This window comes from Agelaius phoeniceus, chromosome 1, assembly GCF_051311805.1.
Source record: "Agelaius phoeniceus isolate bAgePho1 chromosome 1, bAgePho1.hap1, whole genome shotgun sequence".
NCBI lineage: Eukaryota > Metazoa > Chordata > Aves > Passeriformes > Icteridae > Agelaius > Agelaius phoeniceus.
This window is the reverse complement of record NC_135265.1, coordinates 66,602,306-66,746,484: the sequence shown is the minus strand read 5'-3', so window position 1 is coordinate 66,746,484 and position 144,179 is coordinate 66,602,306. Positions and strand designations below refer to the sequence as shown.

The 144,179-nt window shown below is 41.5% G+C and overlaps 1 protein-coding gene and 1 long non-coding RNA gene across 2 annotated transcripts; both read left to right on the top strand.

The window, feature by feature from the left end:
• The first annotated feature begins 66,675 nt into the window (after nt 1-66,675).
• Nucleotides 66,676-97,870, top strand: LOC143695783 (uncharacterized). Its single transcript, XR_013185321.1, has 3 exons — nt 66,676-66,783; nt 83,980-84,090; nt 97,162-97,870. It is a non-coding gene; the product is annotated as an uncharacterized LOC143695783 (long non-coding RNA).
• A 1,471-nt stretch (nt 97,871-99,341) lies between these two features.
• On the top strand, nt 99,342-119,980 carry TMEM170B (transmembrane protein 170B). Its single transcript, XM_054639766.2, has 3 exons — nt 99,342-99,962; nt 107,532-107,702; nt 111,745-119,980. Exons 1-3 carry the CDS (start codon nt 99,866-99,868, stop codon nt 111,873-111,875), a joined length of 399 nt encoding a protein of 132 aa, XP_054495741.1. The 5' UTR covers nt 99,342-99,865; the 3' UTR covers nt 111,876-119,980.
• The last annotated feature ends 24,199 nt before the right edge of the window (nt 119,981-144,179 follow it).

Here is a 144,179-nt window from a genome sequence, read left to right as displayed (position 1 = left end):
TGTCTGCCCTTTCCCTTACATCCCAGCTGACTCATGGTGTTTGCTTCTGAAGTCTGATGAGGGCTTGAGTCACAAGGATTTGACACTTCACATCCTCAGATTTCAGCCCTGTCTGGGAGCTGTAAAGGTCTGTCTCCACGTGTCCTTACAGCTTCTGAGGAGGGGCTTAGCTCTTTAATTGTGTCATAACACTCTGGAGTACATTTGTCTGGAAGCCATGAGTCCGTACTGCAGAGACTCTCCTTTATCTGCAAGTTCTGAGATAGAGGGTGTTGGCTCTGGCTCGGTGAGGCTGCTCTGTAAGAGGATCTTGGTCATGCTTTCCCAGCCACTGTAGCACCCTAGTGAGCACAGCTGCTGTGGGATGGCTCCACTCTAGCTATTCCAGAAGTTGTTGCCTCCAGTGAAAGACCATGATATGGCTGAGTGTTTGCCCAAAAAGAAGACCACAGAGGACATATGTATGCATCCACCTCTCCTCAGAACATAAGCAGAGGTCTGATGTGACTGTTTGGTGGGGTAAATGTTGGTGCAGAAAGGAAAGTAAAAGGTGTGCTGGGAGAGCAGGTTTCAGGGATATATGTGTAGATAGGGCCAAAAGGTTTAGACTGGAGCTGGTGGCATAGGCTCCTTAGACTCTTCTTATACTTTCTTTTTCCTTATTTCTCAGAGATTGATATTCTGGTGCAGAGATCAAAGTGGGATAGCATAGGAGATGCAAGGTCCCAAATGCTGACTCCTGACCTAAGCACATGGGCGAGGGAGAAGTCTGTTGGACCAAGCTGCTTTTATAGGAGCTGTAACCACTCTAGAGAGTAATGGAGGGAGACAATTCCTTGAATTTGTGGGAAAAGGGAAGGAGGGCAAAAAAAGCAAGATGAATAGAGATATAAACTATTATTAATCAAAATAATAGGAGTGAAATAGTCAGGGGCATCAGGGATACAAAGCACCCCACACCTTATGTGGATTAGTACATATTATGGCCTTTTCTGTCTTTTGAGAAATCTGTTCAACTTCTTTCTTTGATATTTTAAATATTCTACACTTGATAGATAACAAAAAATACAGTCCTTAAAGACTGAACCACATTCTGGTAGCAGCCAAGATAACTTTATGAAGACAGACAAACTTGTGTTAAATTAAAACAAAAATATATCATGCTAGAAAGTTATGTAAGATTCTATTTTAAAATCATCTGGTCCTAATTTACTAAATTTACTGCCTCAGAGCTAATGCCAAACTGCTACATTTGATTTATAGAAATACTTTAGCACATTTTTCCATCAGGCTATTGTAGAATATATTTACTGCCTTTTTATTATAGTTAAAAATGCAGACTTTTAAAAGGAAAAGAACATTTTTGAAGAGCCTATTGATAGTTTCTCACAGGATGCCAGGAGACATGCAGATAGTAAACAATGTTGTGTGCTTAGGAACATTCCACTCGATTTTCAACTCCTTCACCATCTTTTTTTTCTTTGTAATTGAACAAAGTGATCCATCTGGTAAATGGATGTTTGAAAATGTCCAGTTTGTGCCAAACCACTTTTCTAAAGCACAGACTACATTTTTTTCAGGCAAATATTTAAACAGCAGCCGCACTGTGATGCATTGCTAGCTATTAAAAAAACACACACAAAACCCAGACAGCAGGCAGGGGGGAGTCAGGGTGAAAGAAAGCTTAACAAATACTCCATTAAAAATCTATCTAAAAATATCGTGCTAAACAACCCTCCTTCTTCCCCTTTCTCTTCCTGACAAGGGTTTCCAAATGGGAAATGACTGGTAGGGAGTAGAATCTACATTCTGATCAGCAGAGCAACTGAGCACATCCCTAATTTTACACACATTCTCAAGTCCTTTATTAATTTCTGTGTCTGTGCTTCACAGATCTGGGTCCTTGATAAGTCTCTGTCTACTTGCACAACAAAATTCTGTTCCAGAAGAGTTAGTTTTTCAGTGTTTTTGAGAAATCACTGTGCTTTTTGCTCTCCTGCATCCATGTCCCATTGAACTTATCCACAAAGTTTGATCCATGTGCAGTGAGTTCTCAAATACATGGATATTGTATAGAGTTCTGGTTCAGGTACTTCCGTGATTTTTATTCATCTCTATGTACTGATCATCTAAACTCAGAAGTGCCAAAATGCCACTAGCAGAGGGAATTTTTCTAGTATTTCCAGCTTGAGCAGAAGCAGTTGGGACAAGCTATGTGTCTTTTTTTTGTGGTAAATTCAGGCTTATTCAGATCTAATCTAGCAGTCATAACGATAGCTCTTTTCAAAAATCCCCTTGCAGTTACCCAGAACTGGCACTGCCTGCTTTCATTTTGGTATCTCTGTCTCCTCATCCACCGCTGCAAGTGCTCTCTGTTCAGTCAGATTCAAATTCAGAGTCTCCTGAAGTCACACAATCAACTAAACATCTTCAAGGACTTATAATTTTGGCCCTGTTTTGAGTCCATAAACTCCCTCCCATTTTAAAGCTCAAATCTCTGAGTAATTTTGCAACTGGAGTGATTGATGTTTTTTGCCTTGATGCAGCAAGACACTGGACTCCTAATGTTCCAAAAAAAGCATCAAGGCTTTTGAAGTGTCTAGTTTCAGTAACAGTACTTCCAGATGGGCTGGGTTTGCACAGTTGAAGAGGCTGTTACTCCAGTAAAAGAACAAGAGGGTGTAATCCTGGTCCTGTCAAAGCTGACCCAAGTGTGGCTGTTATGCCACTGTATCATCAGTTTAGCCTCAAGGTAGAGAAGACTTAATCAATTATCTCATTTTTACATTGCCAAGACAGAACTGATGTCTATTTTGTATCCAATCTATGCTTTGCCACTCTCTAACGTCCCAAGGTTTTGGAGTGTTGCATTTTTGTGAAATAGGTTACTGAGCTGCCTGGAGTTTGTGGTCATTGCTGTGGTGGTTGCCATGGTTGTTGCTGCTGGGCAGCCAGAAAATGGGCACTGTGTTTGTTGCCCAACATGAAAGGTTCCTGGTTGAGAAAACATCCCTGCAGCTACTCAGTGCAAACCCACCAATTCCTCCCAAATGCTGCTGTGGTACAGATGCAGGAGAGCCTCTCATGAAGAAATGGTCTGACATGAGAGGGAGGGGGGATAAAAAGGTCACAGCTAGAAAAAGAAATGATTCAGCACTAGTTTTTGCGGGCTGGCATTTGTGTCTGCAGGTCAAAGTCAGTGTAAATTTGTAAATTTTCTTCTGTGTTCTGCTCTGGAAAGGAGGTAACAGCGCAAGACAAGCAAAGCGCTAAAGTCTGAATTTAATTTGACACAGCATGAAAATGAGACAATTGTGTGCTGGCTGGTTGAGGTCCAGAGATGTCACCTCACATTACTATCATTTGTTGAGTGGTTGCCAACATTTGTCCATTTTCACAGCCCTGTTCAATATAGAAGATTTCTGGGGCTCCTCAGCAGTCTGAGGAAGAGTGGAGCTTTGTTTTTTGGGAGCTAATCCCCTTAAACCACTTCCTCTTCCCACTGGAGTGAGGTTTTCTTAATGCCTTTTTGTGTGTTTTGTTTTGTTTTAATGACCAGAGCTCTTGGGGCTGTTTCCAGGTCTCCCTGAAAGGTCAGGTCTGCTTTTTTCTTTGCTTGCCATTCATATGGTGAGTAGCAAGTGCGCCTTTCTCTCAGGCTTTGAGGCTGCTCTGTTTGCTGACTTCAGTTCTCCTCTTTGAGTATGATAGTAGATGTTTCATCATTTTACTATCTAGAAAAATTAGAGTTCCATAAAAGCTTGTGATTTTGTGTCACTTTTTTTCTATTTATCACCACCCAAAAATATGTGTGAGTAAAAAGTATGTCTGCACCTTTCAGCCTTTTCTTTGCATGGTGATACAATGAAAGACACCTGTTGGAGAGAGGAATTTTTCCACCTGCAGCTCTGGACAGCTTTCAGCTCAGCTTTAGCCTTTGTTGTTTTCTCTCACGGGGTTTGTTCTGCATTTCAGAACATGAAAACAAACATGCATGTGACATGTTTATATAGTTGTAGTTCTAGATTTCAGATATATTGTCTGTAAGCAGGTGCCCCAGATAATCTAAGCTATATCAGGCATGCCAGTTTTAAAGACATATGTGATATAACTGCTTGATTAAACTAGCCATACATCCTAGAGATGGTGTTTGATTGCTTCCGGATCTTGGTGGTGTTGAGAACCCACAAGCTACACTGAAGCTGCTCAGTTTTATGAGTCATTATTTGTTTCTTGACACCAGTCCAGTTGATAAAGCTTGTGTTGAAGTAGCTGATAGTTGCATTCATATGTGTAGGGTAATAATTCTGATTTATTTCATATAGATGGGGCTTCTGTATTTTCACTGCATCTCCCCCACTACATCATCGCCTGTGTTGTAGTGCTACAAATAGCACCAGGCTGGATTTCACTTGCTCTAGGGCCTGTGTTGTCCTTGTCCTCAAAAATCAAAGTTGTTTGGATGTTTGGTTCACTTAGGCATGTGAATATTGAGGGCTAGACTTTCAGGAGTAAATGTGTGTCTGCCAGGAATGGGACTGGGTTACCTGGGCATGGAATCTGTGGACACATCTGTCTTGGAGTACCCCAGCTGCAGCTCCAGGAAGACGGCAATAGCCAATATGCCCAATTGCCTTATACCCACCCTTGGATGGATAGTTGAGAATGGGGGGCCCAAGCCTTTTGAATCCAACCCCTGAATGTTTATTGGGATCATGGCCAAGATACCTAAACGTCCTGGCTCAGCAAAACTGAGCTGGAGTTCGAGATCTGCTTCTCCCTCTCTTCAAATCATTTCTTCTGGTTGGAGCCAGACATGCAGAGGAGAAAACACATACAATAATAATCATCACATCTTCAAAATATGTTTGAGTTGCTTCCAGGTAAAAATTTGGTCCAGGAGTTCTGGGAGCAGGAAAGATTTGGAAGTTAGAGTAGCAGTGGTAGAAAAATTGGGGCCAGTTTCTGGTCCCTAACGTTCAGCCAAGTGAAAATTCATCCATTGTGAAGTTGTCACAGCCTGCTTGCTTAGGCGACCACGACCTCTGCCACTTTGATCCTTTGAATACAATGTGGCCTCTTCCCTGGTCCAGCAAGGAACAGAAAATGATTCATTGCAGTCAAGCATCTCAGTGCTCAAAGTAGTCAGTAAGTTTTTCCCAGAACTTTTGAAAAGCCTGTTCATTTGATGGAATGCACACAGAAGGCAAAAATAGTGGTAGAGAAAAACTGCTCTCTCCAGGTTTCTGTTTCTACTAATTTGTGCAATATGTAAAAGACTCTCAAATCCGTCACAGATTAACTAACACTGATTAATGCATCGATATCCTGCTCTGTGCATCAGTAGACTGCCTTGCTAGTTGCCATGACAAAATGTATCTGGTTTTTAGACTGAAATCACACCTCACACTGGGGGTTTCAAGGTCACATACATTCAGGATGTGGTTTTCAGCTTGCAATACAGAGCGGCAAGGGCAAAATGGACTCAGAAAGTTTGCTGTATAGTGCCAGCTGGGATCCATGCTTTGCCATTATTCTTCACAAAGAGATGAAACCCACTATTTTAGTCCTCTGAACTGCAACTGATGTGCTGGGAAGGCTAGACTCAGTTTAACTTGCTTTCTGGGTACAGTAGGACAATAACTAGGACAGGAGGGCAAATGGAAATATGCAGCACAATGATTCTTGCCCAGATACTCAGTACAACTGCCCCTTACTTTTTGCTTTGGTTTCTGCTTAAATTGAAGGTATCACCACAATAAATCTCAACTCTTTCATCCTCCCAGGTGGGTACATAACTAGAATTTGCCTCCTGGTTTGACTCCATACCTAAAGCTACCCTATACAAGGAATCCTTATATGCCACCTTTTTGGTTTTCTAGCATCTGCCAAGTCCTTGCCAGTGTTTAAGAGTCAGCCCTTTGGTTTGTGGTCTGCAAAGGGCCTCACTGGGGGAGCTTGTGGGAGCTACTTTCTGCTACTAGATCTTATTCAGTTATGAGAGGCTTAGCATGGATGAAATGTAGGTGGGTACGTCTACTCCTTAAACCAAATGAAAGGGAAAAGCAAATGCAGTGGCTGTCCTGAAGCGTCTTCTAAACAGGCTAGTTTCTAGGAACACAGGACTAGTTCATCAGGAACTAGCTGTGCTGCTGAAGAAGCTTTATTAATTTAATCAACTCAATCCTGGTGAGTGTCATAACACAGGAAAGAGGACTGTCTTTCCTTTTTTCTATCAGGCAGTCATCATTCACCATCAGAGGAATTGTATCTTCGGGGAGGGATACAGTCTTTGCTGGGAGCTCAGCAGTCTGTGTGTCTTTATACAGGAAGACCAAAGGTTTTCTGTCCTCCTTTGTGACAGATTTGCTATTAAATGGAGAAGAAAGAGGGTTTACCATGCTAATGACATTCCTCTGCTCACTGGCAAACAGCAGAGGCCGTTTGTGCAGTGTGCAGAGGCTGTTTGCTGCTGGTGTGACCAGGAGATGTGCATGGCTGTTCAACATCCACCCTTATCCTGTGGGCATTTGCCACACTTGCCTGTGGCCAGAGGGCCAGGGCCTGCTAATTTTCCCTGATAAATTTATATCAGCATCACATTTAACAGAACTGGAGCTGTGGAACATGCTCAACATGGAGTTATTTACTGCTGGCACTGGTACCAAGTCTTCATCTTTCTTCTTTAGAGGACACAGTGAAAAAAAAAACAACTTTATAATCTAAAATCCTTCAGAATCATGGTTTGAAACTTTGCTAGCAAAGAAAAGTTTGAAGGAAATATTTGCCCACCGGTTAGTAAACTGATCTTTAAGGACAGGCTTTTGCGATTATTACATAATTTGTGGTCTCTGACCTCACAAAAAAAAGCAACACTTCCCTAAAACCACGACCTAGCTTCATGACTTCATTTCAAAGAAGAGCTATTAAAAGAACAAGACCATTACTATGTTTTACATCCTAATAATTTTCCAGAGTATCTAATTTTTGCTAGCTTCTCTTTTTCTCATAAGAAAATATATAGAGCATAATCATCACCCATAGGGTAGGTTCCTTTTCCCATAAATATGTTTTGAATGTGAAAAACAGGCTTCACAAACATTTACTCTTGGTCTTGATTTCATCTGGGATTTTAATGAGTGGTACAATGATGTCAAAATGGCTTCTGGCCTAAGCAGTTCATCCTTCCACTGGTATGGCAGAAGACCACTCAGGGTAAGAGATGGTAATTGCTGCTGGATCTGATGTTACTGCAAAATTTAAGCCCATACTAAAAAAAACAAACCACTTTGAGTTATGTGGTAGTGTGGGGATGCAAAAATAAAGGGCCAGCTCAGGGCATGTTTGCATTAACCCAAATAAACTAGATACATTCTCCAGCTCCTTTTTTGTTTGTTTGTTGTTTGTTTTTTTTTTTTTTTGTTAAACATAGCCGCAGGTCTACTGAATCATTCATAACATTCAAAGTTTCTAAATCTTGCATTAGTTGGTTTTTCACAGTCTATCTTCCAAATCTAGCCATGTCAACACGCAATATTTATGTCTGATTTAATATTACAGCCCTGTTCTGCAGCTGTGAAGCTTCTTCCTGAAGTAGTGAAGGAGCTTCAAGGGGGCTCACACTCATGGGTGGATCTTGTGGTTACTGAGCCAGGCCCTCAGTTTAACAGCACTGCTTTTGATGTGCTAACATGTGAGCAAGTCTCTTTTCTCTAATATAATTTGCCAAGTTCAGAGAATGTCAAACACAGGTGAAAATGGCCCTGACCTTTCTATCAAACAGCAGTGTTGTTCCGTATTTGCACTCCAGGATGTGGTTCTAATAATCTGAACCCTGCCTGATTCTGTGTACATTTAGCTATCTTTTGTTCTGCTAATAGTGTAGTTTATTTCACGTGGAACAAAGTTTGCCAGGGGAACTGGATGCTCTTCCCTTTAAATAGCACTCTCAGGATCTGCTCCCAGGCCACTCTTTTCTCTGAATATTTTCTGAACACTTACATTTCAAATTGTTTCTACCAGCCTGGCATGCAAATATCTCAATGGTGAGGACTGCAGCAGCTCTTACGGAAGTCGTACAGAAGTCCATAGGCCACATTATTGAAACTGTCTCTTGGGGAGGATTTTTCTTCATTTGTGAAGCAGGATGACTGATTTCAATATGCTACTCATTGACCAAGTTGTTTTCAGTCTGGATAACCAAATGATGGATTCTGTACTTTCTGAAAAGAATAATGGTTTTCAGCAATCTACTTCCAAATTAATAATAGATATTAAAATATTTGCATGTATGAAAATTACATCTACGTGTAAAGATACTCACTTTACATTTTAACCAGTTTAAAACTCATATGGTAAATTTTCTCTGTTTTTTAAGTACCATAAGTGTACCTTAACACAGTCAGTAAGTACTGAATGCATACTTCATTCAAAGCACTGGTACTGGGTAAGTTGTCTGTCTTCTTTCATAAGTGCAAGTGAAAAGTAAATATTCTGGCTGAGAAAGTGCAACCAACTGTGACCCAAGCACCTCTGCTGATTAATGTAGTGTGGAATTTTGCAACAAGAACCTCAAAGAGAAAGGAATGCAAAATTAATTTGACACATTTTTTTTTCCCATTTTATGCCATATGACATTAATTATTGAAAGGTTGAGTTGAAGAGCTGTAGATTCCAACTTAAATGGTATCCTCCTGAATAAGGAAAAGGAATGGCTAAAATTTTCTTTTTAAACAATTGTAAACAGCAGCCACTGGAACTCAATTTATCTGAAGCATAAAGAAATCCCTACTTGGTGTCAAGTGCAGACAGAAGAAGAAGTGTAAAAATTTCAGGATTGTCCCTTGGCTTAGCATAAGTCATCCCAGATGCACTGATTTGAATGAATCAACTCACATCTTCACTATCAGGGACTTGGCCTTTCAAAATGGCTGAGTGAAATGACCTCTACTTTCATGGCTTTCATGATTGGCTATCCATTCATTTGGATTAAAGTCTAGTATCTTTCTACTAGATTGCAAGAGGTACCAGACCTCTAGTGCATGCTGCTTCCCACCTTTCAATTGCCTCTTCTTAGACAATCAAGAAAAAGATTCCCTTTTACCTTTATATAGATCTTTGACTTCTGCAGTTTTTGCTAGTCCTCTGCAAAAGGACAAAAATCGGATCAATAAGAAACATAGATGGTTCTGTTTGAAAACTCTGTCTATTTCTTGAGGAGATGGGCTTCTGGATGGCTAATGAGGAAAAATTGTTCCCCTTGCCTCCTTACTCGGTTTCTGAAAGCTGCATCTAAAAATCTTTCCATCATTCTAGTTCAGCTTAAAAAAACCCCACAAAAACAACCAGTAAATGGACATGGAGTAATTTAACCTGGTCCCCTTCTGGGTGACCGAACAAGGAAGAGCTGGAAATGTGAATATCATCACCATTTCCCTCTCTAGTTTTAAAATTGAGGATGTGTTTGCTGAAAGTCATTGTTCCCTACCTCCCTGAGCTTCTTCAAAACAGGATTTAGAATTGCAATTCTCCTAGGAAAAGATTAGTATTAGGGAACTTGAGAATTTTTGCTCACCTCTGCAGATGTTTTCAGAATGGGAAGCCTTCATTTTTCCTGGAATATGACCACTCACATCCAACTGCTACGTAGTTTTTGGCCTATATATGTATGTGTAGTTCTTCTATACAGATTCATAAAAGGATGCTAGTTAAAGACTGTTCATTCTTCTTTATCTTAAGATAATTTTTCTATGAACTAAATTGACTTTATAGAAATTATTTTCTAGTTTACTATTGAAGGAAACCTTTAAGACAATGAAGAAAAAAGTTATTTTTTTCCTTCTGTTCCATGATGTACCTGTGAATATTGTATTGCCCATTAATGTTGTCCTCTTATATTGAAAATGCAGATGGATGAGAGCCTAGCTAAGCACTATAGTGTATGAGATTTTTGGTATATGAAGTCAATGAACATGGTATCCTGAGAATAGTGGCGTGATGGCAAATAAATTATGTGTGTTCAAAATAATCTGTTTACTGCGGGTAATGATACTGAGGCGGACTGAAAAAAACTGCATGGCTTTCTACATGGAATTGGTAAAGTTTTGATGGCAGAGATTTTAAAACAAAGCCAAATGATCTTTATTTCAATGTAATTAATTGGTTTCTGGGAAGAGACACAATGTGCTTTTATTTTGGGGTATTTCGGACTGATTTTTTTCCTTTTTCTCTCATGTACAAAAGGAGGGTGAAACTTTGGGGTTTCTAGTCTGAGGAAGTAGTACTCTGTTTCTACTTGTGAATAGAGTACAGATGCTGCATGAAAGTGTTTTATTCCCTTTGCCTCCTAAGATTATAAAAATATTTTCCTGCATTTTTAAATTACAGAGAATAAAACCTCTGTAATAACTGGGGAGGTCAATTTTTATTTTCATTTTGTTTAACATGTAAATACATTTAAGCTCTTGATCTACTTCTCTCTCTTCCAAGGAGCACTTGGAGTGCTAGCACCTCTCCTTCCTTTAGGCCAGTATTTTTATGAGTTTCTACTGCTGTAAACACCTTCCACTAGAAGACTAAAAACTCTGTGTTTATTGCTCATCATAATTTTGCTAACAGCTGAAGTAGTTTTTTTATTCATATAAACAAAAGAAGACTAAGGCTCTGCCTGACTACTGAGCAGAACAGTTTTTGCTCTCTCAGGTAGTGCTGTAAAGGACTTATGCCTGTTGTTAATAAAACCTTCTCTAAAATCCAGGCTGCCATAAAGGAGGTAGCTAGAAACTTTTGCAGGACACTGTAGTATCTGGAACTCATCCACTGAAATGCACTGAAGTATTTTTAAATATGTATGAATCTCCCAAATCTTTGGAAAACTGAGCAGCTTGCTTTGAGCATGTCCAGAAATTAAATATCTCCCAGATATGAAAACCACATCTGTGGCCAAGTTTAATCCCAAATACCAAAAATGCAGAAAGAAGCTGTCTCATAAAGTGTTCAGAGACACTTATAGGTGCACATAGATCATCTCCTTTTGTGAAATCCCTGACAAATACTCAGAATTTTCAATATGCAAAATCAACTTGCAGCTGCATGGCTGCTGCAAAGGGGATTTCTGCACTGCAAAGAAATGGTTTTCTTGGTGATGTTACCCCATTTACATCCAGGGCTTCACAAGCAATTTGGAATTCCATCTCACTGCGATAGGCTATGGATGAGCTACCAGCCTTGGCTCTCTGGAAGTCAACAGTTGGGAGTTTCTTAAGTTTAGCTAAATGGTCATCTGCATGCACAGTGAAGTTTCCAATAAATACATACACGTGCATCCCTTGAGCTTTTATTTCCTTCGGAAACCAGGCACGCGCACACTCCACCCCCACAGGTGCACACTCATACAGATGGGCATTTGTAGGTAAGTTTAGGGATCAGTTTGACAAGCTTACCAAACTGTGCTGGTCCCTCGAGTGCAGTTTTGTCCTGTGGCACATTTACAGGGGCTGCACCAGTAAGTGGCTCTCAGAAATGAGCACGAGGCAATGTGTGATTGCTGTAATGCTTTCAACATACAAATCTCGACCTCTCTCTATGCTAACCAGGCTTGTGGGTTTGGGAGTGCTTTTGCATAACTTCTATTCATGCAGCTGAAAATCTCTCCTCTTTTTGCTTAAGTCCTGACCATTAATATCAGATCCCAAAGAAAAAGGTCAGCTTTTAACAACCATCCATTGTATGAATGTACCCTTGTTTTTTTCCTGTTCCCTCCCTAGATAACCACAATGATTCTTTAGGTATTTTTCGCCTGTCAGTTAACACATGTTCACCACATAGTTTGTGTCTGCATTTGGGTATTTTGAAAGTTGACTTATTGATTGCTTTTCTTTAATTTATTCAATGTAAAGAAACGAGAGTCAGACTTTTCCACTGTTTTCTCTAGAACAAGCTTCTCTTGTGTTGCTGCTGGTGTACATGGCTGCCTATACTGTACTGAGGTAAGACCAAGTTTGACTCTTCACAGTTAGAACTGTTCAACTTTAATACCTCAGATCCTTCCAGCTAGTGAGATGTGCAATTCCTCAAGCATTTAGTAGGATGACATTATGAAATCATATATTATTATTATTTTTACCAGCCAGCAGATGAAATGACAGCTCTCCCTGTGCTCTGGAACGTCATTGTGGTGGCCTCTTTTACAAGTTTTGTCCGCTTAAGAAAAACAAATACCCTACTCATTTGCCTGAGGTCACAACATGACAACTAAGCATTTAGTGTTGTTAAAGGGAACCATAATTATTATCAATTACCAAGTATGCAAACGTATTTTGTTTACTCAATGGATTTAGACCTATTTTCATTCCAGTCTAATTAGAAAGCTACACGGAAATCTCCAGCCTCAGGCTTTTCCTACCCATCCTTGAGTGACTGCTTAACTTATCCTTTCAAAATAAACAAAGAGCTGCCACATCCACAGCAAAGCTCCAAAAGGAGGTTCCATACACAGTGACACAGCATTAAGATATGACTTTTTTTAGCAATTCCCTTTTATTTTGCATTGAGAAATTGCCTACTGATTACTAGCTTCAGTGGAGGAGATTTAACTTTGAAATTGAATTTCAGTATTTTTACATCAAGTTAATATTTCCTTTCAGACATGTTGGGAGAGGAAGAAAATAAGTTTGAAGCAAAGATTAGTTAGTTGACTGTATGACAAAAAAGATAAATTCTGTGAGCATAAAGTAGTGAAGTAGGAATCTGAATGAGTTTATGGGTTCTTCTTTCTCCCATGCCTTCCAGAGCATGTTAAATAAACATGTGTTGGGGTTAGCCCACAGATATTAGACCCTGCCTGTGGGCAGAAAATGATATGAGATGATCTCAGCAGGTCTCTTTCAGGCCTAATTTTCTAAGATAAATTTTGAATTAGACAGGAGGCTGAGCTGTGTGAGTCAGTGAACTTAATCCCCTACTGCTGGAAATCAGGGTGCCCCCCATGCACCCTGAGGGAGGAACAGACCCCTCACTTGAGAACCGTGCTGCTGGAGGAGCAGGGGGACATGGGGCCACTGCAGTCCCTCCCCAGGGTGAGGCTGTGAGCAGCACCATTCCAGTGGGTCACTCCCTGGCCTCTGAGACTGGCAGGGTGCTGGGGGAAGGGTTCAAAGGGAGTCTGCCCACTGTTCCCCAGGGAAAACAAAGAACTGAAAGAAGAGGGGGTCCTACAGTTTAGGTCTCCTTCTCCCTGCTGGGATGTTGGGAGTGTCTCTGATGTAATTGAGGGTTGAAAAGGCAGCTTGATGCCCAGCTTCCAGGTGAGCATGCAACTTGCTGGGTTACTGATGTACCCTCTTACTTCCCGTGTCATCTCTGTCCCAGTTAAGGTGAGGGAGCAGAATGGAGTAAGTCCCTCTGGAGAGACACTGGGAGGATCACTCCTAGATAAAGTTGTAACATAGCTGCTCCTGGGAGTTTGAGAAACCTTTGTCAGGCACTAGTTTGTTTGTTTCATATCAGGCAAAGAAAAATTTGAACTCTTGCTTCTGCTGTCCCAGAAATCGAATTTGGCCATTGGCTCCCTTTTTAAAAGAATGGCATAGTTCTCATAGGCTCCACTTGGGCATGTATTTTGGGGGGTTGTAGTTAACCAGTATTTAACATTTAGTAGGCACAAAGCAGTTTGGAGCTAATGGAAGAGAAAACAAGTGTCTGCAGGCAGAGGTTCCCATGGTTGAAACCACAGGCTTTGTGCAGAACATGGCAATTAGGCACCCAAACCACCCACACAAATCTCATGCCATAAAACTCTGGTCTGTTTATATTTATAATTATGGTTGTGTTTATATTTTATACGAAAACACAAACAAACCTCTTTAACAAAAGAAAACATTTAATGGCACAAACAACGTTTCTGTCAGGAAGAAGAGGCCCCATTCAGTAGAGATGCTCACACCCCCAGACATGCAGCCAGAGGTGTTCAATTCCCCAGAAATGATGCTTCTGTGAGATTTTGGGTAGTTTAGAACAGAAGTTTCAAGATTTCAAGTGAAGGGCAAGTGGGTGTGTGTATCCCCATGTTCACTGCTCTGTGTGTGACAGCACATGTTCAGTTGCTCCCATGTTTCCTGGGAGAAGCTGGAGTGTCTCATGTTTTTTACAGGGTTATAAAGCCAGACTCTGGCAAACAGTTGGACTCTGTCCCTCTCTATCATGGTAATATTTCCACTCAGGGATATACAGTGGCTTTAGGACCTCAGGAAGAGATGTTTGTGCAAATTACCAAGCAATTCAATGGTATGTGCATTCCAAGGGCTCATAACTCAGGCAGAAAGGAAAAAAAAATCAACAAATTCCTCACAGAAACTTGTTTAGGGTAGCAATTTCCTTGCCATATTTTAGCTCTCTGTCTCCAGCTATTCAGGCTGTCTAAAATAAATCACTGGGTTCTTTTCTTCTTCTTTTTTTTCTTGGACAATGGGGTAAGTGTGATCATTTTGTTTGTGCTGACTCTTCTCATTAATTCTCCTTTTCCCTAAATCCAAAGAAAACCTGTGACTGTTTCTGTTGACAGCTCTACTCTAAGACCCAAACATGCAAAAACTTTCAACAGGCTTAAAGTAGTGTTTTAACCAGGAGAAGTGAAAATAGCTCAGCTGGTTTATCCACCACTGGAATGTGATGCAAGTTATGTAGACAAATGCTGCCTCACTTGTTAAGAAACATCAATAATCAGTTAGATCCATTCCCTCTTTAGAAGTTATGAATTTCATCCAGTGCTGGAAGGATGTTAAGACCAGACTCCTAATAGGTGGCCTCATCCCAGACAGTGGTGAGTCCATAGAAAATCACAACCAGTTGTGGGTTGGGTTTTTTTTTTGGCCAAAGCTGTATCTATGTCCCTTTGAAGTATTATTGGTGAGGAGCATGTTTCATTACACATGGTGTTAACAGCAGTTCAAAATTTTAACTCATTTTTCACAATAAAATAAGAAATTGTGTCCATGAGAGCTTCAGGCCAGCTTTTTAGCTACAAGCTGCAAATTTTTTATTTTTCAAATCTCAAATGAATTAAAGGCACTTGAGAGCAAGAGACCAAAGAGATATTACTAAGCTAAAAGGCAGACGGAATACGCTTGGCTTGTCACCAAGTTGCACTGAGTTTGACAAATGAAATTTCATTAGAAGTGCAGGGATGGTTGTGAAACTGCCAGTAAATAACTGTCTCCCCAAAGTCTCACACTTTTTCCAGAGTCTATTTTCTCCTTGGACTCCATTCTGCCAGGGACAATATTTTAAAAATAAAAACCACAGTTAAGCATCACAGTTAGAAGTTAGTAGATAATAAAGGTCAAATGTATTTCTTCCAGGAGCTACTGGAATTTATGATATTGTGTTATCTTTTCTTCCTCCCTTGTGCTTTTGCTCACAATTTTTACCACTAAAGGGTCCAAGCCAAAACCATGAATCAAGACAAGTTCAGGAATGATTCCAGAGCTAAATTGTGTTGTTGACCATTTTCTCTCCAATGATCTGGAGCAAAACCCAAGCTCCAGGTTTGTCACCCCATGCTCTGAAATGCTCAAAGTGTTTCAGACCTGGATCTGAACTTCATGGCTTATGACCCTCTCTAGTCATCATTCCCCAGTAATCCAAAACAGGAATTAAATGCACATCATCATTCATCCCACCAAACCACATCTGTGCACAAAGCTACTTTTGCCCTCTCAGGGCATTACAAAACCATGAAGTATCTCTCTTGGATGTTACCAAGCAAAGAAAAAAGGTTCTTTGTCTTGGTTCTTGCCGCTTCTGTAAGGAAGGTTTTCTTCTCTTTCTGGCTTGGGTGTTTAAGATGCTTCAGTTTCCAAAGAGGAGGACCTATCATGACATGAGGTTGTGTTTCTGTAAGGATTACTTCTTGAATTTACTCTTCTGTACCACCCCTCAGTGCTCCTCAGCCAGAACCTCGGCTGGGGTGGCCCTGACAATGCAGCTCCTTTTGCTCTGAGGCCAGGGCAAGATGCAAGGCCCAGTGATGGACAGAGTGCAGAAATGCAGCTTTCCTGCATATGTGCTGTAGCTTGTGATTGACTGAGACTGGCTTGAGGGAGCACCTGAGCTGTTTCCCCAGGAGGCTCTGTGCTCAGGGACACAATCTGTGTCTCTTCTTACAAATGGCACCCCAAAGGATGCCTGCTTCTGAAAACACATCTGCCTGTGTCTGTCCCTCTTTCTTGTTGGATGCAAGTTTGATCATGCTACAGATGTTCTGTAAGTGAACTATTTCCTTCCCTGAATACAAGATTGAGCTTTTACTGGTAGCAGGTGAAAACCAGGTGTATGAACATCTGTTCCTGAAGTGCACAGCAGTGTCCTCCAAGGACAAGAGATCGAAAAGGAGGTGTCCTCTGACTCAATTTCTAGTTTTTTTTTTTAAAAACTCAACACTACGGGGTTTTTGGGCAAAATTATACCTGTCAGAAGGGCAGAGCTGGCATTTCAGCTCCTTAATTTGGTTGCGAGTTTAATTTTCTGGGAGCCATGTTCTGTGCATCACATGCTTCAGCTGATAAAATCAGCAGAACTTTACTGCCTTCTCTCTTCAGACCATGTCACTGATGTAAATGGAAGTCATTACCCTGGCAGTTTATGGGAAGAGGATTTAGAGTATTGAGATAATAGAATGCTAATCTTTACTTTTCCAAGTTTCTTAAAGCTGTAAATACTTGCAGAACTAATATGAAGAGTATTTCCAGTGTAGATGAAGTTGAAGGTCTCAATTTCTTGGTAAAACCGTTTTCTAGAACCTTAATTAGAACTTTTAAAAATCACTGATAACCCAAATATCTTGCCACTGCTTTTAGTAGAGTAATCCTACGTGACTTTCCACAAATCCTTTTTAATTAGCCTCTTTCCCAGGGTGTGCCATGCCAGCAGATGATTACTGCAATAATCTTAATGTATTTGCAGCAGATTCTTTATTCTTTTTCTACAGATGGAGTATTATCTTGAGGCCCCATGAAGTTTAAGCTCTCAATCATCCACTGTAAAATCTATTCTCAGACTTAAAGGGTCTAGTCCCATTTTGGGGAGGAACAGAGGGGATGATCTAAAATAAAATGTTGCAGATGATATTGCACAAAACACCACACGCAATTGCTCACAACATACACAGTTCTGCCAGCAGTCCTGCTGCTAAGAACAAAAACTCTCTCATGAAATCTGAATTTGCAAGTTGATTGTAGTGCCACTGAACAAGCTAACAAAGGCCATACCACTGTACAAGGTCACACAGGAGGCAGTGCTAACGCATTCATTAGTGATACCAAACTGTAGATCTTGACATCAGATGGACTTTTAAGTCTTGAAAAATAAGAATTTATCTATTGTGCTTATTATTGAGAAACAATACAGAATTTTTTATATGAAAAAAAATTCCCATTGTTGCACTTGATATTCACCACTTGTTGGATAGGATATAGTCACATGAAAGAAAACTCTGGGGCACTTAGCCAACTAGATTTGCTACAAATCATGTCCTGCATAATTCGTACCTGCTGTAAATTTCATCCAAGTTTGGGCCATCAGTCAGATGTTAGTCTGAAATGTGACATAACATTATGGAGGGTCAGCAGAATATCGAGCTTTGTATTTAAAATATTACAATATATGCTGTGTGTTTTCTACATCAGCTGCTGTATATGCCACTATGGAAAGCATTCTGCAACTGGTCTCAGTAACTCCCTGAAAATATTTTCCCTGAAATTTTCTGTTTGGAGGAAGGAAGGTAAAAAATATGTAAGTACAGTTTTACCATCTCTGGGCTTCATGAAAGTGTGTCTCCAGGGACAGTGATGTGCAGTGAGGGTGGCAAGGTTCAGGGTGGACCATTTCTTTTTTGTGATCCTGTGGTCATGGGGAGCCTGGAAGGACAATCTATCAATGTCTTTGTTTGAGTTTATCCATCCCAGTGATAAGCTGGGTGCCAGCAGGTATTTGATGGCTTTATGGTCAGTATGGGTCAGAAGCCAGTGGAAGGGCTATACATTTTCAGACCCAGCACATGGATCAGGAGGACAGTTAGTTGTTATGGTGGTTCCTATGTCCTCCAGCTGCCAGGCTCAGGAGGGAAGCTCCTTCAAATGGTGAGGGCACAGAGAGAAATGGTGCCAGTAACATCTTGCAAATGCTCCAGAGATACTGCATGGCTAAATGCTGAGAACCAGGTCCTACAAGACCCTACCAGTGCTGTCATTTGCTGACAGCCCCCATAAATGGAGGGTACCTTGCAGAATGGGAACCTGGGGCACCTGTCCTTGGAGTATCAAAGGGGAAGTCACAGAAGGGGGATATCTGAGGCAAAAAATCTGATGCAGGCTCCAGAGAAGATTTTAAACAGTGGTATCTTGCACTGTTTCCCACTATGTCCTGGGAGCCAGTAAAGATTTCTGAAGCTATTTGCTTGATAGAACACCCACTGCTTGTTTTAATTAGCTTGGTCTCGATTTTAATAGGCACCAGCTGAAAATTTTTGAGTGGGATCTCATATGCATTGTGTTAATGCAGAAAGATGGGCCTGATAGAGTTCAAGCTTGCATCCCAGTTTTGCAGGTGTAGTTCCACAAATCTGATCTGGTACAGCATAGGGGGAGTGGCAAGGCCCAGCCAAACTAAACTGGGTGGGTTGGAGCTCTCTTTTGTGTTTCGCTTGAATGATTCAAGAGATATAAAAACCATTTAGGTTCCTTTTTTGCCCCTTTCTGTTCAAGGCTACTGAGGTCCTCTGTTGAAAGCAAGTAATGATTACCTGTAGTGGATAGCTTTTCTATTATGAGATAGTTAAAGCATGTCAGCAGTTTTTGACTGATAGCAAACAAATCAAGCTCTACTCAGCTCCTCTCACACAGAGCGTTTAAGACTTATTGACATGCCTGGAGCTGAAAAAAGCCAAAAGCAGCCCTGGTAATGGCTTGTAAACATGGAGTGTGGCCACACCTTGTAGTGTCTGCAGCCTAAGGGAACAGATCTGCCAAACTAGATCTGCTCTTAAATCCCAGGAAACAAATCATTGGTAATAAAACACAACGGCTGTTCTCCATCTGCAATCAGTTTCTTTTAAACTAATGATATTAAGTGGAAAATAGCCACAGTCATCTCTTATTAGGTTCTTGAATAAACAATGGCTGTAGCTCAAATGCTTCATTAGCAGGGAAGGAAGCAGCCAGCAGTTCCTTTTCCAGGGGTCTGTAGCTGTTGGGGTTTGCATAGCTGTGGGCAAGCAGGCAACAGGCATGACCCGTGTTGCTGCTATCATCCTTTGTGTGATGCGGGGAAGTGTCTTTGTTTGCTGCTTAACCTGGGCAAGCGTGATTTTAACAGAAAGGTGAGCTCTGCAATCCGGTGAAGTCACGAAGTCCTTCTGCTGCTTGCAAATGGCTTTGGGCTGAGCTGTGAAAGGAGTCACCAGGGTCTGGGAGAAGCTCTGTGTCACTGGGAGGAAATTACAGAGCTGTGTCTATCTCTAAGCTCTCAGGCAGAGAACCTGAGCCAAGCCACCCTTTTGTTTCCCTTGTCCACTTGAGCAGACTTGGGGTGCCACTGCTCGTTGCAGTCCTAGAGCAGACCAGCTGCATAGAGTCAAGATGTTTTTTCTGGCTCAATAGCAGGGCAAGGTGCAAGGTGCAATATTGGGTTCAGGGCCAAGGGCAAAAGTTGTCTAAAGCAGAAGTTGATGATATGACTTCAATTTGTCTTGCCAAAAGCCATGCACAGATAACACCTCTCAACTTTCACTCCTAAAGTTAGTTTTTTGTGCCATCTATAAATTACAGAATCCAAGTCTCCTAAAGTGGAAATTCTGTGCTATGTATGCACACAAGGCTTGGCTCTTCTCTTACATCAAAATGCCATGCTAGATAAATAATCATGAGCATACAGAAATGTCATGAATGGGAGAAGGGAGAAAAAGACTAACGTTAAATGAGACTTCTTAAAAATATTCTGAGAAATGAACAGGCATTGTGAGCAAGGGCAGAATAATTTGGAGGCAGATGAGGGAATCTGTTCTTTAATGACATTATAATGCTCCTAATAAGAAATGTATCTATTCGTGGAACTGAAGTAGCTGCTAGACCTCCTTGCTTTAGTATTAAAGTAAATACATCTTTCAAATGTTTTCAGAGAGCCCCTTCATGTCTACCCTGCTCTTTGGTAGTTTAAAGAAAAAAAAAACCACACACACAAAAAACAAAACAGAAGAATTCCTAGAGAAAAATATTTATGTTCATTTGGGGCAACCCAAAGCCTTTAATTTGTTTTTGTTGTGAAAGGCAAATGTTTGCCCTGGGTCTGAGCCCAGCCTGCAGGTGTGGTGGCTGGTCCTGTGTCCCTACATGTGTCAGCTCATGTGTGGGCGGCTCTCAGGGTGGCCCTCTGGGTGTCTTGCCTTGCCACACTCCACTGAGCTGTTTGCATTGCTGGGTGTGTTGTAGATCCGTCTTTCTTGTAAAATCTGAGTATTTCTGGCTTTGGTGACATTAGAGAAACTGTAAAAGGTAGGGGCTTTGTTTTGGTTTGGTTTTCTCTTTGTGCTCTTCAGAACGAATGGCTTCAGCCCGATGAAAAGGGAGTTCTCTCTGACTTCTCCCTGGTGTCTGACTGCTTCTGACCATCAAAGCATTGTTTCCAAGCATTTAATGTTTGCACTGACCTATTCCAGCCCTTTTATATCTATCTGTATTTAGTTAGCTGCTCTGGATTCCCCCCTCTCCAGTGAAATAGCAATGGTGACCATGTGATAAGGGTTTATATAAAATGGCCATTCAAAGAAAGGCTTTATATTGATACCCAGTGCATTTACTTCTGCTGTTTCTTTGGGGAATCCTGGTGATCCAGATACACACTGTGGTAACCCCACACAACAGTGAAACATAACAAGTAGAGTCTGTCTTTAACTGGCCAAGGTAATATTAAAGAACTGTACACTGGAAGAGCCCAGCCCTTGAATACCAGGTTGCTCAACAGCTGATAAACTTGTCATCTAGACTCTGTGCTCTCCCTTCTGCACTCATCCTTGTTAACTCAGGGATACTTTCTCCAGTTTGTCCAGGATACTTTCATCCATAATCTAAATTTCAGCTAAGTCTCTGTATCTCTGCTTCTCGTTACTCTCCAGTTGGCTGGAGCATGAGATATGCCTCACATGCACTTTCACACACTTGGAAAGGAAGGAGGACTAAGCTGGCTTTAAACTTGTACCTGGCTGCAGTCTAGGACTTACTGCTTTGGACACAGGGTAACACAGAGCAGGCTTAGGCTTTTTTCCACACTTTGCTGTGTCTGCCAGCATGTCCTGAGGACTGCTCTCTTTTGTATGAGGATTATCAGGGGATGGAATTTCTGCTTATGAGTTGTCCCTGAGGTCTCACTGCTGTATTAAAGATCAGTAAATGCAGGAGCTGCTCCCAAGGCCAGGCTTCCTTCAGATAAACTGTGGCCAATGTATATTGATGAACTAAGAACGAACTACTTGCACAGTAGATGGGAAACAAATGGAAAGCATACAGAACTCTATCTACATTACATGCTTGTATATTTTCTGCCTCCATTGCTAATTTAGTCTGAAGCTCCTTTTTTTCCCCTTAAATATATATATATATATACACACACACATACATATATATATATATGTAAATCAAAGCAATTGATACTTTTCTTCAAAATCCATTCTAAAGTACTCAGTTTTTCTTGTTGCCTCACTCAGCGCTATACCCAAATTTCTCCATGGTGATTTTTAATGACCTAAAGCTCTATGCACAACATCTCTGTAATTGCCTGTATTTTAGGTAGTTGCTAGTTCAGGCCTTTATCTTTCTGGTTTTTAGTGGAGATGAAAATAAACCATCTCTGTCAACTAGAGGTAGAGGTTGTAGATGGAAAAAATGAATGAAAGTATTATTCATGGAGTGAAATGTAATCCCCAAAATCCAGTCTGGGAGAACTGCTTCTCAGCTGAGGCCAGTTTTAAAACCTTTAAGGCAACCTGCTTTCCTTGTAAACTGAGGAATTGGGTATAAGTACATTTTACTGCACCTTTAAGTACAAAACAAAACAGAAGGGTGAAAGGCACTGTGCTCTCTTGTTAACCCTCACCCTCTTTACAAGGAGTTCTTCCAGCCCTCCTGGAAGAACTCTTTCTCTGTGGGTCTTAGTACAAGTATTAATCCCCGTTTCCCTTCTCCATTGGCAAGGGGCCTCTCCCCATGCTAGCCTCTGGTCAGAAAATTTTACTGAAGCCTGATTCAGAGCTTGCTGCTGATGCCAGACCTGTGTTTAGCTATTGTTTGGAAACCCTAACAATCAGCCAGGGTGTACATGTTCAGCTGGAAGCCGAGGGTGAAGTGCATAAGGTCAGGGGCTGGGGCTGAGCTGCTGAACAAGTGTCACAGAGCGGCTCTGTTTACTGTGGAGCAAGGCACCAGGAAATGTGCAGAGAAAATCCATGATGGCATGTTGGGAGAGTTGCTGCTTGAACAAACCAGGTGGATGGGTCTTGTCGTCTGAACTGCAGAAGCAGATAAAGCATTGAGGGCTCAGTGAAAAATACATATTTTTTGCTAAAACATTTAGTTGAATGCTGGGATTCTTGCAAAACCTGGGAGCTGGTGGGCCACACAGTCTTGTTCTCTGGAGAATGTATCATGACCTGGCAGTGCTGGACAATGGAAGGCTCATAAGGAAAAAGAATGAATGTTGTGTGCTTTCAGGTGCTGCATGTCAAGAGGGAGGTACCTGATTCAAATATAGCTTGCCTGGAGGCCATCTGAGCCTGTGGACTTGTTTCAGCTTGTAACTCACTGCTGTGCCTTGCTTCTGCCATTTGCTTCCAAATAAGCAGCTAAGAGGACAATATAATTGACTCAGGCAGCTACGCTGAATCCAGGTGTGGGCTGGGTTGTGCTCAGAGAGGAAAATGTTGCTCTTGCCCCATTATTGTGCAGGCATCGAGACCTGTGGGCAGAGTTTAGTTGGCTGGTTTTTGGAAGGTGCTGGTGTTAGCTACAAGTTATATTTCTCTGAGCAGGAAGGCTGAAATGTGTCTTGCCTGGCTGAGATGCAGAGAGTGAGGTGTCTCCAGGGCCTGTTAAGTCTAACACCAGATCCTATTGACTGTGGAGAGAACAACCAAGGCTAATTGTCTTTGTTAGGTGAGGTGGATGCTAATGCCCCAGATCCTTGGGTGCAGGCCTGGCTGGAGAGATAAAACACTGTGGTCCTTCCCTCTGTAAATCCCGAGTATGGACCTGGGGGATGTGGTGGGAGGGGATGTCTGAATGGGTGGACATGGGGACAAATGTGATTGTACACATCTCACAGCCCAGCTAAGAGAGGAACAGGATCGCTCCATCCTCCATCAATGGCAGTGGGACAATCACCTCTGCTGGGCAGCACTGCAAGGCAGAGACTTCCCTTCCATCATGGGGACTTTGCCTTTTGGCTGAAGCACAGGGAGGTGGTTTTGGCCAGTGTCTGAGGGTAAGACAAAAGCTGTATCTGAATCCTGCTGTCTGATTCCAGGCACGTTCCAGATGCAAGTAAGCCAAAGTTCTTTATTTCACCTCAATTTACACCTTCCTAGAGGGAAATAAGGAGGCTCTGCAACTGAGATTCCTGACTTTAAGAAAGCAAAGTGTGTCCCAAGCCTTTCTCTGCCTGTCTTGGTGGCAGGACAGAAGGGGCAGTTTCTGCTTAGTGGTAGAAAGTGAGCACAGCTAAAGCCTTGTTAAACACAGAGAGACTTTTGCTACCTTGCAGCTCCTGCTTTCTCCCTGTGATTTGGCACCAATTCGTTCTGCCCACACAATTTCTTCAGTGTGACTTGGCTTTGCAAAAAGCTCCTTAATCCACCACAGAAAGGTTTTAATGCAATTGCATCCAGCACAGTCCTATTTCACTTGATTTAAATGAGAGAGTTAAATCTCAGTCTAGACAGAGTGCTCTCTAGCTCCTGTGGATCTTGTACCCAGCAAGCTGTATCATCTATGAGTATGTTTCTCATTTTCCAGATGAGCCCAGGGGATCTGCACAACCCTTCCATAAAATTCCTGTCTGTGCTAAATTGCCTTGTGGTCCTGATTTATACCTCAATAAAACATATCACGAGAAGGAGAAAATGTTTAATTGTATAACTGACATACTTATGCAGGACACATTTTTGGTGGTTATTTATGCACTTATCTTCTTTAAAAGGGGTAAAAAGAACCATGACTTTCATTTACAGTCAGAACAGCAGAAGGTGAGGAGAATAAATGTAAGGGACAAGAAGTAAACCCTAAACAAGTATGACTTCTGGAAAAAGACATATGTTAAAAGATTCATGAAAAATATGAAGAGATGCATTTGGGATATTAGGGGATTTCAAGAAAAACTTGGAGATTCTTTCTCTTCTTAATCAAACCCTTTATCTCCCCTTTGGGCTGTCTGATGTTGAAAGTTGGAAAGCATTTCATTTATTAAAACACTAACAAGTGGAAAAAAGTATTTTATATTGCTTATGAAATCATCAATTCTAAGCTCTTATTTGATTTCTTTCACCCAGACCCCTTTCAAAATTGCTCTGTGGTTTTCTTTTAAAATGGTTTTCTTGAGAATTAATACGGTGCTAGAGACTGGGACAGGCATGCAAGCCTTGGCTTCAGATTTGGGCTGTGAAGTTTCTATTGGCAACCATGTCCTACGGACAAGACTCTCTGGCAGCACCTTAAATGAGTGTGCAAGCAGCACAGGCAAAATAGATGACTCCAGGATAATTAGAAATGGGTTCATTACTGGGAGACCAGCATGACTTATTTAATTACATCATAAATATACTTCCTTATCTTTTCTATCCCCCATGTAAGGATGTAGGTTCTATGAGTGTTCTTTGGGTGTGAAAGCTAAGGAGCAAAGTTAAGATTGTAGTTCAGCTCCAATTTGGTCTCATTACAGATAAAAATGTTTATTATGGCATGGAGTTTGTGCTTTGTTCTGCATGACGTGATTCTTGCCTCAAGGGTCATCAAGACTTCAAATGCTGAGGAGTATGTGTGTGGTAATGCATAGACATGCCTGTATGTTTGTGTCTTGGGTTGACAGAAAGAAAAAATGCTTCATTAAATGTGCAGATCAGCAGCAATTTTAATCTCATTTTCTTTCACTGTTTGTGCCCTGTGCAGGGAAATTTGGCTGCTGTGGACCAGCAAATGGGGAGCATGAATCTGGGAACTTATGAAGGTTTTGGAGTGGTTGGATACAGGGCCTCCTATATCCTTAGACTGTGTATAGGAGATACTCAATTTTTCCTGTTGACATCTAGAACTTTCCCTTAAATATGAGAAATGACTGGTGTGATCTTCAAAAGTTCATCTCTAGTGGAAAGATGGACTAAGTTGCTCATGTCTTTGTGCTTATGTACTGCACCCCAATAAGCTGTACCAACCCCCGAGACATCATTTACTAGAGACAAGCTATCCCCTTCTTTGCCAGAGAAAACCTTCTTGGCAATATGTTCAATGAAAATACATTTACTACCAAGACTTTCAGCATTATCCCTACCCAGGATACCAGCTCTTGCTAGCTTTGACTCTACAACTAATTGCAAGTAAGCTTAACAGGGAGCGCTCTGCCTGGCTTCTGAACAACGTGGGTGTTCAGTCAGCCTCTGAGAAAATACTCTCTTTCTTGCTGAACTGAAAAGAAAGGCACTTAAGCTTCTATTAAAACAGCTTTTGACTTTGTAGAAAGTGAAACTTACCATTATGCTGTGTTTTTGGCTTCCACCTACAGTATGTTAATTGAAGGAACACAGGAGCTTTGTGCATCGATGATGGTTATCTCCATAGGAAATCCAGTATTGTGGTTACACTGGCTGCTTTTTTGCCTTTCCCAGTTGTAGGACTTCTTTTCACTTGCAGGATTTCCTTGTTCCAAATATTTCTTCACAGACCCAAGTGCTTTTTTTCCACCCTCTGAAAGAAAAGGTCAATGAAACAGAGATGAGCAAAGGAGGAAAATGTCTTTCCATTTACTTACTGTCCTGCCAATTCAAACACTTTTGTTCCACACAGGGTTTCCCTGCGTGCCTCTCCTGATGGTGCAGAAGACTTTCCTCAGGAAAAAGCTCTGATTCTCTCCAAAATGTCATAAAATAACTTTGCCACTGTCAGCAATATAGGTTTTTAATCAATGGCATAGCTTTTTTTATCCCTGTTAAGGTCTAAGGAATTTTGGCAGGTATAAACTGATGCATGCTGCATAGCCTTACTTTACTGCTCCCTATACATTCATGGGGGAGGCTGATACCCAGAGCTGTTTAATAGCTCTGGAATACTTATTTCAGCAGTACCTTCATCTGCATACCTGCAGCCTATGTTGCAGGTCTGTGCTGGGGAACCTAAAGAACAAACAGATCTCATCCAGGGTAAAATCAGCTACTTTGTAGGCTTCACTAATAAGCTTTGAGAGAAATGCAGCTGGTAAAGCAAAGCACAACCAAATCACAATTTTGGTTTATAATTATAATGCTTTATGAGTTTGAATAACTCAGACATCTAAAAAATATTTTTCTTGCTCTTCTTGTTGGGACAGTGTCTAGAGCCAGACTCACCATATGGATTATGCAAACATAAAATAAAGGGTCAATCTCTACACTGAAGATCATTAATCTAGCTTTAAAATGACCAGTCGTGCTGTCACGACTTTCAAAGGTCATTTTGATTTGTTTTTTAAACCTGCCTGTTGCCTTGGGTAACAAACATAAACATAACAGTGCTGAGGCCCCACCCTTGTTCTGATAAGGGATGCTGAAACTGTGATTCTGCATGGAATTTGCCTCCAGAGCATTAAGTGGTGACTGTCCACCAACAACCAATTACTCACTGTGAATTTTCTGAGACACTTCACGTTTCAAAGATGAACTGCATGGAAAAAACCCACCAAATGACCCATGGGAGGTGTCAGGAAATAGCTGAGCAAGCTTGTGAGAAAATTGTGAGTTAAAGGAATATGCAAAGAGTTTATGCTACCCATGAAGGGTGTGAAGTTTTAGGCGAGCTCCGGGTATGGCTGCAGTAACCCATAACTTAATCCTTTGAGCATGCGAGGCACAGGATGAGGCTGAGTAGAGTTATTTGGCTTGGGGATCTTTTCTGTTTGCCAGGAGAATCAGTCTGGAGGAAACCTTGGAAACAGAGCACTTGCTTTTTTTTTTTTTTTTGAAGAGCTTGGTAACTTTCACTATTTGTACTTCCAAATCCAGGAAAGTGGTTGTAACAAATGCCTCTGTTTCTTTTGGCTTCCTGGGGCTGGGGGGTCTCTGAGTTATGGCAGTGGCTCCTGCACTTCAGATACTTTCACTATCCTCTTGGTAGCATGTGGAGAATTCAGGAGGCATGACTTCCTTCCTGCCCCAAGGTCTTCTAGACAACATTAATGCTTTGTCCAAAGTTACAGGAGACATGACAGCACAAAATGACTGCTGCCTTAAAGTATGCTTCCATCATGGCACTAACAGCTGCCACCACTCCCAACCAAAATAGATTTATAAGAAAAGCCCTGAGTAAGCTGTAGGGTCCTTCAGCTGACAGCAAGACTGTAGGTAAAGGTTGCACAGCAGCCTCCTTTCTCTGTTCCCACAAATGAGGAAAACTGATGTCCTGGCAAGGGCTTTTCCGGTCTGTCTGGGTCTTAAGCACAGAAGCAGAGCTTCCCAGGAAAGAAAAAGAAATTACATTTTTGTGTGCAAGTAGCTGCTGGTTGTGTTTTTTCTTGTTTACTCCCTCTGTCCTCCCATCTTCTGAAATGTTTTCAACATGTTGGACCTAACTGCTTACCCCTCATCCAGCCTGCAGAAGATTTAAAGAACGGGATCAAAGACTTCCCTGTATATCACATACCACAAGTTCAGAGGAATGAAGGAGCCAGAGGGCAATGCCCCAAAGCCAGTGTATCTTGTACAATATCTAGTCACAATTGTGATCAGACATTGGCTAAAGAGTTTGGCCAGGTGGGAGATGGCTCTGAGGGGACTCCTCATGAGAGCAGCTTGTTCTGCCTTGCTGCAGGACTGCTGCTTTTGGCCTTACCTAGTTCATCTCTCTCTGGACCCTGTGTTGAAAAAGCTTTAGGGATCACTTTTTCTCCCCTCTTCCTCCTCTCCAGCCCCTGTGGTATGTGACTCATAGGCTGCTTTTGTCCCTGCTCTTGAGGCAGAGGGCAGGAGCCTTATTTCCCTCTCTTGTATTCCTTCCAGGCCACCTTTTCCTCTGGAAGGTGTGACCTTGAGGAAGAGCAGTCTGTGCCTGCCCTGTGTCCCTTCAGGGGAGTCATGGCTTTCTTGCAGGATTTCTTGCTTCTGCTGAATACACATCTCTCCTGTGCCCTGGGAAGTGCCCTGGGAAGTGTGCTGGCACTGCTGGAGTCTGTCCAGGCAGTGGGAATCCTGCAGGCATAGCTATAGGGTGAGGTTATGCCATTGCAGTAATGCCAGTGTCAGATCCTATGCCTGTGGATCAAGAGTGTAGCTCAGTCTCCTTGAGATATTTATGAAGTGATAACTCTCAGCTATGGCAGGACAGGCAATATGTTTGATCCCAGCAGTCCCTTGCTTTCCTGAGAAGTGATACTGAGCTGCTGATGCATGCTGAGCCTGGGAAGGAGCACAGAACTGGAGGGAGCCATTGGCTGGGGAATCCACACAACAGAGCAAAGCAGAATGGCCTTTTGTTTAGGACATCGAGTCTGAAGTCTGCTGACATGTTATTTCATCTGCTGGTGTAGGATTTTGCCACTGCCCAAGAGTAAGGCATGAAACCAGTTTGTGAAGTGCTCAGAGCATTCATTTCTCTTGCTTACTTCAGAGACTCTTGAAGGGAATTGCATTTCTTGCCACTGTGTTTGGCAGCAGTGACCTCATGCTAAATCCCATGAACCAGAGGCTGCAGGATACTTGAGTTTGACTTTATAGCTTAGGTGACAAAATAGCATTCCAGAGGTAAAAAAGGGTTTCTCAAATGAGTGTTTCGGGATCAGTACCCTTACATTTCAATTAATACTTTCAGTTCTGTAGTGCAGTCTGAGGCACACAAAAAACGTTTTTTTTTTCCCAGATTGTACCAGAGCAAATTATTGATCCATGTGGTTTATGAGGGTAAACCATAGTACTAAAGATGATGGAAAGACAGATAGTTAAAATACTTTTAAAAATAAAAGCACTAAACAAATCCTTGTCAAACGCAAACATAAAATCTTAAGGCCCCTTCTTCTAAAGAAGGACAACCCTGTACTGAGAGGGCTGACTGGTGTTCTGTGTACTCCATGGTTTTATTTTGTACCCTCTCATAGCAGTGAGGAAAGAAAATAAGGCACAACCCACATGCCTTCCAGATCTGCCATAAGGGATTTTGTCTCCTCCTTTTTCTCCATAGTGAACAAATGCCCTGTGCCTTTGCTTTACAAACAGATTATTTATTCCCCGACACTGAATTCACCTTTTATTAGGTATATTGTTTTCACCAGTGTATTTCAAATTGTTGCCCTTTCAAGTACAAATGAAGTGCTACAGGAAGTTACTGCATTCTAATTAGGAGAAGAGTCTGAGGAACAGGCTGTAGGGACAGTCCTTGTGAGCTGAGCAGGTAACAGTGAGGGAGCGAGCCCTGGTGTGAGGGCTTGAAGTGACTTGTAAGGGTGGCTTGGGCAACAGAGTCCACATTTTAGGCATCCTGGGAAGTCTCATCTTTGCCAATTCTCTACGGCAGGATTCCAGCAAAAGTCACTTGCAGCTGGAAATAGCTATCTAACAGGGGAGCCAGTGAAAAGAATTCTAGGTACAGAAATGTAGAGGAAAGTGTTGGTAGGTAGGAGTGGAGAGAACCAGAAGAAGCTGGCTAAATAAAGGGATAGGTCATAGAATCAAAAAATTGGGTATGAGGTGACCTTACTTCACTTCAAAATTGGGTTTAGGTATGAAGTGACCTTAAAGATCATCTAATTCCAACCCACTGCCAAGGGCAGGGACACCTCCCACTAGATGGCTGAGACATAAGCCTTGATTGGTTAGTCTTTGGTTTTGCTGCTCAGAACGTGCATGGGAACTGAGAACATACCCTACATACAAGGAATGTATCCTAATTCCCAAATCACCTGCAGTGAGAATTGCCAGATGCTTCTGGCTTGGAAGATCCTGCCTGGAGCTGTTTACATGTGGGAACCCAGGACATCCCTCTGGCTGTCTAGGATGGCCAAGACCCCTGCCAGGGGGCTCAGAAGCAATGGCACAGATCCCAAAACACCTGTGGTTTTGATTATGACCCGTGGAGCAAATTACCAACCTTATATGAAGATCAGCAAGCCACAACAGTTTAGGTAGAATAATAGTGAATTATCACGGGGTAGAAAAGTAGATTTTGGGGTTTCTAGAATGGAGGTTCAGGAGGCAAGATGGAGGGGTCTGGGCATGTCCAGCCTTTCTCCTTCTTCTTCTTGGCCTCCATCTTCTGCTGTGATGGTGGCACTTTTAGATTGGTTTAGAGTAGAAGCTCACTGTCTAACATAGGTGATAAGTATTGGAAAGTAATTGTAACCATTGTACATGTAGTTTTTAGTATAAAGACATAACACTGCCCCGGGGGCAGGCAGAGTGCCTGGACTGTCTTGCTGAGCAGACCTTGGTTGGACAGGAGAAAGAATTTTATAGATAAGATACAATAAACAACCTTGAGACCAAGAAATGAAGAGCCCTGACTCTTTCTTCAAGTGCCGGGCTGGGAAAAGAGACTTTCGAACTTTTCTTGGGGTCACTAACAAGCTAAAGATCCCGCCATTTATAGGTCTGTCAGGCTTAGACCAGGTGGGCTGATGGCTTTGGGGTCAAACCACAGGCATAAATGCTGTAACCAGTCCCAGTTCCTGAAAGGAGCCACTCCTGATGTGGCTGCATGGGCCAGGTCTGATGGCTGCACTGAGCTGCAACTTTAATCTCCACACTTACACCATACTGTCATCCTGTTAAGCAATCTGGAGAGTAACTGGTTGAGGAGCATTACCCCAGAGGTCACTCTCCTTCAGGTCTGCATTTCCTTTTTCAGCAATAGGCTGCAAACCTGCTGGAAGCTGTCTTACCCACCTTTGGGAGGACCAAAGGGAGTAATTATGGGCTATTGCACTAGCTCTAGCAGAGAGGTGTAAATGTTGCTCAAAGAGCCCTTTGAGCTTTGAACAAGTGAAAATCTGTTGCGTCAGTATATTTATTGTAAAACATTAAGAAAGTGATACTAGGAGCATCCTAGTAATGTGAGTTTGTGCTTTTCAATAATTTTAATGGTACTTTCAAAAGTGGATACATGCCAAAGTCAAGGTCATCTATATGACCTTTAGTTTAAGTTAATAGAATCATAAAACTTTTCTCCCTGTCATGCAGCACACTCAGTCTGTTTCCTTTTCACAGTGTGTGGCTCCATGCATGATCTGGTAGATATTGTACGTCCCCTTCAGCCCTGAGCAATTGTAGTTATTTTTATGTTTGGCTCTCAGGTAGTGCTGCTGTTGTAGATGCCCATACAGTGTTTTTCTGCCTAGTGATGAGAGGCAATGTTTTGGGAGAAGCAGGGGAGCACAGAAAGTTAATTCATCATCATCCAGGGCAGGATGTGCTGCACCTGCCATCAGGCATCTCATCTGAGCCACTTCTCAATGGGTGAGGAAAGGCATGTCTAAAGCCTCCCTTGAGCTGAAGTCTCTTACTTCCAATTTTTTTGGGGGGTAGTGATGTAAAAATATGCAATCTAAAATATTTTTTCTTTTCCACTTGAAACATGCTTTTAATATCAAAATTTAGAACTTATGTTCTTAAACAGTTTTGTTTTGAGAAAGAGTAAACCTAAATGCTTGAATTTTTTGTAATACTTGCTGACAACTTTTTACAGATTTTGACCCAGCTTTGCTCACAGGCTGGTGTAAATGAAAAACAGATTTGTTTAGGGTCAAAATGAACTGTGAGATTAAGAGGAAGAAATCCCAAACCCTTTTTACTCATACATAACATTTTTCTTATGCTACTTGATTAATTTAAGTATAGCCCTCTGGTTTTGGTTGTTGTTGCATGTACCTACCGTCCTAGCACAGCAGGCCAAAAATGTTTCAGTGTAACGAATTGGAAGTAGATGAATATAAATTAACTATTTTTAAAGCCTGGGGTTATATAAGGTAATAGGCATTTTGCAGGAACTGTGCAAATGTCATGGATACAATCTGAAGCTCTGGAAGCATTTTTGGTATAAGATACCATGATTTTTCTTTCAATACAATGTTCACTACTTCAGCACCTTATTATGACTTTTTACAGAAAATAAAGCAGGGTTCTTCTAAACAGGACACTAGAGCACAGCCCCTGACTAGCACTGAAGTACTGGCACTGAAGGAGGTAGGGGACTTATGGGCAAATATTATGTGATAAAGGGCATGTGCATGAGAAGTAAAGCTAAGAAATTCAGACACAGAGGCTGTTTGTACATTCTGAGTTCAGAGTACTCGACTTTGTAGCTATAGTATTCTTTTAATTTGTAAACATTTTATATGCTAGTAGTGCTGGACTGAGATGTTGTAAGGAGGATTGATGTGTGTGTGCATATATGGATATACATATTTAAAGCATTTATGCTGATGTGAAACCTGTGCTTGGTTTTTATTCACCCAGCCTTTATTCTGCCTGTGAGAGGACAGTTGAGGGAGTGGGGGCCTAAAGCTTCTCAGCCTTCCTGAGAGGTATAAGCAAGCAGGGTGATGCAGGACCCTGCACTACCAGCTAAGTGTGGCATGCACGATGCTTCTGGGGTCGGTAGGGAAGCTTCACTTGGACAAGGGAGAAGAGAGGTTTTGGTGGCTGCCTCTGTTATTTTGCCATATTAATTTACAAAAAGCCAGTGGGCTGCAGCACATATCCTGCTGACGCAAGGTGTTGGTTTTGGCACGACAAGTTGCAGCAGGATGGTAACTGCCTTGCCTGAGGTTAGCAAGAGGAAGAAAACAAAACCAAAGATTAGTTTTTCCAGCCTTTTGCTCCTGGAGGTGGATGAAATTTGTTTGTGTTTCCATGTCAGAGGAGCGTGGATGTTGCAGCTTTTCTCTGTGGGGCACAGCAAAGGCTGCTGACACTCTGTTGACAGCATGCTCTGTAGCTGCTGGGTTGAGCTCTGTCAGCTCCCTGAGCAATCTGTGCCAGGCCTGTTTTTTAGTAGTGCTAATTCAATGCTCAGGAAAAAAACAAGCTGGGCTAAGTCTTGGAAGTGTCTGGCAGCTTTTTTCCCATCTGTTGCAGAGTAGTAGGAAAACGCTGGGAAATTCCGCATGGGCAGTTACAGCAGATGGATTTAAGAGCTGTAATACTCTTCTGTACTTTCCACTTTTGAGGTATAAGCTGTTGCTTTGGGCCTCTCTCAACATATTTGCAAGTAAGGAACAATGATAAAGAGATTGATAGGAGTCCTGGTTTTGGCTGTGTTAAAGTAAATTTCCTTCCTTGTAGCTGGCACAGTGCTGTATTTTTGAATTTAGTATGAGAATAATGTTGATAGCACACTGATGTTTTAGTTGTCACTCTGTAGTGCTTACCCTAAGTCAAGGATTTTCTAGTTTCCCATGCTCTGCCAGCAAGGAAGTGCACAAGAAGGCAGGAAGAAGCATGACCAGGACACCTGGCCCTTATTGGCCAAAGGGATATACCATACAATAGAGCATCCTGCTCAATCTGTCAGCTGGGGGAGTTGTCCCGGAGGGGCTGATGGCTGCTTGGGGACAGGCTGGGTATCAGTCAGTGGCTGGTGAGCAACTGTGCTGTGTATCACTTGTCTTTCTCACATTTTATTTCTCTTTCTCTTCTGGTTGTCTCTCTTTCCATTACAATTACTATTTTATAATTGTCATCTTACTTCAATTATTAAACTGTTCTTATCTCAACCCGGTGGGCTTTACCTTTTCCAACTCTCCTCATCCCATTGCAGGGGTGGCAGGGTGTGAGAGTGGGTGGCTGCATGGTACTTAGTTGCTGGTTGGGATTAAACCACCACACAACAGGGATCACGTCCTGCACCAGTGAGCACTCTGTGCACCAGGCCCTGCCACTTTCCCACCACACTTTGGGAGGTACAACCTGGCAGTGGGAAAGCCAGGGGCTTCAAACCCATGGCCTGGCTGGATGAGGTGCCTGGGGAAGATGATTACACCTATTGTACACATATTTGCTCCTGGAAAAATCTACAGACTCACCTAATCCCACTGACCGTGTTGTGAGCATGGTGGTTGCCACCCACTGATTCCTGAGAGGTGTGTGGGGGTAGGAGGAGGCAAGTCTCATGAAACAAGGGTTACTAAAGAGCCTAATAAACAGCATGCAGAGCAGACATGAGTTAATGTAAAAGTAAATACCGTAGTTGAAAGCTAACAAAAAATAAAGCTTGGCTGTTCTGTTGGAAGTGCATGTATCAGCAGGAGCTCTTGTGCTCTAATTTAGGTGAAGAATTAGTCACAGGCAGCAGAGCAGAGCCTTGGGGGTGCAAAACTCTGCCTCCTGGAGTCCCACTCTTTCCATCAGCATGCCAGGAGCACCCCTGGTGCCTGATGGGATGCAGATAGGCATCAACCCATAGCCTTGTGCAGTCTCTGGTGCACAAGCTCAATTTATCAGGAACCAGCATGGTCCCAGGCAATAAACGAGCAGTCAAGGTTGGTGTGCCAGTGGAGAGGAGCTGCAGGCACTTTTCAGGTTCTGCCTAGGCAGCTGTCAGGAGGGTGGTGTTCCACCCTGTTTCAGCCCATGTATTTGGAAGGGGGTGGGACCCCTCTGTGCAGCCAGAATCCTTGGGGAAGTCATTGTCACAGACTGCTCCTGCCTGTGCGAACATAACCCAGAAGAGCAGCTCTGACTGTACATGAGCTTACACTGGCTGTATGCTGTACCAGAGGCAGGAGAAAAAAAAGTAAATAAATCCCCAAGCATACCCTTTCATTGAAACCAAATGTGTTTATGGGAAAGGCAGGAGTTACCTAAGAAAGATATGTATTTAAATGTGCATAGTTAAGTATCAGTTGTCAGCTACTCATTTGTAGCCCTATAAATAGTACTCATTCATTTTTATGTCATGACGTGCATATGACATTTGGAGGTTAAATTAGGTATGCTTTCCTCTAAATGCCAATCCAGTTCTGCACCAGGAATATCAGTTTGTTCCCTTTCATGCTTATTTTCCCCTGGCTTACGTGCAGCACTGTCAAATAAACAGAATTTGAAAATTTGCCAAAGGGTAATTGTTCTCAGGGTTGGAATAAATACAGAAACACCACTGGTGACATTTTTGTAATTCATTTTTGCTCCGTGTTTTTGTGGGCTTTTTTTCTTCCCCCAGTCGCAGCAAGTTACATCCCTAGATAAACATCTCCTTAGCATCTCAGTCAGGCAATCATCCAAGCCCAAACGTATATGTTGGTTTTGCTGACAAAAAGAAGGGCAAGCCACTTGGCACCAAATGCTTCTCCAAGTTCAGCAATCCTCTGATTCCTGATATATATGTACATAGATGTACATATATATATATATATATATGTACACACGCAATGGGGTTTTGGTTGTTTTTGTTGTTTTCTTTTATTTGTCCCCAAAGTTCTGTAAGCTATTTTCCTTAAACTCCAACAACAATGAAAAACATTTGTTTGTAGCAAGGTCTGAATTATTGCATTGGCTGCTTGCCTGGAACTCACTATCTTGGGGGTCAGATGAGCTCAGGGCACAGATGGGGAGGTGGGTGCAGGGTGGCAGCAGGGTGGACACCCACTGGCAGGCAAACAGGGCTGTGATGAAATGTGCTGTGTGAGGTGGCTCAGCCACCCATGCAAATAACCCCAGTTATTCAGTTTTCTCATGTACAAAAGCAACTCTTGAGACTTTCATGCTCCAGCAGCTCAGCCACAGGGGTTGGTACCCCTAGGAGATGGTATGAGGAACTGAAGCCTGACCTTGACTTGGGTCTGCTCCAGGGGAATTCAGCTCGTGGGAGCCCAGGCCATGGTGCAGCGTGGGGCTGGGACTGTTTTGCCCACAGTGCTGCAAATCTGTCATCATTCAGAGGGACTGATAATCAAACCAGTGTTTCCCTTGCAAGGGCAATGACTCTAGAATGTAGTGTTAATGGCTCAGTCCAGTGGTGTGTTGTGTAGCTCTGACCATGATTTGGATGTCCTCTGGTCCTTCTGTGGGAAAGACCATCCCTTTTCCCTGGGGTGTTCAGGACCACACACGACCACATTATTTTGTGTGGGAATAAGAGGTGTTGTACCTGTTGCTCTCATCTCTGGGCTGTTTGGATGGCAAGATGCCTGTGGAACAGTTATTCCATGCTTTGTGGCTACAGATAGATCTGATAATTGATCACTTTGGTTGACTGCAGTGTAGCTGTGCAGAACTAACCTGGGCAGAACCTCGAACACGGTGTTGTGTCTTCACTGCAAATAGGTCAGTGGAGGAAAAAGTCACCTACTGGAGCATCAGGGAGAGTTGTAGTTTCCTGAGGCAGGTCTCTGGAGGGAAATCACTGAGCAATTTGCAGTGAACACCTGACAGCTCGAGGTTCTGCCCAGTTAGTTCTGCACAACAGCAATGAACTAATGTTCAATTGCAGCTGAGAATGATAGCAAATGAAAATGAAAGGGGTCATTCTGTTTGCTTAGCTTGGCAGACCTGGCTGTATCCATAAAAATATGTGATTGCCCTTACACGTAACAAATGAGAAATGGGTCTAAAATACCACTCCTCCATTTTTTTTTATTACTTGCTCCCCTGATTCTGTGGGAACCATCTGCCTTGAGAGGCGTGAATCCCACTGCTTGTGCCAACTCTGTCAAATCTGACAGCAGATTCAAATGCTGGGAAAGAGGACATGGGTTTGCCCTTCAACCGGTGACAAATTTTTTAAATGTGCTAAGTGATTAACACCGGACAGGATTGGGATTTGTAACTTTCTGGTGGCCCTAGCAGTGCTCAGATGCACACAGGGGCAATCAGAAAGCAATTGCAATCTTTTTGCTTTGGTCTGCCAGCTGCCAAACTCATAGTTGCGTATAAACTTTTTTGTTGTTGAGCGAATGACAGAGGAGATTGTGCATTCAAAGGAGCATTACAAGAGGTCAGTTTTTTCTGGTGGCACTGGAACGTGCTTTTCTAAGCGTGGAAGCTGTGGAGGTCAGAGGAGTCTCTTCCTGCTTTTGCAATAGCAATAAGTTTCAGTTTACAAAACAGTTTCCCTGGGACAAGAACACAAGGCATTTGACAGCCTGGTTAGAGATAAGCTGTTTGGGAATGGTTTTTTTCCAGATCCTTTTTTATCAAAACTAGATACTACTACTACTACTTGTCTAAAACTAACCCTTTCTATGAGAATTAGTAGTTCTGATAGACTTAGCTGTGAAAATTTCAGATTTTTTTTATTTGAATGGCCTGTTTTGATATTTTTGCATAGCAAACTCTAGCTCAAAACTAAAGCTCTACCTCAAACTTACCTTAATTTTAACACTTAGTCATAAGGACCTCAAAACAAGGAAAAAATCAATATATTTTGAAGTCCTCAAAGCCAGGAAAAAACCCCAACAAAAACAGTGGGAGAAAGAAGGGCTAGGTGTATTTTAGTTTTTTTGGTTTTGTACATTTAGGTTATTCTCTAGAATAATTCTATCAAAGCCTGAAATGTTTTCTCTGATGCAGAAGATTTATTTCTAGTCCAGTTTATTATGGATTCAGCAGTAAAGCAGTGTCCCCCATGATAGACATTTTTGCAAATGCTCTTTGAGAAGGGAAGGAAATCTGGCCCAGTAAGTCTCTTAGTGGAACAACTCAAACCAGAGGCCTTTCCCACATGATGTTAAGGGTACTTACTTTCTCTCTGATGCTTTCCAGACAGCACTCATAAAATAAAGAGGATGGTGTCTCTGAAGGGAGGGGTATGGGGAGGTTTGGGCTGTGCAGTGGGGTGCCATTGAATGCCTGGGCATGTACCCAGAGGCTGGACAACAGAAAACTGAGTTTTGTTGAGCTCCATCCTGACCCTACCTCCACTGCTCTCCTCTAGTGACTCCACCTTTTTCTGACATCCTCACCCTGCAGGAAGGGAGGAGAGACATCTGTGGAGGAGGTGGCCCAGCCATGATAGCTGTGCTCAGACCCTCTTTTGCCACGCTGAGGAACTGGAGATGCTTCCCCCACAGATCACTAAAGATGTGTATTGGTAAGGGGGAGTGTTCTTGACATCTCTTGTGATGAACATAAGGTTTTTCAAGAAGGCTGCAGTGCCTAGAGGGTTTTCCAACAACACAGGGACCAAGTAGGTCCCTTAGGACCAACCAAGTAGGACTGAAATCATTCACCCTCCTTACCCATGGCTTGTCTCACAGCCACTAGCAATGCTATGTGGTCTGTAGGGCTGCTGACACTGCCACTAAATGGGCTTGTAAATAATCTGGATGAGATCCTGGGAGTGAAGATTTGTTTGCTGGTGGAGCAGGAACTGTTAGAGGCTGACCTACTCTTCTTTCTCCTACCTCCTATAGGACTTAATTTCAAGGATTCTCTTTTCTGTCTCTTTGCTTTGGTGCTTTATTCCACTGGGTTTTCCTCCTTCAGAGTTTTATTGTTACCTTTTTTATCTCCCCTGCTCCCTGCTCCTTTTGAGAGCCAATGAGAAAACTCACAGCCTAAGACTTGCCATGAACAGAGTCTGAGCAAATCCATCCATTGCTGCCATCAAGGGCAGCCTAACACACATTTGTCCTGTAATTAAATTTTAAAATTTCCGATCTGAAATTGCAGAGAATTATCTCAAAGGCACAAGCACAACAGTAGAGCTGCTGGGGAAGTCCTAGAGGACTTGCCCTGAGAAAACAGCATGAACTGGGTTGAAAGAGGCTTTATGTAATAATTCTTGCTCCACCTTCCACTGACACCTCAGACAAATGGTCCTCGCCCTTTCCTGAATTAAAAAAGACTGACCAAAAACGTCCCTTCCAGCAGCTCAGCTGCCTGCTGCTCCTTGATAAATGTGCTTTTGTCAAACACCTTAGGTCAGTAAGGCTTTCTCTGCCCTTGAGCCACTCTTCTGTTGTGATAGCTGCTGCTGCCCTTCCTGTTGGGAGTGCTTGGCAAAGGGAGAACACCATGGCAGGCTGTGGGAGAGGAAGCATATTGCTGGCAAAAAGGGAGAAAAAGGTAGAGTCTAAGACTTTGTGCAAGGCCCCCTCCCAAAATCCTCTTACTCATCTTGTGTCACACCCCTGTTTAATTCCAGGAAGTCCTTAACTCTTACCTAGTTTTCCAAGTATTGGCATCAGCAAGGAAATGGTACTTAAAATGAAGTGATGATGAGGCCTCTGGAAACCTCCAATGATCTTTGGTAGCTTGACTCCAGAGCCAGCCAAGGCACAGTGGATCACCCCTTGAGGGTTGGCCATCCCCAGAGTAGCCCTGTAAGCCAAACCCAATGAGCAAATCAGTGTGGAATGGCTCCATGCTGCAAAGGCTGTTTCATGTTGCTCTAAACTCAAAAGCTGGAAAATTCTGAGCCAGCACTAAATATTTGTTCCACTTTCAAAGCTAAACATCAGGGAGCCATTCCTTAAATAGTGGATGCCTGTTCTCTGAGCCCAGATGTGCTTATAGCGTGGGTCTTGCCAGTGTTTTCCTTTCCTCCTGCTTCCCACATGAATGCCTGTGCAGATTCCAGCCATCCATCTTTGCCCTTTAAAGCTGGTGTGAGGGGTAGCAGCTGTTCCTTCTTCAACAGAGATGGCAATAATATTGGACAAATTGTTTTCAGCCTTAATCAGTAAGGCTTGCCACACAAGTGATCCTATTTCTTGCCAGAAGTGATAAATAGGACTCAATTTTGGAGCACATGAAATGTTAGACAAAATACATTCGTCAAAGACACTTCAGAGTATCAGTTACTTTCCTGTGGTATGTAAGTAATAATTCAGTTCTTAAAACCTTCCACCTGGATTTGGAAGGTCACCTGAGCTGCTGTTGCAGGCATTTAGCAGCAAGTTAGAGTGTGAGGTAGCAGTGAATTGATAGATTGCCCTGTGTTTCCATTTATGTAACAAGAAACAGCAGCAGACTCCAGCCTGAAATTTGAGATACTGGTCTTTACTAATCCGTTTTACCGGGTCCAGGCTGGGATGTTTCTGTTCGGTTTCTCACTATCATTTTACACAGACAGCTAATCTCAAATTGTCACAGCTTTATCCCTTCTTTAAATAGCACAAGTTTTGCAGACCCATGGTAATGACACCGCACAGAGATGCACCGGGCAGAAATGGGCATCTCCTGAAGGCCACTTGTCCCTTCCTCCCTCCTCTGGTGTCTGCCTTTGCTCCAATTGTGTGCCATGGAGAGAGGTTATCCTAAATAAATCAGAGCAATCAAGGGCTAACATGCTTAGAGAGGGGGCTTTTCCTTTCCATATTGTATCTGCCCTGTTTCCTTGCCCTGAGTTAAACCTGTTGCTTCTTTCAGGGAGAGGTGGTGCTGAAGGAAGGCAGGAGGGTTATCCCCTCATTAGTGGTTTATCCTTTCATCACTGCACTGCAGTGCTGGTGCAGGCATCTGTCAGATTTGGCTGTGTTTGACTTTGGTGCTGCCCAAAGTGTAACAAACGATGTGGCTTGGAGTGATGGAGTTGCATCACTTCAGAAAGAGGTTGGTGTGAGAAGGGATAGATTCCACCTGCAACTCTTCCAACAGGTTTCTTCTCCTGACCAAAAGAAGAGCAAACATGAAAGTTTTGAGAGTTTTAAGTTTTGGGTTTTTTTGAGAGTTTAACATTTAAAAAGGTTTTCTGCCTTTTTTTTTTTCCCTAAGCAACTATGTTTGTGCTCATATGCAGGAATTTTCTTTCTAATCCGGCAGAGGAGACATGACGTAGAAGAAGTCAGAATGACCAAGAAAAATCAGTTTTTTCTGCTGCAGCCTGAGAAAAAGTATGTTCTCATTTACTGCACTCATATGGACTTCCGTCATGTTTCAGCATAGTCCAACTAAGGAAAGAACTGGAAAAGAATGAAGTCAGTTGTCAGGACATTGAAGGCAAAAATAAGGAAAAAATGGAAGTTATGGCTCAAATAGTTGAAAAGTGGGTAGCAATCTGATAAATTCTAGGGCAAATAACAGGAAAGCCAAAACAGAACTGAAGTTAGGAAGGGATTAGGAAAAGGTGATATAATTCATGGTAATCAATGTAAAACTGTCTTGTGAACTAATTGCAATGTAATTTTGGTAAGATGGTGTCTGTTTGATTGGTAGAGGTAAAGTTTTCGATACCAACTTAAACATACCTATTGAAATTTTTGTAAGACATGATTTTGTTCCACATGATGCTCTGAGTAAAAAAAAATCAAAACACCCACGCTCTAACAATATAAGACAATAACAATAAATAAAGGCATCCAATTAATTGCAATCTAGCTAATAGTCATGCTTTCTAAAGTCATTGTAAATGAGGAGGCATTCAGAATTGATGTTCCTGAGGGATATCCCAATGGGCTCATTCTTGGAGGCTCAGAGTACTCAGTTGCTTGGGTTCTTACCTAAGAACCCACGACTTATTTCATTACAAAGACAATGATGATAATGCAACCAGAGATGAAGTAATAAATGACAATGTCAAGGACATGCCTATTCTTTAGCATCTTCTGCATTGTCTGGTAAACTGATCTCATCCCCAAAAATCTGTATTTGAATCCTCAGCCAAATTCAAGGTGCTAATACACCAAAGATGGGCCTTTATAGCTGTGCTATTTGTCTGGGAGATTGTGTTTTGGAAACCAGTGACTCAGGCTTGTTTGTAATGGATAGCCAGCTAAACACGCACTCCCTGTGTGATACAGTGTACCCAAAAGCAAATGTTACTGTCCCTGAGGGGAGCAGATTGCTGAGTAAAGGTCAAGGAGGTGATATTTCCATGTGTACAGCATTAATGAGACCATTTCTGAAATGTTTACGGGTTTAAAAGGATTTTGACAGATGGGCTGAGAACAGAGACTGCCTGAGCTGCATGAGCATAGGCTGAACTGTGCTGTCTAAAGAGAAGCAAGAGAATCTAAATCAATGTATTTTGTCAAAGAGGACATTTTATATTCTGCCACTAACAACTGAAAGCAGGGAGACAATTAATAATGGCAGATTATCTCTGGACATAGCAAGGTGGTTAGGTGCTGGAGGTGGACAAATATAGCTTAGAAAATGGGCAACTAAAAATGCCTTTTTCTTTCAGTGCCAGCAACTGACCGCTTAACTCAGGATGTAGAGTTTGCCTGTTACATGAAATAAGCACTGAATCCTTTTCAAAAAAATACAATTCTGGTAAAGAAGAGCTTGTGGTAAAGGCACAAGAATTTGTGGTAAAAACACGGTGGGCATTGTAGTTTAAGCAGGCCAGGCTAAGAGAATTCATGAGTTTGAGGCTCTAGACAGGACTGATTTCTCCCACATCCAGTACTCTGTGTTTAACTCAATTTGCCATTCCTGGTGTGTGTTAAAGCAGGCAGGATACACCCCCATCTCCACAGCTTAAGGCTTTTCCTTGGTCTCTTGGGCAAGAGTGTCTTGTGCTTGGGAGCTGTGACGTGTGAGGAGACCCAGCAAAAGGTCACTGGGGTGGTTCTGTGGTAACACTGTGGGGGACTTGGGGAGGAAGGTCTGTCCTTATACATGCTTTGTGCTATTCTAGTGATTAAATTCCCTGCAGAGGACAGCCAGACTTTGGCTCAGTATCACAAGCCTGTTCAAAACACAGACAAGGATGAAATACAGATCTAATAATCATTTTCACCTCATGGCTACCAATTATTTAGTTCTGCAGCCAGGATGTTACTATTGGATTTGTTTCACTTCTGAACATTGCAAGCAATAAACAAAAGTGAAGATTTTCACTGTAGTTTTTGGGCTGTGGGCAGCCTTTCAAGAAGAATGTGAAAGGACAAGTTCTTAATAAAAATGATGGCTTTTTTGTGGGCCTGTGAGGCACAGAATTTTTGTGCCACAACTGTTTTTCAAATTTGTTATATCATCAGTATATAAATAATGTAGATTGGAGCATTAGGCAAATTGTACATAGACACATTAAAGGCTGAGCAGGAACAGATGTACTGCACATCTGTACGTAGGAAAGTCTACATCAGGATGAGCTTCTTGGTCAACTGTGGGATCTGAATCCTAGTTTTGGGACAGCAGGAACCTGTCAGTGATTGAAAGCACCAGCTTATACACACATGAATCAAGATTGGCCATTGCCAGTTTTCCTCCATGGGTGCAATAGAGATGTGAATGTTAGACATTTGGCTGCTCTTGCATGTAAGAGAGGCATTCTGTGTTAGGTAGCAGGCACACTGCAAAGGCATTCCTTGCTGACTTAGGAGACTGAAGGTAATAGGGGAGCAGGAGCACCTCTGGTTTACATGAAGTGACTGCACTCTGAAGAGTGTGAGGTGGTGGGAGTTAAGTGGGAGTGAGAGGCAGGGGCTCACTAACCTCTCTGAGGGGGAGACAGGAGTTGAAAGAGAGACACAGTGTCATTACTCAGTGTAGAGATAACAGTCTCAGTCTTGAGCAATCTGCCTCCACCACCTCAGAGGTCAGCATGGGCAACCTCTGGCATGTGTGAGCTGCACTGATGTGGTAAAATGTATGTGTATCCACATCCTCTGTGTGAGTGTTTGATACCTGAACAATCCTGCTTAACATGCCATGGGCCAGGAATGAGTGCCTGCAGAACAAATACACTGAAAAAGCCTCTTGATTCTGTCTGTAAGGCCTTCCTCTTCCTTCTGAAACAAACACTGCAGAGCAAGGCTTTTTGCACAGGCAGTGAGTAACACATCTCATGTTTTTTGATGTACTTTGACTTCTTGGAAAGCTGAAAGAATCTTGACTTTACACCCATTTGTAGCCCAGAATAATTTCCCAACTGGAGTAAATGTTACCATCAGAAGAAGGACTTGTGACATTAATACAATTGTGTCCATACTGGGACCTTCCCTTTGAGCAGGTTTTAGATGGGGTGATTTTTAACACCCCATTTATTTTCACAGCTATGCTAGAGCCAAAGTATGGAGTAGGTTTAAGGACTGGGGTCCTACTTTTCATAGAGATGGTGTTACCCATGTGCTTGTTCAGCTTCATGGGACAGATTTAGAAAAGCCTGTTTTGATAAACTGCTTGCTTGCTTGGCTTGGCATTCCCAAACACTGTGTCAACTTTCCACAGAGCTGTCTCAATGAGGTTAGCTGGGGAATTCAGCTCACAGCACTAAGCCTGCAAGTGGCATGACTCGAGGGCAAGATAATTTGCTTCATAACTTACTTTTTTTTTCCTGAGTAATTACACAAGAATTGCAAAGCTACTTTCCAAAAGTGGGAAAAGAGGGTCTGAAATGGATGTGAATTTTCTGTTCCGTGTTTGGGAGTTGAGATGAGATGTTAATTGTGGTAATTGTGATAGTGATGGTAATTGTAACACTTTTTTTGGGTGGGAGCTGTTTCTAGATGCGCAGCTCATTCAGCGTGGGTTTTTCTGAAGCAGCTCAGGCAGCACAAGCCACAGTTTCTTGTATGCCTGCTGCCAGCTACTTAGAGAGCAAGTGTCAGGGGCTGTGGAGGAGGAGATGGGTAAAACATGCAGGGAGAAAGCTAGAGATGAGGCCTGAATACTCAGGGACTGATCTGTATCAAAGGGTTTCCAAAGTACATAGACAAGTATGTTGGCTGCCTGCAAGACCTTTGGGGTTCATGCTATCCCTCATGATCGTCTCTGTCCTGTTTTTAACACTTTGTGTCCTGAGCTCCACTGTGTACATAGACAGGTGGTGAGTACCTGGAGGTGGCTTAGTAAACAAGGAGCAATGCAAAATAAAATGGAAATGAAATAAAATGGAAACATGGACAGTGTGAGCTGAAAACCTAACAACACAGAAAAATGTGGGGAATGGGGGAAGTTTACGCTTGTAGGCTGGCATATTTGCTAAGAGGAAACAAATAAGGTTTGGGCACATGACATTTCTTCAGACCTCTGTACTTGGAAGCTTTTCTGTTGTTTTCTTAATTTCATTTTGCCTAATGCAAGCTATTGCTTCTCTGAGACATGATTGTCATTTATATCCTTGTAGTACTGTAGCTCTGCCCATCACCAGGGTGCAGACAGAGAAGTAATTTTTCAGGCATTTATTAATGGAGGGTGATGCTGGAGGGATTCTGGCTTGGACATTGTTTTATTTGTGGAGGTGAAAATGCTGAAGACTGAAGAAAATAAGTGAAATGAAGAGGAAATGAAACCTTATTCTAATTTCCAACCTAAACATATTACTGACCAGGATAAACATATTTTCAGTGAGTGGGAATGACACTGTCTTTCAGCTGTTGTCACTCACTCTTTTCTGCTCTGTTTCCCCACTGGGAGTGTTTTGGGGCAGCAGTCAGACCCTCCTTCACCTTCCCTCACCCAGGCTCAGCTCCTCAGCTGCCAGGGCTTCCATTCGAGGAGGTCCCAGGCAGCATGAGCTGGTGGTTGCCAGGAGCAGCAGTCCCACCCTTCATCCTGTGCCACCTCCCAGGCACTTGCCTGTCTGGAAGCAGAGCTGGCCACTGCCCTTCCCTGCTCACCCTCCAAGAGCCCTCTCCTCCCACGCTGTTATTTTTAACCCGAACTGAAGCCTTGATTCGCTTCACCCCGTGGCCTCCTGCTTCTGCCAACAGAAACAGACTGTGAAACTGCAGAGTTAACCCCAGCTTTTTCAGGCTTCCCAAAGCCCTTCTCAGCCTGGCCAGTTCAACTCCATCTGCTGGAAACATTCCCCCTGATAACATGGAAGGTGGCACCAGCCTTTTCTTCTGCTGGGGCTATGAGAACAGGCCCATATTGCCTTTGTCCTGGACTTGGGAAGAAGCTTGGCACAATGTATCTAGGCTTCAGGGAAAAGTTATCAGATCCCCCAGCACAGTCATAACTTGTAAGATATGCCAGTAGTCGGGTATTTTTCTCCTTGGCTTTCCTCATGTTTTCTGCTGTAAAATTTCACGCTGTGTCTTGTTATCATCCTCAAGACAGTACCACCCATGATAGTGAAGGAGGAAAATATATTCTCAATAAGTAACTCAGTAAGTTACATTGTAAAGCTGTGGGACTAGAACTCTAAACTGAAAGATGCACCAGAAATACATTTCTGTATGGACCTTCTGCATTTTTTTTTTCAGAGTCTGACTCTGCTGACCTCAATAGACTTCAAGCATAATCCATCACCTTATCCCCCTGCTGAAGTCAGTAGGGCAGGAACCACCTGATCTAACTGCACAGGTGTGCACTATACATAGCTATGGCTGGAGTAGTCAGGGTCCCTTTGTAGTCAGGGCAGAGCAAATGTGTTTTGGCATTAATCAGTCTGACCTATTTTAGTTTTCTGCCTAAGTGCATCTTTTCAAGGAGCGTAATTGAGTTGCCAATAATGAGTTCAAATTTGGACATCTACATCAGCTGATGTGAACCCTCAAACTTTCCAGTTACTTCACCTGGCTCCAGACCAGGTCTTGGCAGATCAGCATTTAGTCATGACCGCTCACGTAGTTATAATGAAAATAATTTTGGAGTTCTTGCCTCAGAAGTTCCTTAACCAAGGGGATACAGTGCTCTTGGAGAGAAGGCCCACAGGTCATTGTAGCTTATCTGCCCTATGTGTCAAGAGATACTCAGTGATGATTGGTACTGTTTCTTTCATGACAAATAACAGTTTACAGTACAAGAATGTCAGAAAAGTTCAGGTAGGAAAAGGACCTTTTGAGCTCATCTAGCCCAACCTCCTGCTCACAGTGGGTCCCAGATCACTCAGGACTTTGTCCAGCTGATCTTGAAAACCTCCAAGGATGGAGATGTTGTGGTGTCTCTGGGTGACCTGCTGATGCTTTGGCTGTCCTTGGGGAAAATTACTTTCCTCACATCAAGTCAGAAATTCCCCTGATTTGAGGTACAGCTTTTGTCTCTCATTCTCCCATCATGTGCCTCTGAAGAGCCAGTCTTGGTCTTCATGGTAACCTTCTCATAGGTACTGTATGGCCACTGATAGATCACCCCAAAGCCACTGCTTCTCCAGGCAGAATGATTCCTGGTCCCTCAGCCTCTGTTCAATGCTGGGTGCTCCAGCCATGGCCATTGTGGTGAATGGCCTACACTGAATTCATCCAAGGTTATCGGAGCCTTTCCTGTATTTGCATGAGGGGATGGGATGGAGGAAACTGGACACCGTGTCTAGATATGCTCCAATGAGCACAGAGCAAAGGGGAAAATCCACTTCACCACATCTGCTGGCCATGCTCCTGCCAGTGCAGCCCAGGGCCCTGCCAGCTGTCCCTGCTGCCAGCATGTGCTGCCAGCACACACGTAACTTATTCTCTGCCAGCACTCCCTTCCTGCAGCCAGTTGCTCCCCAATCTGCACTATTCCATTTGTAGGGTTTTGGCAAACTTTTCTACGGCTGAGAGCTGTGATAAGAAGCAGCAGTCACCCATTCATTATCATTAAGCTGTGCATTCAGTATAGCTTCAAAAATATCAAAAGCCTGTTGGTATTTATTTGGAATCCTTTTCTAAAGCAAAATGCTCATGGGAATTCGTTATTTAGCTGAATCCTGACATGAAATAGAAGTATGAAACTGTTGTATGAACTTTCACCAGCTCACATAAAAAGAACATTTAATTCTGTTTCTAGGAATTGCTGGTGCTGTTTGGAATGAAAGCCATGAAGTGCTGAGGGGCTCAGGCTGGTGCTCAGCACAATGTTGGTGTGCACAATGTTGAATTCACCCTTGTGACTCCCTTGTGAAGCAGGAATGAGTTTCACTCTGTGTTTAAAAGAGAGAAGCCATGGTGCAGAAAGCCTGACACCTCTGACCTAATTTTAATTGCCATAATGTAAGATATACAGTCCCAGGCTAGGAATCCACAGTCCTTCTAGAAAGGGAGAACTGTGTCCCTTCAGGATTTCCTGGATTTCACCTCTTCCCTACTTGTTTTCAGGGTGAGAAAGAGCCTGTCTGTTTTCACTGGCACTGGCACAACCTGAACAGCCCGTCTAAATTATTAATCTTTAAATAAGGCTTGGGGCTAAAATCCTCTTTAAATCTAAACCTTGGCATTACAACTTAAATGGTTCTTCCCCAGGCAAGTCACAGAGAACTGAGAGTACTTCTAGGTTTTCCTCCAAATCAAACAAAGCCTCCAGACCATTCCTTGTGTTGCCTGAGGGGTGCCATGGAGATTGGCAGGGGAGTGGAGGATGGGAGGAGAAACTTTGGGACATGGCAAACATGTCCCAAATATTCTCTTCTTCCTTCCCCACTCCCACCTTTGACAGGACTTTTTCCCTGCACTGGTGTTGGTATAGATTTGTTGCTGCTGGGGGGGTAGACAGGGAGCTGTACTTGGTGTTTCCATTCCCATCTCCTTTCATCTGTGGATGATCCTGGCAAAAGGGACAGAAACTGCCCTCTGCTCCTCATGAAAAGGGTCCTAACTTACTTTGTGGAAAAATACTGCCTTTTGCCTGCCAGAGTGCTTGGAGGTATTCCAAGTTATTGCAGTAGAAATGGCACTGAAATATCTGTAATTTCCCCCTCTGTGTGAAGATCTTGTCTACTAATTTCAGTGTCACAGCTGAACCACTTCTTATCTTCAACACCTCTGAAGAGGCCTAGATAGAACTGTCCTGCTAGTGACTTTTGTTGGGGGATGGAAGGTGTTGGCTTTGTGCAGTTCGAGAGATAAACTGAACTCTCGTGTTGGAGGAAAAAAAAATCACTCATGCGTATGCAGCACGAAGCAAAATGGCATTCCCCTGGGACACAAACCACCAGCTTTATTTCCAGTCTCTGGGAACTCTGGCTGGCTTGCACCTCTCACAGGTTTGAGTAGAAGAGCACTTCAAATGAAGGAACTTTATTACTGACAAGAAAGTTTGATTGTTTTTTCCTACATACTAGAGAGCTCTTTTGCACAACCAGCTCACACTGATCAGAAGTGCTGAGGGTCCCCATCCCAGGGACTGCCCCAGTCTCTCTCTCTCTTCAAATGTACCCAGGTGCTTTTGTTATAAGAGTCCTGCAGTTGCCTAAATGACAGCTAGTCTCAATTAAGATTTAGTTTGGAGGCTGAAAACTATCCAATGATTTAGTCTCAGGGATTAAGGAAAACAAAACCTTACCGACGGCTGGATAAAATTCACATTCCTTTCAATTGTGATCATCCTACATCAAGGAAATGTTTGAAATGTTGGCAGTCTCCTATGATATGCCTGTGAAAGTTATTATATTGCTTTAAGTAATTTAAGAAAGAAGAACCAAGACCTATAGCACAAATGTGTTATATAAATCTTCATTTTTACTAAAATAGTTTGATTGATGTCAGGTCCCAGTGGGTGACCTTTAAAAGAGACCACATCAAATGGAGGGGCAGAGCTGCAGCTCTCCACCCCCACACTGGCTCTTCTCCTCACCAGAGTGCCTCTAGACAGCTATGTCATCTGTAGCCATAAGCTAAATTGGAAGAATCACTGTCTCACGAAAGGCAGAAAAGGAGCTCTTATCTCTCTCTTTCATTGAAGTGCGTCATGTCCCTATCTGGGCTGAAAAGTGAGCTGTGTACCTGCATGGGGGCTTAAATGATTGTAAAAACCTCCTCCTCTTCCCTCCCCTCAGATCAAGACATTCTGTGTTAAGAGGGATGTTTTTCTGGGGGTCTGGGCAGGGCATGACAGGAGTTCTAGCTCTGCACCACTTTTAATTTGCTGTTTAATTAATGCAGAAGCAGCATAATTTGCTACTTCTGTCTATCAATGTCCAACTGTTAATTGTAGAGGAAGGAGAAAGCCCCTCTGAAAACCAAAATTTCTGAAGCTCTTTGGTTACATATTAGAAAAAGAACATTTTCTGTACTACTTTGAAGTGGAGTAGAAACAATCAGTGCTACTGTCACGCAAGGGTGTCTTATTTTTAGAAAGCCATACAAGAGTAATGCAAGGCAAAATAAGGTCCTGCTGAGGTGTCCTGCCTGAGGCATTTAGAGATGCTGTATTGACAGACAGAGTTCATCCATTCAGAGAGAAATAAGCTATTGTTTGGAGGGAGGTGATGTTTGGTAAAAGCAGATTTGTTTCCTTGTGGCATGGGGCGCAGAAGAGGGATAGGGATGAGAGTGATTCAGAGTCATCTACCCCCTATAAGCAAGTCCCTGCAGCAGGCCATCATGATTGCCTGCCTCAGCACATCATCTGGAGCTTGTGAAGAAAGGACAGACTGGTGCCCAGAGAGCCAAGGCAGCATCCCTCAGCCTTTGAACCCTGGGGACAAGAGGTCTTTTCTTGCACTTCAGATGATGTGTAAAGTAAGAGACATTTTCCCTTCTTTCCATGAACACATGAACAATAAACCTCTCCTCAGATGTTTCAGTCCCTGATATTCCCTCTAGCAGAGCCTTTTGGGCACTCTCTAGAATCAGACAACCTGTGGAGGGAAGCCACAGATTGACAAGCTACCCCAGAGAAAAAATGTCACAGAACTCTGGTTTAAGCATCCCTAAAGGCCACAGAATACTTTAGAGCTTTTCCTGTTCATGTTGAATGCATGGAAATTTCAGTCATTTCCACAACAGGTAACATCCAGAAACAAAGATTACACTTTTTCTGAAAGGTAAGTAGAAGATCACAGAATCATGGAATGCTTAAACACCACCTAGTGCTCCTTCACCTGGGCAGGGAACCCGTGATTCAGCAACAGGCACAGTTGGAATGCCCTTTTTGAGCAGGAAGCCCAGTGCTGCTCTGGCACAGGACAGGAAGACCTTGATCAGTAATTAGGCAGAGGGAAGAGCACAAATATACAGATGGGTTTGGTCCCTGTTTGTTCCTTACCCGAGGGAAGATGTCTGGGCAATGTTCTGAGAGTCTCTCCAAAAAGAATACAGGGTGCACCAATTATGGGGCATATTGCCCTTCCAGCTTTTTGTCATGGCATGTGAACACAACCACTGAGTTTTAAATCAGAGGAAACACATTGTAGGATGAGGGATTGTGCAGATTAATTGAGGACCATCAAATGCTGTTCTGTAATATGCTGATCTGCCTAAAATTTCTGTGAATCTGTTTAGATCTCTTTTTTATTGCTGCCTGAGAAGAACTATTGATGTGATCTTGGACAGAAAGTCTGATGGTCTGGGTACAGCCCCTCACATGCTCCAAACCAAGTAATGGCATATGCTTCACTATTTGTTGTATCATTCACAGGCAGAAAAGAGTCTCTGCTTTTCAGGCTGTTCCCCAGATGCTGTTAAGTGTTTTAAATATTTTATATTCATTACATACTCTTTGGTTAGTGTGTGATTCATTCAAAATGTTTTCCCACTGAGTGGCAAGAACAATAGCTTTCCATTTTATTCTTAGAAGCACAACTTCAAGATTTCTTTAAAATGCCAATATTTCTTTCAAATATACTATTTCTGACAAAATGCCTTCCACCAAGCTTGTATGGTTGGGCACTTAGAATATGCTTTGCTTTGAAAGAGTGAATTTAAGTGAGAGTATGCTAATGAGAAGTATTTTGTTTGCAAAAAACCAAGCCATAACCTACCAGTGAAGTTATTCAGAGTAACTATAAAATCATCTTAACTATCATTATCAATTAGCCCACTTTGATTACTGAGGGCAAACTCCAGGAACAGAGAACAGTCCTAAGTTTGCATGAAGGAGGTCAGGCTAGATACACAGTAGGGGATTGCTAACAGGAATCTACATTTTTGTGTAACAGCTCCATCAAGTTTGTGCTCTCTGTGGCAAACCATGCAGATTAAAATGCGTGGTGTAGTGGTAAGGAGAAAAATTCGCTTCTGGGAGAAGAGTAGGTGGGATGACTGGCAGAAGGAATTCATGTGGACGTTCAGAGGATGACGGAGAATGCCGTACCTTCCCCAAACTGCTTCTCCCTTCCTCATCCCCCTTCCCACTTGAAAAACCAGATTCCTCCTTCTCTGTTGCCACTTCTCTCACATCCTCTGTCACAGACCTGAATTATGAATGCTCCTGCTCTGAGGTGTTTTGACTCACCCATCTTCAAAGCTTGGTCCCCACATGTTCATTTATTTCTGCTATCCAGTTGCAGGCTGTATCTATCAGCTACAGTGGGTTCCCTGGCTCTTCCAGTGGAAGAGTCACAGCTCATCCCAAGAGACAGTGTGGCTTGTCTACTGAAACACAAGTTGCTGTTATCAGCTCTCTTTTATTTTCCTGAGAAGCAGGCAAAAATTTTCATGTTTCATGCACTTAACCTCAGCACAACAGCACAACACGCATCCTTGGTTAAGCTTTGCCTACTGCTCATACCACACTTTTACCAGCAAAGATTAACTTATTTTAGCTGATCCTGTGAAGCAGCATTGCTTCAGAGGAAGGCTCAGCACTGAGATGGATTTCCTGGCTTAGGGAGGTCCATCTGTTGGATGTGCAGCTAGTGGATACTTCCTTACAAGGACATTGATGAGGGTTACTTTTAGTGAGGTCAGGCTGCTACACAGGTGTCTCCAGCCTTGCCCTATCTTTTTGGCAGAACTGTTCCGTTCAGTACAAATCCCCTTGCAAATTACTTAGCAAAATTTACTCTACAAGCATTTTTCCTAGAGTATTTTTTAGCCCAGGAAATAATTCCTTCAAATGGTCTGAAAGAGGGCAAAACAATGCATTTTCTGCTTTCAGTACAAAATGTGGCTCAAGTCATACCCTCATTAACCTTTTGTCATATCCTGCCATGCCCTGAATGGTGATAAGGAAAGAGGCTGGGCTGCCTGTGGCAGGTCCACATAATATTTCCTGAGTATTCCTACTCATTCTCTGTACAATCACAGAGCAGTTGTGAACAGCTGCAGAAAGTGAAAGAGGGGCAGGTACTGCTGACACAGCTTTGTAGTCGTTATTCAAATAATGTTCACAGATGCTTTCTTACCAAAATGTATTTTACTTCAGAAATCAAATGCCACTAGCATTAGAAAACAGCTCACCCACCACCACAGACTCAAAAGTACACAGCAATTACATTATGTTCCTCCATCACTACAAATTGCCTACATAAAGAAAAAAAGAAGGTGTGATGTAAATTCAGCCACATGAAAATCTGTAGGCTAGAAAGCCTTGGAATGAACAGGATTGAGGCAGACCTACGGTGAAATCTGCACTTGCAAAGAGTGATATATTTTGTCTTTAAAACTCTATTTTAATTATATTTTAACTTTGTCACACATTAAACTTCTGCTTAGAGAGCTATCAGTATATCCTGATGCTTCCAGGACTGACTGAAGTGTACTTTACTGTAAACTCAATGCTAAAAAGAAAACTGAAAGTTTCTTATCTGATAAATATAATCAGTGATATAGTTAAGAGATAATTATCTATTTGGTAACATAACATATGGCTTGGAATAAAGATGGTCTTTGTCTAGTAGAGTTTACAATGTATTTCCTCTTGGCAAACACCAGGTACATAGGTTTTGACCCCTTTTCAAACAGGAGTGGCAAATAAATTCACTGCTACAAGCTAACTTCCTGATTTGCCTTTGGAAATGAGGCAGGGCTTCCTTGATTACTCATGAAATGCATCTTCATTAAACAGCTTACCAGGATCCTAACAGTCAGAGGAGTTAAATTGAGGTAGTCAGTCGTCACACAGAAAAAAATATTTCAACAAAAAAAGCCCTTGACGGTAAAACAGCAATTAATTTGGCCTTTAACAAGCACTGACTTTAAATCTATGTTGTTAAGAAAATCAAGAAGGTGGCTGCCCATCTAAATGGAGAGGGACCAGGTTGTTTATGGGCTTGTAAGCTCAGGCTCAGCTACTGGACAGCAGCTCCTCTCCGGAACACCAACAATCAAAACAGAGATGTTTTTGCTGGGCAGCACTTACCTTGCAAGGGGCTCTGCTCCTGATTCCCTCCTCCAACCCTTGTCATCAGGTTTCTTGAGTCCTTGGTAGGTCAGTGTAGTCCAAGGAAACTGCATCTGCCCATTGGCTCCATACGGAAGGTTTGGCTGCAGGAGGGCATTTTTACTCCATCCCCCTTGTTTTTATTTAAATTTGGTGAAAGAGAGAAACCACAAATGTTCTACCGGTTTTCTTATTTCCTCTATTTGGCAAGCCTCTCTACTTTTGCAACCTGCAGATATTTGTTAGATATTCAGGAGAAGTGCTCCTTGAATCAGAGAGTCCACAGGGAGAGCCCAGTGGTCATCTGTGACTGTCTTGTAGTCACCAAATTTGTGGAGCTGTGATGGGTAACAATTTCATCTTATCACCATGATTTACTTGGCAGTCCCAATTCCTGAGAATTTTTCTAGTCTTGCTACAGTGTTAAAAAAGAGCCTTGCAGCTCTGAAAAGTCAGATCAAGGCAGGGGAAAATCTAATTAACTCAGGAGAATGGCACTAATGTCCAGCAGATGGTCATGGTGGTCTCCTTCCTAAGAGTGCATTTCCTTTCTGCTTCATGATCCAAGCTGGCTGCAGTTCCTAGCTCCATGGCTGCTAATTCATTTTGAGATGGCAATACTGGGGCTTCAGATTCAGGTCCACAAAAATATGTTGCCTGCCCTGGCCCAGAGGTTATCACCTCTGCAGGTGCAGCAGCCTGGCTAAGGTACCAGCTCCTGCTTTTGTGAGTAGGACCATGTGTCCCAAAATGACTGGTGACAGCTTCAACCTGGCCACAGAGCCTGCTGGTTGAGCTCTTTGGCTTGTGACCCAATCTGTGCTGGACTGCTGCAGCTGAAGCAGGGGCAGACACCAAGCTTTAGCAACAAGGACTCCTCCTCCTTTTGCATGTTTTCCTTGTTAGATGGTGACCCAGAGTCTGCAGACCCCTCTGCCACTGTGGGCCATGTTTGGAAATCTGCTTCCCACAGAGTGACCCTTCCTTAGCAAAGGCAGGAGTTTCAACTATGTATTTAGGCTGTGAGTGTCTGCTACCTCTGAATTAACAGGGCAGGCAGAAGGCAGAAAAGGTTCTCAGGCATTTGAAAACCTTAGGAAATCCAACTAGTTAGGCTACATCAGGCCTGAACAGGCTGGATTTGTTATTTTGATGAGGTAAAAGTACTATTTTCTTAACCTGCACAGTCCTCAGGGCATACTGTGACATATTGTTAAAATTATAAAATTATTTTCACTCTTACTGGTGAAAATAATTTGTATTTTTATAGGTGTTTATAACCCTTTAGATATTAAATTCTGCTGCACTGAGCAGATTGCTTGTTGTCTGTGTCACTGGAGAGATGGAGCATTTGCCTGATCCTCAGAAGTCTCATCATAGGCTTGTAAACTCTAAGCTGTAATTTCAAATAGGAAATTCCAGCTGGGATATGGATAGATGCTCCTGGAAAAGTCAAATAATAGAAATCTTGCAGAAAATGTAAGGAAACATGTCTGAGGACATTCCTTCCTTCAGAAATGAAAGGTTAACTTTAGCTGAAGAGGAATAACCAGATGCTTTTGCTGCAATTTGTTGAGCACAAAAATCTAATGACTTAGGTTTTCCCATCTCTTTCAAGTCAAAGCCTTCACTCCCAGCTTCTCATTTTCCAAAACTGGACAAACTGATGCTGTGTGTCCAGATTGGTGCCAGCTGTGTATCTTGTTATTTTAAATGGACATGGAAGTCAGTTTGTTCTTCCGTGTATGAAACCCATTATTCTCTAAAATTTTTGGTTGCATAATAAATTCCAAGCTTACTTGACCTCAAAAAGAAATTTGGCAATCCTTCCTGATGGGCACAGAGTTGATGAAAAACACCAGCAAGGTGTTGCTCAAACACCAAAAGAAAACAGACTCTTCCTTTCAGGCAGCTTCAGCTTGTTTCAGAGTGCAGCTACTGCTGTGTTTTTGGCCTGCAGAACCTTTTCCTCACAGAAAGACTCCTGGTACAAACACCAGTGGCTTTACTACTGAATGATTTGCTGTCTGTTAATTCTTTTATTCCCTTACTGCCTACACTGCTACTTGGCCAAAATTTCCAGAGGTGTTCCTCATTTAAAAGAAATCTTTTTCCTATTCAACACTAGTCCAACAGACCTAAACAGTATCTGTAATAATTTTCCCCAAAGCCCAGGGGCCAACTTTTCCTTTTTTTCTTAGATAAATCTGTGGCCAAATCATCTTTCCACAGCCCCATGAATCTGTATGTTTATAGCCCCCTTTGAGGTAATTAGTGTCTTGTAATGTTTAGACTCATCAGGTTGTGTCTGAGCTTCAGCCCCCAGAGCTGTCTCTCTATCTGCACCCCAGTTCCTCAGGAAAGGGGAGTTTTACACAAATTGCTTTTACGTAGCACAGTTGTTGCATGAGACATGACATGAAACAGATATTGCACAAAAGGACACAGCAGGCTTGGGGACCTTTGTAATTGCCCCTTTCCCATTTTCACTGCCTCTGGAACATGGCTGTCATGGCAGGCAGTTCTGTTGAGCCCCGTGCCCCTCTGAGACAGTGTCTGCAGTCCCCCAGCTGCTCCTGGAGCACTGCTTAGCTGATTAAGCTTACTAGAGCAAGCCCCTGGTTGCGGCTCATTTGCATTTTTTTTTCCAATTTTCCTATGCCTTGATGTAAATTGACCTGTGATGAAGCTTGCAAGCAGAATCAATACTCAGGAAGAGGTGGATGTGCCACCCCAGTGTAAGATAAGTGTTCACAAAACTGGTATAGAAGGTTTAGGCAGTGGAATGGAGGCTAAAAGGCTTGAGGCTTTTTTCCCAGCTCTGCTATGGAGTGTGGTCTGGAGGCAGTGGTCTCTGATAAGAAATTCTGGCATGTTTTTAATACCCTCTTTCTCTTCTTCTCCTTGGCAGTATCAACTGCAGAGTCTCTTTGTGTCAGGACTGACTGTTGGCTTGTGTATTTTTCAACATCATTACAAACTACTTCCTCTCTCCCTGGCCACTACATTAGATGTATACATTGGAAGTGATCTTCAGTACAAACCTTGAAAAATGACAGCAGTAAAGAACAAGGAACTAGTGAGACTTGGTCCTAAAAACAGGAATTATACTCTGTGGGTGTCTGCATCAGTGTGTATCAGTGAAGTCCTGGGAACAGCTTCTTTTGGTTTTCTTGGAAAACTTGTATTTCAGATAGATCTGTGTTTTGGGGATTTGGTTCTGACTCTGCTAAACTCTCAAAAAAACCTGGAACAGCAATCTATGTTGAACTATCCCAAATATAGAGATATTGAAACCAGGTACAAACTGTCTTCATCTCATTTTGCCACACTGGGTTAATGCCTTTGCTGAGGGAATGAAACTGTCTTGAAGCATTGTCAGGTACCAAAAAGTAAAACAATCCACTGAGTTTCAACTGGGCTTGTGTTAAAATTATGCGAAATGATCAATCTCATTGAGTTTATGAGTGAGGGTATAATTGCTCCAAACTGTGCTCAGGGCATTAGAGGTTTTCTGGACAATTCATGGGCCAGAAGAAGCCTTTTACAGAAAATCTGGTCCCACATCTGCAGTCTGAAAATGGGTATGACTTACAGACTTTTGTGTCTTGCCAGGTAGGCTGTAGCAAAAAGCACTTGATATGTTTTTCACCCAGTGGAAACAGAGTATTCCCAACTTCTGTTGGTTTGGATGCTGAGTAAAACAGTGGCTCTGAGGGGAAAGAGAACTGTGGCTTCCAGGTGTGCTTTACAAAACTGAAAATATCCATACTATTACATATGTGGTGGATTCTGAGCGTGGTCTGAGTAGCAGTGTTGCATGACACACAGCTGGGTTATAAATGGGCAAGCTGAAGCCTTTCTGATGTGCCAGGGTGCAGGAGAAGTTTGCAGGAAGCAGTGCCAACAGTGCACAACAGTCTGGGCAGCCCCTGTGTCTCTCAAATGAGACAGCTCTGGGAAGGGAAGGTACAGCACAAACACAGCCCTTGCAATGGGTCTGATAGATTCAATTCAGCAGTCCTCAGGGTCCTGATGCACCTCCCACCTTTGGAATGCTTGCAGTCAAAAGAAATAATAGAAATACGTACAGTGAAATTATCAGCTTAATAATGTGTAGTCAGCTGCACTTCAAATTCCATTTTCCTATTGCTTTCTAACTGAAAGCTTCTGAGGCATGACTTTTTCTCAGGACAGGTAGATTATTGCGCTAAAATTTCTCTGGGATACTTTGTTTATCTGTGCTAAGGTTAGCCTGCTCAACACACACTTAAGTAAGTAACATAAAATCCAAGGACTATCTTTAGCTATTGCAAAATGTTCTCCCTGAAATAATGAAGTACGTAACTGGCATTGCTTGAGCAAGAGTTTGTGCATTGTTCCAGTAATTTTTAGTGTAGTAGGAAGAGGACAGAGCAAGAGAGACTATCTGGGAGTAAAGCACTTGTCCTTTGTGTGGGTGCCAGGAAAACCAGCCAAGGCTGGCCCTGAGGCAGTATAAAACCTGACTCCATGAGTGACTGAGCAGTGCAGTGACTGAGGTGTGTGCAGTGTGTTGACAAGACAGGGGTGAGCAGGGTGGTTGGGAGGCCTTTTTGGAGAGAAGTGTCAGGTATTATTGTACAGGGAAGGCAAAATGAGAAAGGTGTAGATGTGGCACTCGGTTAAGGTCTGTGGGTTGTTAACAAGTGGGAGATGTTCAGAGGCGAAGTTTTGTTTTGGGTGAAATACCATTCATCCATTCAAATTTGCATTTCTGGGCCAAGGCTGGTGTAGGGGGCAAGAGGAGCTTTAGAGGAAGGAACTGCTGGGTCAGCCTGAATGTGACTTGTGTAGTCACCATGCTTGGTTTGTGTGGAGAGGGGAAGGAAAGACGCAAGGGTGCCAGTTGTGTCCTAATTGATCACAAGACCACCCAGGGTCACTAACATGACCTGCCCTGAAGGAAAAGGAATTAAATTGCCAGGCAGGGCATAGAAATAGCAGTGCTATTTTGTAAAGTACCAACAAGATGTTATCTAGAAATTTAGTCACCTACTTCCAAGCAAAATCAATTCATACTGGGACAGATGCCAAGAGAGGTCATTAGGTTCATTAAGCAGATGATTAGGGGTTGGTTTTTTGTTAGGAAAAGGTCTTAAAATGCCTATTGGTTTGTTTAGCTTTGCAAAACAAAAGCTTCAAGGAGATACAGTTGCTGTTTATAGAAACTTCAGCAAATACGCCCCCAGAAAAAAAGAAAGCTGTTTAGGCTGAAGAAGAACTCTGACATGAGAATAAATGAACCTCAAATGCTTTCCATGTCAGCCCTGAAAGGAGACCTCTACCCATGAGAGCAGGGAGTGTTGGTGGGATAAAAAACAAACCTGCACTGAAGATGCAGATGGAAAGGAATTGCATGACGTGGGGTTGGAATATCTTTCCAATCTTCTGTCCTCATTTTCAGCAAATGTTCCAATATCTGGTGGCGAGAGTAAAATCTTTTTAGTTGGTGGGCAGTTTTACACAGGAAGTGTTTAAGACCTTCCCTCATGTTTCTAGTGCCTTGTGCTTGCACAGGTCTGTGCAAAGAGCTGCAGCACCATTGCTCTGAGTTGCCTCTGCTTTGGGTTTACCTCTACTTTTCGGAAAAGGGTAAAAGTCTTCTTTGGGACTGAGCTGTTGGTTCATATGGAGACCAGCTGTGAAGAAATGGAGAACTTCTGTGAAGAGCTGAGCTATGAGCAGGGCACTTGCAGCAGTTTTTGGGTTGCGTGTCTTGTTAGTCTTTGCTGTTTATTGCCCCGTTGTTTAAAATTAATGGGAATGGTATGTATCTTGTAAATGAGCACACAGGATCTTTTCCAAAGTCCCTGTCCTTTTATTTCTCTCCTAAGTAGAAACTAATGAGATCTGCAGAAACTTTTCATTGTGAATAAACTCCTTGTCAAATATTTGAATGTTTTTATTTTATAAGTTAGTTGTAAATATTTTTGTCATGGTTCAATTGTTACCAGAAATAACTCAGTCCTGGAATTCACTCCTTGATAATATGTTACATCTTCCTGGAAGAACTACATTCCAGAGGTCACATTCTGCAAATAGCTTTCCTAACTTAAATTACTAGCCAAATAGTCTGAAGGATCCTATATGATTGCTATTGCGAAACCCAGCTTTTCTGGTAGCCATCTGCATTTAATCACTCTCAGGGATAAAAGTTATGTGCAGTGCTTTTGGACCCATGTTTTTCTTCTTAGAGCATCATCATTATTCACATTTTATGTTCGTGTGAGGGATGTTCATACCTCCCATTCCCAAAAAACACAGTGGGATACTGCACATAATGGCTCTTCATTGTAAAGTTATACTTTGGCAATAGTTTCAATGTTATCACTGTGCTTTTGTAAAGAAATGAGGAAAATGTATTTGGGCTTTGTTTAGAACAGAGCACTTCAGTTTTCATATATGTTTTTTCTGTAATTTAAGAACTTCCAGGCTTGGTAAAAGTTAGATATCAACTGAGACTCTGGAAATGGCACAGATAACAAAAGGAACAGTTATTCCTGAACTCATAGTAAAGTTATTACTATCCTTAGGGCAGGACTCAGTTGGCAGGGAGAGGGATGAGGGCTAAAAAGAGATGGATGGGGAGCACTGAAGGAGTGATGTTCTTCAACCTCTGAATTAAGGAGAAACATTTCACATTATCTCTTTAGCATGAAGGCTGTTCAACTTGCTAAAAGAAAACTTTACAGGACTCAGGCCTATTACCTTCCTTCTCAATTATGCCACCTAATTCCTACAACTCCGTGAAGTTAGTGAGGAAGCTGGAAGGCAGAAAGGCAGGGCCTTGGCATGTGGGCAAATGTGATCCCTGAGAATGGAGCACCATAGAAAGGCATCAAGCAGAGCAGGGCATTGCTAATGGGAAAACACAGGAAATTCTTCCTGCAGTCTCCAGGGAAAAAGACTTATGTCAAGATCATAAGAAAGCAATTATCTCTATTTCCTTTCAGTTAAAAAATAAATTCCACAATCATATATCTTCCCATTTCTTCCAAATGTAATTTATCATGAATGTATAAGCAGGGAAAAAAATTGTTTCTGAACTCCCCATATAACTTCTTTATTTTACTGTTAACAACAAAACAGTGGTATGATCCTGACTATTTAATGAGGAAATAGGAAGGTGGAGGGTGCCTCTAAAAGAGACACTCTTTTTAAAAACATTTTGTGTGGAAAACACTGAGTTGGCCTGCATATTGAAATCTAGAGTGTTTTGATTAATTTTTTTTGAGTTTGGGAGCATATAAGGTATTCTTTTAACAGGTGGCTATGTTTTACTCTGTATTAGGTGGGCATGATGGATAATTTCATTTAACCAGCACCCTGATTTTTACATAGGAAGGCATTTGCAGTGGAAAAAGGTTTTGTTTCAGCTCAAAGAGCAGGTGATGGGCTGCCCAGCAGGACCACGTACCTTATACAGCCTGAGCCCTAGCAATAGGGCTTCTGAGGGAACATGTTTTCCCTGAAAGCTTTTATAACCTAGGGGGTGTTTCTTACAGCAAGCAACTAACTACGAGGACTCAACAGCTCTCTGGTCACTGTCATGTTCCTGAGGCTCTACCTGTCTGCAGAATGGCTTTATGCATCAATTTATTCCTTAACAGCTACAGGGATTGGCCACATTGAACAGCATCCTCAGAGGCAGCACTGTGCTGGCTCTGAGCCTGCAAAGCCCCCTAATTTCTCCTGTTACATCCTAAGGTGGCTCTTTTTGGAAAGCTCAGGCCTGTCCTGCCAAGGTTGGTGGGATCAGTTACAGGGCAGCTGCTGCCAAGGAGCTTCATGGGGATGCTCAGAAACCAGTCCTTGAACCAGCTGGGTTGGCATGACTTGGCTTGGCTTGGCTTGGCTTGGCTTGGCTTGGCTTTGCTTTCCTAGAAGAGCAAGGTGAGGGACCAGTGCTGGGCTGTGTTCCTCAGGGAAAGCAAGATGGACCAAGACATAAAGAGAGGTTTCTTGGTTGTAAACTGATGTTTCTGTTGAAGATGGTATTGCAGGGACACATCAGACTTGAAGTACACCCTTGGGGGCAGCCAGGAGTTGATGTGGGCTGGTGTCCTCAGGATCCCATGTAAAGGGGAGGTCTCTGCCTGATGAGGCACAGTTGGCTGAAAGACTATGCCACAGCCTGGGGTGAGGAAGGCTTTTCTGCCTGGCAGGCCAGAAAGCATCTGACAACCTGGAATCATGCCTCCCCCTCTTGAAGTCCCTGTGCAGATGTGCAGTGGTGGATGGCACTGCCAAACCTGCTGGGACCCTGGAGCACCCAGTACCATGTTTGTTGTTGCAAGACTCTGTAGAGCAGCCACTCATCAGTATGTGCTTGATCATCACCAGGGAGTGACATTTAGACATGATAAGTGGGCCAGTCAGCCAAAACCTGCCGCACAGGGTTTATGCTGATTCCACACTCCTATGGGGGCTTTGTGCTGCTGGCAAAGCTCTGCTCTGGTATTAATTCTGCCAATGCCAGGGTAACCATCAACACTTTTTTAATCTCCTTGAGCCAGCAAAATTAATTTTTATCAGATTAACTTTTGCACAACATGACCAGACTGTTTCCCCTAAGGAACTAGCAGTATCTAGAGAATGTACTGTTTCTCCTAAATGATGCCCGGCCTGAGAAAAAGAAGCAGTTCTATGGGTTGTCTGCCCTTGTAGGAAGAATGGGGAGGAGTAGAAAGAGAAAGAGAAGAAAGTTTGCCTGCTGGGAAGTGAGGACAAAATGTGATACACACAGAGCAGCCCTAGGAGAAAGTTAATCCTGGAATTCAGCCCTGGCTCTCCTTTGATTGCAGAGGAGCTGGTAAACCCTGGATGGAACTGCATCTACAAAGGATGAGGGAGGACAGAAGGTGCTTTTATTTGAGAAACCTTTCCAGAAAAACCTGCCCATGAGGTCATTCTTTTGTTGTTCAATAGCATGCACTGCAAGAGAAAGAGTACAATGTTCTCCAGATTAGGGAGGAGGACTTGGTGTTTTGGACTGATTCAGAGAGGCCCCTCACAAAGACTTCAGAACAAAACTAAAAATAGCTTACTCCACTAATACCAAGGAAACACTTCTTTTTTGGCCAAGAAATTGCAATCCTATTTTCTATGCCCACTGGTTTTAGAGGGCAGAGTTATATGTCTCTTTGTGTTGAGTCTCTTTCTGAGTAAAACCCATTAGGAAGGTCAGGGTTGCTTTGTGCTTTGTTTGAAGAGCTATCAAATAACAGCAGTATCAGATAATGTGGATTATCATCTTATAGCTCCGTACAATTTTATGTGTTTTAATTACTGATACAGAAAGAGTTCTGTGGGACAGCTGAGGCATAGAAACAGACACTAATTAAATAAGCAAAGTGTGCTGAGATCTGTTTTCCTCAACTGTATCAATAACAAGATTCTCTTACAGGTCAGCACAAACTTCCTCCTCCCCCTCTCATCTGAGCTGTGGGTATTAAACTGTGTAGTGTTTTCATAATCATCAGATTTATGTAACAGCAGATATACTCAAAACACAGAAAGAAATTGGGCCAGGAAATCCACAGTGGCTGTTCCAGTAGCTTTCCAGAATCCCTGACAAACCATCAAATCCCCAGCTGTAGCTTGACACAAAGAAAGCATCTTTTTTCCTGTGAATCAGTGCCATTATGGAAAAAAACAAAATCCAACATTATTAAATCATAGGTAGAAAGGGCAATCTGTTCAGGGTAGTGTAGAAACACATCCAGGCTCAGCCTAGTCCCACTTCATCTCCCCTCCAGTATGTAGGGACTAGAAGGAGCATTACTGCAGGCTGAACATACCTTAGAGACTTTAAGACCATTGACCACCTGCCTAAAATAATCTGGAAGCCTAACAGTTGACCCTAGAAGGATGGAAAAAGGGCCCTAAACCATAATCAGGAATATACTCGGGTTATAAAATATGCCCACGTGTAGAATATGGGTGAGGGGTTTGAAATTTCTTTCACCAGCACTGTTCATTTGCAGAATGATGGTATTCTAGCTGCTGGGCATGTGAACAGGGCTGCTTTTAGTGACCATTTTAAGTTGACTTATTAGCTGCACACCGATGATGGAAAACCAAGAGCTAAATACATTTCCTGAACCTTCATCATCCTGTGCCTTATTCACTCCCTTCCTTAACAAAGCCACATCCCTGGGTTCTGTTGAATGTTCTGGTAATGGGTATTAAAATTCTTGACTTGACACAGAATACTGCAATATTCCCAGGAAAAGAGCTCTCTGAGGCACGTGGTTTCCAGTGTGCATGTATTTCTGTGTATGTGTCTGTGTTTGTGTCCATGTTTGTGTCCATGCTTGCTCCCCAAAGCAGGGAGATAAGGATGGAATTATCCCATATCTGCCCAGCTGCAGGCTTCTCAGACCTTTCTCTCAAGCATCTGGTGCTGGCTAGCATCAGGGACAGGATATTGACCCTTGTTTCTAAGCAAGTCTGGCAATTCCCATATTTCCAGGCACTGGACACAAACAGACTGTTTCCTAGTAGAGAATGGCTCATATTTCTTGGCAACACTGACAGTCAAATGCCACTTTTGCATTCTCCCTCACTCCTAATACAGAATCTCAGTCTGAAGGTCAAAGGGTAGATCCTGGATGTTCCCATGCAAGGAAAATCAATTTAGATTCACAAAAGACAGAACAGTCAGTTCAGGAGGTCACCGGATGGTCTCAGTTGCTCTTCAGGTTTAGAAATTTGAACAGGGAGGAAGGAGGGGGATGAATAAGGATGAATTGATGGAGCAGGATTGCTTGAGGACTGTCAGAACCACAGCTTGAGAAGAGACACAAGCAGAAGGGCCACCTTCAATAGAGACTAACTCATCCCACTGTGCCAGGACCTGATCTGATCTGCAAAATTGCAGAAATATTTATAATTTGACCTAATTTCATCCCATTCTGAAGCAAGATGTCCACCAAGTTTAGTGTTCATTTCAGATCCAGTCTGAGACCTTGAACTTTAAAGGAGAAGTTTGATACCAGATGAGTTGCCTTGCCTGAAGCAAGGGACAAATCAATTCCTTGCACAAGGCTGAGTGGAGAGGATTTTGAGCTTAAAGCACTGGAGCAAAACTGTAGTTCTGCTCTCCTGGTGTAGAAGGAAAATCTGCTTGGCTTTTAACAGACAATTTGACTGCAATTAGAGCTGAGAAACACTCCCTGAGGATTTCGGGGGCATTTTTTTTTGCCTAATAAAGATGCTCAAAGCAAGAGTCAAATAGTTTTTGGAGGCACCATGGCAAAAGACTTAGAGTGAGAAGCAATGGGAAAAGCAACTCTGAGGGCAGAAGCACATTTCTCCTATGCCACACAGCTTGTGGAGCAAGGCCTGGTCCTCTCCACCACTGCTCCCCTCTTGCCTCTGCTTTCAGGCTGCTGAGTGCATTGGTTAGTGTCACCAGGGCAAGCTTATAACTTGCTTTAGGAGTGTTGGCAACCGACTGTTGCACTGTGTTCCAGCTAAGTGTCACAAGGGAAGACAGTCTGTTACTCCTCTGATGTCATCATTTGGTAAAAAAGCACCAAATGAGTGAATTCTCCCTTCCCCCTCATTACGTTTTTTAGCCCTGCTCAGTAGTAACACCATGCACAGCTTCAAATTTAAGCAGCAAGGTCCCTGCAGCAGAGCGTGACAGCTCCCCAAGGGCCAGATTCTTCCTGCAGAGTCTGGTGGCTCATCAAATTGAGCAGGGTTACATCAGAAGAAGAATATGAATCAGAATATGAATAATTTGTCATTTAGCTCATATTTGGTGTGGCTATAAATAGGTCATTTGGCTGCAATTCTTATTCCCAGATTTTATTTTTATTTTTTTAACCTCAGCTTTGCTTTTTTAGACCACAAGCTTGTGATGAGTCTAAAAATGTCGGGCTTGGATTTGGAAAGAGCAGATAACTGAGGCATGGCTCATTCCTGTCCCAGGCTGCTCAGTGCCTTCCCATTGTGGGCAGGAAAGGGCCAAATGATCAGTCTTGGCACAGTCACTGAGGGTTGTTTTGAGTTCCTAGGAATTTAACCCTATGACTTTGGCCTTTGACAAGAACACTTAATTATTTCCAGCTCTCCAACAAGGTCATAAACTGGCCTTTTCTGAAAGTTTCCTGCTCTCCATAAAAGAGAGCTCTCAGCTCCTGTCATAGCAGAGTTTACATTCTTTGAATGGAAGGGCTTCTTGAATCAGCAGGATACTGTGGTTGGGTTAAAGAGTTCAGCATTTGGTTTTGTTTTTAACAGGGGAAGAATCTGTGCTCCAAAATGACATCCTGTGTCCAGACTTTGTATCTCCCAGACTTTCCATTTTGCTTATTGTTTCCCCGGGTATTGGAATTTGAGATTGTTCCATTGTAAAACCAGAATTTGTGTAAAAAATCAGACTTAAAACTGATTTTTTTCAGTTTTCTTATTTTTCTTTTATTATTTTATTCTTATTTTTTAATTATTTTATTATTTTCTCTTCTTATTTTCAGGATATATGTGTATATATATATATATATATATATATGTATATATATATATATATATATATGTATATAGATAATTTTTTCACACAAATGCCCAGCAGAAATGCCCAGGAGTGACTGCCTTGTGGCCTTTAAGTTTTGGTTACAGCTTATGAGTTCCCTCAGCTGACAGATCATGCCACATGTGGCACACTTCTGTGCAAGGTAAGAGAAACTTTTTCACCTCTTTCCATAACACTCTCCATGCATTCATTTTGTCAGCGGGACATTCCTCCTTCAGCCCAAAAATAATAAGTGCAAAATGTTCATTTTTCGGGGCTTTTCAAAAAATCCGGAGGCACGACCCCAGCTGCAGCCTTAATGAAGAAGTATTTCATCCACATTTTCTCTGATTTATGTAAGCACACAGACCTCAGCCCCTGGGTGCAGCAGGGAGCAGAGGCTCAGCCTGGCAGCCTGGTGAGGCTCCTGCTTTCAGCAGCCCTCAGCTGAGCCCAGTGGGCTTCATGCTCACCTCTGTGTGCACATCATGACCTGTAAGGAGCTGCTGAAACCATGGAACTTCACTAAAATGACAGCAAGGTTCAGCAGAGAATGTAATTCTGCCTTCCCACTTAACAGCTTTACCAGTAAGTTGCTGCTTTTTCCTTACATGGGGATGTGGTTGGTGGGGACATTCTTTTCTAATGAAAAGGCAGTTCTTGGTACCAAAAACCACTTGCCCAACATTTCTAGTGTGTAAGGCAGAAAAACAGAGCTGAAAAACAAACTTTTACTGAAATACATATTTTTAGACTGATTTCCCATCTTTTGCAGCCCAAGCTTCCGCCTGCCAGACCTGAGGCAGAGCCCAGGGCACTGGAGCTGTCCCAAAACATGCAGCTCTGATCCAAATCTATGTCTGCATCAGCCCAGATGTGGAGCCTGGCATCAGACCAGAGTAAGGGACCACTTGGAATGCCTTCCCCCCCCAGGAAAATCTGGCCAAGCCTGAGCTGCAGCCAGGAAAGCCTGATGCCCCCATGCCTTCATCTCTGGATTTGGGATCATTGAGGTGCCACAATCATGGCACTACAGGACCATCCTGCTGGCAAAGCCTGTGAGATGTCAGCAAGGAGAGAAATGAACAACACCTTTTCCTTGACTCACTGCAAGGAGGGAGAAATGGAAATGCATGCATTGAGGATTGCCTGTGGTAGCAGCAATTGTATTTCTTGCTCTGCAGAGGATGAATTAATTGAGACAGTGACATTATTAAACTTGTCTTGGAGAGCAGAAAGCAGCTGTAAGCACCTTTCCTGCTCAGAGGTTGCGCCCCATGCCTGGGAGAAGGCTGGAGTCCTGCATGTGACCTGGAAAATTCCAGCCCTTCCCCTGCCTCTTAGGGACTAAGCTTCCACCTTAGTCAAATGTGGGAATGAAGCCATAGCTGGGCAAAGGGAAAAAAAAGGCAGAAAGAAAGCTGTACAGGCCACAAGCCCTCAGGAAAAGGGCTGCATTTCAAGATAAACCCATTTAGCTCTAAACACAAACAACGTGTTTGTAAAACTGCACAGAATCTCAGCTGCTGGAAACAAAACAGCAATAAATGGCAGCACTGAAGTCTGTCTTGAAGGGTTTCTCTTTTTTTTTAATATATTTTTGTGTCTTCACAGTCTCCTGCCTGTTCACAATGTCCTAAAAACATCTTCTGCTGCCTAACCTTTGCTGACATCATTTTGCCACAGATGAGTTGCATATTCTTTCCCAAAAGTATTTTCTTCAATTCCAGCCTGCAAATGATTGATTTGTTAAACTGCAATTCCCTGCTGCCCAAACCAGATTCTCACTCAGAGGCTGCTTTATACTGCTCCAGCAATTTCAAACTGCTGAACCGCCAGTGTGGTATAAAAGAGACCTGGACTTTGAAAGGAATGTTCTTTCATGTCTCTAGAATATTATCTATATTCTATAGAAGTATCAAATGTTTTTGTAAAATAATAATAATGAAAAAAGCAAATTCACCCATTTAATGTTCCTACTCACCAAGTATACCATATGGTATTTTAAGTGCCATCTTTCAAGGCCCTTCTCTTTGAAAAGCTGAGAAGATTTTATGACATAAATATTTTCCCTGTGAGGTTTGGAAACCAATTTGTTGGACACTATATATTTTTAACAGTTATGGTATGTTAGATCATGGTCTTTTGTGGTTAGGTATGACATCAGGCCACCACAAAGCCATACCAGGAGAATCACATGGAGAAAAACATGTCAACTTAGTGGCTTTCAACCTTCAAGGGAATTCCAAAAAGCCAGGCCTGTGCATGTGGAATGATCAGTTGTTATTCTGACACAGCTAACCTGGGGTGACTTGCAAGCATGCATACTTACAAGAAGTTTTGAGGACTAGATAAGGAGAAAATAATTGCTATGTGCATATTCCAATTTCAGAAAAACATCAGCAAGGCTGCCAGGTCAGCCACTGCCCCCTTACTCTCCAGTAAATACCTGATGATTCACGTACGATCTGCAGCTCTTGGTACCAGCTGTCCTAAATGAGAAATGCATTCCAAATTGCTAACAGACCCACCTTGGAATCTTGGTGTATCTGGCCTACTGCTTTCATAATGTTCCTATTTATCCCTTCTATTTATCTCTTGGTTTTGGGGTTTTTTTGAGGTTTTTTTGTTTGGTTTTTTTTCCATAATGCAGCTCCTGCATTCCTTAGACCTTTCAGCCAACGCCATGAGGAAGCATACAAGAAAAATAACTTTTCTTGGAAGACCTGTGAGAGCAAAGGCCAAAATGCTGATGGGCAGCTGGAGCACAGTGATGCCTCAGGCTGGCTGCAGGTGATTTAGGTGGGGAGGGGAGACTCAGACCCTGGTAAATATAATCAACTTTGTGGGCTGGGTGGTGGAGCTACCCTGACTTGTCAGGGGTGTAGAGGGATTAGCTCCTGCCCTGGGCTGCCTCCATCATCCTATGGCCTGTGCCATTACTCTTCTGTCCCCCAGAGCAGTTGGGAAGCCTGGTTTTGCCCTACCTCTGCAGCCACAGTTAGTGATTGCCAGGGAGGAAGGGCCCCTCCAGGATAGGAAATATAGACTGGGGAAAAGCAGGTCTCAAACCTTGTGACAGACAAGCACCCATCTACAGGGGTTTGTATTGTCTGCTGAGGCCATGGAGGCCATTGCCTCCATGGAGCTCAGATCCTGGGGTTGGAGATGGAAATTTTTGGTTGTTTTGTTGTTTTTTCCTTTTTTTTTTTTTTCCCCCCCAGAGCAAATGCCTGCAGCTTTATTGGGAATTTTCTGATTCTGTTTCTGATCTGTAAAAGCACTTGTCTGCCTAGAAGATTTTCTCCTTTTCCTAAATATCCTAATTGGGCTAATGAAAAATATTGCTGCTACCTGTAAGCATTTTTCTTGGTTAGGATGTACTCCATCCTGTCCCCAGCAGATAGCAAAGTGTGAGTCCTGCTGCAGGCCTTGTACTTTGAGAGAACATGTGACAGATTCTGTATCCCTGCTAGGCCTGGGAGAGCTGTGGCTACAAGCAGTCTCATACTGAGGTGTGTGCATGCCTGCATATGTGAGAGGAGATATCTCAGATTGCAGAAGAAATCCTCCTGTTGCCATTTCTTAACTTTTAAGTCCTCAGTTTTGTAAGCCAAATGATGTTCTATTAGCATAGACTTACATTTGGGCATGCACTAAAATGCCTCTAAATGTGCAGATTTATTGACACAACATTTTTCCCCCCTGAAATGGAAAGGGTAAGAGGAACTGTAGATTCAAATGCATTTCATAGACCTGTGTTACTCTGTTCTCTATTTTATTCTTTTCTATCCTTGTAATTTTTGTACAGCTGTTATGACCTTCTATTCTTAATGGGGCTTTCCTTTGCAACATGCACCTGAGATGTATAAATGTTTTTTTCAAAAAACAATTCCATGTGATCCATCAGGCTATTCAGACTTAGCCAGTCTGCCTTGTACTTTGAATACTGACATCAATGTGATTACAAACTATGTACAACTTGAGGACTCCTGTTAAAAGTGTTTAGGGAAATCATTCTGAATAAGGAACACTCTCCGATTTATTGTTCTTTTCAGCCCCTTACAGACAATCTACAAATTCAGTGGGAGACTGCATTTGTGGACTCCATTACATGAAACTGTAGCAACTATTAAGTTGAATCTAAACAAATAGGAGGAGGAAGTCAAAATCCAATTTGTCATTGTCCTTTCTAAAAGATATGTACAAAAGCAGTGATAGCAAGTCACCACAGTGTTTCTTATCAGCCCTTGCAGAGGGAGATGAAGAGAAGATATTTCTGATAACATTAAGTTATTCCGTTTTTAGATCCAACATGTTCATAACATAATAGAATAGGATATCAGTTCTGACTCCACATGGGACAAACCCCTAAGAGCTAATCCATTGCTTTGCTCACAGGGAAATTCTGCTCTCCCCTTTGGATTTCATAACAGTTTGACACAAACTTAGATGTTGCCCTTTTATATTGGCATTAGTGTGCTCAGGGATTATTTTGTTGTTGATACTGCTAGCTGGTTGTCCTTTGGTCACAGATTTGGAGTATTTCTGTGGTATCAAAAGCTCTGACATAGGTCCAAGTACCTGCACTGCTCCCCATCCCCACAGCCGGGGGGAGAGCAGCTGAACCTGCCCTGCTCTCCTGGCTGAGTAGTCATGGAGGGCCACTGAGGCTGTAGGAGATGTGAGTCTTGGGAAAACAGAGGGATCCCATTTTCTTTGCAGTATGACAAGGAAATACAGCAGGCCAAGCTCCTAGGTATGTCCTGTGTGCTGGACAAACACTGACCTCCTGTAGCTTGAATCCAGATTTTCAAAGCACTTTTCTGAGTGACTCAGGGTGGGAAGAGGCAGGAGGTGGATTTTAGGAACACCTCGAGGCTGTGTTGTGTGTTTGTCTCCTCCAAAGCAGCCCCCAGCTTGTGGAGAGGAGAGTGGAGCCCTGTGAGAAACACATATTTTTAAGCCCTCCAACAAGAGCCAGATATTCCATGATTGCTTAGTGTGTCATTGGGCTGGGCATGCCTGTACTTCTAAGCCCTGGAGGACAGGAAAATGCTATTTCCCTGCCCTGTGTTGTTGCAGAACACAGCTTTTAATAATTGTCAGATCAGAGAGTAATAAGGAACCTTCTGACTTCCAGGGAAACATTTAGTGCACCTTTTCTTAAACTGCCAGATAATGATGGTGACCATAATTTTCAAAGGAAACCCTTTGCTAGGCACTGAAAAAGGAGGTGGTTTCCAGAGGCTGGCAGCACTGCACAGCTGCCCACAAAGTTGCAGGGAACTTGTGCAGGGGGTGGCAATGCCCAGCAGCCCAGCAGGGAGACAGCTTTGTGTCCTGTCTGCAGGTATTGTTGAGAGCCCCATTGTCCTGGGGTGGCCTAAAGGAAGAACCACAACAGAACCTTTGGAAGTTAATGGAGTGGTAAAGTTCCTTGTCAGTCCAGCAGAAGATTCTCTTCTTCCTGTGTTCTGTGACAGAGAGTAAATTCTCTGGCCTGAATATGGTACAAAATAAGCTCTTAAAAGTTCTACAGTTCCTGGTTTCAGGCCCTTAGCAAGGGCTTGCTTCTAGCTGTAAAAAAAGGAGTTTAAACATTCCCTAGTTAGCCTATTTTGTTTGAGCCTTCCCAAGTCTCCAGCTGCTGCATTCATGTGTTTCCCCAGCTGGAAGGGAGCCATGCACAGGTTGAGGGAGTCTGTAAGTTTAGGGATTCATTCTTACAACATTTGGAGTGCAGAATGAAAGCATTAGGGAAAAGCAGTAGTGGCCCTTCCCTGGACTGTTTTGCCCCCTTTTTGTATGGTCTTACCCCAAAAGCTTACTACTAGCATATGGATTGCCATGCTGGTGTTTTTCCATTCCTGGTGGAGGGCTGAAGTAACTGGCCTATTTCACCACAGCTAGCAATAAAAGCAACAGATGAATGTGAGGTCCTTGAACTCTGCATTGTCTAAGGTGTGACTCATATCTAGTTTTATTGGTGTGCTACAATGTGTGTTATATATTGTATATAATCATAAACTCTGTTTATGATTATAAACAGAGTTTAGATAAATACAGTTGAGACAACTGATAATGGCCAGGTGTATCAAACCCCACAATTGTGCATTGTAACTTGAAGGAGGAAGTGTTGTCTTTTTTTCTAATGTTAACAATTTTCTCTGGAAAAACAGCCAGCTTTTCTAAGAGCATAAATGTGACTTTCACTGTACAAAACCTGTGTCCCCCCTACTTTGTGTATTAAACTGTGAGTAAAAGACCACTCATTTCTATACTGCACAAATATGCTTAGCCTCATTGAAGCTGACTGAAGGAAGGACTTCACTAGTCATTTTCAGGCAGCTCTTGGCTAGTGGGTACACAAAGCATGCAGAGTACACTAGACCATTTCTCCTCTCCCTTGCTTGTGAGCAAGATGGGCTTGATGGGGCAGAAAAACATGTTTTCACTCTGTAAGCAAGCTGTGGTGCTGTTCATGTGAGCATGGTTAGAGAAGCAAGGATCTTTCAGAGACTCCCTCTACATGGACTTTGGTTTTCAATTAAAAAGAAGTATTCCTCTTAATCTTTGTAAAGGAAGGAATCACATAATGTAGCTAATGCTGGACTAGATGTAGTTGATATTGCTCCCCAGGAAACTCAGAGTAAAAGTACTCATAAGGCTGAGAGCAAATCAAAAGCTCTCCTAGAGGCAGCACAGTGAGAATTTTCTATTGGATTATCAGGGCTTGATGGGAAATTTGTCTAATGTAAGAATCCAGACTGGAAGAGATGGAAACAATAAACTAAATGAGAAAACTTTGGGCATCACATGAGGTAACACCTGTTGGAGCACATAGGTCTTTCTTTCCTGAGAAAGACCTGTTTCAAAGGCATGTGGAGATAATGGAGCACCTTGCTTGTGCATGGCAATCTCTCACCATCACCACCAATGGATTCTGTAATAAGGACTCAGAGAAACAAAGCAGTCACATTTAAACATTTTACTTGCAGATCACATGGAGTTTAATTATTCTGTGTTCCTGCTTTCAGCAGCTGTGGAGGACAAATACAATAGACCCATCCTTCTCCTTTCATCTTGCTCAATAGCATTTTTCTCTGTTTTCCTCAGTGACAGTGGTCTTGGAGGAGTCTGCCCCAGATAAGAGGCCTGAATGGGAGAAGAGGGGTTAACTGTGGGGCAGGATATAGGATATTTTCTGGAGGCAAGGCTGTGATCATTTGTCCCATCACAGCTCCTGCCTTCTCCTTCATGGCTCTGCTGCATGTTATTATGCTTCCATTAACCTGTAAGCTCACAAACCAGCCTTTCACTGGAGAATGTGAACAGATGGATTCTTCCAATGTCTCCTCTGGCTTCTGCTAACCCCTGTGCTCCATGCTGTTGTGTCAGCAATATGAATCATATTAATTATATTCAGAATTTTGGTAACAGGGAGGATAGGGCCGTTTAAATATCAAGTGTTGGCTCCCTGACTCATGGACCTAAGAACTAATCACAGTGGGACTGGTTTTGGTTTAAAAAGATTCTTTTACAAAGTGGTTGGGTTTTTAGTAGATATTGGATAAGGGGGGAAAATTAAAATCTGAGAAATTAGAGTAAATAAATTTAAAGCATAATGAATTCAAAGCACAAATCTGAAGTTGAAACAACCTCATCCCTCCCCACCCAACAAAAGAGAATATCTGTATTTTTAGACTGGAAGGTCACTGGTGAGTGACAAAGGAGACTTTTGTTCTGCCCTTGGCCACACTTCTTGCTTGCAGGCTGCCCCACCTCAGGCCAGCCTCTGTCACCCTCCTTAAAAAGGGTGTAATGATATCGACCTACTTGGCAAAGTGCTTTGGGATCTATCTGTGAAAGAGCCAGGGCTGAGTTGCCTTTGCAATCTTTGAGTGTTTCACGTTGGTACACTCCTTCAGCCTGGAAAACACTGCGTGCTAAATTTGGCAGGTTTTAGTGTTTGTGATTCATTCCCAGGGAATTCCAGACTTCTTTAAGCTCTTCCCTCATCTGTAGGTATTTGCTGACTGGTTTACTAAACAGGCTGTTCTGAGGCTGTTTGCTGTGCTTGACACCACTTAGCTGCTCGCAGCACTGAGTCACACACCACCAAGCCTTTCACCATTTAGATATTAGACATGGCAAACAGAGCTAAACACCCAACCCACAGCTCAGAGTGCTGGGACCACAGCTCCACCTCCCCACGCCAGGGCTCCATGGGTGTGTGAGTCAGGGCAGGCAGTGGTGGGACTTCTGGCCTGATAACAGAGCAGGACAGGAGGAGCTGTTATCTGCTGTGCACGCACAGGTACTCCTGGTGCAGACAGGGTACCCAGCACGTAAACTCATGAGCTAAGCACTGCATGCAAAAGGTAACTGTAATAAAAATAAACTGAGAGCATCTGGTTTATGGTCTCTTCCTTGGTACAATAATGTGCAAACTCATGGCAGCTCTTTCCTTAGTAATTTGCCTTTCTCCTATGGCTCCTATTTTAATAACATTTCTAACCTATAATCTGAAAAAAACACAGAATTTCCAGGATATCCCTTATTATTTTGAAGCCTCCTGCAGGGAACAGAAATGCAGTTGCAACCTGCTCATGCTTTCTGATAAATTGATTTCAAACCTTGCACGTGAACACGCTGTGATTTCTACTGGTACCCAGAGTGACATTTTCCATGAAACCTCAGAGCTGTCCCTTAATGGGAGATTAGTGCTTTAACAAGATGTCTTTTTATTACTGTTGTTGTTCACTCACTAATGAAACAGGCTTGTGCTGTTTGCTATCAATTACATTGCAAATCATGTAATGTAATGACTCAGTACTTTTTATTTTTTTAAAAGAAAACATAGCTTCAAGTTTTATTCAGTCTGGTTATTTCATGGCTTTAGAATTTGTTGTCCGAGTTCCTCATTACTGCAGCTGTAGATAAAAACTTGAAAATCTGAATCTCTTAAGGCTCAGGAATGTGACAGAAAAGAGCCCCCAAAAGGTCACACACAGTTTGACAGACCTTTCACAGAAAGGTGAAGGCGAGGAAGAGGAGGAGGAGGAGGAGATACAAAAGCTGGCACAGGATATTTGCAACTAGCACTGCTGTCTCAGTGGGGGTGCTGGCAACATGTGCCTCTTGGGGCTCCTTGGAAAGTTTTTGCTGTTTAGCCTCAGAATCTGGATTCTTCCAGCTTTGTTTAGTCTTTCTGGGCTCTTTTAAAGGTCAGCTGAGGGAAAACATGAATTAGCTCTTCCAGAAGGAGCTGCTGCTCCTCTCTCTGTTTGGCGATGCAGGGAAAGTGTCTAAAGCATGGTGTTGTGAGAGAAATTAGCTGCTTCTGCTTTCTCCCTTTCCCCTGTAGTGAATTTTGTTCCCTGAATGAATGAGACAGATTTAGGACCAGTTTTATTCCCAACAGTCCCCAATAGGCAACCTAAAAATACCTCCAACCCCAAACACATCCCATGTAGTCCACAGCTTTTTCTGGAGCTGAGGCAAAACAGAGCTGATGTCATGGGCTATTTTTATACAGTAACATCTAAAATACTTTATTTTTGTAATAGTGAAAGAGCACACTAGACTTTTTGGTAAATAATTTCAATGTTATTCTTTCCATTTCTGTAAATTGATGAATAGCTGAACTTAGGTGGAGCAAGATGGGGTTTTTTCTTGTTTTTTTTTTTTTTTGGGGGGGGGGGGCAGGGTTTGGGTTTTTTTTTTTAATTCTTTTCAACTTCTTAAGCACCAATTCCACCCCTGTCCTCTTCCCCTGAGTCTCCTCCAACAGCAAACACCAAGGTAACACCTGCCAGGGGTGGGTCAATACAGTGGCCTTTGGTCTCCAAATAAGAGCAGGTGAGTAACTGCACACTTACTGCCCCAGGAATGGGCAGGGAGTGCTGCAGCAGGGCTGGCACCTCATTCACAGCTCCTGCAGGAAGATCCTGCACTCCTGTCAGCCTCACATCCTCATGCTGTCCTGGCAGCTGTGAAAAGCCACCAAGGCTTCACCGAAGGAGTTCCTGAGATGGTGGCAAAGAGCAAGAACCCAGAAGCTCAAGTTTGAAACATGATGAATAGTTGTCATTGGCCATGTCAGATACAGGCTGGGTGCTTTTCCAGCTTCTGGTTTTCTTCTCCTTCGATGCTGCTGAAGTGTTTGGGCAGGCAGTCTGTTCCCTGTCAACTCCCACTGTCACTTTTTTCCTTAAGAGTAATATCAAAAATGCTTGTTCTTTTATTTTTTTATTTTATATCAAGAGTACCCCAATCTCTCCTGCTGTGTTTATGCTTCTGCCAGCAAATCACTGCTTCTGTCATGTGCTTGGCACCCACTTGCTGCTCACTAGCAACCCAGGTGGGCACAGCACAGCCTTTGTCTCAGAGTCATCCATTGGAACAAAAAACTTTTTTTGGCAATTCAAGTGATTGCTAGTCTGCAAAATTGGAAAATAGAATTTTGCTAACTGGAGCACAGAATGCTGATGGATGAAGAGCTGTTTCAAAAAAGAAATGCAGGCAGGGCAGGTTCTCTCCATTTTATGTTTTCTAAAAGTCAAATCAAGGAAATTAACATGTTTTGGGTTTTATTCAGGCCCTGCTTTAGCAGCATCTGTCTTACCTGTGGGAAACAGGTGTGACTAAAGTGGTAGGCAAAGGGCTTTTCTCCAAAAGGATTCAGGTGCCTAATGTCAGTTTGGAATACTTCTGACTAAAAACATCCCCAAAACCTCTGTGCTGCCCTAGGGGACCTTAAAACCTGACTCCAAGCCTCTAGCAATTATCACAGAGCTCTGCCTGGGCAGAGCTGCATGAAATGGTGGTGGCAGCTTTTTAGCCACCCATTTCTGAAAAGGGAGACAAAACCATTGGTATTTCTTTACTGCTCAAGGACATTTGAATTCGTAGCTTTCACTTCCCCGGGGAACATCCTAAGCAGCCAACTAGAGCGTATCCTGACCTGGTCCTCTCTTTGTAACAGCTCTTCCTGGTTCAGAGTAATTACATGTGTAATTATCAGGGTAGAGACAACCATGGAAGACTGACTCTGCCTGGGTGGTGGCTAAACACTCGCTGCAGGCCACAGGTCTTACTCCAAGGATTGTGAGGTTTATTTATCTAGCTCTAGTATTCAGTGAATTGTTCTGTTTAGAAAGGAACAAAGCTTACTGAATCTTCATAAAAGCTTGTATTAATTCAGATGCAATGTTGGAGTCCTTTCTATGTACAGAGTGCACAGACTCTAAAGGTCCTTGAGATTTAGCTGAGCAGTGTTTTGAGACAGCCGTGTTCTGCTGCAGACCAGCATTGGCAGTAAGCACCAGCCTCATGACAGAAAGGAAATACCCTTGTTGCCTGCCCATACCCAGGTGTGGGGCCAGATGGGGTGTTTTCATAAACACAGTGTCACACTTTGTTACATCTGCATCATTTAAAGGAAAATAAAAGGCTAATCTTCTCATTGCCATCTTCTCTGCTTCCAGCTTTCTGAATTACTTGCACTGATTTCATGGCAGGAAATGCTGATCCTGTGTTGCAAGATGTAGCCCAGCCTGGAATAGTAATTTAATTTTGAATCCTCAAGGTAGAAAACATTCCACTAATGTCTTGCTACCTAAAGGGTCATACTAATCAACTTCTAGCAGTTTCTTCTTCAAGTCTTACTCAAGTAGTTATTAATTAATATATGCTTTTCCACTGTTTTTTTAAATATAATTTTTTCTGACCACTATTGTTAAACCATCTGCCTCTGGAGTACAAATAATTTCTCCAAACCTGCACCATTCTTGCATATCTGTGGACAAGCAGTCACTGACAACAGCTGCTGAAACCCTTGGTAGTCACCAAGACCAGTGTGCTGCACTTGCTTCAGACATCATTGGGGAGTCTGCCTACATTGCCCAGCTGCTGTGAGACAGGGAAGAAGAATCTGGGCTGGGAGAACTGGAAACAACCTGAAAGGGTTTAAATGCTTCTGTCCAGTGAGGCTGAAGGAAGAAAGAGATGAACCAGTGACTGGCAAAGAGCAGAGCCATCTGTATCATGAGGGAACAAGAGGGGTCTGCAAGCCTAAGGTCCCTGTGATTTACACAGTGTGTCACATGTACGTGGCAAAACACTGTTTAGAAGATCTTGGCCACATCTTGGCCACTAGAAAGGTGGTTTGGCATTTTTAGTTTGACCTGCTAAGAAAATACAGTCCCTCAAGCAAGGCACTGTAACTAACCTGCAGAGCCAGGGCAAGCATAGGGCAAACTGCACTTTCACTCTGGGTTTACTAAGACAGTTACTTCCTTCTCGGGAGTTTGTCCTTTCAAATACCTAAGTGTGGCCTCAAAATCTCCATCTTTCATGGGTATTTGCAGCTGTGACCTGCCTCCTCTGTATTTGCTGGTTTGATGGAAATGAGCATAAAACCTGCATGGTGTGGCTGCCCTTATTTCTCTCTCACTTTGAGATTCAGCAGCAGTTTTTTATGAAGAACCAACCTTTCCTTTTTGCAAGCCTAGCTCTTCTGCATTGGAGAAATGCCCTCTCCTCAGAGCCGTGCCACCTTCCTCAGTGTGTTTATGTCCTCTCCCCAGGAAAAGATTACAAATTATGTCGGGAATACATTTTTTAAAACACACAACCTCTTATTACTCAGTGTTTCAAATAAAACAGCACGTGAGCTTGTTAACTCTGTCTGCCACTCTTCTCGTGGAGGATATGTTTTTTAAACAAGTTTTAATATCCTTTAGTAAATAAAAGTTGTTTTCAACAGGAATACTCTGAGCATAATTGTCATATACATATGTGCTTTTTTTTAGAAAGAAAGAAAGAAAGAAAGAAAGAAAGAAAGAAAGAAAGAAAGAAAGAAAGAAAGAAAGAAAGAAAGAAAGAAAGAAAGAAAGAAAGGCCCAAATAATTGCCATCTGCCACTTTCTTAGTAAACATTGTGATATGTCATGAACTCAATTACACAGACCACTGGGTTGTGGACAACTGGTTGCTGCTTTTTAAAAAAAAGTGTTGAAATAAAACTTTGCTTTAGGTGCAGCAAATCCATTACTGAATGTCCACCAAAGAGAAGGGGCTCCTTTCAGCCAGCTGCGTGTGTTCCCTTACATCAGTGGAAAACTGCCCAGGTACAACCAGCTAATTTCTTATTGACTCCTGTAATTGCAGGCAGGGTTAGCAAATGGCACCAGCTACTGCAAAGGCTGCCCCAAATTCTGCATTCTGTCTTTGGCTGAGTTGAGGAACAATGATAAATTTCACTAAATCTGCTTTTTGGCCAAATGTTCTCTGTGGCAGGGGAGGCCACATTCTCCGCTGAGGAGATGCTGTGGGGTCAGTTCTAGAAATAGGTTCATTTATTTAGAAAAAGTCCAGACTGAAGAGCTGAGGCACTGCTAGTAGAGGGGAGAAAGAGGAGTCAGAAGAAAAATATGGGGAGAAAGAGGAGTCAGAAGAAAAATATGAGGAGAAAATTCTGTGATCCCCTTGAAATCTGAATTTGGAAGCTGCTGGGAGAGATGAGAAATGCGACTCAGAATTGGTGGAAAGGTTTTTAAATTAAGTGAGCAAAGGCACTGGACAGAGGTACATCCATTAAAACAAAAGGCACAAAAGTGGTAAAAATATTCAACAATCATTTAATGAATGGGGTGGTGGGAGTCCCTTGTCCCTTTTCCCCAGCTCCTAAGGAATCATTGCTAATTTATTAAAGAAACAGTGGAAGCTTGAAAGCGAAGAACTCCAAGGATAAGATTTGCTTGTTTTAATTTGAGTCTTTTTAGACATAAACAGTTAGAAAAAATTCTTAATTGCACACTAGATGAGACTATGCAGTGACCCACATCCACTAATTGAACAAGGAGAACATCTTTTAGGATGGGGAACAAGTCTAGAGGCAGCCTATATTGCAAATATAAGAGGTGAGTTATGATTCCTAATTTATGGTTCACAGGGCATTGAATCCTCTGGAAAACCTACAGAAATCTGCCATCTTACACCAGATTCTGAAAAAAATTGTACCTTTTTTCAAATTACTACTGGTATCAGTTTCAGCTGACACGTCAGGTGTCTTTAAATATCTATGTAATTGTCTTTTTTTGTGTTCCTAGAACATAAGGGTCAGACTCCTGTCATCCTGCTTCAGTATTCATTGTAAATTGATATTAGGCTGGTGAAACAACTTCTGGGACAGTTTAACACCTTATTTCTCTCTTTCATTTTGGCATGTCTTCTTTCACCTTTCTACACAAACCAACCTGCTTTCTCTTAATGATATTTTGATCAAATATATCATTATATATGATATATAATGACGTGGGGGGAAGGAAGACTGTTTGTGAGAGCTTTGATACATGCAACAAAACTCCTACTGACTTTATTGGAAGAAGGATCAGTCCAGAACCCTTCTTTTCCTGTTAGTTGTTGTTTTGTTGTTTCTGTTTTGTGTGTGAGTGTGTTTTAATTGGTTTTTAGTTATTGGTTTTTATTAGTTTTTAGTTATTTTATTTAATTTTGTGATTCTTTTTGGCCAAAATGCACCAGCATGCTCTGACTGTGTGTATCTTGCGTTCAGTAAGGCACAAAAAGAGAGCTTTATAAGGTTCCCATGACCTGTTTATCGTTCAGGAGCTGCCTGTGTTTGATGTGGTGGGCACATTGTGCCCAGTTTGTCACACCTATTTGCTTCTCAGCTGAAACCCACTGGTGCAAAGCTGCAGCCCATTGTGCTAAGCACACTGGCCCCTTGTGAGTAAATTACATGTACTCCCCTGGCTGAGTGAGACCTTGATGAACTTGTATCAAAGGGTTTTCTGAACTCATTTTTAGGAGCATGATGTGAATTATATGGAGCAGGTGTGAGTGCCAGGGGAAGGTGGAGGTCAGTGTCACACTTCACAGCAGAAAGCCACCCACCATCAAGGCTGCTTTTCATGTGCTCAGCCAGTGTGAACCCTACTGAAAACAGAAGGCCCTCTGAGGCTATGTGCAAGCCTGAAGGAACAGAGCAGGCTTTTGAGGGAGAAAATCAAAGACATTGGAAAAGTTCCTGCTTCAAATCAAGGTAACTTTTAATGACTTGTAAGTCAAGACTGGACTGAAGAAAGAAAAACATCATGACTTAGAAAAATCCTGTCCCTTGACTTCAAAGTAAGGAGGACACTTTCCAGATCAAATCACCTGCCTCAGTCACCTTGGCAGAACAGAAGAGGACTCTGCAAAGGGAGCTGGTCACAATTCCTGCACTGTGGTGGTGCCTTCTGTGAGGAGGCGTGGTGTGTTGTCCTGTCCTGAGAGAGCATCCTTGAGGGTGGCAAACAGTTGCCTTGACTGGGAAACAGAGCCATGCTGTGTGCTTTTCTCCCAAAGGGAACAGTAATGCTTGGGTTTGACCTTTTGGTGCTGTTGGTATTGAGTTAGAGCTACCCAGCCCCTGGAGTCTTTCCTTTGGAGGTAAAGTGTCTGATGATGCCCTAAGGCTACTCTGCCTTAGGTAAAGTGCCTTACAAGGAAAAGCTTCTGGCTTTACTTCCAACAAAATTCATGAGCTACTACAACTGACAGAAGTTTTTGAAGTGTGGGGGGAAAGTGTGTAAGGGTTGATGAAACTTTATTTTAGCAAAGCAATTTTGAATGGCTCCCAGTGATTTGAGAAGGCTTATATTGTACATATTCAATAATGTCAGCTGGGAAGTCATTCTTTTCACTGTGTTCCCCAAGACACTGATATCTTAATTGCTGTTCTGATAATGTTCCTGTGAATTCAGTGTTTGATGCTGCAGAAGCCACCTCAGCTTGCGGGAGAAATTCCTGTGCATTTCATGGAGACTTCATCTCTGGTCCACTGTGGGATAAATCTGAATTATGAAGTAACAGAGCTTTGGGTATCCATGCTCTGTGACCTGGTCTGGGAAAGTTTGGATTTTGTTTTTTTGGGTTTTTTTTTCAACTGAATTGGCTCTTTCTTCCTTTGAGAAAAGGAAGCCCCAGGAAAATCCTGCCATAAAAGGTTTCTTTGCAGCAATCCCACTAGGTTAAAATGGAGACCCATCACCACGAAAATGTTGTGCCTCTGGGAGAAGTTTCACCTGTTAAATCTGAGTGTTTCCATCATGTTTTGGTGTGCAAGGTCTTTACATTCTGCCTTGATGGGAGTTAGGAAAGGGGGATGCCTACAGTGGTTATCACTTAATTTTTTGATTTCAGCAATGAAATTGGGGGTGGAGGAAACAAACAGAAAAGTAAAAGTGTTAGGAAAAGAGTAGCAAAAGGAGTCTTAAAGACTGCCATACAAGCAGGCTTCTATCTAAAGCTATATAATTTCTTCTCTGTGTTGGCATACATCTGAAAAGTTTTGTAAGCTTTCTGATATATTTCTGATTACTTAAAAAAATTGGGAGAGCTGGATCACCCACATTAGTGTTACCCAATATCAACCTGCATTATGTAACTCTAAGGCAGCAGAGCTACAAAATTCCAAGACAGGTTGATCAAGGTTTGTTAGAAGATGTTAAATGGTAGAATGTGTAATAACAGTTGCTGCCTATGAAGGGGGAAGAACATTTTCTGCCAGTTCTGAAATCAAGGGTTGCATAATTTGCAGAAGTGGCTTTGGCTGAGGCTTTGCACTCCAAAGCTGTAATCTTCTGAAGTCTCCCCTAATAGAGCTGGGTTCTGTTGGTGCAAACTGTCACGCCTCACATGCAACAGGTAATGTTTGAACAAAGCCTTCTGGCTGGATTGAAACCTCTCATAATTAGCAGGTAATTAAAAAAAAAATCCAGTTTCTCCAAGCCAGCATAAACCCCCAGCAACCTTGTTGCTTAAATAATGCAAGAGAAGATCTCAAGTAATGCACAGACATCTACAAATCAGAGTTAATTATTCTTTGCAATACACTTTCCAGAAATAATCTCCTTTATCACTTCTTGATGAGAGCCATCATCTGCCAGCAGAAATAGCAGGGATAGACCACAATTAAGTATGACACACAGAGCAGCAGAATGGGGCAAGAAGTAGAGTTGGGTTAAAACTAAATAGTTTACCTCTCTGTAGCCTTCATTTGGCACCTTGCTTTAACCTTCAACAAGAGTCAGTTGTGCTGTGCATCATCCTCTTACACTTTGAAGTCTGGAAATACCCTGAAGAATATGCTTACTCCTCAGATTAAAATCCTCCTAGCAGGGCTCATTTGAAAGAGCACAATGTCACAATGGAGTCCAGACAACGAAGTAGCAAAAAAAAAAGGTAATAGAATAGTGAATTTATAACCAGGAAGTACGGGGAACTTGACATCATAACAGTTTCAGGATGCTAAGAATGATGACTCTAATTCTCCTGATGTTTTATTAAGAACAGGGCAGCAGAAAGGACTCTGGCTGCTATAAGAAAGATGAGAGCTGATGCTTTTCCAGGCTACCATTCGCCAGCCAACACAGCCTGCACAGGACTTTTAAGAACACAGGTGAGTGCAAAGAATACTGAAAATAAGTGCCTGAGGGAGGGTTAGGCTCTTCATTTTTCCCTCTCCTGGGAAGAAGATGTGTGATGTACCACCTTTCCCACCAAATGTGCTTTTGGATGCACATTTATACTTTGATGGCAAGAATAAGAACAGGGTGCCAGGACAGAGAAGTGTTTTCTATCCTGGTCACCCTGCTGCATTCTGGAGTTCTTCAAACTTCATGGTGGCCTGCTTACATCCCTCGTTTCTTTTCCCAGTACGTGTTGAGTGACACTGTCCATGATGGAAATCACAGATGTAGGCTGGTTTAACATTCCCTCCCTCTCAGCTCCACTCATGTTTTATGGTCAGCTTAGTTAGGTTCCTTTGCCTCTTTTAATATAAAAAGTGGCAGGTGCTGGTGGCCTAGACTAAGGAAGTGTGATGTAGCTTTAAACATGATTTATGTCTTCTAGCTATTCCTTAGGCTAGCAAAGGGTATTTCTTCTTGCATCAACCCAAAACATAGTTGAAAACTACTGCTATCCATCAGAAGCAAAGACTAGGAAAACTAAAACTTTTACCTCCATACAGCATATTTTTTGAGTAGATGTTTTTCTTTTACCTCCATACAGCATATTTTTTGAGTAGATGTTTTACAGGTACTCCCTTAGATACCTCCTCTGGACCAGACACCATGAGCTGCACTCAGGTTAAATCCAGTTTCCAAAGTAGCTCCAGTGCAGCTCAGGCACTGACAAGAGGCACAGACCATGGCAGTGCTTGGAACAAATATATATAGGATAGAAGCAATGTCTTCTCTACCTGGTGTAAAGGTGTCAACATGCACCTTGCTCGTATTTTACCAGTGACTTAGTCAAAAGAGGGAGGTGGTGGTGGTGAACACAAGCCAGTAAACTTAAAAGCCTTCTTCTCATGAATATGTAATGGAGTTCACTCTTTCAGCCTTCTTTGAATTCAACTGGGTTAAAACAGTGAACAAACAATTAATAATTGTTTGCCAGGAATATGATGATCCACAACAATCACAGTGTAAAAGAAACAAACTGAAATGCACAACAACCTCCTTAACGCCCAGCAATTATGCTGGTACATCATAGAGCATAACTGAAGTGCTTGTTAATAAAACAGTTAATGAAGTAATTCTAAAACATTTTTTCCACTTTTCTGCTGAGCAGCATATGAGAGGTTCCTAACCATCAGTGGCATAGAGGGGCCTTTATAGGAACAGAGATGAAGGAAGGGAAAATCTAGAGAAATGAGTCTAGATATCTGAGCATAGAGTTTCCCCTTGAACCTAAACAGGAATTTTATTTTTTCATTTTCTTTCCTATAAATGTGAAAATTTTAGGATCCAGTTACCTGAAGCATTTTCTGTATCAGCAAGTCTCATTTAAGTAGACTACTGATCTCTTGCTCCTCTGTCTGTGCTGACATGTCCCAGCCTCTCTCTCCATCAGTGCAACCATCTATGGTGCTGCATGCTGGACACTTCCCCTAGCAGAGCATGAAGAAGGCCCCTGACCACTTCTGTGTGCAGTAGCAGATGCTGTATTGAAGAACCTGACTGGTTTTTCTGGATACAGACACACAAAAGCAGTAGCTGATAGTGCAGTAATAGGCCATTCAAAGAAATGGGAAGTAGCTCTAGGAACTTGGAGTAGAAGCCCTTAGGAGGTCATGGACCTTTGATTTCTGCTTACAGATGTGTTATTAATTTTTGAAAGACCACTTTACTTTCCAGAACACTATTTTGATGCTTTTTGCCACATTTTCAGAAGTGAAAAACATCACATTGGGATATCTAAAACCTCTGCTTCCTGCCTTCCCGATAAGATCTTTGTGACCCATGTTTGTCCCTTCTCTTTCCTTTTTTCAGACATGAATGTTTAGACATATAAATATTCAGCAAAATTTCATTGTCCTGCAGGAAGAAAACCTGCCTGTCCTCAGTTCCTAGTTTCTGTGCACAGACTAATCTTTTACAACTTCAGTGCCTTGTCACAGATACTGCGTTAATTAACCAACACCTGTTCGCTAATAAATATTCTAATTGTTCTGAGGTATAAATGGAGAGTGGGGGAGGATTGCAGATCATATCTTACATAATTGCCAAAGAACATGCAAAGCCTTTGGTGGCCTCCTGAATAAAAGTAAGGTATATGTGCATTTTCCTCAGAGCAACCTCCTCCTGAGCGAGGCAGAAAGCGATCTGTGCCCTGAGGAAAGGTACGTGACAGAGGTCTGTGTTCTGTGTTCTTCGAAGGCAGCAGTAAGCAGTGCCAGCAATATCCGCTAGATCAAGTGTTTCTAGGCTCTCGTGTTTCTTGTCTGTGAAATCAGATTCAGCTGATGGCTCCCAGGGAACTTAGAGAGTAGCATTCCCAGCTAAAATACTGCTTTGAAAACTAAACAGCACTAAATGCATATTACATCTCCTTCATCACTACTGCTGGGCATCACAGCAGGCAGTGGTTAATTACAGCTGCATTTATAAGTGGGCTCTTGGGCAATGAAACATTAATTCTCCAGTGTCATTTGCTATGCTGGCCACAAAGTCAATGCTGAATTACTCACATGCCTGTCAATGTTTGGTTACTGTACCCGAAGAGATTCTCATAAGCTCAATCCCCTTGTTGTCTTCACTAACTAAATCAAAAAGTAAAATAAAATTGTCTTCCAGCCAAAGCCTATAGTGGCATATGGAGGATTTTTTCCTTTTGACTAGGAATAAAGGATGCACAGAGACAAGTATGTATGTTTCTGACTTGCTGTACACCTCCAGCTAAAAAAAAATTATATTTATATGTGTATATGTGTGTGTGAGATATACATATATATATATATATATGTATAATGCCTTGATATTTGAATTATTTTGCTTCCACTTCAGCCTATGGCTGAGTCAGCAGAGGAGTCAAAATGAGTTGCAGATGAATATTATGGAGGTTAGAAGTAAAGGGAGCAAATGGCTCTGCCCAGTGATGTAGTATAGCAACCAGAAAGGAAGTCAGAGTAGATTCAGGGGATTGGCATTAAAACATTGAAAGCAACAGGTTATTGTCATTTACAGGCTTTTGCTAGGCTTCTGGTATTATTATGTGAGTCACATGAAAACATGTTTTGGACTACAGTTAATATGTTGGTGATAATAATTGTGGTGTTAATTACACAAAGAGCTCACTCTTCACATGTGATGCACATCTGGTGTTATCTCAAAGGCAAATTTTTAATTTGTCACTGAGACCTCCATGATCCTGAGCATATTGAAAGAAGCCTGATTGATTGTGAAACGCAGTAGGCACTGTGACAGAAAGCAGTATGATAAATTGAGTGATTTGAGAAATGTGCTTTTTTGGCTGTTTCTGATTTCATCAAGAGTGACATTTCAGCCTTAAATGGATAGCCTGACTAAAGCCCAGGCAGTACTTATGCACCATCTAAGCTTTGACTTTTTGGAACACTGTCAGAGCAGTGTGTTTTTGGACTACTCACTCTGGTGTGGAATTTCAATCTTTAGGTTTATATTATCATGCCTCATTGCAAAAACCTGGTAAAAACTGAACCTGAATATGACTACACTCTCCAAATATGCCTCCCTGAAACTGACCTCTTTGCATTCCTTACCTGGCTACATTTAAAGCTGCTGACACTTTTATGTAAAATTTAGTACCATCTACCTGAAATAGAAGACCATATCCAGCTGTGTTCTGCAGTAAATAAGAACAGCTACTGTAACTTATTTGTCCAAGTGATTGTACAGCACCCCCTGACCTTTTGTTAGGTTTTCTTGTTGTTGGGCTTTTCCAAATAGCATCCTAGAATGGAAAGTTTGTATTGAAACAAATGTTTAAGCACTAAGGATCAGTATCTCCTCTTTAATGCCTTGGCAGGGGAAGCTCTTTTGGACAATGTCTTTTTTCACAAATGGCATCACTATCAATACTGAAGCCTGTAACAGACTAAAGTAAATGGGGGGTCAGAATCGGACCTTACACCACACATTCTTTTGGAACCTTTTGTATTTTCATTGTATTAATGGTTCACTCCATGAAGATCAGAGTGAGCAGAGGTAACGCTGACATTGCAGACCATGGGATCCAACATCAGGATAACATTCTGCTTAGCAAAAAGACTCTCATGGAGGGTAGAATCAAAAGGGTTATCTGCTCTGCTAAATCCCATCCCTGCAATCACCTGACCAAAATTCATCTCATGCACCAGAGGCTACAAAACTTCTTCCAGCATCTTGTAGCAGCCATGAGATCTGTGGTGAAAGATAAAACAACACACACCAGACTGTTTACCTTTGCCTTCCTCTCTTTTCTGGGTCTTTTAAGATCTGCCTAACATTTCGTTCTTAAAAAATGAGTCTGAATGTGATCAGCTTTTTCCACATTGTGGCATATTACAGAAGGGCATTAGGTGCAATTCACCACTGTGAGGCATCCGGTCTTGCCAACGAGATCTCAGATCAGTCTGGAAATGTGAGTGATGTCCTAATTTTGCACTTATGTCTTCATTAGCAGTGATTTTTTACTAGAAATCCTTTCAAAACTGCACTATCAAAATTTAATATAATCAGCAAGCCCCTGGCACAAAAACCAGATTGCACTTGCATTGTTCAAAATAAAAGTAATAGAAAAGAGTCAGTGATCAAAGCACCTTCCACTATAAAGCTCTAGGAATTGGCTAGGAATTTTTCAAGTAAAAGATGCTTTAATTTTTCTTTAAAGCAAGGGTTGTCATCTAGGCTCTAAGATCCTCTGCATGCTTATAGATGCTGCTGGACAGATTGAGTTGCCTCTGAACGTGTAGAAACAGAAGAGCTGAAGGTGAGAGGGGATTTGCAGGGAGGATTCTATCCAAACAGCAAGGAAGGGAAATAGCATCCTTAAGGTACACCTTCAGTGAGCACCTTTCCCTGAGCAAGCCTTGCAGGTATCACATTCCCAGTACAGTGCCCTGCAGGCTGGAAAGGAGAGTGGGTGAAGGGAGGGCAGCTGTGAGTTTTGGGCAGCCCTCCAAGGGGGTCTGGCAGAAGGGCACTGCTGGTGGGCAGTGCTGAACCACCACAACCTGGCAGCACAGCTCTCCTCAGCCAGCACCACCCAGATCCTGAGCAGCTCTGGTCTCCTCTGGTAGCTCTGGCTGCAAGGAGGTTGCAGCCACTCTCTCCAACTTCCTCCCCAGACAGACAGTCTGTCTGGGAGGCTACGTGCCAGGGTTCGTGCTGTCCCAGGGGTTCAGCCCCTCGTTAGGAGGATTTAGTTACTAACACATTTGTAATTCTGATGCTGTTAGCACTTGCAGCACCATCATGGGTTTTACAGAAGCTGCATTTGTTTGCTCCTACATGAATGAGTAGAAACAGAAAGGCTAAATTTTCTTTTGTAGTGAGAAGTGGAAACCAACGTCTAAAACCTTTTCCCTGATGTCCTCGCCCACTGTGCTGCTTCACCAGAGAGGCTGACAGAAACAGAGAACTTGGGCCAACATGCATTTCTCCTTGTTTTGCAAACTGACCAAGTTCCCCTTTCAGATGTGAGGTGGTACGTGTGTGTGCACACTGTGAGACCAAACAGTTAGCTAATCCTCTGCTCTGGAATCTGTCTGACAAAGTGCTAGAGCACTGGGACGTTTTTCTTTTCTAAGTTGTTTAAGTAAACAAAATTAAATCTCTTCTTGGCCAGTTAAAAAAATCAAGTCATAAAAGCCTGGAATAGTTCTGTTGTATACATTTCCCTTGGAAAGTATCTGCTTCAGTTTTTCTCTTTGTTAATCAGGTCTGAGACCTCCATTAGAGAATAGTTTATTCCCAGCTTTAGTTAATATTTTTCAAGTGTGCTGTATTTGTGTACGTTAATTCCTGCCCCCTCAGCTCTCAGGGATTATCTAAGGACAGGACAGCTAATGGCTATCTGAAACCAGTCAACTTTTTTTTTCCTGATGTCAGAGTAAGGACAGGTAAAATAGCAGTAGAAAGCACCTTCTTGAATTAGCTATGGCCCTTCTCCCTTTTGTGAGATTCTTTCTGATTTTTTGTGTTGTTTTCCTTGAGTTGTCGATTGTTTAAAAGTGGGTACATTATTCAGTGAATATGACAAGAAAACCTATTTAAATTCTAATGTCTTTGGGAAGTATGTTCACATTATGCATTTATCTTGTGTTATAATTTCTGTGATAACTGCTACCTGAATGCACAAATTCTGCTGTACTGATTCTGATACTTACCAAGCAAGCATAAGGTGAGGAAAATGTTTGTGAAATTATTTTTGTCCTCTTACCAGGACTTGAATTATTTTTAGAGCAAGGTCATAGCAGTTGGTGTAGTCAAAAGCTAACATTGTGTAAGCTGGGAATATTACCATTGCATTTGTTGCTGCTTTGGGTCAGATCCCACCTTTCCTAGCATTAGTAAGTTTGTTTTAGTTCTTTCTCTTCCACTACTGCCACAGGAAGCAAGGAATTAGGACATACTCATGTACAGTTCCATCTCCAAACATTTTCAGAGTGCTGCCACTTTAACTGCTCGTTTGTTTTTGTTCCTACAGGTGTATTTGTTTTCAGATCACTCAGTTTGTTATTCTAGTCTCAGAATAATCTCTGCATGGCTTTGTCAGTGCTGTTTTGGGGGAGGACCTGAGGGAAGAGTGGGAGGATGGTCATTTTCAGGGTCAGTGCAGCCTTGGGCATCCTTACACCGATTGTGATCTACACCTCTAATTAGGGCTTTGGACAGGGAGCCTGGCCTGCACTGAGCACACTTGTTTGCAAAACCCCCTGACCTAAGGCACTCCCATGCAGGCAGGTGCACATCACTTTCATGTAGTTCAGCCTGAGTTAATCCCTGAACTGTGAGTGCAGGAGGATGAAATGCAGAAGGCAGAGCTCCTCCTGTTGGGCACAGCTCCGTGCAAATGTGGCCAGGCTGCTTCCAGACCCAGGGGGGCAAGAGGATGCTGCACTGGGTGGCCCTCTCAGTTCAAGTCTCTATCAGCTATCTGTGCTCTGCACAACTAAAGTGGCAAAACTTTCCCGTCCTGGAAGAAGGAGATTTCTTAGATTAGATCAAAGAGGGCACTGTAGCCCAGACATAGTGACCAAGTTCATCCTGTGAGTGAGTGCACTTCCCGTCCTCACCTGACTCTTTCACCCTCTTCTTAAGACTACTGAGTATCATGACAGCCCCTTTTAGAGGGAACTGGAAGAGTGCATCTGACAAACACTGGCAATAAAGTACTTCACCTTTTTTTTTCCCCCTCCCCACTTAAGCTTTTTGATCAGCTAGAGCTAACAACTATAAAATCAAATATTTCTCCTCCTGGTGGTATTAAATTGCATGCAAAGCTCTGTGGGCAGGTAGCCAGAAAAATAACAAAGCCACCTTGGAAGTATTTATCTCTGCAAATACCTTATACTTCTGATTTCTGTCTGTCTGAGTTTTTCAGTGTGTTTTAAACTGTCCATTAATTAAACCCCACAAGTAAGGTTACCTCATTTTTCCAATTGTAGAAACCAAACACCAAAGAGGTTACAAATAGAATTAGGAGACTTCTTTGTGTTTTGAGCACTACCCAAGGCCACTGGCAACAAGAGGGCTGTTCACAGGGTGTGATACTGCCTGGAGTGAATCTGGCCCTGTGACTCACCTGTCAGCATGAGGCTGGTCTAGAAAGAGGTGCTGTGTCTCCTAATTCTTGGTTGTGCACCTCAGTGATGCTGCTGACTCTTTCCTTTCTTTAGGAATAATGTTATTGAAGGGGCAGGCAGTATTCAAGGCAGTACAAACAAGAAGAAAATCTTTGGTGTCCTGTTGGATCATACCTGCAGAATTTTATGAAGTATCAAGACCTGATCCAAAACTGTTACAATTATCAATAGTTTCACATGATTTTGGTTTTCTTTTCCAGCAATGGGATTCCCTTGTTGTAGGAATGAGCTGATTTTTTTTCTCTTTATATCTGCCTTGATTTGTGCTCAGCACTGCAGAGGCAGGTATTTTTGAAAGCATAGTTCTGTGACATATTTATATGATCAGCTTGAACTATGAACTAGGAGAGGAAAATCTAAAGGGGATGACAGGAAGTCAAAGACTTGTTAAAATAGTTCGAAAATTCCAGGAATTCAAATGGGAATCTCACAATGGTCAGAACCCATATATGCTTGTGGTGGTGCCAAAAATTTTTAATTAACCCATAAATTTAAACCAAGAGCCAGATTCTGAATTTCATGGGATTGTGGTAGGGCTGAAAGAACCAGCAGACTTTAAAAAACGTTGACAACAAAGGTGTTGTTGAGGTGCCCTCAAAGACATTATCTGAAGTAGACTGTACTGATGAAATGGAGAGTGCTGCAAACGTACTGGGATAATCAAATAAGTGGGTAAGACTTGTTAGAACTGGCCTATACTAAAGAGGAACAAAAATACATGGCCCTTACTGGCAGAACAGAATTGTTTCTGCCCTAAGGCAGCTGAATCTTTAGAAACACCTGTAACAGTTCTGCTAAACATAATTATAGTTGGCAGATGAAAAGAAGACGCGATAAGATCAGATAATTCCCCCATTCAGCACTGGAGCCCACTGAAATCAATTAGGCATTTCCAGGTTACTTTAGAGCATGCTGGGTCAGCAGGAGAAGGACCTGCTTAGGAACTGAAATATTTGTGCTTTTGCAGGTTTGTGGTATAGAAAAGCACTGCTAAAGAGGGGGAAAACTAGAAGTTTTGAGGAAATGCCCTGCTCTGTGGTGCTGATGTGTCCTGTCCTGCCTGCTCAAGGATGCATCAATTGAGAGGCAAACAAGGGGAGGGGAGGAGCTCGGTGTGAGGATATGAGCAGATATGGCTTTAATTCTTTAATTGTGAAGCTTGAAGTAACAGGTATTTCAACTGAACTCAGATATTTTGAATCTGAGTTTTCTTCAGTTCTAAATCAGAGAAAAAATGCAAATGTATTGCAAATCAGATGAGCCACAGCTTAGGGCTGTGTGTAGAAGATAAATGTCTATGTACTATCTGGACTGTGGCATGCATATGTGAGGGTTAAACAAGAATTAGTTTAATGAAGGAACAGGTTTCTCTATCAAACTTCCAGCAACTCCAAAACAATCTAAAAATAGGATATTTCAAAAAAATAATAGCTTGACAATGTTCTTGCTAGCTAATGACCTAAGCATATGAGAAACCTGATGTGGCTACCATGCATCAAATTGTTGACATGGGCTGTGAGAGTCTGGTATGTTATTTAAAAAATAATTGGAGGACAGAGGGCTATTCTGAAAGAAATAAGTCTTGCTGGAAGCAAGTTTTCTGCATTTTAGCCAAACCACCTTTTTTGAACATATCAGTGAAGAGAAGAAGGAGAAAAAGTTGTTCCTCACTTTTACTTTATTTTCAGATGAACAATGAAACTGGTTTCATCCATGTCTTGAAAGATGGTTGTCCCTGCTAGACTGTTCCAAATGTCTCCTAATGACAGTTTTAACAGATAAGTGCCTGCTTTGAGTCAACTTATAAAGGAAATCACAAACAATAATTTAGATTTCACAAGAACCCTGATAACATTCTTAGTCACAGGAAAGGATTCCTGGGAAGGGGTTCATTAAGAGCAATAAAATTCTTTTCTAAGTAATAGCATAGTTGATATTAACAGTAGTCCTTACCTTAAACTGCTACACGTGTGTGAATGCACACACATGTGTGTGCACCTCTGTGAGTGTGTGCAGAGAGAGAGTAGGAGAAAGCTTTATATTTCTGAATGATGGTATTGTATAAAACAAACAGGTGAGTTAATCTTTTAAGCAGTGCAGATTTAAATACTAAAAAAAAATTAGATCCAAGTCTAGGTAATTTTACTTATGGCTAATCTTTTTAGAGTAGTCAGTGGGACTTTTCTATTTCATGGTGGGTTCAATCCTTCAGGCATTTTAATACATGCAAACTATTGCCTCAAAAATCAATGTATTTTACAGAGGGATATTCTCTAAACAGACTAAGCAGACTCTTATTTTTTTTCCTCCAAAATTTTAATTAAAAAAAATAAAAATCTAACTGCAGTTTCTAAGTACGCCCAGGTATTTTCTTGCAGCAGCAGCACTGCCCGCCCAGCCCGGGAGCGCTCCGGCGGCGGCAGAGCGCAGGCGGCAGCGCGGAGCAGTCCCGGCACCGCAGCGCTCCATCTGCCGGGGCGTGCGGAACGTCTCCCGCGCACCTCTGCCTCCCTCTGCCGCCCTGGGAGCCGGCTCCGGATGATTTCTGATGGCTTAGAGCAACCTGCGACGCTGCTTTCATGCTGGAGAGAGCTGCGGTATTTAGCCCATGGTATTACTTCCTTCCTCTCCTACATGGCTGTCCAGGCATCTTCATCCGTCATCGAGGTTAGCGGCTGAGATCGTGTTTCAGCCTCCTGAGAGCTGAGATTAGGAGACCAAGGATGTCTGAAAGACCACTTCTCCAGCCACAACTAGCTGTGACTGCCAATTCTCCTGACTGAGTAGTAACTGCTGTTAACTCCATAAATTGGTGGTCTAGAAAGTGGGCAAGTGTCACTGTTAGGTCAGGTGTGACATACACACACATGATCAGGGTCCAAGAAGAAAAAAGTTTTTTATTCTGCATGTTCTCCAGCTTTTATACTCTTAACAAAGCGTGCTCTTAAGTCATTAATTACATCACAATAACTTATTATATTCCTTGGTGCAAAGCAATTAATGTCAATACAATTGGCAAAAGTTTTACAGAAATTTAATAAGGCCCGTATACACATCTACTTAAGCATGTAGTCTAGCTTAGAAAAATTTTCATGTCTCTTTTCTAATCTGTTTCCATGCTGATGGCCTTGTCTTCTTCCTTGCTTTGGATACACTTGAAAATCATCAATTGTTATTTCTTCTAACTCAGCTTTGCTTGCAGGCCAGCTGTTACTACTCCTGATTGAGTAGTAACTGCTGTGCATAAATTGGCAGTCTAGAAAGGGGACAATAGGAAGAAATCTGTTGCTAACATCAGAGGTATTAATTTATTTTCTGTATTTGTAACAGCTTGTCAGTGACTTGGGTGAAAGGCCAAAAAACCCCTTTGAAATGGGGAAAAGTGTCTGCATAATGAGCAGTGCTGGGGTTTTCCATTCAGTTAAAACAGATCTTTAACTGCACTGCCAGTCAATCTACATGGCCAGGTCTGGCTAGAAAATCTCAAGTTCTGTTCTTCAAGGGGACCAAGAGGGGTTGCTATTTGGATTTTGAACATTTACTATGATGAAAAGCTGTATTCACTATGGAAAATTAAATATTTGCTTCAGAGCATGGGAATAGAACATATTCAGTCTTGTCTCCTTCTCTAAAGAGATGTGACTTAAGAAATCAGTTCATTTTGAACAGCATAACCTTTCCAAGTGGAAAATTATTCAGCCAAGGGCTCTCCGATGAAATTTATCATTATTTCTTCAGCTTCTGAAAACAATACCAGAAGTTAATAGCAACTTATGTAGATGTATTCTGATCTTTTGCAGGGCAGAGAAACTAAGCTGACCCTACTTTTCCACCTGTAAAACTAATTTCCTTTGGCTGAAGTCAGAGTTTACAGCTGGCTCCTAGCAGTGCTTTGCACACTCCCAAACCTCCCAGCTGCTGTGAGGGAATAGGGGAATGGGGGAAGGAAAATGAGCTCATCTGGGATGAAGATCAGTCCCTGTTTAAGCTTTCAGGTGCTCCCCATGGACCCTTTCACAGGTGGGTTTGGATGTCTGAGGAGGCCTGGAGTCCCTCAGGCGTTTGTGATGGCTCAGGGCTGGCTGTCAGGCAGACCTTGTGAGTTGTGTCCCTGCCTCTGGAATACCACACAGGAGTGGAAACCTGGGATTTCTACACAAATTGTGAAGGTTTCTTTGTCAGGTTCTCTCCCCTACCCTGCTGCTTTCCCTGCAGTTCCAAGCCTTCTCCTGATCCCTGCTCTGCAGAGGGTTATCAGAGCTGGTCATACACAACCAGCCTGCCAGCCCTCCCTCTGCCATCCTACTAGCAAGTCTTCCTCTCTGGCACAGTCACCTTCCCTGAACCATCCCCATGTTCTCTGCTGTGCCTGTCCTCCCCATGGTCAGGGTGCCACAGCAGTGGAAATGGTCTTACCATGCCCTTGGAAAAGGACTACCTCTCTTTTTTTAACCACTAATAATTTATGGAATGGAGCTACCTTATCTGAGATTATGTCCTCCTCTTTCTTTCTTCTTCCTTCTTTCTTCTTCTTCTTCCTTCTTTCTTCTTCTTCCTTCTTTCTTCTTCTTTTTTCTCTCTTGTTTTACTTATCAGGACAGTGCTGCCCATTGTGGTTTCTCCTCTCTGAGATGTTTGCAGCCCTCACCACCTTTGCCTGCCTTGTGGTTTATCCTTCCCCTGAGTCACAGTTTCAGCAGCAGCCTAAGCCCTGCTGGGAACCCCTTTGCCATCACCACTGTTGCTCTGTGCATTGCTGCCTACAGAGCTGATAATAATCCCTGCAGGGAGCTGCTGCACTCGGGACTTCTGTGGCAGCACCACCCATGTGGGAGGTCTTGCTGAGGACAAAGTTGGCTGCAATTCCCTGCTCCTATGAAGCTACAGCTTGGAAGAGTGAATTTTGACTGTTTCTGCTGCTTCATTCAAGGGACTCTATTTCTCCAGAATGACATCCTCCTAGTTTTGTGCTACTGGGAAATGTCACTGCCATGTATGACTCTTTTTTAAATTTGCTTTAAAGTCAGTACTTTAGCAATATTTTCCTATTTTCCTGAATGACCCAGTTAGCCTTGTTCACACATGATGAATTTGTATTCAAATTTTTATCCAGCTCACCTGCTGGATGGTCTGAGGATTAAGTTTAATAAATTATATAAATTATGGCCCTCTTTAAGATGAGTCTCCATCCCTTTATCACTTGTACTTCCAAGTGTGTTGGAAGTGTTTGATAGAAAACGCTCAGTTAATTTAGATGTTGCATGCATGAGGTTTGACAACCATTTTTTGCCTCTTAGATGGAGTTTTAGTGGAAGCTGGACTGTGGTTTTGGTGGATCTCTCTGGTTTGTTCTCCTAGGACTTAGAAGAGCAGTTCTGTGTTCCTGCTGTCCCTGCACTGCTGCAGAATGATCAGCCCTCCCTGGGAGGAGAGAGCATCTGCAAAAGTTGAAGGATGAACCTGTGGAAATATTGCAAGAATCTGCAAACTACAGAGATACTCACTCAACCTCTACATGAATGTGCTCCCTGTACTTCTACTGTAAAACCTTGAGGAAGGTGTTCTAGCAAGTTCTGGACACTTGCTAGTGTTTTAAAGGCAGTATTCCCCATGCATTCTTCCTTGTGTGGAACACAAGAAAATCATCCATGTGCAGGTTGAAAGGTCACCAGGCACCAATGCAGCACTGTTTACAGATACATGCATGTTTCCATGCATGTCTGTGGCCTATCAGATAGTCTTGCCAACATCTGTCAGGAGGCTAGCATAGGAGATTTATGAGATAAAATGGTCACCAAAAGTAGTCTTCCTTTTTACTGTAAGTTTGATTACACCGCAGTGTCCTGTAGAGTGCACCTGGTTCTTGGGACATTGGTCTGCAACAAAAATAAATTTAGGGGTGGGGATTTTATTTAAGAACATTTAAAAATGTTTGTTTTCTCAATGTTTGGCATGCAGAAGTTAAAAAGAATACACCAGAAAAACTGTTACTAAATAATTCATTGTATGTTTCACATTCAAACTTAAATTGTATGCTATTTTCTCACTGAGCCCTACTCCAAGTATGGAATAATTCTGCCCTAAAAATAAGTCACTACTGTTTAATGAAGAGAACTGTTTTCTGTAGGGCCTGACTTACACAGCTATGAAGTGGTGGGGTTACAAGAAGAGGAAGAGAGAGGACCTTCCCTTGATCATGGAACAGGGACCTGGCCCAGCAGTTTCTTTCTCCATCAGTGATCCCATGCTTAACCAGTGAAACCCAGAGCCCCCTAGAGAGCTGTTCCCTGTGAGTTTCTCATGGCCTGGCTTGATACCTACTTGCAGAAATGCCAAGGACTGTCAGCTGCAAAAGGCTTTGGAAGCACACCCCTGAACCAAACATCCTGCAAAAATCTATCCGAAAAAAATGGGTCATTGGCATCAAGCAGGATATGAGTTGATTTATCTGTTGTGGCTCCTTATGTATAAATTGCAAATTTTATTATGAATTGTTTTACCTCTCCAACCCTTTCCATCAAAGGATGCTGACATAAAATGATGTTTACGAGGTACTGTAGCAAGCACTGTTGAAGAAATGCCAGCGAGGAAGTGCGGGCACTAAATGTGGCCTAGGGATGCATATTTAAGAATGGATGCGTGATGATTGCTGGCTTTCACATCGGTAAGCACCGTGCATGCCGTGCTTCGAAAGAAGACGCATTCAGCTTAAAGGGTCTGTTCCTTTATTACATAAAGAAAGCAAAAGCACAGAATAAAGATTCGCTCACATTTCTGACGTTTCCTAACTTTCGGTGGCTTTAATCTGCGGCCGCAGTGACGGCGGAGCTGCGATGTTCAAAGGGACAGGCAGCGACGTCACGCAGCGTTGCCTGGATGATGCCTCGGGATGGCAGCTCGGGATGGCAGCTCGGGAGGACAGCAGCGGGAGGACAGCAGCGGGAGGACAGCTCGGGAGGACAGCAGCGGGAGGACAGCAGCGGGAGGACAGCAGCGGGATGGCAGCTCGGGAGGACAGCTCCTCCGCTGCGACGCGTGCTGTCACCTGCGCTCCGGCAGCCCCGGCACTCCCGAGCGGCGCTCCCCCTGTGCGCCCCGCTCCCTTGTCCCTGTGCCGTCCAGCTCCGCCGGGGCTGTGTCCCCAGACCCCGCCGAGGCAGCCGCGGAGCTGCGTCCGCCCGCGCCCTCTGGGGCTCCGTGTGCTATGGCTGTGAGCAGGGAGGTGAAAACACTGCTCTTATCAGAATTCAGATCCTGCACTTTGCTCTTCTCCGATGTTTAAACGCACTCAGCAGCATCAACTTACCTACCAACTTTAACACTAAGGAATGCTATCACTTCATTTTCCCCTTTAAATCTACCCATAGGTGTATGCAGATTTTATTTGAGACACTTCTTGCTAAGGCAAGTTTCTTCGGGGGTCCACGACATCCCCAGTCTTTCCCGCCCTCTTTGAGTCAAATCGTGATTCCGATGCTGGTTCTCCGCTTGGTGGGAGGAGCCCGCGCCCCCCGGCTCCTCCCGCCGCGCCTGCGCGGGGCCGCCCTCCCGCTCCCGCTGCCCCGCTCCAGCTCCCGTTCCCGCCGCTCCCTCCCCTCCCCTGCCCTCCCCTCCGGCAGCCTCTGGCGCCGGGAGCCGCCCGCTGCCGCCGCTGCTCCCGCATGGAGCCGCCCGCCTAGGGACGGCCTGCGGCCGCCCCGCCCTCGCTCCAGGTGATGCCGGTGACCGGGGTGACGATGCCGCCGGCGAGGCGGCGGCGGCCGCTGCTGATGGAGGAGGCGGAGATGATGATGGTGATGATGATGATGGTGATGGTGATGATGGGTTCCGCCGCCCGGCCCTGCCCCTGAGCGGCAGGGAAGCGCCAGCGGCCGGCTCCCCTCCTCCCCCGAGATCGCCCGGCTCCCCCCGGCCGCCGCCTCCCCCACTCCGTCCTCGATGTCTCCTCCGCGGCGCGGAGCTCCCTCGGCCGCCTCCCCGCCCTGCCGCTCCTCGCCGCCGCCGCCGTCTCCCTCCCGCCCCGCGGCCCGGCGGCTGCCGGACCCCGCCCGGCGGCGGCACCATGAAGGTGGAAGCGGGGGACAACTCCATGATCAACCTGTCGGTGCAGCAAGTGCTGAGCCTGTGGGCTCACGGCACCGTCCTCCGCAGCCTCACGGGTAACGGGGCACGGCGGGCCGGGCGGCTGCGGGGTGCGCTCTGGGGCCGCAGCACAATGGAGGGCGTGGGGTGGCCGTGGCCGTGGCGGTGGTCTCCCTATGTGTTGCGCGGAGGGGGGGCTGGTGTTGGTGTTCCCGAGTGTCTCCGGGTGCCTGCATGCGTGTTCTGTGAGCAGGTACATCGGGTGTATGTGTGTGTGTGTGTGTGCACCTGCTGTGGGGTCCAGGGAATCGGGCGGGGTCTGTGTGAAGTGCTGGTTGGGCTGGGGTGTGTGCCCGGTGTCTGCGATGCGTGGACATGAGCGTGTGGGATGTGCTCCCTCACTTCTTTATTTCCGTGTATAATAAAATAAGGCTGATGGCATAGGGTGTGTGTATGCGAGTGAAGTGATGAGTACCTGTGCGTGAGTGAAGGATTGTAGAAAGTGTGTGAGTGTATAAATACGTATGGAAGGCTGGAGTATGTTTGTGGAGGTGGTTGGTTTTTTATTTTATTTTTTCCCCTTGTGGATATATGCTCATTGGCATTTGACAGAGAGCTATAAAAAACCAACTAGAAAACCACAGAGTTGAATGTGGAGAATCAGAGACTTCCCCCACTACTCCTGCGTATACCTGTGGATAATGAGACCTGTGGGAGTGAATGAGGTGACAGCTGTTTTCTGACAAGTAGTTGTAATCTTAAGCATCTGGGATTCTTAAAGACTGAGCTGTGGCGAAAAAATTCTGTGAACCAAAGTAGAGTCAGGTCCTTCACCCTCTGTTAGGAGAGGGGAGCTTTGGCTGGCTTTTGGCAAGAACTGGCTTTTTTCTGCTCAGTCTCAGGCTGAAGAATAGGTGTGGACTACTGTCCAAGACCCAAGGCATACAGTGGAGAGGGGTATCTTCTCTTATTCTGTCCTTGTGTAAAGAAAAGCATAAGCTTCCAGCTCTGAACAAACAGGGATTGGGTGTCAATAGCAGAGATGTAACTGAGTAAATTCTTTTTGCTTGCTTGGAGGGGGGGTGTATTAGGTGGTGACAGATTAGTGGAAAATGTTGAGTAGGGGTAGGTTTTAAACAGTTATGGAAATATTCTAATATTTATGAAAGAGTATTATTCTAATATTCTAATAAATATGAAAGAGTATTATTTTTGCACTCTATATTAATAGTTAATAGATATATTCTGTTTTCTTTTTTAATCTTTTAGAGGTGGAAGAAGTGTGATGGAAATAGAAGTGGGATGAAAATAGAAGTGTAGCTGAAGTTGAAGCTGTAGCAAACAGAAAGTGATTATCTTTATTGCTCTTTTAACTTTCAGGATGCATCTTAGTGTAATAAAAAAGATTAACCTTTTCATATTTATCTGATCTCTGAACTTTGTAGTGTGTGTCTGATAATTAGAGTTTCCAGGCATTAGTGTGGTGACACACTAAATACTTCTCACTTCCTGAGTAGTTACTTTAACATACCTACTTTAAAAACTTGTACTCTTAAAGGAAAAAGTTCACAATGGATTTCACTTTGCTTTGTGCCAGACATCCTCTATAAAGTTTTTCTTGCTAGATCATTGTGCAGCATAAGCATTTCTATGAAATTCAGTGCTGAGAGTTAAAATCAGTTTGTTTTTCTCAGTGCTTTTCAAAAAGATAAGGGCTTGCATAAGGTATTTTTAATGTGGAATGTATTTTCTTTTTAACTTAAAAATATGAAAAATAAGTTTTTATCCATTGTAGTGTTGTTGGAGAATGTGTCACTGCCAGTTGTAGTTGCAGTTTCTAATTTTGTGCTTAAATGATGGCTGCTTTTACAGCCATAACCTGTTGACCTGAATGTTCTCATGGACTGTCAACAGTCCAAAACTTCCTCTGGACTTTAAAATCTTTTCCACAGGTTAGAATATATATTGATATAATCATTGATATTATCAAAAAGCTGAACTAGTTACGAGCCCTTCCTTACTCCTTATCGAAGTAAACTTTGTTCAAGACCAGAAATCCCATTGTGTTCCCTGCCAAGAAAATAGGTTTGTGAATGAGTTTATCTTCTTTGACTATTTAATCCATTCCCTTTTGCACCTCTCTTAGATATAAGGAGAAACTTCTCCAGAATATTGGGAAAAGAAAATCATTAATATGCCATGTTCCATGAATAGTCAAGACTGCCTCATGTCTACTTTTGGACTTAATGTTGTGATCTGGACTGGACTTTCAAGTTGCATGAGTGAAGATTTATCTCCTTTAGAGAAACCATATTGACTATGTTTTCACAAACGTGTTGCAAAATGTTATCAGCTTCCTTCTTAAAAATGTATTAATTTTCTGAATTTTTCAACAGGGTCCTGATATGAACTCCAGCCTAAGCCAGGAATGCTTCATACCCTAATAGTTTAGTTTTGGTGGGTTCTTTTTCCTGCCCATGAGAAACTGAAAGATTATTTTTATACCATATATGCGAATCAGGTTCAGCATAAAAAAAGGAAATCCTGTCTTTCGTTCGTGGCCTCAAATACCCAGGAGACCACAGACAAGTTCATTGCTGCCACATACACATCACACCCTGTAACAGCTAAAGCTGCTGGTGTTGTTCCTTTTAGCTGAACATAGGCCCATCACCATGGGGTGCTTGCTTCCTCTCTTCCTGAGCTCTCCTGGGAGGTGTGAGTAAGGCTTTCGGAGTCATGGGAGAGGTGGGCTGGCTTTTACCTCACTCTTTGTTACATCCTCCAGAATATCCCCAGAACACCTCCTTTATATGAGCTGGTTGTGTTTTAGAGTCCAGGGTTTACTAGAACAGATCAGATAGCAGCTGAAATTGAACTGAAAAAGGAGAAAAAAATCCCATTATTAGTATCCAGTAAAATAAAAATTGTTGAAAGGCTGCTTCCACAATAACGGACTTGGCAATATTTCTACTAATAGAAGCTCCTAAGCTCCATCTTGTGCTAATTTGTCCCAGATTGTCTGGATTTTCTTTGCCCCCTATGCTGTTACTTGAGAAGACTAGTCTGTAATTTGAGATTTAAATGATCCTCAGCAAAGTGCTTTTTTTCCCCACTTGGTGCACCAAAAATCTTAGTATCTCCAAAGAACAATTTGACTGTGTTGTTGATAACTTGGCAAGTACCAGTTAATACAATAATTAAGGACAGGACCTGGTGCTGAAGAAAAAAATATAGCATGTAAAGAGCTGAGTTAATTTGCAGTTATTACAGCTGTCACTTCATCTGAGTGCTTTGAGTTGATAAGCTACAGGAATCTAACATTACTGGTTTTTCTAATTCTAAATTTGATGTGTGCTACCTTGTTGACTTAAATCTATATTTTTGTATTCTTAGTACAGGTGCTTATTGCTTAACTACCTCTGTAACTAATAGTAGTAGGCTGGGTACTGGGCTTAGAATAGAAAGAGAGAGACACTTTGCTTTGGAGTAATCAATTTTGATTTATGACATGTTGTAGGCAATCATTATTCATCTGGCAAAACAAGCTTAGAACTAGAGGAAAAGTGCTGAAGATGAAGGACTAAGGAGGTACTCCATGTTTATTGAAGCTGAGTGGCAGTAGGACAGCATATTGATACATTATATAGATAATATTTGAAAATCATTTATCTACTTCAGTAAGATGAAACTGGTGATGGAGTGCAACTTCAAGTTTTGATAAGATGGAAGTGATATGAATATTATTCTAAGCAATGACATGCTTTAATAAGACTTTTCCTAATCTTTAATGTTGTGTATGCCTACACTAATATATATATATATATATATATATATATAAAATGTATATCTGTAGTGCATAAGCATATTGTATGCATGATATCTATCTGATATGTATAAATATCAAAATTAACAAAGTGCTCTAAAACTGGTGTGATTGGGCATTAATTACAAGGTATTTGAGTTTGCAGCTTTTCTGGTAGGAAAAAAATCCCCAACTGTGGCAAACCAGAGGAAAGGAGCATAAACACTGTCTTAAATATTCTTTTCAGTTTAAGCACTAAGAATTTTAAACATGAAAAATGTATCTCAGTTGTTCCTATTGGAAGAGCTGTGACATCTTTGCAATGTACTGAATGTCACTATGCTTGTAAACTACTGGGCCTTCCCTAGTTCCTGTATTTCTCTAGGAACTGTGGAGTTTTGATAGATGTATGTTGTGTTTTGGTGACTTCAAGTAATTTGGATACTCTAAAAGTAAACTCTGAAGTTTTTTTAGGGTCAAGCAAAAGAAGTTGCAAGAATTTTGTTGGTTGGGTTTTTTTTTAATTTTATACTATTCATATCTCTTTGAGGGCACGAGTAAATAAACTGAGGCTAGGTGAGTATTTGAATCTCTCTGACAGATATAGGTAAATCATTACCTCTGTAACAGCAGCTGATGTTGTCAAAAGAGCCAGCTAATTAGAATAGCTGCACAAAGACTGAAATTGGACTGTGCTTTTTTTGTCAGGGTAGCACTGCATAAATTTATGCTACTTAAAGGATCAGTCAGTGTATAGGACATAAATAGCCTGAGACACTTCAGTCTCACTTCCTCTTCCTTAGAGATGGTGCAAGTCAATTCAGCAATCAAACTACTCAGTCATTTTTGAACAAGTGAAGTCTTGGCCATTTGTTTTCAGAGGTCCACATTCTCTTTATTCTTTGGTGGCACCTCTCAGTGTTATTCCCAACCCATTCTTTGTGTCTTTCAGCGTTCCTCTAACATACTGTTTTTGAGTGTCATCTCTCTTCATGGTTCAGGAGTTAGATGATACTGAATTTTACAGAACATGAATAATTCTCTGCCCTCACCATATCAGGGTAAGAGTGTCTGCATTGTCCTCTAGGTGAATGGAGCTTAAGGTCTCCTGATTTGCTTGAAGGATTGTCTCTCTCTCCTTACCTTGTTCATCCCTGTTAAATAACTTACTTGGTTGGCTTCATCACTCACCCTACAAGCAGAAGTAAATAAATGACTGGGTTGAGCTAGCAGGCATAGAAAGAGTAAATAAAGGAGGATAAGAAAGGATAGCTTCTGGCCTTTCCTAGGGAACATGCTTGGAAGTGATTTGTCCTGTTTCAGCTCCTACATGATGTTTTAAGCATTCATGATGTTTTAATGAAGGGAGGTCATAGTTTAACAAAGCTCCAGCTGCTTTTGTGTAAAACAAGGAATATTTCTGGATGCTCTCTAATTTCCTTTACAATATGCCTGCTGCTTTTAAGGAGTAGGAGGAGAAAGCGTGTAGCAAAGAACTGAAGTTTATATTTCTTTAGCCAACAGGACATTTTGGTGCTGGTTCTATTCTCAAGCCTCCTGCCCTAAATATAAAGTGAGGGGTGATGTTAATTTTCCTTGAGCCTTATTTGGAACGTAAATAAGACCGAAGATCGTTGCTCACTGTGGAGCTATTTTGTTGTGTAAGAGTTTGTAAATATTTTTGGTTTCTTAGTTACAGGGGAGTAGTTAGCCTTCCATAAGCTTTCATTTTCTTCTAAAAATACAGTCATCCTAGTGAGTTTTCCTAAGACTGGAAGTCATTTGCCTTTTCTACCTGATAAAGGTTGACAATGCCTACAAACACCAGTTTCCTAAAAGGTGATGTAGTGCCTAAAAAATCCTGTAGAAATTACGGGGTATGGCAGTGTCAGATTCCCACAGACTTCCTTGGTGCAGATGGGTTAATAAATCCTCATGTTGTCCAACTGTAGGTCCGACAGGGCTGCCACATTCTATATTGGTAGATCTTTGGCTAATCCTTTTGTTTATGTGCTGCCACTCGAATAAAACAATGGAAATACCCAGGCTGTGCTAGTAATGGACCAGGCCTGGTAGGACGGCAGGAGAGGTTCCCCTCCCACAGATTAGGTCAGCCAGACTTTCTTAATTTTAGTAGGGAGGTTTGTGGAGTGGCTGCTTGACACTCCTGCTGCTGTACTGTCACAGTAGCTTCTGAGAATGATGAGACATTAATTTAGTGGAACAGTACCATGGTCATTATCCTTTTGCCAAGATTTTTGACACACATCTTGGGGCCAGGGGTGAAGGGATGGAGGATCTGATGAGAGCTGCTCTGAGCCACCCTCAGGATGTGACACATGTACCCAGGCACTCAGAAGGAAAGCTGCACCTTGAACTACAGTTGAAGAATTCATTGGATGTGGATTTGCCAGCCACTTTCCTTGCTGTTCTTTTAAAGGAGTCTTTTGGCTTTCATGGTTTAGAGGAGCTGTACGTCCTTGGGCAGACAGAGTGTTTCATTGTGTGAAAGGGGAAGGGTTGAGCAACTCCCAAAGTAGTGCTAAATAAAAAAGCTTAAACTCTCTATCTGTGCTATCTATATACATATCCTACTGACAATGGACTCCCAGGGCTGTGGTTATTGTGTAGCAACATTTTTTTTCTCAGCATCTTTTCACAGTATGTTTTGTGCTGCTCAGTATTTTTAAAGTGAGCTAATTGGGTTGTATTTTTTCCTCAAATAGTTTATATGAGTCAAGCTACATTAATACAGGCTTGGCTCATAAGCAATAAGTATCTTGCTTTTGTAAGGAAACTGGGGTTTTTTGTTTTGTTCTGTTTTTGAGGGGAACTGCAGCAAAAACTGAATTAATGACAGCGTCATGGGATTATGGAATATGTACCCTAATTTACTAAGTTCTGTAATGATACATACCCACTGTAGCTCACTTAAAACAAAAGGGATTATTTTCTTTTATTTACTCACCCTTTTGATTTGTAGAATGTTTTTAGAAAGTTGACACCAAGTGAGAAAGGTTCTTGAGTTATTGTGTAGCTCCATTGATGGTTCCAGAGTTCCAGCTCTTTTCTTTGAAGGTGCTCATCACATCTGCTATTCTTCAAAGAAATGTTTGTGCTCCAAACATTCTCATGATCTGACGCCCTTTTTAGTAATTCAAATAATAGTCACTGCCTCTCTCTGAAGTTCTGTACTAAGGAATTTGAAGTGAGGAGTTAGATGTGTTAAAATTTCTTGTTAAAATGATAATGTTTTTATTTGCACCTTTGAAGCTAATTTGATGGAACACTCTATTACAGCTCCTGGGTGTAGATAAGCTGAAGTCTTTAATTTCAGTTTTCCCATCTAATGTTACCTGGTGCTGTCTCTTATTTGTGAGGGTGGGGGGTTGGGAAACAACTAAAGATCCACACCTGCCCCAAAATAAAAACTCAGAACCCAAACGAACCCCAAACCAGTTCTTGGCTTTTTCCTCCTTCAGTCTTTGTGTCAGAGAATATTTCATTCGACAGAAGCAGTTACAATGCCCACTATGAAATTGCAGTCAACACTATTTAAAGAAGCCATTAAAGGAATTATGGCTACTTGTAAAAAAAATATGATTTTTGCCGGAATCCTTTTCATAATTTTTAATGTAATTCAGCTAGTCCTTTATGACAGACTGCTGAAATGAGGAAAGAGTCTTGAGCATGTGCTGATGGTGTCACATGTATCACTTTTAAGATGGAAATCAGTATTTATTTTCTCCTACTGTTGATTGTTTGCAATGTTTTAAAGTTTCTTACTTATGAAGTTCTTGTGTCAAAAACATTAACCCTTTATTTGACTGCTTTCTTTCAGAGATGTGGTACTGGGTTTTCCTCTGGGCTCTCTTCTCCTCTCTCTTTGTCCATGGTGCTGTGGGAGTATTAATGTTTGTGATGCTGCAGAGGCATAGGCAGGGGAGGCTGATATCTGTCATTGTGGTCAGCATTGGATTTCTGGGTTCTGTAACTGGAGCAATGATAACCAGTAAGTCTGCCTTTTGTTCTCGTTTGGGGCTTTTTTGTTGTTTTGGGTTTTTTTCCTTTCTTATTTTACATCTAACTTAAAAAAAAAAAAAAAGACCAAACTGCTTTTCCTAGCTAATTGTTAATTGTTTATTAAGGAGTTTTGCAATAGTTATAGAGTGGCTTCCCCTCACCTCCCAAAAAAGAAAAATTAAGCTTTGCTGATGTTCTAGGTGAAATACTGTTTGGCAAGGGCATGTGTTACAGAGTTTCTTATGGAATTACATGAATGGCTACCACTCAAAATACATTTTTTCATTATTTCTTAACATTGTATCCTCAGATAGATGCAGCAATTTTTTTCTGTTAAAGCCCAAAGGTTCGAAGAGCTGTAGTTAAAAACCACACTCATGTTTAAAACATTGCAGAAAGTAGGAGTGTGTTATATAGTGAAATGTGGAAGGCTTACACCTGACCAAATATGACACAAGTTTGTTGCCAACAATGTTTCGAGGAAATGCTGCTCATCTGTCTTTGTCTAGAGTTATTGGTATCAGATGCTGCTTTTCCATCTTTCCCAAGAAATTCTGTTATCTATGTCAGCACTGAAACATGGGCCATAAAACCTCTAGGACACTTTAATCATTCTTTGGTTTTATCATATCTGGCTCTGTTTATCAAATTTATAAATAGACTACAGTAGCTTTCCCAAGCAAGTAGGAGCATGCTGAGTTTTCTCTTGTGGGGGGAAAAATAGTGAATGCTATTTTTTCAGGAAAGAAGCACATGCTTGCCTGCAACAGTGCTGGTAAGGAGTTTTCAGCATTAAAAACCATGTGTTGAATGGTGCCTATGTTAACTGAGCAGTAGTTTCCCAAAATCATCAGTGTTGCAGAAAAGATTGCCTAACTTGAAAGGTCTCTGAGGGTAAGGAACCTTAACACTAGCAACCACCATATAGTCTGAAGGCAAAACTTCCCACCTTTCACTTTGGTTTTCCTGTGTTCTGCCCAGGTTATCAGAATAGTGGTATCACTACTCATTCATAGAGGATTTGTGTCAGATTATTTCTTATTGCTGCTGAAAGACCTTCCTGATTATTGTTTTTCAAGGCCAAATAAAAATGCAAATGTCATGAGAAGTTTCACTAAGATTTTCCTCAAAATGTTGTTTTAATTGCTATAGATTTCTCAGCTTAGAATTTTCGCCAGTTAACACGGTATGGTTCAGTATGGCTATTTTTTGTTGGGTTTTGGGGGGAGGTTGGATTTTTTTTTTTTTTTTTTTTTTTTTTTTTTTTTTTTTTTTTTTTTTTTTTTGCTAAGATAGTTTGGAACTAGTTGAGTGCCTTGTATTATATGTTAATGCTGATTTTTGTTTTAGGATTAAAATGGCTGTGGTCTGTTACAAGGTCAGCCATGCAGGAGCATTTCTGAAGAACTGAGATAGGAAATGTGGTGTTGAAAGATCCAAGCAGAGACTTTCACAGCTTTCTGTGGTGGGGAGGTTTCAGGATCAGTGTCTCTCAAATGAAAATACTTCGTGTCTTTTATCTTTATCTTTGCATAAAAAGAGGAACAACACAGTTGTATTTTTGGCATCCAGTTTTGCAGGTCAAAACATTTAGCACATAGGCAATCCTGTTTGTGTGCAGATTCATCTGAGAACTTCTCCAAGCTTAGACTGTAGACTTGTTATGCTGTTCCCAAAGGTTTTGCACAGAGCATTGCAACTTGCTTAAGCAAGTACTTTTACCTTGAAGTATTTTTTGTTTCTGGCCAGAACCCAGTTATTTCATACCGATAGAAATTCTGTGGGGAGCTTTTGAAGGCAAATTATGGTGATCAACTATTAAAGAGGATTTTTAATAGCTATTATGCTGCAAACTGAGAGATGCAAGTTGATGTATCAGCTATTTGAATATGCCTGGTCCAGTGCTTAAGAAATTGAAATAGCAAACTGACTTCAATTTCCACTTTGTATTTCCAGTCTTCTGCATTGTTTGTGTAGGAGAATGAAGGCAGCATAGACTATTGCACAATGTATATTTAATTTTGCTCAGGGAGATCTGTCAAACTTTCTGATGTTCTTGAACCTTTTTAGCAGCATATAGAAAAGCAGGAGACTCCTCTGTTTCTTAGCTTTGAAAAGTCATGGAAATAAAAAAATTAAAATAAAATTAGGTATTAAATAAAAATTTTAAAAGGTATTGAAAAATTGCTAACCAGAAGGGAATACAGTAAAAAAGAAAAAACACAACAACAACAACAAAACCCTAAAACCATAATAAAAACAAACAAAAAACCCACGAAGCAACAACCAAAAAAAACCCACCAAGCCAAACAAGAATGTATAAATACCAGGCAGCTTAAGGCAAGGATTTTAGCTGTATTTGATCCAGAAGGGCCTGTCCTTCCTCCTCTTCCCCAGCACACTCCTTTTTGGTGACAAATTCTCATTTCCCTCGTTGGCAGCCAGCTGTACATACTTTTGGCTCCATACCATCTGTGCTGGGTTATGCATTACAGGTTGTACTGCACACTGTTATTTGTGTAATAATACATAATTAGCAAACTACCAAATTTTTATTATTTGATTCTGGATACTTCCCAGAGTATCTCTGTTTTCTTAAAGCCCAAAATTTCTGTTATTGATCTAGTAGTGACAATTCTGGTATACTTCTTTGCCAATTTGAATTTGCTTTGAGAGTTCAACCTGAAAAATAATTTTCATGTCAGTAGTGGGCTCAGTCTAAAGGATCTCTTTCAGGTTTTGACAGCAGCTAGCCAAGAAACAAATGGAAAAGCTTATGAAAGAAAAACCCTAAGCTGAGTGAAATACCATAAGGCTAGCCTTCTGGTGAGATATTTCAGACAAAATATACTTTACAGAATATGTTAAAAAAAAATAAAAAAAATTAACCAACAAATTGCCTAACAGTATGATTAATAGTGTTTGTAAGTACTGTTATGGCCACAGTCATGAGTGAATTCTCCTCTTCCTAAAGCAATTGTGAAACTGAGGTGTTACTTTTTGAAGATGTCAAATGATTCAGATGCTGGTTGTGCTTTCAGAAAATCTGTTGTGACTCAATGTATTTCTGTGTCTCTAATGGATTTTTGATCACTCCAGCAGAGTATTCCTGTTAGTGACTATGCAAAACCAAAAAAAAAAAAATCCCATTTTTTGTTTAACTCTTGCTTATTATTTTAAAAAATTCTGATGACTTTTCAGTTCTCTTTGAGCCTGAAAGAGCCTCTGTGATCTCTGTCATTTAATTATGACTTGATAGCATCTGAGACAATGCATACTGAAGGTCTACAATTAAGTTTTGGGTTTGGTTTAGGTTGATCCTGGCCTCTTGATATTATATTTCAAATGTGAATTTGCACACAAATGTACAAGAAAAATGATCTGTTGAGTTTGGAATTTTTTCTATGTGCTATAGCTCAAAATCTAATTGTATTGGTTAGAAATTTCCTCTCATGCACATATATGGTAAACACTGCTACCATTTTCATGTTTTGCTGGATTTGCTAAACAATTGTTAACAATTCAGTAGTTTAAGTTAAAATAAACTCATTTAGTATGACCGGTTTATTCAGCTGAAATATTAAATGAAGCTGGTCAATATGTGTTTGCAACAAAATGTGTTTTGTTGACACTAGCACCTTTATTATTCTTGTCTTTTCCCTACCTATACAAGCAGTATCAAACCACTCTCTGGTCAATTTTTAGAGGTCTGTCTTGCTACCTTTTCAACTGGCACAAGGCAAAAAAATGTAAAAAAAAATTGAAGATGTGTACAGGTAAACAACAAGATTTGATTTTCTTGAACTGATGATGGAAAAGTTGATCTGGTTCAATTGGGAAAATCATTCCTGAAGGATATATATAACTATAAAAATACAAGCAAGGCTGGTGATTGTGTAATGCCATGAAGTAATGCAGTGTTTGGTAATGTTCTATAAATAGCTGACACATAGACAGAGTCGATAATTTGTCACATATTTCAACCTTGGCTTTTTCTGTGATTTGATCATTGTTTGCCTTGTAATCCTTAGGTGCTGCAGTAGCTGGAATCTACAGAGTAGCAGGAAAGAATATGGCTCCCCTAGAAGCTCTTGTCTTTGGCGTTGGACAGACAGTACTGACTTTAATTATCTCATTTTCAAGAATTCTTGCAACGCTTTGAAACTCATGTAGAAAGGGGGGAGAAAAACATCTTTAATCTGAAGAGAAGCTTCCTGACAGTGGATTCATCAGCTTATGAACTCGAATTCTGGTGCAAGAGGAAGGAAGCTATGTGGAAAGTGCACTACAAATCTCGAGGCTCAGTCAAATGAGCAGGCTGTCCTCTAGTGTTGGAACTGCTGCACTCCTGCACTGCGCCTTAACGTGCCTCCATCACGGGCCAGGGGGGATCCCTGTGTGATCCAAGCAGAGATGGAGCACCTCGAGCAGCTGCCAGGCAGGTCCCTGCTTGGTGGTGGCATCACTGTCCTTAACACCTTGGAATGGAACAGAGGGACCGTCCTGAAAGTTGCTCTGTGTGCCAAACTTGGGGTTTAATTCTGAGCGGGTGGCTGGGTAAGCTCTGGAATGTAGAAGAATTCTGTGAATGTGCACAATTCTCCTTGAATCCAGGTGAAATAGCAAGATAACTGACTTTTGTGTGTTAGAAGAATCTCTCTGAATGCTGAATATTCTTGTTCAGCATTCAAAACAACTGCTAGATCTGTTTCAAAATGTAGATTAATTTTGATGGGGTTTAAGAACCACAGCTTTAACAACCCTGATATAATTAGCACTGTGTGAAGAATGGCTCGTGGCAGTTTTGTTCCTTGGCACATTTCTTCGTGAGGTTAGCCTGTCAGAAATCAGGAGTTCAAGGTGACTATATGAAGGTTATTAAGTACAAGCTGTTGTGTATGCACAAACAAATCTTAAACTGATATTTTCCTTGAAATTACTTTGTCTTAAGCATACACATGGCTACCAGCCCTTCTGCAAACCTCAGAAAAAGGGTATTCATTGCAAATACACTCCCTATATTTAATTAAGCACTGGTAGGACCCTTACCCCTACATGTATTCTGTAAGGAAAACATAAATACAGCAAACTCTCAGAGGAAACTTATGAGGAAAATGGAAAGGGTTAACAATATGATATCTTGGTTTTCTACTGAACAAAAATATTAAGTGTAATAAAATAGTTACCGTACTCCAAAAATTTGTAAGTGGGGCAGCACTAATGTATTTACTACCTTGTTTCTGAACACTTTGTATCTTTGGAAAGTTCAAGATACCTGGAACTTTCAAATACTTAGCTTTTAGTGGTTTGTGCTTTTCTAGTTTAAAAGGGACTGAGTGGTGTTGTGCATGTGAAATGTCATAAATGTGAGTGTTTGGAGTAAAGAGAAATTTTAAGTCTAATGACTAATTATTTATGAATTACACAATTTAAAGGGCATAAAGTTCTGTGAAAAATGAGGAATCTTTTACATCTTTTTTCAGCTTAATGCTTTTCAGCAGTTGTCTCTTAATGATGACGGGGAATAAATCACTCAAAAGTTTTGCTGTTATGATGTCAAAAAGACTTTCAGGACTGTCACAAACACTGGTATCTACTGCACACCTAAAAGAATATGTTTAAAATATAACTTGCAATCCAGTCATTGCTTAGTACTTTAAAATATAATGAACTAACATGTCTGCCTTTATGTTATTCCACATTTCTTTAAAGTACTAGGAATGCTAATAGTATTTGTTTCCTTTAAAAGAATCAAAGTCTTGTTTGGAAAACATACAAGGTTATGGGCTTTGTAGGGAACAAGTTAAAGTATAGTTTTATAAATATTTTCAGTGTTATTTTTACTTTTAATTGCTTCAAAAATGTGGCTGAAGACATATACTGTCACTGGTTTTGAATGTCTTCAAAAACTTTCCTGTGGTTTGCTTTTTTGTCTTTTGTCTTTTACTTTTTTGCTCATAATTTTTGGCACATGACCATTGCACTTTAATATACAATGAAATTATGACATCTGTAACAAGCAATTGAAACTTCCCCCATTGTCTTAAATTGTGAGAAAACTGGTTTCAAGTATTAAGTCAAATTGAATAATAAAGTGATTGAAGATATTTTTCCTAATGTGCCTTGTTACATATATGTTTAGGTGAGAGGATTTAAAAAATTTGTCACATCTTCATTCTTGTTCTATTTTGATTTCTATTTCTAATTAATATGGTTACTTGATACAGTGTCTTGTTCAACAGAGTTTAAAGCATTTTATTTGACAACCTGGAAATACTTGTCTGGATCAAAACCAAACACATCACGAAACACTCACTGTGTTCAGTAATTTAGATTGTCTCATGCCTTTAGCTCATCCTGAAATTTATTCACAGGTTCCAAATTTCCTTGGACATCTCAATTCTTAATTTTTGTAGCAGGCTATTACGCTGCCACTGGCCAATGGCTGGCTGTCTTTCACTAAGTTGTACTACAGCAGGCTGCTGCCAACTGCTGAGGTACATGCACTTATATTGATGAACTTCATTCTTCATTTTAATTACTGTGCCAATGAAGTTGTTGTCATTGTAACTCTCCTCCTTGGACAAGGAGGCATCTTTGCAGGTTTTAAGCTACCTTTCTCCAAATAATTTTTATTGCATAGGTACTTGTATTCACTTTTAAAATGTTGTTGTGTGCTTAGCTCTCTCTGCATTGTATGGCATTATTGCCTGGCAAGAGGGGACAGGCAGATAATGTAATGCTTAAGTGGCCTAACAGAGACAAGGCTTTATTTGATAGAAGTTTGTTTTCAGCTGTTTCTTGTGAGGAGTTTATAATGATGAAAAGTTTGTCTGTGAAGTGTTCTTTGATCACAGCATGAACGTACTGCTTAATAACTCTAGCAGTGAAAGAAAGTGTAAGTGGCCTTATGTCTGCAAAACTTGGAACTTTCATTCCATATCCCTAGAAACAGTGTTGTTAAGCATAAGGTACTTTAGTCAGTGTTTGTGTGAGTGTCTGTGTATATATATATATATATATATATTTGAATGAATGAATGGTGGCTTTGTGGAGTGTGTTTTATACCTGACACTTGCTAACAACTGAAATTGCTTTTCCCATAGAAAATAGAATTACTTTAGCTAGCCTCCCCTCCCCCATCCCCTCTTAATGAAGCTACAAAGGCATCTTGTGTGTGAATGGCACTGATGGTACCCTGGTTCACCCTTGGACAATGCAGTGTTGTCCACACAGGATGTTTTAGCACTATCTTCAATCAGCTCTGCCTGTCTCTGCATTCTATCAAAGTGCACATTCTGCATTCTGCAGAACAAATAATGCATCGACACAGTTTAATATTTGGAAGAAGGGGGAGTACTGAATATATTATTTAATGTGGAAAAGCTACTGTTTTTTTTAGAAGCTGCTGCAATCAAAGATTTAAACATTCCACACACTTTTGATTTATCAGTATGATCATAGACTTGTGAAATACCAGGTTGGAGGGGACCTCAACCATGGTCCGGTCCAACCTTTCCTGTCAATAGCATGGTCTAGACAAGGTAGCCCAGCACCCTGAGCAGCCAAGTCTTTCAAGTGTCCAGTACTGGGGAGTCCAACACTTCCCTGTGATTTTGTTCCAATGGCATTATTCCAGTGTCCAACTGGAATATCACAAAGTAATTTGTACGCATTACCCTACATCTTTTCTATGTGACTGCTTGTAAAAAGGGAGTCTCTTCTTTGTAGCCACCCTTTGAAAATTGGAATATGGTGATAAAGGCTCCATTAAGCCTTCTTTCTTCAAGGCAGAATCAACCCAGTTCTTTGCCTTTCCTCATATGTCAGGCTTCCCAGACCTTTGATTATCCCTGTGGCATTTCTCTGGACCCTTTCCAGCCCGTCCATGGTTTTGTGTGTTTTTTGCATGTCAGGGACCAAAGCTGAACACAGAGAACCCAGTATTGCAGGTGTGGCCTGTCAAGTGGCTGAGTGAGATAATGGTGATTTTCTCTGCTGGCGATGCCCTTGTTGATCCAGTCCATCATGTCAATGATCCTGTTGGCTTCCTTTGCCATAACTGCACACTGCTCACTCACATGGAGCTGCTTGTTCACCAGGACCCCCAGATCCCTTTCCACAGAGCTGCTCCTCAGACAGGTCCATCCCAGCCTGTGCTGCACTCCTGCATTGTGTTTTGCCAGGTGCAAGATCTTACCCTTGTCCTTGTTGAACTTCCTAAAGTTCACTGTACATCCTATCAATGTCCTTTTAGTTCTCAGTGTGTATTTTTCTGCTTTTCCATCTCTGGTACGCTTCTCTTCTGGATTTGAGGAAATTCAGAGGTTCACAGTTAAACCAAGGAGGTCTCTTGCTCTGCCTCTTTCCTGACCTTAAAGGGGATGAATTGGTTTAGTGTTTCCAGGAGACTGTTGGTGAAGAACTCCCAGTACTTTATCCTCCATAGCAACGTTTCCCATGGGCTATGAGCATAGTGAAGTTTGCTCTTCTAAATCTAAAATGTTTGTTTTAACACTGACCTTCAGCATGCTCAGCAGGATCCCAGTACTCTGACCATGGCAGCCGAGGCTGTCCCTGATTGGAATTTTACAAAGCAGATTTCCTTGGCTTGTAAGTAGCAAGTCCAGCAGTGCCCCATCCTTGATTGGCACATCTAACCATCTTTATTCCAAATATGTCCTCTACATACTCCAGGAACATGATGGATAACATGTGGAATACTGTATTTTTCTTCCAACAAGTGTCTAGGCAGTCAAAATCACACATAGAACCAGGTTCTGTTGACCCGAAGCTTTCTTAGGCGACCCAAATTGTGTTTAATTGGTGTTATTTCCTTGGTTTGGAGGTCAGTAGCAGATGCCTACTTGGAGATTCCCCTTAGAGATGACCTCTCTGACCTTGACTCAGGCATTCAACTGAGCTCCCACAATCTCTGTAGGCATATACTAGAGGAGGTTGCTCTTTGGGTTTTCATCTTGGGAAGCAGCTGAGGAGCATTTGGCACTGCTCTGATTGGCTTGACTTATTCCCCAGATCAAAAAATTCTGTTTTGATTCAAAACCTGCAGCTGTAGTTCAGGGAAAAAAGCTTCCAATAATTATTGTCTTTAAATTTCTGGGTAATTTTGAATTTATGAAACTAAGCTGTGTGCTGTGGCTAGCCATGACTTGCTGTTGACATTTTTTTTGAAGAAACCAATAATTTAACCAGTTTTGAACATTGAACATGGATGGAAAGCTTGTCTAAATTTGTCTAAAGTAGCTTTCTATTTTTGAAGTACACTGTTTTGATTTTGATAAATAAAATAGTGTTGCTGTCTCAACATATTGTACATTTATATTTATTTAGTTTACAATTTGTATTTGAGTTCTGTTGTGGGGAGCACATATATAATGAGGAACTGTAATGGAGTCTGAGCTCTAATAGCTATAAGAACTGGGTCTTTTTGTTTTAATTTATGTATTTCATGCACTAGGAATATTTTAATAATGCATTGCCTGCATTAAATCTAAGTATTTATATCATGAGCATATTAAACTGGATGTTTTTGTACACAGCCATCCAACATCACATGTGTATAATTGCAGAGACACAGCAGTATTGCCTGGTGTAGTGAATTGTGGATTAATCAGTTAGCCTCCCTCCCCAGAAAGTCTGTGATTCTAATAAGGCCCAGAAATGCAATTGTGAACCTGAGAATGCTTTTCAGTTGCTCTTCTGTTTCTAGAAATAGGGTTTTTATCATATGTGTATTTCAGTTAAGGGGAAAAACATGGAGATAGGTCATAGTTGTCATCCTAATAACCAATCTAATTCCAAGCAATTTGAGACAAAATGAAATTCTGAATGTTGTTCATAAATTATGGTGGAGTATTACATACACAAAAATGCTAAAGCATAACTTTTTTTTCAGAGTTACCAAAATTTTACTTACAATTGCATCGGCATATTGATGGGATACCTTTTGAATCATAACTTTTTTTTTGGTTTTTAGATTGGGAGCAGCCCAAGGTGGAAAGACTGTTCTAATCCTCAGCTGAAGTAATAAATGTTGTTTGAGTAGAGATGAATTTAACAGAGCTGAACATTTGTCTCGGGCTAATGGTCAGATATTTGGTGGAGACATTGGTCACCACCATCACAACCTTCAAAGTCAGTGGGAAAAGTATTCTCTGTTACAGCAGTGAAATCTTCATCTGGGTTCATTAATTTGTGTGTGAAGCTGCACATAATTTTGGGAAAATGAAGTTATCATAGAAAGTAGAATTCAACCTGAGTACATACATTTGATATCCTAAAATTGTGACATATTATATCCTGAAGCATGCTGTTTTCTGCTGTTTCCCACAATTGTGCCTGAAATTACACACGAAATTCAGGCTGTGCATTAATTCTAAATGGAACCACAGGGACATCTCAAAGCCTGTGAAGATTACTGCTTGGGGTATTCTCCCAGTGTAGCAGGTATAAAAACAATTGTGTCCTAAAAAATGATCTAAAGAAATATTTTCTTTCAGGAACACACATTTTGTCACTTCTGATTGCTCATCTTGTAGTTACTGAAGACTTTAGGAAGCTACTGCATGAATCCTAGCAGGATTTGATGGCTGTTGAAGGGAATGAATAATATGTCCTTTTGTGCTTCTTCTGTGGACCAAAGCACCAACTCTAAGGCAAAGTAAATACTGAAGAGACATTTTCAGTGAAATAAACAATACTTGATTGATAAAAATGGCATTCCTTTTGTTTTGAGACTTAACTCTCTAGGCTTACTTGAGAAATTTAGTATCAATACTGTAAAATCCATTTTGGATTATCCACCTATATAAGGTATATGGGAGCTAAAAATCTAAAACCTTTTAAAATTACTTGGCTAGAAGTTTTACTTGTTTGAGATGTGCCTAAATTTTATACAGATAATGAAGTTCTGAAGGTCCTTAATATTTTGGGTGTTTTAGAGGATAATCAGGTGTCTATAGAACTAAACTTTTGACTGTGACAATATATAGAATCTTCATAAGTGCTTACAGAAGCCACTAAGAATAAATAACGATTTTACACTTAGAAAAAGTATTTAGCATCTGTATTCGTAACTTTAACAGTTGTACTATAAGCTTTACAAATACAAGTATTATAACCATTTGGATTTGGCTGAACAAATAGGAGGAGAGGAAAATGGGAATTTGAAAATCTTTAAAAATGACAAAGGTAAAAAATATCCATTAGTCCATTGACAGACTTGTGCTCCTTCAGTACAGCTTTTCATCCAGCATGACTTAAACAATAGAACATTGTTGGTGTCTCACCATAAACTGTCTTCTTGATAGAATGCATTCTTCAAACTTGTATTAGAAATAGGTGTTCATATCTTCATTTTATGAAGTTACATAAGCTAAAGGGTTGTGACCTAGGCAAAGTTATGAAGCTCAAAGATAGCAACAACTGTGATGGAGAAGAGTGACTTAACATTTAGTTGATTTATGTTTTGTACAGGACTCTGTTGTAGTGTGCAAAAGGTACTTGTTTCAAGTGGATGTACTGCATGCTCCTGTAGTAGTTTAGCCCCAGTTAAAAAAGGGATGGCATTTAAGCTGTAAATACTGTATACTACTCTATTTCATTTTTTAAGCAACTTTTTTATTTCCCTGTTTGTGTACAGTTCTCTATGTACATATTAAAAAAAAAACCTAAAACAAACAAACCACAACATTTTGAGAAACTTTTGTAGTTCTTTTGCATTTTAATTGTGTTAACAACCTAAATATGTACATTCAGCTGTCTGTTTAGTTTGAAGTTTTCATTGCATGCTTTCAGGTTCTTTGAAAAACAGCAATAACAGTTGGACAATTATTTAAAGTAAAACATTCTTCTGCACAATTTCCACTTCCATTCTTTAGAATGCAGACACAGTGGAACAGTTGTCCAATTGTAAGATTTGAAGAATCTTTAGTTAATTATTTATATTTCTTTTATTTTTGGTAGTAGGAAATGTCTCATAGCAGTTTATGAACAGAATTTGCAAGTTAAACATGATTTCTCGTGCTCATTTATTTAACTAAAATTTTCTATTAAAATATTTTCATAAACTTTCTGTAGCTTATTGCATGTTCTTCTAAGTAATCATGAAGCTATGTGTCAACTTCTGTATTAAATACTCTGACAACACAAGTTTTACATTTTGTGAATCTGGTTGAAATGTACAGATGTACACATAAAATAAAGCTAAAAATAGTAAATAAATTATGTACCTTCTTGTAGACCACAGTGATGTGTCCCTGCAATTGTCTGAATTGTGAGTTATAGATAGAAAAAAAACCCTCACTGGTACCTGTGTGAGCACCAGACTGAAATGTGTTGTGAGCAATACCTTCATTTCTCCATTGTTTCCACACACAGCTTTATAACCTATGGCCTCTGTTTCTTACAAACTTTAGCATGTGGGAAAAAAAATGCCTGAGCAAATGAATCATCTGTAAATGGGTGGTTACAGAAGAAACTGAGGCAGCTGCTTCTGTGGTTATAATAAAGATTTGTTTATGCAACTGGCTGTATGAAGTTTAGAAAACAAATTGGTTGCAGAAATGAGAACCAGATTGATATAGTTCATCAGGTTAAGCCAGCTCACAAGAGAAAGCTGTTTGGGAAAAATATGCTTAGTCAACATGATGTAAATGTTTTTATAGGGGTTTTTTTTTGTGGTCCTGGTGAGGTTAGTCCTGTGGTCCTGCTGCTAGTTATTCCTGCTTTTGTCCCATGTACTTCATTTTTAAGGAAGTCTAATTCACCATGATTAGTCATTATCTCTTGGAGATGCTATTTTGACAGACTGTAGTGTAAGCTTATTAAAATATTGCTTATTTTAAAGGGAAAAAGTTTGATTTGCTTTGTATTTTCTTAAATAATCTGTCTGAAAACATTCATTGGTAAATCTGTGGGTCTTCCCATGGAGGCTGAAAGTACTGTTTCTAGAGATGCATTGCAGGAGCTGACTTATGAAGTGCTTAAGGGGCTTTAGAGAGGATAAAACTAGTTTGCTATGTCTCAAATTAGTGGTGGGTAGTGAGTTTTTTTTGTTGATTTTGGTCCTTTTTTTGGTGCATTTGAAATTTTGGTTTTGGGATTTTTTAATTTGTAATTTAAAATTGCTTTCAAGATGAGCTTTTACTATGAGTCATGGAAGCACAAAAAGGGAAATCAATCTAGAGGGAAGGATTCAAAATACCTGAATCTTCTGATTTTAAACTCTGAGGAAGTTGTGTAAGGCACAAAGCAACGCTGTGCCAAAGTCTCAGCTTTAAGAGTAACTGCCAGAAGCAAGCAGCTACTTTGATTTTGCACCCTGCATGGGGTGGGGTGCCTGCCTCTGCAGAACAGCTGGGTACCCTCTGGATCTGCCTCTGCACACAGCAGGGATGTTCACTGCCACCCTGCTCCCTGGCTGCCTGCCTGGGACCTCTGTGCCAACATCTGTGACATCTGGGCTGTGTCCCCAGAGGGAGCCAGGGGACAGCAGGAGCTGAGAGCACGAGAGCTGCTCCAAGGTAATCTCTGTGCCCATCCAGAGCCCTCATCCCAGGAAGAGCAATGTCCAAATGCTATTTCCAGTACCCCACAATGGCTCATTCAAAACTGATTTTTTTCCCCTTCTTAAAAAGTTAGATGTGCTTATTCATAAGACACATACTCTCCCAAAGAACAGATTTTCTTGTTTTCTGAGAAGCTTGGTTTCAGGGAATGCTGTTTAGCATTATATCTCACATTGGCTCACAGAAAGGTTTTTAAATCAGTTTCACTCTTCCTGACACACGAGAGAAATAATATGTTAACTTTAGAATGCCAAAAGTAATTAGCCTGGTGGGATGGTGCAACCAGAATAAAACTGTGTTAAAGTGTTCTACATATTTTAGCATATATAATATGTCTACAAACATATATGTAAATATAGACACGTAAATATATATATATCCATATATTTACTTGAGCTTCTCTTCCTGGCCATACTTTGTAAGTGGTGGTGGGGTCTCCCTTTTCTTTTAGAAGTATTTGTTATTTTTCAAGTATTCCTAGTAAGCTTGGGCACAGAAGTACAGTGTAGGTGAAGCTTGTTCAACTGTAAAATAGGATATGAGTTTAAATTTTTCAGGGAGCATGAGGACACGATTTTTATTTCAAGTATGTTCCTTTTGTTCAAATAAGTTATGGCATGTATCAGCTCAACTCTGCTGATGGATATTAGAACAACACTGATTACTGACATTCCAGGCATGACAGATACTGGCACTATCCGGGGTTTTTAAAATTGTTAAAAGCTGACTGAAAATATTATTGTAGAATAGCAGCTTGAAATGTTATCAGTGGAAGGGGAGCCAGAGTAATCAGTAGTCTGAGCCTATAGCTTCCTATTTAACATGGAATTTATCCCAACACAACTGTTTCAGAACCAGACAAAGCTGCCCCTTTGCACAGTGCCTGATTATCAGCTGAGCAACACCTTTGTACTGTGGTTGCATTTTACTTTACAGCTGTCTAAACTGTCCCTGGTGCTATCTAATAAAAAAAAAAATGGTGCCTTAAAAAAGAATGTTTCTAATGCCTGCACTATTTGTTCTCTCTTCAGTGTTGGAGCAGTTACAGCTAATGGATGCCTTTCCATTTCCAAACCTTGCTGGGTACAGCTTCTGCTTTTAGTACAGTTCTAAGTACCCTCCCTCATTAGAGGTTATTTGTTGTTCCCTAACCACCCTGGCAGAGGTGTGCAGCCCTGCTCCTAGCACTGGACAGCCTAGAGCCTTGGTCCATGACTGTTTCCCCCTTTGTGCTGGCATGCATGCAAAGGACCTGCCCTACAGAGCTGTAACTAAGTGTGAGACTATAGCAAACTGTCATTTAAAGGAAGGATGGGAAGTACAAGGCCATAGCATTGCTCAGTGTGCTAAAATGATAGGATTTAGAAAATTGTTTTTTAAAAAGTCGAAATTGGGGGTGTTATCATATAGCACAGTAACTTGAGTGATTAGGGACAAAGCATAACAGTGCTTGAGAAGTCAGTCACTGGCAGACTGTGACATGACAGGCTCACTGGATGTGGGTGAAAATGCCCTGACAGTCCATTAGGTGGCTTCAGTGGCACATGCTTCGGAACACCTTGAACTAAAAACGTGGAATTTAGCTAGGGTGGGGAAGCAGAGCAAGAGGCAGGGTGGGCAAGACCAGGATGCACTGAATTATGGTGAGGATCTTTGTGGAGTGTGAAAGGGAGGAAGAAAAGGTGTATTTCTCAGAATGGGGGAAAAGGATGCTGCAATAACAAGAAGGGAGGTAGCATGAGCTTCATCTGGAAGTCTAGGAGAGTTTTATTATTCTGAATATAAAAAGATAGACATCCACATCAAAGATCATGCCTCAAGTTTAGCATTTTTAATTATGGCAGTTCTGTACAGGAAGGGAGGGAAAACAGTGAGATATGAAAGAAAAGAAAAATGTGCTGGAAGAATTAAAAACAGATTCATCTTCTTACTTGACCCAGCTCTCCTTCAGAGTCAAGTGCTGCACAAAGGTAAACACCCAGGGCTGTTTCCCTCATGCAGAAGGATCACTTCCTCTTTTATGTAATCCTTATTCTGTGTTTTTTGGGATGCCACCAGTTCAGAAAAGTCATGCCTCTATTAACTAATAACAAAATAATTAATTAAAAACCTGTTCAGGTTCAAATAATATTTAAGTTATTTTAATCTAAATTGTTACTTTGGGGAATAGTAGAATAAGTGCTTAAACACATTGTTTTTCCACAAAAACAAGAAAATACTTTTCTTGATAGTTTTTAAAATCAAACAAAAAGAACCAATGAAGTGCCACATACTTCACTCTACCAGATCATATGCTATGAATTTTTTTGTAATCTTGAAGCAATGTATAATCCTCCTTTAGAGGACTGTTATTGTATAAAAGTTGGATGGGTTGTTTCTCCAGCACCGGGAATTTGTCTAATATTTAAGCAAACCCCCTGCAAAGCAGAAGTTCTGTCACTAGGTGGTAATCTTGGCCTATTCATGATTTCTCTCCCTCCTCTCCTCTTTCCTCCCACGCTGCACTTCTAGATAATGACCAAAGCAACAATCCTGTTTTAATGCTGCTTCTGAATATTATGTCTATAAAGGTAAGTAATCTTAACATTTAAAAGATGAGGACAGACTGAAACTATTCATTCTCACAGTTTTCTTCATAATGTTATCTTTGTTTATGATGTCTGGTACTCAAGGTATTATTTATTATTTATTCCTGGTCGCATGTTTAACATTGTGCTATATGACATGAATATTTCTAAAATTCAAACTAAAAACTACAGGAGCAGATGAGAAAATCTAGATCTTGAACACTTCAGTGTTAAATTATTCTTTACCTGACTCAAAGCAGAAATGGGGTTTTGGTGGTGATGGTGGTGGGTGTTTTTCCAAATAAAGGAACAGAGCAATAGTCAGTTGCCTCAGGAATTCAGGGCACAAGATTTTGCCTGGTGAGACGTAGTAAGGAAACAGTAAAAGTGGGAGCGTGCAACAAACTGGAACAGAAGGGAATCTCTTCTTGAGGCTATACTTCTATCTGGCTTGCCACAGCAGGTGCTTTCTTTGGAACACCTCCTTTCTTTCCATGCAGTGCAGCTCTGCAGGCTGACAAAGTGGGCCTGTAAAGCTGGGAGTTTTTCAGGAGCTGAATGTGACAGTTTTGCCATCTGTGTTCACTCGTGCAAGCTGGGACTCAGACTCCCATAGGCCAGCTTCAGGCTTGCCTCTCTCAGTGCACGGCCATTGCATTAAGGGTTCTCATTTCACAGTGTGTTTTGGAAAGTGAAGTCTTGCTTGGCTTTCTAGTTGGTCAGATGGAGATATGAGATACTTCAGGAAGAAGCACTTCAGTGCCAAGACAGGGTCTGGCATTTAAATCTTTGCAAAGCACTTCCGAAGGGTTTGGCAGCCAGAGTAATTACTTTGCAGACAGAGAGGATCTTGGTCAACTAATGCCTTGACTGGCATGTCTGAGGAAGATCAGCCTGAAAACAGTCAGATTGTCAAAGTCACATTAAAATCTCAGTCAACTGCAAGAGAAACTCCCCAGTTCCCACTGGAAATAGAGCTATTTCATAGGATTTCACATCCCGTGGGAAAGATTCCAAACAGTTCTGTAGTGAGCTTCAACTCACTCAACTCAACAGCTTTACAGTTGAAAGTGCCTGAAATTCTTCATATAAACATTAAACCCCCCCATACCTCCACTTATCTGCCTAAACAGTCCCAATCACAGTGATTGCATATGCCCAGAGCTGAGCCACCCATCTTCATATTGAAGATTTATGATTATTTTTATGTATTTTATAATAGTGTATTATCCTGGAGCCAATCAAGGGGAAAATAAGAACTTCAGCCTATGACAATCCTCTTAATTTCAAATTAACTCCTTTTGGGATCAGTGAGAGTCAGCTCTTTATGTTTAACTTTGTCAGGTTCTGAGTACAGATTTCAAGTAAGTTAATAAGATAAAGAAGACTTCATATCTCCAAATTTAAAAGCTGTGGGGGATTGTTTGTTGGGTTTTTTTCCCCCTTTTCTTTTTCAAGTAGGTTAAACAGTCTTTGGAATGCTTCTTCTAACTGAAGCCATCCAACTAATTCTTTTAACATGGTGAAATCTGTTAAATCTAAGCTATAAACATCTTTTAGATATCCCGTGGAAACTTCCAGTTGAAAAAATAAATGGTGAGTCCCTGTTGTAAACTTTCAACAATGCCAACAACAGCAATATTCCGCCTTTTACCATAAGTCTGAAGAGTGAGTTTTCTAGTAATTTTGCAATTCAATAGTTGAATGCTCTTGCTTTTGCTGAGGGGTCTCTAAGCACAAACAATGCAGTGTGTGGATCATATGCTTGGAAGGTACTTTAAATAAACTGTAAAGGAGAGATTTATTACTTCAGTAATTAACCAGAAAGAGTAAAGCAAGCAGGTTTTTTAATGCCAGAGATTGCATGAGGGATCATTGTTCCATGTCAAAACACGAACTTACAAGTGGTAGAAGAGCCCTTGAGTTCACATAGTTCCAGTTTTGAACCTGAAACTTGTAGAGCTATGAGTTTTGAAGACATCACGCCTTAATTTAAAAACAAAACAAGCAAACAAAAGGCTAAATAGTCTGGCCTATTGCAAAACAAGTCCATAATCAAAGATTAGACTGAGTTTGGGAAGCACAGGAGGAACGAGCGTGGATATCCATCTTCTGAGAGTAGAGAGTCCAGCCTAACCCTCTGACCAGCCAGGGCTCCTCAGCAGAGCAGTCAGGGTGAGCACGTACTGCTGGGGCTGGTCAAGAGCTTCTTTCCCTGACTTCTCTCTCCAGGTGAGAAAGGGGACAACCTCCTTTAGTGAAGTCTCAGTGTTAACTAAACAATGAACACTATTCACCTGTAAAAATGTTCATCTGAGGCTTTTAAAAGTATATCTGCTCTTTGATAAAATGGCTCTTACAAATCTTATACCACAGGTCTGCAAGGTACAGCCTAGTCTCAGGTTTCTTAAGTGTTCCTTGCTCTGATCTTCCTTCAAGGGTTTGACACTGGTCTCCCTTGGTTTGTAAGGGTTCAACCTATCAATTTCATCCTATACCTAAATCAGGGAGTTAGGACTGAACATCTAATAGCCCCATGCCAAAAAGAGCAGGAGCATATAGTGCTGCATCTGTGTGAAAGTATTTGCAATTGTAACACTGCCTGCCCAATTGCTTCCTATGAATAACAGATGGGTCACAAACAGGTTATATCAATTGATCTTTCCAGCTTCTCTTCTGTATTTGCCAGGAAATTTCCCTTTCCAGGCTCAGTTTCACAAACATGTAATTTAATGTGGCCATGGTTGAATTGCTTGGCTCCTATGGTTATATAAAAATAAATGCTGAGAGCTCAGCACCAGAGCATGCACAGGTTGGGGGGACAGGGTGGAGTGTCATAACATATATTGTTATTCTGTAGTGAAAAATTCACATTCTCTGAAAAATTCCTTCACACAGGATTTTTCTCCTGGGAAGATGAGAAGCCTCAGAGAAAAAGGAAACCAATTCTTATCTCATTTGCTTCTCCTGTGTTTTGCTCATCTGGAATGTGTTTGGAGATTGTTTACCCAATGATTGTTTCATTGGTGTCATGTGAATTGTTTTCACTCATTAGGCAATCAGTGCCAAGCTGTGTTGGGACTCTGGAGAGAGTCACGAGTTTTCATTATTATCTTTTTAGCCTTCTGTAAGTATCCTTTCTTATTCTTTAGTATAGTTTAGTATAATATTCTTTAATATAATATTGTATAATAAAATAATAAATTAACCTTCTGAGAACATAGAGTCAGATTCATCATTCCTTCCTTCATTGGGGCACCCCACAAATACAATAAAAAAGAGCCCTACAAAAACCAAATATGGTGTAAATTTTGGGTGTTCCTTTCTGTGGCAGTGAATATTCTGTGAAATCTCCCCACTGCCTGCACAGTTTCTGCTATTGTGTAACCAGCACAGGGGGTGGTGTGTAGGCAGTGGTCCGTGGTAGCCATAAGTTCCAGGTGTGAATATCTTTAAGGCTAGCTTCTTCCTCAATAGTTCCTACTCACTAACAGCTGCTACTCGCTTGCCTTCTCTTTCATAGGTTCTTGATGTGGTTTTTGCAGCAGGACTCTTCTAAAAGTCTGTTACCTACCTGCACTGGTTCCTGCTCCCTACTGGTCCCCCTGGCCTCCAGTGACTCGCCCCTTATAGTGAACATGAGATTACATAAAAATACGGGATCCATTTTTTTCATTGCCATAGTCAGCTGAGATGTTTTATACAAAGCAATAATCCTCTAGGTATGCCCTACATGCTCATATGTACATATATTTATTAGAGTAGCACAAGCTGGGGTGAAGGAGTCATTCCCAGTGTGTATCAGTCCTGCAACACACACAATCATATTTAGTTGCTCTTAACAGAGCACTTAAAGGGTTTTTCAGTAGTTTTCAGTAGTCTGCCAGGACTTATTCATGCTGTGGTTTGCTGGCAGCTATGCTGATCATAGGCCTCTTTTTCAGTGAGTATAATTTTCTTTCAAATAGCTTTTAATTCTTCCTGGAGTTATCTGTCTGACTTCCCATTTTTTGTTTAAGATGACACCTTTTTTTAATGTTTTCATTTATGTTCTGATCTGAAACTACAGCTGCTTTTGCATGCTCCTGCATTATTCTCCCCTCTGTCCCCAGTTCCAATAAAACTTGTTGCAAGATATCCAAAATTATTTTTCTTGAACTGCCTGGGACAGTTGGTATCATATATCAAATATGATGCTATGCAAAAGTACTGTCAGATATTCCTTTTCACCTAGGTTTACTTTTGGCTGGATTCCTTAAATGAGCTATGGAAAGAGAACTTTATGTTCATGCAGCTTGGGACAGAAATTATGCAGCCTATAACTATCTCTTTAAAATCTATGTAAAAAAATCAATTAAAAGAAAAAAAAATCCATTATTATATTGTGGGCAAGCAAAATTACTGTTTTCTCCCTACTCCTGGGTATCTTTTTCCAGGTGCTTTCAGGACATGCAGTACCTGTCTGACTCTATGCATTTATGACTCATCTTAGTTATATAAGAGAAAAGAAATAATTGATTTATGCCAGACAAAAGGACACCAGTACAGAGAATGTGCCTCTTGGATTTTAGGAGTGAGAGGAAACATATGGGTGTACAACAGTAAAATCTCCTCTCCTTCTTGTTCTCTAGGAAAGGCAATCTGCCAGGGAGCAGTAAGGAATTTCAAGCTGAAGATGAGCAATATTATTGCAAATGTGTCTATCTTACAGGATATTGTTGTTCATTTGCTTTCCTGCCATGAGGACTTAGTGTTGCAGTGGAGAAAGAGGGAAAGGTGTACTGAGGTAGTCCCATCTTTTATTCTGAGACCCGGAGTTATTTTAGAGAATGGCAATTCTAGGATAATAGCTTAAGTTAGCAATATTCCTTAGCTAGATGAGCACTACCACAGCTTTAGTTAGCACATATACAGGGCTTTAAATTTGCTTTTGTCAATATGCATATCTTAAAATCTCAGGTATCTTTTTCCTAAGCCAAAAGACAGAATAAAAAGAAACCAAACCAAAGGAAAAATCCCCAAACAAACAAAAACAAAAAAAAAAAGCCAAACCAAACAAGTCCCCAAACCCAGACATGGGCATTTCAAAACTTTTCAATTATGGAGGATATATTTAGAAGTATATTGAGGATTTCAGGCTTTGCAGATGGCTGTTCATATTGCAAATGCCACCAGAACAAGCTATTAGTACAATCTGAAGGAAGACATGTAATGAACAGGCTTGGCAGTAGAATGATTTTCTTCCTGTTAAGGGTTCAGCATGTTCCTGGGGCAATGATATCATGAGAAAAAGGGTGAAGGTGTAGGAAAAGAGAATATGAAGAAGTCCTGTTGCTTTTTTCTGTGACATCTTGATTTATGGATAGAGAGAGTGTTCCCTGTCTCAGTACCAAATAGTATTTGTCAACCCTTCAGGAGAATTACTGTTATTTTAAGCATGCTCTGATTTATTTTCATAGAAAAACTTTTGATAGATGTTTCATGCCACTGACCTTTGTAAGTAAGCACTCCATGTTTCCACTGCTGCTTTCCACTGAAGCAGCAGTAAAAGCAAACCATACATTAGGAAATGAATTTCACTCATGATTCTTCATTGCAGCACACTTCACAGGGGCATCGACCCAATGTCAAAAGAAGGGGTCAATTTAGTTTTAAATCCTTAGCCTTGTGACAGCAGTTTGGGATCTGAAGAAGGATGAGGTGTACCAGGTGCAATGGCTACAGAAACAAGTTGACTATGGATAGGCACAATCTCAAACACTTCAAAAACCACAGAGGCTTGCAAGGTAAGATGTGTAGGGCCTGGCTTCCTATGGAAGACTTCCACAATCTGAAGTTAAGATGGAAGAGTAATTAATTCTAAGGTAAGATGGTTCTACAGAAAGTTACATGGGAGTGCTTAGCCTAGATCAGGTGTAGACAAGTGTTAAAACAGGCCTCTAAAACTTGTGTGTCATGTGAAAGAGTTAATTGATGGGTCCTATATGGTGCTGACAGAGATATCTAAAGACCCTTATGACTTACAAAATTGATCTCACTAATTACCAGCTAAAGCAGCAATGACAAAGCCCTAAACTTTTCCCTTTTTTCTTTTCCCCCCACAATCACAATATTTAAAGAATACAATGAACATGAAGAAGTAGTTCTTCTGCATCCTACCTACCCATGCCTGCAGTGCAGTGGCCTGTTGCACACCCCTACTCCTCTTTTCCTATGTGAAGCTGCTGCCTCTATTCTTGCAAAAGTGACTTCTGCTGTCAACAGCGGTATGCTATGTCATATCTGGAGAGAAAAAAAGCTCAATGTCTCCATTAGGATATGCTTTGTTATGGGCAAATGAACAACTGGTGAGAGGAAATGTCCTGTGGAAAAAGTTGCTGAGTGAAGGAGGATGGTGAAAGGAAGCAAATGAGCAGTTGGTGATTTAGAGAGAGCAACAAAGATGTTACAGGTCTGTTCTGGGAGTAGCAAACAAAGTATTTCACACTAATTAGCTGAAAAAATATTGGCAGTTTTAATTTCCTGAACAATTAGGACAAATAGAAATGTCTTTTGCTTGCTCTGAAAAACATCAAAGAACATCACATTACAAAAAGAATTAAGGATCTACAATAACAGAAATGGGAAGTGTAATAATCAGCTAATTACACCTGGACAATAGATCCAGACCTCATAAATAAGATCACTGTCTGTCTTCTGGTTTGCACTGAATGAAATCCAATCTTCTGCAAAACATGTTTTGAATGAAGGCTAATTCACTTCCATATAGTGTCTGCTTATTTTCTCAGGGAAAAAAAGAACGTAATAAAACAAAGTACCAGTGAGTTGATCTTGTAAACTGGAAAGAGAAGTGTGAAATTTCAACAGTGAAATTTTATGGAATGCCAGTAATCCTTGGGGGAGCAGGTCTCCAGTGGTTACAAATATTCAGAACTTCATTATTCAGCTTCATTTTGTAGGTGGCTTTGCAGAAGCTGCAGGTTGCCCCTGGGCAGCCCAGATGCCAAATCAAATTGTTCCTCAAATGGTATAAATGGATAAAATCGTTAGCTGTGTGTTCGGGCTACGTGGGAGGGAAGCACTGCTTCTCTTCACAACTTAATGGCTCGCCCCCCATTTCATTCTCAAACCCCAGAGCATCCTCATGGCAACCTCATTATTACTTTGCCAGGAAGTTAATCCTAAGTGTAACTTGTGGTCTCCTTGAGTATGATCAGCTTTCTGTCCTTGCAGGACTGTCCCCCCTGTCACTGCGAAGCAAATGGACAGCAGAGCCATGCATATGGCTCTCTGTGTCATAGAAGCACTACCAGCCCAGCTCAGAGGCCCCTGCACTGGGCTGTGTCCCTCTTCTGGAATTAATCATTTTGGGTTAAGCTTTGCCAGAGTGAGTTCCTGGGATAGGTCTTGTTTTTCACCTCTGAACAATAACAGAACTGGCGCACTACCAGGAAGGGCAGTGGCTGGGCTTGGTAGGAAGGAAAGAATCATATAGGAAATAATTGTGTAGGAGGTTTTTAAGTATGAGGAAACAGAAAATAAGAGCCAGGACTTATATAGATGTGGGATGAATACATATGTTCAGCTGTAAGTGATATCTGCATAGAAAACTGATCTATTTTTAGTTGGCAGGCTTTGAATTGCTGTTCTAATTTGCTATTCTTGTTTTTCCCAAATGTATTAATCCCTGCAGGTGAGTCTAAACTGGAAGATTAAATGTGAACAATTTATAGAGATGGGGAAAATTCAGGCTGCAAATCCCAACCTGAGATTCATACTCATCTCTGGTATGTGTGAGATTTTGAGAGATAATATCACCTGGAGATTGGAGCTTTGTTGGAAAACTGGATGACTGCCTAGGATAGGGATGGGATGGAGGAAAGGAGACCTGTGATTGTTGCACAGGTTGCACTCTGTTGCACTCACAAAGACTGCATTTTCTCTAGCTGCAGAAACAACAAAATGTCCTGGCTTCCCAAATCCCTGTAATGCTTTGGCCAGTTGATGGATAACTTTTTCTGTCAATCCAGAGTGGGCAGACTACTGTCAGCAGACATTATGTGGTAGGAAGGAGAGGTCTGTGAATGACTTTGCAACTTTCCTTTATTTCTAAGGCTCTGTGTTTCCTCAGAAGCACAGATGGGGGCAGAGGAGAAAGGGAAAGCTTTTTCACTGTGTAGATTACCAGTGAAGCAAAGAGCTAATTGTCCTTAATGCACTTCTGAGAAGAGAAAGCAAAATTAATGGCAACCTTTGGATTTTTCTTCAGGAGACAGTTATGAAGGCAAATTGCACTTGTTAAAGAGCTTATTAGCACTGTCTATGATCCAGCTGATACTTTCTCTATTCTTAGTTAGAAGCTGCTGGAGTGCTTGAGGATAATTTTTGGTCCTTGCAAGATGTGAATGACTGGTTAGCCTTTATTTATTTTTTTTAAATATGGTGGTCTGACAGCTCCTTCTGAGGGCTGTTAGAGGTTGTCGTGTAATTGTAGTCAGAAATAGAGCATTACATAAACAGTAAGACAGGCAGAAAAATGCCTTAAGGAACAGTGCCAGAAATAGAAGGTATTATAAAGGACATCTACCTGGTTTTGAACACTGTTAGTTTCCTGGCTGCATGGTGTTACAATCTTGCACAGCAGACCCTGTTCTAGAGGCTCTCTTTGTCGCTGTTTTCTGATGTGGATGTGTTTCATATTCACCTATGCATAAATTCTGGGTGCCTTTGAGAATAAGGAGTCAGTGCCTACCTTAGCCTGACTTAACAGCTTTTGGGGATCCATGTGAAAAACACAGCCTTGCTACAGACAGCTCAGCTGTGATCTTGGCAGTCTTTCCAGCTTTCAGTTTTGCTATTTTAAATTTTTTTTCTTCCAGGTTTTCTACTTTTTTTTTTTTTCTTTGCAATTCAGCTAATGATCTCTGGCTCTAGAGCTTGGCACAAAGGCTTTTATCCCACTGCTGAAGTGGTGTGTTGTGAGGTGCACTGTGATACTCTGCTAGGGAGAAGGGATCTTTGATGATATCAAAGAATTTTTATGAAGCAACACCACAAAGATCCGTGTTGTTTGTACTGCTGTTGGCAGGAATATCTGGAACAAAGGAGCATATGAGCTCAGATAACCTTCAGATCTGAAAGAGGAGCAGCAAACCTCAAAGTTGAAAGCAGGGTGAGGCAGTAAGCTTGATCTGATTCACAAAAGAACAGTGTAGCTACTTTCTGAATTCTGGGGCACACTTGATCTTTCCTTCCTTGATTCTCAGGACGCCATAAGTTATGCTCTACCTGCGGAATCTTGTGTTTCAGGCACATATGTCAGGATTTTGTCTATCACCTTAGCAAGAGTGATTTATTTGGTCTCCCATCCCTTGTCCCCCTCTCCTGCAGACCATGGGACTTGGCCAGGCAGCCAACATCAGTAATTAATAGTAAATAACATCTCCTCCGCTCAGTTATTTCATAATCTGTTTGCACAGACTGGTCCCTGAACAATGGCAAACAAAAGGAGTACACATCCTGAGCTGTTTGCTCTCAATTTATGAGCAGCAATGAAGTGACTACTTATTTATGAAAGCAGCACAATATGCAAATGAGAAAGGTAAGAAAGCAATTAAAGAGATGAGTTAGTCTTGCTGGTGGCTAACACTACATTAAAACAGGTAATTATTTGTAATGTACTGTGGAAATATCTGTTTACCACCTCCTTATTGTGGCATTTACTTTATTTTCAGTGTGTGGCTGCATATGCATATCAATTTTTTAACCTCTTAAAGGTTAGAGATTCTTACATCTCTTTTCTGCTGTCACTTACACAGAGGCTTCAAGACAGACTGACCCCAAACCGTTCGGAGCTGTTTTCAGAAAATAGCCAGAAGTGACAGAACCTGCCAAATCTTTCCTTTTCCTTGAAAGCACAGTTGTCTTGAGGGAGTGCTGCTTTGCAAGGACTTTTGCAACCTTTGTTTTTGACTCCTCTGGAATGTGACACATTGTTATCGCACTTGCCTGAGAAGGCTTTGGTTGCAGGTTTATCATATACTCCAGGCTCATGAACCATTTCCCTGGGGACCACGCTGCATTCTTGATTTGCAAGGCGTCTAGTGGCCAGCCAGCACCATTCAATTCCTGTCCTCTTGGCATCCTGTCTTAGAAAATGACCTTCTATTCTCCCTCAGTATCTCCAAGTTGCTATTGAAAAAGTGCCTGCTGTTCAGGAAGACCCACAGGCGAGTCTGGCAAGAGAAAACAGCATTTGAGTCTAGGAAGTTTCAGTGATGCATATATACACACAGACACAGACACAGTCATCTCAGGAAAAGCTGAGCTGTTTATGTTCCTGTCTTTGAAATGACGAAGAATACAGAAAAATTCCAAATATGTACAGTATGAAACAGGTGCAGAGCAGCCCAGTGACAAACAAAGGGCAACGCAGAAAACCCCTCCAAAACACGGGCTGAGCTTGTGCTTTACAAAGTGCTAATTCATAAGTTATTTCCAACATACAGCTGGGCAGATGCCAAGTTTTCTTTGATTCTGCCTTTTCTTTTTTAGGACTCAGTTTTGAGAGGAAAACAATAAATAATCCCTTTTTAGGAATTCATTGCCAAACCATCTTGCAGCTCTCACATGGTAATATTGCAGACATTAAGGCATTTGTACAGTTGACAGGATCCCCCTAGAACATAATTTTTAATCCAATATGCACTTAATCAATTATCTTAGTTGAGGACACAGTGAAGCTGTCACATTTTTGGAAACAGGTACCCACTATCTCCTCTCCACCAAGTAATGACCTTCTAAAAATCACACTTTGCTGACTAGAAAAGTTCTTCTTTCCTTGACTACCTCAGGAAAAATGTCAATTGTAAAACATTTCTTTTTAATCGATGAGAATTTTCATAACAATACAGAAAAACATTCATTTCATCCTACATTCCTTAAACTGTCATTCCAAGTTTTAACAGCACGTTCGTAACTGAGAAAACAGAGCAATATGTGCCTGATTTATATTGTAGCAGTCTCTTGTAGATCTTACCCTTTCCAATTTAGCAGGATGGGTAAATGCATATTCAGCTGCACACAGGTTGTTTTCAACGAGTTAAAAGTGGGGCACACACTCAAGTTCCTTGCTGATGTGCATCTGTCATGTGCAGTACATGCAGTTTGGTATTTTTAACAAACACAGCCAAGCTGCATTCTAGGTGAGCATTGCTCTTATGGAAAGCCAGTCCATAAGGAGTAAAGGAGCAGTTTTTCTCATCTATTGCAGTCCTAGCTGGGCTCCACATGTGGGGTTAATGGCCCTGCCAATTAGTGACCCTCAAAGAGCATGGTTAAGTTTCTGACTGCAGCCCTTTCACCCACCTGGAGGACAAAGGGATTTCAGAGACACAGAAACAGGTTCCTCTGGCATGGCTGTGTCTCCCCTGAGTGCCCCAAAGGTGAGCAGCTCCCAGTGCTGGAGCAGGGGGTGCACTGCCTGCCTCCAGCTGCATTCGAGCATCTTCCAGGTCTGGTTCAGCCTTATCAAGGAGCATTGTACTGTGTATATTACTTAAAAAAAAAAAAAAGTTAAAAACAATAAACTTTTTGAAGTGTTTTCTACAGTGTTTAAAAACCCAGCTAAGGAACAGTGCCCTAGGAAACCTTGGCTCAGTACCCAAGCATTTTTCACCCATGTTTCAGTTTCAAAAATAGCTCTTGTTTTTAAGGCTAATCTCAAGACAATAACAAAGTAATGATGATGATGATGATAATAATAAAAAGATCTCCACTTCCCTCAGAGATTGGGTGGCAGTTCATGCCTCTTTCAAGCCTTATTTTAAATATGGTTTAGCCTTTTCCCGTCAAAGCCCTTAAGGCAGTCTGAATGCTATCACTGACCAAACAAAGTCACACCACTGTGGAGCAAGAAGCAGGAGGTTTTTCCCTTATTGTTTTAACAAAGAAAAATAAAAATGTGTAAGTTTTTATCTTCAAATATTTATCTTCAGCACTGACAAAACTGGTATCAAGAGCCAGAGGCATACGTCCACAAGTATGTGCTTTTCCAATCCTCTCAGTCTCAGCAAGTTGTGGTGGGCAGGTTTTGTGGTGGGAAAGACCCTAAAATACAACATCTTTCCCTGATTTCAGACTTAGAGGGCACCCTGTTGCTGCCCCACGTCAAGCTGAGGCCTCCCCAGTTTTCTCAATAGTTCCACTCTTGATGTTATTCCCAGGTCTTTGCCTCAAACACTGAAAGCCAGAGATGACGTGTGCCTAGATCTGACATGGTTATATGCTCCTGTGCTGATTTTTATGTTAATCCTTTGATTTGATTTAACCATGTAGGTTCAAATTGATTACACAATAAGTTCTTCTGGGAATACTGAACCTAAATTGCAGTCAACTATCATCACTTTAGTCATTAGTAATATTTGTTCAGATAAGTTCTCAGGTCTTGCTATCAAAACAGACCAGCTGTGCCTCTTCTTACTAAAAAAAAACGACATTAAAATGTCAGTAATTCCTTTTCCCTCACAGGAAATAGATGGTTATGATTGAAATTTGTTGTTGTTTTTTTTTAATCTCTTATGACACTTTAATGTACCTGTTGAATAGAAAGATGTAAATAAAAAACTTGCATGTAATGTTGCTGAAAGTTCTGTAACAATTTAAAAGAAAATCTTTGTTGTTTGAAAACTTAACAAAAATATAAATATTTTTTCTAAAACCTGTTTTTTTTTAGCTAAAAACTTTCCAGCATAGAAATAGTCATAAGATTTCCTGAAAAGTTCTTTTTCATTCAAGTAGCATTAACAATAGTAGTACAGTCATTTCTAGTTATTACTACAGACACTGATTTTTAGAGGGGAGGCATATTCAGTGAAGAGATTATCTGAAACACGTTGCAATTTCTTCCCAAAACCAAATTTTGTTTATCTGATAATGATAAAGTTAAAAAAATATGATAAAATGCTGAAGTAAAATGTTTATCTGAAATTTAAAAATATTTGAAATCTGGGAGATTCTTTGCTTAGTGGGATAGAAAGCCTAGTTGAAATGGATCACACTGGGAAACTGTTGATGAAAAGGAAAAAAAAGACAAGAAATTTCTCAACTGGACTAATACTGGCTCAGTGTACAATAACTTTTCATTCCTGACTAGTTAGATGATGTTTCTTTGCTGGACCAATTACACATTCACCTCCCCAGGGGGCCATGTCCTCATGGAAGTGTTAACACACATTCCACTCTAAAAGATTTTGGGCATGTCCAGCTGAGGTCATGGTAATTAGAGAGAGAAAAGACCCTTTGGATCACCACATCTTTCTCCCTGCCAATGCAATTCTGTTTCTTTAGGAGGTGTATTTACAATTGACTTGACTTCCAAAGCTTTGGAAAAGTGACTCAAGATGAGGCTATGGAGACGGTTACACAACCAAGAGTTCATAAGAATGCTTTTTTTTTTTTTTTAATGTTTTCTTGCATTTTCCTTGCTGCTATTATTTTTTCATCTGATATGCACCTGGGAATCCCCAGGAACAATCCAGTTTGGAGCTTGTCTGTCATTAGCAGCTTCCTACTTCGTCACGTTGCACATTAGCTCACTCCTTGTGCAGACATTCAGGATTCAGCACATGATGTGGACTTCCTTACCTTTTTATTACTCTGTTGTTGAGCCACTTTCTTTCCTGGAAACCCTTAAGCTGCCCTGGGCTTAAACTCAAGTTCGCTACATGTGAACAACAGCATCAAAGTCAGACCTGAAAGTAAAATTATTGTTTTGAGGGAGGTTTGGGTAAGGGGGCAGCAATATTTTTTTCTGACTTCTGCTACTTCTTGTTCACAATACTACCTCAGTTATACTTTAGTTACTTGTCAACATTACCTCTCCCCAACACCTCCTTTGACTAGATTGAAAAGCCTGATTATGAGCTTGCTTGGTCTGGGCTGACATCACTGTAATTCCATATGGCAAAGCTGTAACTATAGATGTCCAAGGCAATAGTGTTTTTTACTTCTTTTCCCTGGAGTTAACTGGTACAAGTCAGATGTCCACATTTCCATTGTCTCCACGAATCCTTGCTTGTATGTGCTGATGTATTTATTTACCAAGAGAGGCTTTTCTTTTCCTGCCTTGTTCACTGCACGATGGAAAAGGCTTCATGTTCTGTCATAGTAAAATAAATACCCTTGTACCTAAAGAAGAAAAAGAAATTCCTGTGTAATTGTTTTCAAAAGCTTGATGAGGAGGAGGCTGCCTTCCAGTCCTAAGTGGTGGTTAGGATATAAACAAAAAGAATTGGGATATTTGTTTTTTAAAACCCCCATGTTCACAGCTGATTCTTCTTTGTCAGGAGGCTGGACTGGATGATCTCCTTAGGCTCCTTCTAACCTGGCTTAGTCCATGATTCTTTGAACCTGTTTGAGGTGAAAGCAGGTAACTTAAATGCATCACTTGAGGAAATTTCAGTAAAAAATTATTTGGTAGAAGTTCATTTTATCCTTTTTTCTTACATGGCTGTTTTTTCACATAGAGACACAGTATTTTAGAAGTAGGTCTTTTAAAATAATTTTCAGAATTTATCTCCATGTTTAATTTCTATTCTCCATGTTCTATTCTAAAATCAGACACAATATGAGACCACAGTTTTGTTACTTGAGAGTTAAATTGCCTGCCAAACTCTGCTTTAATGCCAGTGTTGCTTTTACAGAAAAGATAAAAGCTCAAAACAAACAAAAATGTAAAAGAAAATCACGCAAATCCACAGCAACTTTCGGATAGCACGCAGACAGCAGGGTGCCTTATAAACATCCCTGCTTACAAAGTCACCTTTTGAAATACCAGTAATTATGCTGCATGAGGCACAGTTGCTACTTATGTGCCAGTTGTCACTTTTTAAAAGATGACTATTAGTTATATTTCCTTCCTATGAGACATTGTGAAGCTGCTTAGCATTTTGAGGAAGCAAGCATGTTTTCCAAAATGCATATATCTTAGGAAAAAAAAAACAAAACCCAAACCCACAACCAAACAAGTTGGCATTTACAAATGGCATAGGATATTCATGGCATAAATAAAAGCTCATTTTCTGTTGCAGGTGAGGGTTGCTGTCTGCACTCTCAGTGCAACCTCACCACTGGAAGACTGCCATGAATATGTACAACACGTAGGAGACCAAAAAGGAAAAAAGCAGGAGCAAGTTGTGGAATAGAAAGTAAGTCTATAACACCAGCTCTGATGTTAAAATATTTTTGTATCCACTACACAGAGTTCCAACTGCTGTCCTTGCACCACTGTAGTTTTTTAAACACTTTAAAAATTTCTAATAAAATGCTCTTTTAGGTTCATTGAATCCTTTCACACAAAAAGAAAGAAAATAATAGAAAACCTGGCTCAAAGACTGTGAAGTAACATGGGGCTTTTAGATGCCTCTTCAACTTCATATTGGTCTCAACCTGTACTTAGAGAAATTGGGAATGCAGAGACAGATTTAGCAAAAGGGTTTGGTTTGTAGTAGCTTCCAAATCTCACTCTGCTATACTACTTTCTTACTCTGTCTGACATTAAAGATGCCATTAGAGATGGAGAAGTGGCAGAGACAGAAATAGAAATACTATTCCTGGGATGAGGCAGGGGGAACAAACTCAACCAAAGACCTTTCCAAAATGCCAACCAAGGCTTTACATCACTGCTCCTCTCTGCTCTCTACATGTGTATAAGTGAGTCAGCTGAACAGACATGGAACGGGACTCAGGGCCATTGCCAGAAGGGGCAGAAGGTGGGCATGATCTTTCACCTTTATTTCAGCAGTCAAGTGCCCTTGCACAATCTGTCTGGCACTGTCTGATGGCATCCTACCTCCTGTGTCACCTGTTGTGTCCTGCTCAGCCATCCAGTGACTGGATGCCTCACATGAGGGCAGCCTGAACCAGATTAATTAAACAAATGGCACTTGTGCAATAAGGTGTTCTTGCCACTGTTCCTTGAGAAGCAGCAGAGGCCTGGGATGGGAGGGTCTGCTGTTCTGGCCTTTCTCAGGAACTCTGTGTTGTGTGAGCCTCATGTTATGTAATTTCTTGTGCCTGCCAGATTTAATTGCAAGCCTTTTCAGAACTTGGGAATGAAATGGTTAGCAAAAAGTCTCCAGTGTACAACTAAGCTATGCTGCTCATTTTTCATTGCAATATGAATTTCCTGCAGGGACAGATGAATTGTATTAGAAATCACTGTATTAGAAAGCCCTCATTTCTTTCCATAAGTGGCACCAGTTTTAACAAAATGCAAACAGTTCTGTGTCCTTAAAGAACCACGAAAATTTGCTTGGGAAAGGACAACTAGATGTTTCTCTTACATGGAGTCAAATGAAATATGGTTGATATTTACCACGCCAACGTGCTTCTGAAGGTACTTTATGTCTCCATTAGCTTTCCAGACTTTATTATAGCTACAGCCTTTATTAATGTGGAAGTCAGGAAGGGAAATAAAAAAGTAGGTATAATAAAGGGAATATTTAAATTTTGGTTTATTAAGAATGAACAGTATTTTTTATTTTAATTTCTGAACTCTAATATTCCAGGTATAAGCCACCACGGGGTTTGATATCTACTGCTTTAAAATGTTATTGCTTCTTATTTCCATTTAGGGAGGAAAAAGCTTCATTGTTATGGATAAGTAGTCACAGGAGAACCTGCATTAAATCAAAGCTAATCAATACTGTGCTTAACAATGCATTACTTGGAAAAACAAAACAGATGTTTGAGAAGAGCAGAATTACCATTCAGAATTACCATGTTATTTGTAAGTCAGTTCTTGCACAGTTTTTTGAGGAATCCTGAACAGTTCTCTCCCCTTATTGTTTGAGAAAGAACAAAAATTTTCTGCTTGCTATATCAGATCTGACCTCTAGCCTCTTATCAAAGAATTCCCTGCATCGTTTTCCTTAATGTTCCTTTTGGGGTATTCCAAGAATAGTTGTCTTTGAGGACTTTGTTTCATTTGCTCTGAGATCTAGAAAAGTTTGTTTTCACCACCATATTTTAAACACCTCTAATTCTTGAGAAAAGGATAAATCTTACTATTTAATTAAACTGAATGTGATTTTTCTGTGGTTGTATCTATGAGAAAGGAGGTAACCACTCAATGACAGGCACAAAGTATTTGGCTCACAACAGACCTGTGTGCCCCACAAATAACCCTTGCTTTAAACAAGTTTTGGTGGAGGGATCACTGCTAGATTTGAGGATAGCTGGCAACCTTTTCTCTCAAGCTAGAGAGCTCAAGAAGAGCTATTCAAAGTTCCTCTATACGGAGAAGCTGTTGAGGAATAAACTAGTGGGAGAAGTTAAAGAACAAAAGGTGGTCTCTGGGAAGAGGCTGTAGTACCAGGCTGTTTCTATGGAGTGCAATAGCCACATTGGAAGCCCCTAATTTTCCTCCCATGAATAGGGGTGTCATCTTGGTTTAGAGTCCACTGCTCTAGTGTCACTTAATTATGAGGAAATCTGATTTTTCATAAATAGAGCACAAAAGGCAGAAAAAGAGATTCTAGACATCATTTTGCTTCTGAGAACAGCATAGGGTTTAAGGGGTCTCTGGGCAGAATACAAACAAAAAGAACCCCAGGTCAAAGTACCCTATGTACTATGAATGTCACAGTTTTTCAGCATGGCATTTAAAGTCAGTAAAAAGCAGAGTGTGGTGGCAGACCACACTTATCAGTAACCTGAATTTCTAAGAGGCACAATTAAACTGAGCCAAGTCAGGCTTAAACAGGTAACGCTATCCATAGAATAGTTTCCAGGTATTGAACTAATTCAATTAACAATCTATTTTAAGCTTTTTGCAAATTTTGAATATTAGCATGCAAGGTGATCCAAGCATAACTACCTCATGCTAGCTCCTTAGAACCAAAAACATGACAGGCTGAATATAAAAGTAAAATGGTCTAATTCAACAACAGTCCAAGATGGGTGAAATGTAAATAAGAAAACAGCCATATATAGCCATAGTAGTTTACACAACTACTGACAGTGATGCTAAGAACAGAGTTGGTTGCACAATTTCAATCTTCTGTGTACACTTTTGTTTCAAAATACCTGAGTGTGTATGATGCTTGTTTCTTTGGATTCTGGCTGAGAGTGAAAGGGGATCAATGTTCAAATCCCTTTTTATCTCTCATAATTGTTTTGGCACAGGGAGAACTCTCAGTCAATCATTTGCATCCACTGGCTACAAACAGAACAGCCTGGCTTGAGGTTTAACTCAATGTGCTTTGTCCTTTTCAGTGGTGTGTCTTTGCAGTAGACAGTAAATGCTGTAATATCATTTACTGCCATGTAGCTGCCAAGGCATACCCATGTCACCCCTGTCCCAATGTCACTTTAGATGGGTACAGCAATAGGGTTTAATTCAGATGCCTACACGATGCAGGGTCACTGCTCACAGCAAAGCTGCAGCACTGCTCCAAGTGGTATGCTGGCAGGAGGGAGAAGGGAAGGCAGGACAAGGTGAGTGTATGGGAATAAAACAAATAAGGAGCTGTAATTGCAAGTAATGTGCTTAGCTTGATTGCTTGATAACCTCTATTTTCAGCTCAGTATGATCATGTGAACTTCGTGGCCCAAACTTTGCTGAAACAATAGATATGGCTGTGTAACCTTTGCTAATTAGTACCACAATAACAGCACAGGGCTGTACAGGAGTGCATAGCTGGTGAATGGCCAAAGTTAAAGCCCAGTGGAAATATTTTTTGCATGCATTGATCCAAAGCCTAGTGAAGACAAAGGGAATGAAGTCTTGTGCCAGAAGTGAGAAGACCCAGATCCTCTTCTGATGAAGTCTGGAATGTTCTGCCCAGACCTTTTAGTTTCAGGTGTTCTGAAGGTAGTTTTTCTTTAAGTGCTCTTCTATTTCCAAAAAATCCAGTTTGATTATTGAACACCTTCATGTATGGGCAGAGGGATATGCTGAGTGATAGAGCTGAAGCAGTAGCAGTGGCCTGTCCTGGACATCAGCAACCCTGTCAAGGAAGAAACCGTGAAGTTCCTTTTGTAGGAAGGTTGGGGAAATAGAATGGAGAAAAACAAAGTGGGAGAGCTGGAAGCAGATGGTAATACTAATCAGTGATTATTCTGAGTTATATGAAATTTTGAGATCATCTAGTCAGGTACAGGGAATTTAGCAGGTCATGGACTGGTACAAAAATGAGGGGGGAAATAGATGGAGAGGTTTGAGAACTACTTGCAAGCATGGCAAAGCATTTAGGGCAGACTGAGAGCTGCACCATGGGAAAGGACAATGCATTTCAGACTTGAATTTGCCATAATAAAAGACCTTTCCTAAAGCTTGGGTCAAAATGACTAACAACTTTCTTCCACAAACAAATGCAAGCTGGGTGAAGAACTCAACTCCTCTGAGTTATTTTCTCCCCTCTTTAGGAGGTGCTGCTTGTGGGGCACACCTGAGGTGCACAGACCTGCTCCCCCATTGGACAATGGATAAGCTGTTTTTCCTCAAAGCCATGTGCCCATCCTGGAGTCCAGCATGCAGCAGGACACTTGTGTTGCTTGGGCAGAGGTGGAGAAAGCTACTCTCCTTCCACTTCCACCCCCTCCTTTTCATCTAACAGGAATACCCTAATCAGGGAAGTATGCACAGGCTGTTTTGCAAGGGGTCAAATCCATTTGGATGAAATTCCAGGGCTTCCAGAATAACAATGGCAGGAAGAGAGGTTTTTAAGCTGGCCCGAACAGTGCCTTGTTGACAGATATAGCCTGCTGCCTCATGCTGCCCACCCTTGGAAAGCCCTGGCTGTTCCTGACACCAAGGAGAACCTCACTGTAACAGGAGTTAAATTAAAGAACTCCTCCATTAATTATTAAATTATTCTGTGACAATACTTCTTGCCCAAAGCTAAATCTCTTCTTCAATGCTTTGGACATTTTAGGTGTTTTATGGGATGGTATGTTAGCAAAAGGGGAATTCTACTTTGCCCCTTGCCTCATTCCCATAGAAAAACCCTCCTATAGAAACCCCTGTCTAAACATGGTTTTCATTACAAGCTCAGGTCTCAGATATTTTCCATCTGTATGAGGGAAATCAGGCTTTCCTGATTGCTCCTCAAAGCCTATGGGGCAACACACAAGGAAGACACAGCACATAGATTTTGTGTGCTTGCTGCCAATGTTGGATGCAGTGGCTGGTTTTTCATTCCTTCAGCTGCTGTTTTTCCTGCTTCCTTGAAATTCCCCAACAGTTAACATAGGTGGGCAAGTGGACCAAACCCAGGACACAGGACTGCATCTGGCATTTGCTTCAGG

Bases quoted from the DNA above. Each gene is read 5' to 3' on its own strand.
- TMEM170B (XM_054639766.2), top strand. From the start codon at position 99,866: ATGAAGGTGGAAGCGGGGGACAACTCCATGATCAACCTGTCGGTGCAG. The intron at 99,963-107,531 runs GTAACGGGGCAC...GCTTTCTTTCAG, and splicing joins CGTCCTCCGCAGCCTCACGG to AGATGTGGTACTGGGTTTTC. The intron at 107,703-111,744 runs GTAAGTCTGCCT...TGTAATCCTTAG, and splicing joins AACTGGAGCAATGATAACCA to GTGCTGCAGTAGCTGGAATC.